General features: G+C 53.8%; 26 protein-coding genes across 26 annotated transcripts; 18 read left to right on the plus strand and 8 right to left on the minus strand.

The window, feature by feature from the left end:
• Positions 1-13,299: 13,299 nt before the first annotated feature.
• On the minus strand, positions 13,300-15,006 carry KRP23_15242 (uncharacterized protein; the record flags this gene model as incomplete). Its single annotated transcript, XM_067886159.1, has 1 exon — positions 13,300-15,006. One exon carries the CDS (start codon positions 15,004-15,006, stop codon positions 13,300-13,302), a length of 1,707 nt encoding a protein of 568 aa, XP_067736650.1.
• Positions 15,007-15,733: 727 nt separating this feature from the next.
• Positions 15,734-17,446, plus strand: KRP23_15243 (uncharacterized protein; the record flags this gene model as incomplete). Its single annotated transcript, XM_067886160.1, has 2 exons — positions 15,734-16,235; positions 16,323-17,446. The coding sequence occupies 2 exons, from the start codon at positions 15,734-15,736 to the stop codon at positions 17,444-17,446; spliced, it is 1,626 nt and encodes a 541-aa protein (XP_067736651.1).
• A 1,196-nt stretch (positions 17,447-18,642) lies between these two features.
• Positions 18,643-20,372, plus strand: KRP23_15244 (uncharacterized protein; the record flags this gene model as incomplete). The annotated part of the gene is made up of 2 exons (XM_067886163.1): positions 18,643-19,213; positions 19,282-20,372. The coding sequence occupies 2 exons, from the start codon at positions 18,643-18,645 to the stop codon at positions 20,370-20,372; spliced, it is 1,662 nt and encodes a 553-aa protein (XP_067736652.1).
• A 230-nt stretch (positions 20,373-20,602) lies between these two features.
• Positions 20,603-26,608, plus strand: KRP23_15245 (Dynein assembly factor with WDR repeat domains 1; the record flags this gene model as incomplete). The annotated part of the gene is made up of 1 exon (XM_067886164.1): positions 20,603-26,608. One exon carries the CDS (start codon positions 20,603-20,605, stop codon positions 26,606-26,608), a length of 6,006 nt encoding a protein of 2,001 aa, XP_067736653.1.
• Positions 26,609-27,760: 1,152 nt separating this feature from the next.
• KRP23_15246 (uncharacterized protein) lies at positions 27,761-30,019 on the plus strand (the record flags this gene model as incomplete). The annotated part of the gene is made up of 2 exons (XM_067886165.1): positions 27,761-28,213; positions 28,601-30,019. The coding sequence occupies 2 exons, from the start codon at positions 27,761-27,763 to the stop codon at positions 30,017-30,019; spliced, it is 1,872 nt and encodes a 623-aa protein (XP_067736654.1).
• A 1,388-nt stretch (positions 30,020-31,407) lies between these two features.
• Positions 31,408-32,031, minus strand: KRP23_15247 (uncharacterized protein; the record flags this gene model as incomplete). Its single annotated transcript, XM_067886166.1, has 1 exon — positions 31,408-32,031. The coding sequence occupies one exon, from the start codon at positions 32,029-32,031 to the stop codon at positions 31,408-31,410; it is 624 nt and encodes a 207-aa protein (XP_067736655.1).
• Positions 32,032-32,648: 617 nt separating this feature from the next.
• KRP23_15248 (2,3-dimethylmalate lyase) lies at positions 32,649-33,448 on the plus strand (the record flags this gene model as incomplete). The annotated part of the gene is made up of 3 exons (XM_067886167.1): positions 32,649-32,837; positions 32,902-33,333; positions 33,395-33,448. 3 exons carry the CDS (start codon positions 32,649-32,651, stop codon positions 33,446-33,448), a joined length of 675 nt encoding a protein of 224 aa, XP_067736656.1.
• A 1,490-nt stretch (positions 33,449-34,938) lies between these two features.
• KRP23_15249 (tRNA-dihydrouridine(20) synthase [NAD(P)+]-like) lies at positions 34,939-36,844 on the minus strand (the record flags this gene model as incomplete). The annotated part of the gene is made up of 5 exons (XM_067886168.1): positions 34,939-36,045; positions 36,126-36,234; positions 36,310-36,448; positions 36,578-36,683; positions 36,794-36,844. 5 exons carry the CDS (start codon positions 36,842-36,844, stop codon positions 34,939-34,941), a joined length of 1,512 nt encoding a protein of 503 aa, XP_067736657.1.
• Positions 36,845-37,168: 324 nt separating this feature from the next.
• KRP23_15250 (MAPK/MAK/MRK overlapping kinase) lies at positions 37,169-38,771 on the plus strand (the record flags this gene model as incomplete). The annotated part of the gene is made up of 3 exons (XM_067886169.1): positions 37,169-38,199; positions 38,264-38,661; positions 38,749-38,771. The coding sequence occupies 3 exons, from the start codon at positions 37,169-37,171 to the stop codon at positions 38,769-38,771; spliced, it is 1,452 nt and encodes a 483-aa protein (XP_067736658.1).
• A 184-nt stretch (positions 38,772-38,955) lies between these two features.
• KRP23_15251 (Bax inhibitor 1) lies at positions 38,956-39,991 on the plus strand (the record flags this gene model as incomplete). The annotated part of the gene is made up of 5 exons (XM_067886170.1): positions 38,956-39,326; positions 39,400-39,449; positions 39,518-39,636; positions 39,719-39,833; positions 39,906-39,991. 5 exons carry the CDS (start codon positions 38,956-38,958, stop codon positions 39,989-39,991), a joined length of 741 nt encoding a protein of 246 aa, XP_067736659.1.
• A 589-nt stretch (positions 39,992-40,580) lies between these two features.
• Positions 40,581-43,060, plus strand: KRP23_15252 (Cell division cycle protein 48-like protein; the record flags this gene model as incomplete). Its single annotated transcript, XM_067886171.1, has 2 exons — positions 40,581-40,591; positions 40,657-43,060. 2 exons carry the CDS (start codon positions 40,581-40,583, stop codon positions 43,058-43,060), a joined length of 2,415 nt encoding a protein of 804 aa, XP_067736660.1.
• Positions 43,061-43,491: 431 nt separating this feature from the next.
• On the plus strand, positions 43,492-49,614 carry KRP23_15253 (Phosphoinositide 3-kinase regulatory subunit 4; the record flags this gene model as incomplete). The annotated part of the gene is made up of 1 exon (XM_067886172.1): positions 43,492-49,614. One exon carries the CDS (start codon positions 43,492-43,494, stop codon positions 49,612-49,614), a length of 6,123 nt encoding a protein of 2,040 aa, XP_067736661.1.
• Positions 49,615-49,778: 164 nt separating this feature from the next.
• On the minus strand, positions 49,779-50,741 carry KRP23_15254 (Nucleolar protein 12; the record flags this gene model as incomplete). The annotated part of the gene is made up of 2 exons (XM_067886174.1): positions 49,779-50,526; positions 50,587-50,741. The coding sequence occupies 2 exons, from the start codon at positions 50,739-50,741 to the stop codon at positions 49,779-49,781; spliced, it is 903 nt and encodes a 300-aa protein (XP_067736662.1).
• A 160-nt stretch (positions 50,742-50,901) lies between these two features.
• KRP23_15255 (Guanylate-binding protein 4) lies at positions 50,902-53,571 on the plus strand (the record flags this gene model as incomplete). The annotated part of the gene is made up of 1 exon (XM_067886175.1): positions 50,902-53,571. The coding sequence occupies one exon, from the start codon at positions 50,902-50,904 to the stop codon at positions 53,569-53,571; it is 2,670 nt and encodes an 889-aa protein (XP_067736663.1).
• A 645-nt stretch (positions 53,572-54,216) lies between these two features.
• Positions 54,217-56,647, minus strand: KRP23_15256 (uncharacterized protein; the record flags this gene model as incomplete). The annotated part of the gene is made up of 2 exons (XM_067886176.1): positions 54,217-54,320; positions 54,412-56,647. 2 exons carry the CDS (start codon positions 56,645-56,647, stop codon positions 54,217-54,219), a joined length of 2,340 nt encoding a protein of 779 aa, XP_067736664.1.
• A 318-nt stretch (positions 56,648-56,965) lies between these two features.
• KRP23_15257 (uncharacterized protein) lies at positions 56,966-57,631 on the plus strand (the record flags this gene model as incomplete). The annotated part of the gene is made up of 4 exons (XM_067886177.1): positions 56,966-57,024; positions 57,087-57,322; positions 57,411-57,494; positions 57,561-57,631. 4 exons carry the CDS (start codon positions 56,966-56,968, stop codon positions 57,629-57,631), a joined length of 450 nt encoding a protein of 149 aa, XP_067736665.1.
• Positions 57,632-57,719: 88 nt separating this feature from the next.
• KRP23_15258 (uncharacterized protein) lies at positions 57,720-58,463 on the plus strand (the record flags this gene model as incomplete). Its single annotated transcript, XM_067886178.1, has 2 exons — positions 57,720-57,881; positions 57,948-58,463. The coding sequence occupies 2 exons, from the start codon at positions 57,720-57,722 to the stop codon at positions 58,461-58,463; spliced, it is 678 nt and encodes a 225-aa protein (XP_067736666.1).
• Positions 58,464-58,665: 202 nt separating this feature from the next.
• Positions 58,666-58,997, minus strand: KRP23_15259 (uncharacterized protein; the record flags this gene model as incomplete). Its single annotated transcript, XM_067886179.1, has 2 exons — positions 58,666-58,683; positions 58,770-58,997. 2 exons carry the CDS (start codon positions 58,995-58,997, stop codon positions 58,666-58,668), a joined length of 246 nt encoding a protein of 81 aa, XP_067736667.1.
• A 590-nt stretch (positions 58,998-59,587) lies between these two features.
• Positions 59,588-60,783, plus strand: KRP23_15260 (Solute carrier family 15 member 1; the record flags this gene model as incomplete). Its single annotated transcript, XM_067886180.1, has 4 exons — positions 59,588-59,596; positions 59,662-59,762; positions 59,827-60,704; positions 60,770-60,783. The coding sequence occupies 4 exons, from the start codon at positions 59,588-59,590 to the stop codon at positions 60,781-60,783; spliced, it is 1,002 nt and encodes a 333-aa protein (XP_067736668.1).
• A 1,780-nt stretch (positions 60,784-62,563) lies between these two features.
• KRP23_15261 (Centromere protein J) lies at positions 62,564-66,080 on the plus strand (the record flags this gene model as incomplete). Its single annotated transcript, XM_067886181.1, has 4 exons — positions 62,564-62,741; positions 62,807-64,773; positions 64,855-65,634; positions 65,709-66,080. 4 exons carry the CDS (start codon positions 62,564-62,566, stop codon positions 66,078-66,080), a joined length of 3,297 nt encoding a protein of 1,098 aa, XP_067736669.1.
• A 663-nt stretch (positions 66,081-66,743) lies between these two features.
• KRP23_15262 (Sphingosine kinase 1) lies at positions 66,744-68,739 on the plus strand (the record flags this gene model as incomplete). The annotated part of the gene is made up of 5 exons (XM_067886182.1): positions 66,744-66,786; positions 66,890-67,497; positions 67,547-67,757; positions 67,820-67,878; positions 67,948-68,739. The coding sequence occupies 5 exons, from the start codon at positions 66,744-66,746 to the stop codon at positions 68,737-68,739; spliced, it is 1,713 nt and encodes a 570-aa protein (XP_067736670.1).
• A 156-nt stretch (positions 68,740-68,895) lies between these two features.
• KRP23_15263 (E3 ubiquitin-protein ligase SHPRH) lies at positions 68,896-74,130 on the minus strand (the record flags this gene model as incomplete). Its single annotated transcript, XM_067886183.1, has 2 exons — positions 68,896-69,401; positions 70,155-74,130. The coding sequence occupies 2 exons, from the start codon at positions 74,128-74,130 to the stop codon at positions 68,896-68,898; spliced, it is 4,482 nt and encodes a 1,493-aa protein (XP_067736671.1).
• Positions 74,131-74,939: 809 nt separating this feature from the next.
• KRP23_15264 (Solute carrier family 15 member 1) lies at positions 74,940-76,057 on the minus strand (the record flags this gene model as incomplete). The annotated part of the gene is made up of 2 exons (XM_067886185.1): positions 74,940-74,953; positions 75,019-76,057. The coding sequence occupies 2 exons, from the start codon at positions 76,055-76,057 to the stop codon at positions 74,940-74,942; spliced, it is 1,053 nt and encodes a 350-aa protein (XP_067736672.1).
• Positions 76,058-114,879: 38,822 nt separating this feature from the next.
• Positions 114,880-116,556, plus strand: KRP23_15265 (uncharacterized protein; the record flags this gene model as incomplete). The annotated part of the gene is made up of 2 exons (XM_067886186.1): positions 114,880-115,491; positions 115,678-116,556. The coding sequence occupies 2 exons, from the start codon at positions 114,880-114,882 to the stop codon at positions 116,554-116,556; spliced, it is 1,491 nt and encodes a 496-aa protein (XP_067736673.1).
• Positions 116,557-116,601: 45 nt separating this feature from the next.
• On the plus strand, positions 116,602-116,976 carry KRP23_15266 (uncharacterized protein; the record flags this gene model as incomplete). The annotated part of the gene is made up of 1 exon (XM_067886187.1): positions 116,602-116,976. The coding sequence occupies one exon, from the start codon at positions 116,602-116,604 to the stop codon at positions 116,974-116,976; it is 375 nt and encodes a 124-aa protein (XP_067736674.1).
• A 19,160-nt stretch (positions 116,977-136,136) lies between these two features.
• KRP23_15267 (uncharacterized protein) lies at positions 136,137-136,424 on the plus strand (the record flags this gene model as incomplete). The annotated part of the gene is made up of 1 exon (XM_067886188.1): positions 136,137-136,424. One exon carries the CDS (start codon positions 136,137-136,139, stop codon positions 136,422-136,424), a length of 288 nt encoding a protein of 95 aa, XP_067736675.1.
• Between the last annotated feature and the right edge of the window lie 2,518 nt (positions 136,425-138,942).

Here is a 138,942-nt window from a genome sequence, read left to right on the forward strand (position 1 = left end):
GTCCTCGTCATCCTCCACTGAGTCCGTGGACACATATTCTCGAGCTGGTCCCGTCATGCGATCCGCTACGGCTTCGTTGATACGATGGACTATCGCGTTCGTGGTGGTGAGGATGGTGCGACTCGCAAAGTACTCGTCCGTTGCGACTTCCGAATTGTTGATGTCGGCGTACATCTCGTCGATCATGCGCCGCATACCTCGCGGAATAGCTCCCGGTCGGATCTTCTCGTCATCATCTGGATCACCGACGGGTTGTCGATGAGCATGTCACGTGGAATCTTGATGTAGTCATTTCCCAGATCATTGTGTACCTCGTGTCTCCCCTCTCCAACCTTCAACAGGTACTCGGAAAACGCAGCCATTTCTGCAGCACTATCGGACGTGGCAGCCGTGCGAACACGCATGTTCTCTGTCAGACGCACCTTCTGGAAAAGTGGCCACCGTTCGGATGACTTCAGGCATGCGTCGATTGTCTCTGTAGCCGATCCGCCCTTCACCACCTGCAGAATTTGCCTGGAATCTCCCTGAAACTCGACCACGTATGGGAATGAAAAGAAACGTTGTTAAAGGCGGTTTATTTTGTCCAATCAGCATCAGTGATTTTATTCGGCTACTTCCGATGTGGTGTAGTCCACACTACGCATTATAACAGCCAATCGCGCAGAGTCTCCACTATATAGCCAATGAGAGGGCTCGAATTATAGTATTGGCGAATGGGAGGGCCGCCTTCGCTGCGCTCGGCAGCTATTTATAGCCAACGGAAAGTCCGGATTTGCGTTACCCTCGAGGTGCGTACGGAATGACGGACGGACGGACAGGTTACTCTGTTACTTGTAGGGGACTAGCCGAGCGCCGCCCGCGTTGCGGGCGGTGGGTGCATGGTTGGTTGGTGCCCGTTCGCTCGCTCATCCAGCTCGCTTCACTACTATTTTTACTATGACAGGGTTATGTTTTATATCAGTATATTTTACAGTAGACTTGTATCAAAACCCTAAGCCCGCTACAGCTCGCAAGCTTCGCCTTCGCTTGTCTACCATGCACTGTTTGGTCCTGGGTTTTCACCCGCGTGCTTCGCACACGGACTTCAAACCGCAGGCGTACTCGCTGCGCTCGTCTCACGTGGTTCCCGTGTGTACGAACCCTAAGCCCGCTACGGCTCGCAAGCTTCGCCTCCGCTTGTCTAGCATGCACTGCTTGGTCCTGGGTTTTCACCCGCGTGCTTCGCACACGGACTTCAAACCGCAGGCGTACTCGCTGCGCTCGTCTCACGTGGTTCCCGTGTGTACGAACCCTAAGTCCGCTACGGCTCGCAAGCTTCGCCTCCGCTTGTCTAGCATGCACTGCTTGGTCCTGGGTTTTCACCCGCGTGCTTCGCACACGGACTTCAAACCGCAGGCGTACTCGCTGCGCTCGTCTCACGTGGTTCCCGTGTGTACGAACCCTAAGTCCGCTACGGCTCGCAAGCTTCGCCTCCGCTTGTCTAGCATGCACTGCTTGGTCCTGGGTTTTCACCCGCGTGCTTCGCACACGGACTTCAAACCACAGGCGTACTCGCTGCGCTCGCCTCCTCAGTATGTGTCGCTGCCTACGCCCTCTCGAACAGCTGTCGGTACACTATGTTCGCCGTGTACACTCCGTCTTGTTCCTCCCGCTCTGGATACTCGACCAATGCCTTGAATCTCGACCTCGACGTAACCCTTGACATGGCCACATACAGCTGACCGTGGGAAAAGCAAGGAGTCGCCAAGTACAGTCCCAGGTACTGCACCGTTTGTCCCTGCGCCTTGTTGATCGTCATGGCAAAGGCAGTCTGGATAGGAAACTGCCTGCGTCTCAGTCAAAATGGGAAATCGCGGATGTCGCCATCGCTGATGAACACGATGCGCGGGATCAACACATGCTGGCCTTGCCTGTCGCCGGCCATGATAGTGGCGTGGATGACATGATCTTTGAGTTCGACGATTCGCAGGCGTGTTCCGTTGCACAACCCCAGGTCGGGATTTAAGTTCCGCATCATGATGATCGGCATCCCCTTCTTGAGTTTCAGCTTGTGGGGTGGGATGCCACTGATGTTCAGGGAGTTGAGCACCTCCTGCTCGAATAAGTTCCCGTCCTCGTCATCCTCCACTGAGTCCGTGGACACATATTCTCGAGCTGGTCCAGTCATGCGATCCGCTACGGCTTCGTTGATACGATGGACTATCGCGTTCGTGGTGGTGAGGATGGTGCGACTCGCAAAGTACTCGTCCGTTGCGACTTCCGAATTGTTGATGTCGGCGTACATCTCGTCGATCATGCGCCGCATACCTCGCGGAGTAGCTCCCGGTCGGATCTCCTCGTCCTCATCTGGATCACCGGCGGGGTTGTCGATGAGCATGTCACGTGGAATCTTCATGTAGTCATTTCCCAGATCATTGTGTACCTCGTGTCTCCCCTCTCCAACCTTCAGCAGGTACTCGGAAAACGCAGCCATTTCTGCAGCACTATCGGACGTGGCAGCCGTGCGAACACGCATGTTCTCTGTCAGACGCACCTTCTGGAAAAGTGGCCACAGTTCGGATGACTTCAGGCATGCGTCGATTGTCTCTGTCGCCGAGCCGCCCTTCACCACCGGGAGAATTTGCCTGGAATCTCTCTGAAACTCGACCACGTATGGGAATGAAAAGAAACGTTGTTGAAAGGCGGTTTATTTTGTCCAATCAGCAGCGATTTCATTCGGCTAGTTCCGATGTGGTGTAGTCCACTCTACGCATTATAATAGCCAATCGCGCAGAGGCTCCACTAAATAGCCAATGAGAGGGCTCGAATTATAGTATTGGCGAATGGGAGGGCCGCCTTCGCTGCGCTCGGCAGCTATTTATAGCCAACGGAAAGTCCGGATTTGCGTTACGCTCGAGGTGCGTACGGAATGACGGACAGACGGACGGACGGACGGACGGACGGACAGGTTACTCTGTTACTTGTAGGGGACTAGCCGAGCGCCGCCCGCGTTGCGGGCGGTGGGTGCATGGTTGGTTGGTGCCCGTTCGCTCGCTCATCCAGCTCGCTTCACTACTATTTTTACTATGAAAGGCTTATATTTTATATCGATATGTTTTATTATTGACTTGTACCACAACCCTAAGCCCGCTACGGCTCGCAAGCTTCGCCTCCGCTTGTCTACCATGCACTGCTTGGTCCTGGGTTTTCACCCGCGTGCTTCGCACACGGACTTCAAACCGCAGGCGTACTCGCTGCGCTCGTCTCACGTGGTTCTAGTGTGTACGAACCCTAAGCCTGCTACGGCTCGCAAGCTTCGCCTCCGCTTGTCTAGCATGCACTGCTTGGTCCTGGGTTTTCACCCGCGTGCTTCGCACACGGACTTCAAACCACAGGCGTACTCGCTGCGCTCGTTTCACGTGGTTCCCGTGTGTACGAACCCTAAGCCCGCTACGGCTCGCAAGCTTCGCCTCCGCTTGTCTAGCATGCACTGCTTGGTCCTGGGTTTTCACCCGCGTGCTTCGCACACGGACTTCAAACCACAGGCGTACTCGCTGCGCTCGAGGGGGAATGGTGACTCTCAACAATTACCGCTATGCAAAGTGACAAATGTATTCCTTTCGTAAAATATGCATTCACACGAAGTCACTGCCTACGCCCTCTCGAACAGCTGTCGGTACACTATATTCGCCGTGTACACTCCGTCTTCTTCCTCCCGCTCTGGATACTCGACCAACGCCTTGAATCTCGACCTCGACGTAACCCTTGACATGGCCACATACAGCTGACCGTGGGAAAAGCAAGGAGTCGCCAAGTACAGTCCCAGGTACTGCACCGTTTGTCCCTGCGCCTTGTTGATCGTCATGGCAAAGGCAGTCTGGATAGGAAACTGCCTGCGTCTCAGTCGAAATGGGAAATCGCGGATGTCGCCATCGCTGATGAACACGATGCGCGGGATCAACACATGCTGGCCTTGCCTGTCGCCGGCCATGATGGTGGCATGGATGACATGATCTTTGAGTTCGACGATTCGCAGGCGTGTTCCGTTGCACAACCCCAGGTCGGGATTTAAGTTCCGCATCATGATGATCGGCATCCCCTTCTTGAGTTTCAGCTTGTGGGGTGGGATGCCACTGATGTTCAGGGAGTCGAGCACCTCCTGCTCGAATAAGTTCCCGTCCTCGTCATCCTCCACTGAGTCCGTGGACACATATTCTCGAGCTGGTCCCGTCATGCGATCCGCTACGGCTTCGTTGATACGATGGACTATCGCGTTCGTGGTGGTGAGGATGGTGCGACTCGCAAAGTACTCGTCCGTTGCGACTTCCGAATTGTTGATGTCGGCGTACATCTCGTCGATCATGCGCCGCATACCTCGCGGAATAGCTCCCGGTCGGATCTTCTCGTCATCATCTGGATCACCGACGGGTTGTCGATGAGCATGTCACGTGGAATCTTGATGTAGTCATTTCCCAGATCATTGTGTACCTCGTGTCTCCCCTCTCCAACCTTCAACAGGTACTCGGAAAACGCAGCCATTTCTGCAGCACTATCGGACGTGGCAGCCGTGCGAACACGCATGTTCTCTGTCAGACGCACCTTCTGGAAAAGTGGCCACCGTTCGGATGACTTCAGGCATGCGTCGATTGTCTCTGTAGCCGATCCGCCCTTCACCACCTGCAGAATTTGCCTGGAATCTCCCTGAAACTCGACCACGTATGGGAATGAAAAGAAACGTTGTTAAAGGCGGTTTATTTTGTCCAATCAGCATCAGTGATTTTATTCGGCTACTTCCGATGTGGTGTAGTCCACACTACGCATTATAACAGCCAATCGCGCAGAGTCTCCACTATATAGCCAATGAGAGGGCTCGAATTATAGTATTGGCGAATGGGAGGGCCGCCTTCGCTGCGCTCGGCAGCTATTTATAGCCAACGGAAAGTCCGGATTTGCGTTACCCTCGAGGTGCGTACGGAATGACGGACAGACGGACAGGTTACTCTGTTACTTGTAGGAGACTAGCCGAGCGCCGCCCGCGTTGCGGGCGGTGGGTGCATGGTTGGTTGGTGCCCGTTCGCTCGCTCATCCAGCTCGCTTCACTACTATTTTTACTATGAAAGGCTTATATTTTATATCGATATGTTTTATTATTGACTTGTACCACAACCCTAAGCCCGCTACGGCTCGCAAGCTTCGCCTCCGCTTGTCTACCATGCACTGCTTGGTCCTGGGTTTTCACCCGCGTGCTTCGCACACGGACTTCAAACCGCAGGCGTACTCGCTGCGCTCGTCTCACGTGGTTCTAGTGTGTACGAACCCTAAGCCTGCTACGGCTCGCAAGCTTCGCCTCCGCTTGTCTAGCATGCACTGCTTGGTCCTGGGTTTTCACCCGCGTGCTTCGCACACGGACTTCAAACCACAGGCGTACTCGCTGCGCTCGTTTCACGTGGTTCCCGTGTGTACGAACCCTAAGCCCGCTACGGCTCGCAAGCTTCGCCTCCGCTTGTCTAGCATGCACTGCTTGGTCCTGGGTTTTCACCCGCGTGCTTCGCACACGGACTTCAAACCACAGGCGTACTCGCTGCGCTCGAGGGGGAATGGTGACTCTCAACAATTACCGCTATGCAAAGTGACAAATGTATTCCTTTCGTAAAATATGCATTCACACGAAGTCACTGCCTACGCCCTCTCGAACAGCTGTCGGTACACTATATTCGCCGTGTACACTCCGTCTTCTTCCTCCCGCTCTGGATACTCGACCAACGCCTTGAATCTCGACCTCGACGTAACCCTTGACATGGCCACATACAGCTGACCGTGGGAAAAGCAAGGAGTCGCCAAGTACAGTCCCAGGTACTGCACCGTTTGTCCCTGCGCCTTGTTGATCGTCATGGCAAAGGCAGTCTGGATAGGAAACTGCCTGCGTCTCAGTCGAAATGGGAAATCGCGGATGTCGCCATCGCTGATGAACACGATGCGCGGGATCAACACATGCTGGCCTTGCCTGTCGCCGGCCATGATGGTGGCATGGATGACATGATCTTTGAGTTCGACGATTCGCAGGCGTGTTCCGTTGCACAACCCCAGGTCGGGATTTAAGTTCCGCATCATGATGATCGGCATCCCCTTCTTGAGTTTCAGCTTGTGGGGTGGGATGCCACTGATGTTCAGGGAGTCGAGCACCTCCTGCTCGAATAAGTTCCCGTCCTCGTCATCCTCCACTGAGTCCGTGGACACATATTCTCGAGCTGGTCCCGTCATGCGATCCGCTACGGCTTCGTTGATACGATGGACTATCGCGTTCGTGGTGGTGAGGATGGTGCGACTCGCAAAGTACTCGTCCGTTGCGACTTCCGAATTGTTGATGTCGGCGTACATCTCGTCGATCATGCGCCGCATACCTCGCGGAATAGCTCCCGGTCGGATCTCCTCGTCCTCATCTGGATCACCGGCGGGGTTGTCGATGAGCATGTCACGTGGAATCTTCATGTAGTCATTTCCCAGATCATTGTGTACCTCGTGTCTCCCCTCTCCAACCTTCAGCAGGTACTCGGAAAACGCAGCCATTTCTGCAGCACTATCGGACGTGGCAGCCGTGCGAACACGCATGTTCTCTGTCAGACGCACCTTCTGGAAAAGTGGCCACAGTTCGGATGACTTCAGGCATGCGTCGATTGTCTCTGTCGCCGAGCCGCCCTTCACCACCGGGAGAATTTGCCTGGAATCTCTCTGAAACTCGACCACGTATGGGAATGAAAAGAAACGTTGTTGAAAGGCGGTTTATTTTGTCCAATCAGCAGCGATTTCATTCGGCTAGTTCCGATGTGGTGTAGTCCACTCTACGCATTATAATAGCCAATCGCGCAGAGGCTCCACTAAATAGCCAATGAGAGGGCTCGAATTATAGTATTGGCGAATGGGAGGGCCGCCTTCGCTGCGCTCGGCAGCTATTTATAGCCAACGGAAAGTCCGGATTTGCGTTACGCTCGAGGTGCGTACGGAATGACGGACAGACGGACGGACGGACGGACGGACGGACAGGTTACTCTGTTACTTGTAGGGGACTAGCCGAGCGCCGCCCGCGTTGCGGGCGGTGGGTGCATGGTTGGTTGGTGCCCGTTCGCTCGCTCATCCAGCTCGCTTCACTACTATTTTTACTATGAAAGGCTTATATTTTATATCGATATGTTTTATTATTGACTTGTACCACAACCCTAAGCCCGCTACGGCTCGCAAGCTTCGCCTCCGCTTGTCTACCATGCACTGCTTGGTCCTGGGTTTTCACCCGCGTGCTTCGCACACGGACTTCAAACCGCAGGCGTACTCGCTGCGCTCGTCTCACGTGGTTCTAGTGTGTACGAACCCTAAGCCTGCTACGGCTCGCAAGCTTCGCCTCCGCTTGTCTAGCATGCACTGCTTGGTCCTGGGTTTTCACCCGCGTGCTTCGCACACGGACTTCAAACCACAGGCGTACTCGCTGCGCTCGTTTCACGTGGTTCCCGTGTGTACGAACCCTAAGCCCGCTACGGCTCGCAAGCTTCGCCTCCGCTTGTCTAGCATGCACTGCTTGGTCCTGGGTTTTCACCCGCGTGCTTCGCACACGGACTTCAAACCACAGGCGTACTCGCTGCGCTCGAGGGGGAATGGTGACTCTCAACAATTACCGCTATGCAAAGTGACAAATGTATTCCTTTCGTAAAATATGCATTCACACGAAGTCACTGCCTACGCCCTCTCGAACAGCTGTCGGTACACTATATTCGCCGTGTACACTCCGTCTTCTTCCTCCCGCTCTGGATACTCGACCAACGCCTTGAATCTCGACCTCGACGTAACCCTTGACATGGCCACATACAGCTGACCGTGGGAAAAGCAAGGAGTCGCCAAGTACAGTCCCAGGTACTGCACCGTTTGTCCCTGCGCCTTGTTGATCGTCATGGCAAAGGCAGTCTGGATAGGAAACTGCCTGCGTCTCAGTCGAAATGGGAAATCGCGGATGTCGCCATCGCTGATGAACACGATGCGCGGGATCAACACATGCTGGCCTTGCCTGTCGCCGGCCATGATGGTGGCATGGATGACATGATCTTTGAGTTCGACGATTCGCAGGCGTGTTCCGTTGCACAACCCCAGGTCGGGATTTAAGTTCCGCATCATGATGATCGGCATCCCCTTCTTGAGTTTCAGCTTGTGGGGTGGGATGCCACTGATGTTCAGGGAGTCGAGCACCTCCTGCTCGAATAAGTTCCCGTCCTCGTCATCCTCCACTGAGTCCGTGGACACATATTCTCGAGCTGGTCCCGTCATGCGATCCGCTACGGCTTCGTTGATACGATGGACTATCGCGTTCGTGGTGGTGAGGATGGTGCGACTCGCAAAGTACTCGTCCGTTGCGACTTCCGAATTGTTGATGTCGGCGTACATCTCGTCGATCATGCGCCGCATACCTCGCGGAATAGCTCCCGGTCGGATCTCCTCGTCCTCATCTGGATCACCGGCGGGGTTGTCGATGAGCATGTCACGTGGAATCTTCATGTAGTCATTTCCCAGATCATTGTGTACCTCGTGTCTCCCCTCTCCAACCTTCAGCAGGTACTCGGAAAACGCAGCCATTTCTGCAGCACTATCGGACGTGGCAGCCGTGCGAACACGCATGTTCTCTGTCAGACGCACCTTCTGGAAAAGTGGCCACAGTTCGGATGACTTCAGGCATGCGTCGATTGTCTCTGTCGCCGAGCCGCCCTTCACCACCGGGAGAATTTGCCTGGAATCTCTCTGAAACTCGACCACGTATGGGAATGAAAAGAAACGTTGTTGAAAGGCGGTTTATTTTGTCCAATCAGCAGCGATTTCATTCGGCTAGTTCCGATGTGGTGTAGTCCACTCTACGCATTATAATAGCCAATCGCGCAGAGGCTCCACTAAATAGCCAATGAGAGGGCTCGAATTATAGTATTGGCGAATGGGAGGGCCGCCTTCGCTGCGCTCGGCAGCTATTTATAGCCAACGGAAAGTCCGGATTTGCGTTACGCTCGAGGTGCGTACGGAATGACGGACAGACGGACGGACGGACGGACGGACGGACAGGTTACTCTGTTACTTGTAGGGGACTAGCCGAGCGCCGCCCGCGTTGCGGGCGGTGGGTGCATGGTTGGTTGGTGCCCGTTCGCTCGCTCATCCAGCTCGCTTCACTACTATTTTTACTATGAAAGGCTTATATTTTATATCGATATGTTTTATTATTGACTTGTACCACAACCCTAAGCCCGCTACGGCTCGCAAGCTTCGCCTCCGCTTGTCTACCATGCACTGCTTGGTCCTGGGTTTTCACCCGCGTGCTTCGCACACGGACTTCAAACCGCAGGCGTACTCGCTGCGCTCGTCTCACGTGGTTCTAGTGTGTACGAACCCTAAGCCTGCTACGGCTCGCAAGCTTCGCCTCCGCTTGTCTAGCATGCACTGCTTGGTCCTGGGTTTTCACCCGCGTGCTTCGCACACGGACTTCAAACCACAGGCGTACTCGCTGCGCTCGTTTCACGTGGTTCCCGTGTGTACGAACCCTAAGCCCGCTACGGCTCGCAAGCTTCGCCTCCGCTTGTCTAGCATGCACTGCTTGGTCCTGGGTTTTCACCCGCGTGCTTCGCACACGGACTTCAAACCACAGGCGTACTCGCTGCGCTCGAGGGGGAATGGTGACTCTCAACAATTACCGCTATGCAAAGTGACAAATGTATTCCTTTCGTAAAATATGCATTCACACGAAGTCACTGCCTACGCCCTCTCGAACAGCTGTCGGTACACTATATTCGCCGTGTACACTCCGTCTTCTTCCTCCCGCTCTGGATACTCGACCAACGCCTTGAATCTCGACCTCGACGTAACCCTTGACATGGCCACATACAGCTGACCGTGGGAAAAGCAAGGAGTCGCCAAGTACAGTCCCAGGTACTGCACCGTTTGTCCCTGCGCCTTGTTGATCGTCATGGCAAAGGCAGTCTGGATAGGAAACTGCCTGCGTCTCAGTCGAAATGGGAAATCGCGGATGTCGCCATCGCTGATGAACACGATGCGCGGGATCAACACATGCTGGCCTTGCCTGTCGCCGGCCATGATGGTGGCATGGATGACATGATCTTTGAGTTCGACGATTCGCAGGCGTGTTCCGTTGCACAACCCCAGGTCGGGATTTAAGTTCCGCATCATGATGATCGGCATCCCCTTCTTGAGTTTCAGCTTGTGGGGTGGGATGCCACTGATGTTCAGGGAGTCGAGCACCTCCTGCTCGAATAAGTTCCCGTCCTCGTCATCCTCCACTGAGTCCGTGGACACATATTCTCGAGCTGGTCCCGTCATGCGATCCGCTACGGCTTCGTTGATACGATGGACTATCGCGTTCGTGGTGGTGAGGATGGTGCGACTCGCAAAGTACTCGTCCGTTGCGACTTCCGAATTGTTGATGTCGGCGTACATCTCGTCGATCATGCGCCGCATACCTCGCGGAATAGCTCCCGGTCGGATCTTCTCGTCATCATCTGGATCACCGACGGGTTGTCGATGAGCATGTCACGTGGAATCTTGATGTAGTCATTTCCCAGATCATTGTGTACCTCGTGTCTCCCCTCTCCAACCTTCAACAGGTACTCGGAAAACGCAGCCATTTCTGCAGCACTATCGGACGTGGCAGCCGTGCGAACACGCATGTTCTCTGTCAGACGCACCTTCTGGAAAAGTGGCCACCGTTCGGATGACTTCAGGCATGCGTCGATTGTCTCTGTAGCCGATCCGCCCTTCACCACCTGCAGAATTTGCCTGGAATCTCCCTGAAACTCGACCACGTATGGGAATGAAAAGAAACGTTGTTAAAGGCGGTTTATTTTGTCCAATCAGCATCAGTGATTTTATTCGGCTACTTCCGATGTGGTGTAGTCCACACTACGCATTATAACAGCCAATCGCGCAGAGTCTCCACTATATAGCCAATGAGAGGGCTCGAATTATAGTATTGGCGAATGGGAGGGCCGCCTTCGCTGCGCTCGGCAGCTATTTATAGCCAACGGAAAGTCCGGATTTGCGTTACCCTCGAGGTGCGTACGGAATGACGGACAGACGGACAGGTTACTCTGTTACTTGTAGGAGACTAGCCGAGCGCCGCCCGCGTTGCGGGCGGTGGGTGCATGGTTGGTTGGTGCCCGTTCGCTCGCTCATCCAGCTCGCTTCACTACTATTTTTACTATGAAAGGCTTATATTTTATATCGATATGTTTTATTATTGACTTGTACCACAACCCTAAGCCCGCTACGGCTCGCAAGCTTCGCCTCCGCTTGTCTACCATGCACTGCTTGGTCCTGGGTTTTCACCCGCGTGCTTCGCACACGGACTTCAAACCGCAGGCGTACTCGCTGCGCTCGTCTCACGTGGTTCTAGTGTGTACGAACCCTAAGCCTGCTACGGCTCGCAAGCTTCGCCTCCGCTTGTCTAGCATGCACTGCTTGGTCCTGGGTTTTCACCCGCGTGCTTCGCACACGGACTTCAAACCACAGGCGTACTCGCTGCGCTCGTTTCACGTGGTTCCCGTGTGTACGAACCCTAAGCCCGCTACGGCTCGCAAGCTTCGCCTCCGCTTGTCTAGCATGCACTGCTTGGTCCTGGGTTTTCACCCGCGTGCTTCGCACACGGACTTCAAACCACAGGCGTACTCGCTGCGCTCGAGGGGGAATGGTGACTCTCAACAATTACCGCTATGCAAAGTGACAAATGTATTCCTTTCGTAAAATATGCATTCACACGAAGTCACTGCCTACGCCCTCTCGAACAGCTGTCGGTACACTATATTCGCCGTGTACACTCCGTCTTCTTCCTCCCGCTCTGGATACTCGACCAACGCCTTGAATCTCGACCTCGACGTAACCCTTGACATGGCCACATACAGCTGACCGTGGGAAAAGCAAGGAGTCGCCAAGTACAGTCCCAGGTACTGCACCGTTTGTCCCTGCGCCTTGTTGATCGTCATGGCAAAGGCAGTCTGGATAGGAAACTGCCTGCGTCTCAGTCGAAATGGGAAATCGCGGATGTCGCCATCGCTGATGAACACGATGCGCGGGATCAACACATGCTGGCCTTGCCTGTCGCCGGCCATGATGGTGGCATGGATGACATGATCTTTGAGTTCGACGATTCGCAGGCGTGTTCCGTTGCACAACCCCAGGTCGGGATTTAAGTTCCGCATCATGATGATCGGCATCCCCTTCTTGAGTTTCAGCTTGTGGGGTGGGATGCCACTGATGTTCAGGGAGTCGAGCACCTCCTGCTCGAATAAGTTCCCGTCCTCGTCATCCTCCACTGAGTCCGTGGACACATATTCTCGAGCTGGTCCCGTCATGCGATCCGCTACGGCTTCGTTGATACGATGGACTATCGCGTTCGTGGTGGTGAGGATGGTGCGACTCGCAAAGTACTCGTCCGTTGCGACTTCCGAATTGTTGATGTCGGCGTACATCTCGTCGATCATGCGCCGCATACCTCGCGGAATAGCTCCCGGTCGGATCTTCTCGTCATCATCTGGATCACCGACGGGTTGTCGATGAGCATGTCACGTGGAATCTTGATGTAGTCATTTCCCAGATCATTGTGTACCTCGTGTCTCCCCTCTCCAACCTTCAACAGGTACTCGGAAAACGCAGCCATTTCTGCAGCACTATCGGACGTGGCAGCCGTGCGAACACGCATGTTCTCTGTCAGACGCACCTTCTGGAAAAGTGGCCACCGTTCGGATGACTTCAGGCATGCGTCGATTGTCTCTGTAGCCGATCCGCCCTTCACCACCTGCAGAATTTGCCTGGAATCTCCCTGAAACTCGACCACGTATGGGAATGAAAAGAAACGTTGTTAAAGGCGGTTTATTTTGTCCAATCAGCATCAGTGATTTTATTCGGCTACTTCCGATGTGGTGTAGTCCACACTACGCATTATAACAGCCAATCGCGCAGAGTCTCCACTATATAGCCAATGAGAGGGCTCGAATTATAGTATTGGCGAATGGGAGGGCCGCCTTCGCTGCGCTCGGCAGCTATTTATAGCCAACGGAAAGTCCGGATTTGCGTTACCCTCGAGGTGCGTACGGAATGACGGACAGACGGACAGGTTACTCTGTTACTTGTAGGAGATTCACCTGTGGGGACATAACGCAGGTACCGACCGACACAGCAACACTAATTGACGCTCGGCCGAACATATACATGTACTTTGGCCAATTACAGTCGACAAAATGGCCTACCTCAACACGGGGCTCGATCTATTACTTAACTATCTCTATTCTTCGTCTACCCCGTGGTAGGTTCACCTCGAATGTACTTGCGTTCGCTGGAAATGACTTCAATGTCGTCACTTGCATTCCCATTGTCGGTAATGAACTCGACGTCGTCACTTGCATTTTCGAATACACCGGCCTGTCGCCGTGCGAGGACGCGCAAGTCCAGCATCGCGTGCTCGAAGTACTTGGTGTCCTTGTGGTATTGCCGCCGAGCGCTTTCGCCCATGGCTTTTCGCTGCTCAATGTCAATATCGTTGAGTAGGTGCTCCACCGTGCTACACAAGTCCTTGGAGCTGAAGTAGGCCACCATACCAGGCACGTTCTTGAGTCCGTGACGCTTTTTTGATTTTCCACCCAAGAAAATATTGCGGTCGTGGCCTACTCTGGTTTGCACTTTCAGGCCCATGTCGTCGCTCTCGATCAGCTCCTTCATCGGGTCCATGTCCGTCGTGATAATAACGCCACCTGATGCACGCGCCTGGTTCATGTAATGACCGTAACCTTCCATCTGACTGGGACACAGGAAGTAGGCGTTTTCAGCCACCGCCTTGGTGAATGTGCTTGCGTCCACCTCATCGGTTGTGAGCCTGATCTGACTTTTAGGAATGCGCTTCTCGTACGACCCCTTGAACATGCCGTCGTAGGCCCATTTGTGGATGTACAGATCCAACGGCGGGAAGTCGGGGCGAGACAACCAGCACTCGATCACCTGGCGCGTACCCTTCCAGTAGCTGCCACCCACCGTGTGGATGAACCGCACGTCGTTAAAGTCCTTGGGCTTGACTTCGTCTCCCAGAACACGACGCGCATAGCTCGCCTGGTCTGACGACGTGTGTTTGGTATAGATCACCTGCGTGTTGCGCTTATTGCCCTCCTGCTCGTACCATTTGTTCACCCGGTCTTCGCAGATACGCGTCTTGCAGAGTACGGCATCCACACGCCAGAAGTGGTTCTCGTCCAGCTCCCACATCTCAATGTTTGGCATAAGGTACATCTTCTTGTCCTCTGGCCACCGCGGTGAGGACGGAATGTCCTCCCAATAATGCTGGAAAAAGAGCATCGGCGTCTTCGGACACAGGTCAAAGTAATCCACCTTGCGTCCGAGCTCGGGGTCATACATCTCCTTGGTCAGCGCCCACAGCGGCAGCAGTCTCGAGTTCAGGTACTTTGTGTACGCCATGGTGTCCTCGCAGTAGCCGTTGTTCCTCACGCCCGAGGGCAGGAACAAGTCCACGTCGGGACACTGTCTCAGCTTCTGCAGCAGGTCCGGGTCGTCCTCGTGGATCAACGTGGCCAGGTTGTGCTCCTCGTCATCCTGATTGGGTCCAGGCGCTCCGAACTGCCACGACACGATCGCGTCCTTGTGCGCAATGCACGCGCCGTGCAGCAGGCTCAAGTGGAATAAGTTGTCGGGCGTCACCGGTTCGCTGGCATTTGAGGCGTTCCGGCGCTGTAGCAGCTCGTCCAACGTGACGGTTGCGGGATGCTGCTCCTGCTGGCCGCTAGAGGAGCCTGTGGGCACCGTCCGATGCTGCAGCAATTGCTGCGCGTACTCGGAGCCATTGAGCGCGGAGGTGGGCGCTGCTCGCCGCAGCTTGGGGTTGAAATCGAGCGTCGAGGCCTCGAGCGCCAGCGCCATGAGACCTGTGGCCAGCAGCAGCGCCAGGATGCCGCGGATCCACAGGTTCGTGGAGGCTGCGGGGCTGCTGGTGTTCATGCTGCCACGTAGACAGAGTGCCCGGGATGCGAGCCCGGGAAGAGGGACAGTCGATTATGGCTCTGAGACTATCGTATTTTTGGTCTCGCTGCACGGCTCCCGTGATAGAAATGATGCGCATTTTGACACAAGTTGATCCAGATAAGAATTGACCAACAAGTTGACGTGGGATCGGTATGAAGAGTACCCGGAAATGACATTGAGGAGGTGGATTCAGTACCATTTAGCGACTTTAAACTCGGGATATTTTTGGAGTGCATTGTGTGTCACACACGACGGAGACTGGCATGTTGCCTCCGCGCAGGTTCTTCTCAATGCACACCGTTCACGAGCCGCTGCTGCATGCAATGCAGAGGAAAAAGATGACCCAGTATCAGCCGATTCCGCACCCAAACGCACTTCAGAGTCCGAAATTGCCAGAGGTCGTGTCGCCATTGAGCCAGGACCCGCAGCGTTTCAGCACTAAATGCAGCATTTCAACTTGCATCTTTCGCAATGGGAGATCGCTGCAGCACGCAAGATAATGAGCGCTGCCTCCGATGCCATGAATGAGTTGAAGAAGGCAGCTCGTGCCTACGACGACAACAAAATATGCCACGAAGTGCTGAACGCCGAACAGCACCAATCTATAGTGTATCCATCTGACGCCGACCATCTGATTCCGCCTCCCATTGGTGCAAACTTGGCTCTCTCCCTGATTCCGTGACAATTCAACAAGGCAACTGCAATGGACGCCCCGCCGCGCGCACGCTCGAACAGCGTCAGCTCCACGCGCCACCGCTCGCTGCTGCTGCTGCTGGGGCTGCTCGTGGCGCTCGTGCTGGGCGCGCTGGCCTTCGAGCTGTCGTTCGTGTCCCCAGACGCCGACGTAGAGGAGTACAGAGACGTGCTACACGTGCTGGACGCCGCTGCCGCGGCAGAAGACGCGGACAAGGCGCCGACCGACGCGTTCTACCCGGACGCGGTGTTCCAGAACGACTGGAGCCAACAGATCCGGGAGCGTGATATCCTGCACGAGGCGGCGCTGCATCGCGGCTGTGTCAAGCACAAGAACAGCGTCGTCCAGTGGACGTTCGGCCAGGACGAGGTCACAGATCTCGACCAATTGGTGAACGAGAGCGACCCAGCGTTGCTGCAGAAACTGAGACAATGCCCCGATGTGGACGTGTTCCTGCCCGAAGGCTTGAGGTCCTTTGGATACTGTGAAGACGCTGCAGCGTACACCAAGTGTACGTGGAAGTTTGCTCCTACGTGATCGTTTTTTGGTTTCTGATTCGATGATCACTCTTGTTGATGACGATGGCGTTTTATTTCAGTTTTGGAGTCGAGGATGCTCCCACGGTGGGTCTTGGAGCACAAATTTGAGGACGAAACGAGGAACCGCACGGTCACGTACCACGATTTGTGTCCAAACACACCCATGATCTTCTTTAATCACTACTGGGAGGGATTACCGGATGCACCTGATTGGCCAGCAGCGAAGCCGCTGTACTTGATGCCCAACATGGAAATGTACGAGCTTGAGAGCGAGCACTACTGGAGGGCGGACGTGATTCTGTGCAAGACGGCGCTGTGTTCGAGGTACTTGAGAAAGTGGTTCAAACAGGAGGGCAACCCGAGAGGAACGAGGGTGCTGTACACGCGACACACGACGTCCAACTTGGCACTGACATTCAAGAGTCAATTGACGGCCAGCGAGGCGGAAGCGAGACCCGACAAGAACTTCTCGGACGTGTCGTTCTTGCACACAGCAGGCACGAGTATCCAGAAGGGAACACGCCAAGTGCTGGACTGCTGGTTGGCGAGGTCCGACTTGCCGCCGCTGCAACTGCACATGGCCCAGGATTTATTTGACGGCGCATTCTCAGCCAAATATGCTGCGAAGATTGAAAAGAGCAAGAACGTCTTCCTCCATACAGGGCGGCTGGATCCTGCAGCTTTCGGTCGGCTTATCACGGACGCGGCGTTCTTCATGTGTCCGAGTCTGCAGGAGGGCTATGGTCACTATATCAATCAGGCACGCTCGTCTCGAGCGCTGATTTTCACTACCGACATCGCTCCCATGAATGAACTGATCACTCCGTCGTCTGGTGCGCTGATCCGAGCTAGAGGCATCGCCCACGACGGCCAGTTCTTAGGTGGCAAGTCAAAGAAGACTCACGCATTGCGTGGTGTCCCCGGGTTTGTTGCTGACTTCAGCGGCCGCGCGGTGTGCGACGCAGTGACGGACATGCTGAAGAACACGACGCCCGAAGAGCGCGCTAAGCGTGCCGACAAGGCCCTGCAGCAGTATTACTTCGACACAGTTTTCTTCGCGCAGAAGATGCAGGAGCTTCGCGATTTCGCGCGGGCGCACAGCCACCTCGGCCGTTCCCACGGTACGCTGAGGCGGCACGAGGACGAGTCGAAATTGTCGTCCCAGTCTTCGGACCCTCAGTGAATGAAGTGAATCGTAGGGATAGCTGAGTCGCGTGATGTGGCTGACGACGTTGGTGCCTCGTCTTGAGCACTATTTGGGCACCTTGATAAATACAAGAAATACGTTTGACGCTGTCATCAAGCCCCGCACCAAGGTCTCCGATGATGGTGCAGCTCGAACAGCAAGGCATCCGGAATGTGGTTCCTCCAGTCCTGGGAAGTCATCCATACGGCGGCGCCTACGAAATTCGCGGCCATCTGCTGCTGCGTGTTCCATTGGCGTTGACCCTAATGTTGAGATGTACGAGCTGGACTACAACTACATGTGCGCAGATATGATCCTGTGCAAGACGCTGGATATCTGAGCATGTGATTCCAACAAACAGGTAATCCTTGAGTAACCTGCGTGGTGAACTCTCACCACACGCCTTCGAATTTGGCAGTGTCAGCTTAGTTCAAGTGAGGCGGAAATGCAGGAGGAGGACTTCTCTATTGGGGAGTGCTGGACTGTTGGCACTCTCACACTGAGCTTTTACCCCTTGATATCTACGTTGATCAAGGCTTGTACGGTGGTGCATTCGATTATTACACACCGAACAACGTTTGTTTTCGGACAAGCTCCGCTGCTCCTTTCACAAAATTGAGTTTGCAGAAGGTTACGGCTACTCCATCAACCAAGCACGGTTTTCAAGACTGCCTATCGGACAGACGTAGTGGTGCCCATGGATGAACTCAGCACGATTTCTCGGATAGGTTATCCACCAAGCTGCGCAATGTATCCACAGTTTGTGATAGCGGTGCGTTATATGACGCAGTGAAATATGATAATACTGGAAGGTGTACTCGTCGTGTTGATAAAGCTTTTGCAGCATTATTATTTTGACATGCACTTCTTCAGGCAAAAGGTGCGCAATTTAAACCCGTGCACGAAGCCACCTTGATCGTTCTGGTATCACTTTACGGCTGCACGTCGAAAGCCAACCATAACGACGAGATCATAGAGCGGTGAAAATAACTCGGGCGTTGAGCCCACGACGAAGTACTCCCGCCACGAGCAAGAAAACCAGTTAAGACACGAATCAAGGATGTTTCAGGACAGGTTCAGGCGAGTCCGTTTCCTGGCCGTTGACATGTCGCCCGTCCCTGAGTCGGAGAGACGCGAGAGATGTCGAAGTTGTACATTGCCGTGGGCAGTTTCCGATAAGCTTTGGTGCTGGCATGAGGACGTCCTTGGTGGTGCCCCGTGAGGCCTTTGACAGTGTCTTCAAGCCCTTGAAAAAGAGGGCGCGCGGCGACAAGTTGCGGCCATCACGACCATTGCTGTTGCCGTTGCTGCTGTGTGTCCCCCTGGTATTAACGCTCTGGTCGATTTCAGCCGAGCTCTCCCTGCTGACACCAGGTTTCACCACTATCAGTGCTGTTCAACGCATCTTGAATGATGCCGAAGAAAGTTCTCCGGTGCTGGATAGCACCGATGAATCTCTGCTGTTCAACGCTACTTTCTACCCAGAAGACTTATTCAAGATTGACTGGAGTAAGCACATCAAGGCTAGTGACATTCTACACGAAAGTGCACTGCATCGTGGATGCGTCAACCACAAGAACAGCATCATCCCGTGGACGTTTGGACGCGTCGGTCAAAGTCAAAGTGAAGAGCTCGACGAGCTGGTGCACCGCAATGACTCGGATCTACTCGAAAGGCTTCGAAGATGCCCGGATGTGGATATTTTACTGCCTGATCACTTGCGCTCCTTCGGCTACTGCGAAGATGCAGCCGCCTACACCAAATGTACGTTGACGTAGAGCTTGGTGAATGGCGACAAGGTTCTAATGCCTTGTATTGTCACCTTTATGCAGTTCTGGAATCGAGGATGCTACCGCAGTGGGTCTTGGAGCTCCAGTTTGAAGATGCTGCTCGGAATCGCTCGATCACATACCACGACTTGTGTCCGCACACGCCGATGATCTTCTTCAACCACTACTGGGAGGGAGCACTAGACGCACCTAACTGGCCAGCAGCTAAGCCATTCTACCTCATGCCCAACATCGAAATGTACGAGCTGGAGAGCATGCACTACTGGCGGGCCGACGTTATTTTGTGCAAGACAGCGCTGTGTGCTCGATACTTGAGGAAGTGGCTTAGTCAAGAGGGGAATCCTCGAGGCACGCGCGTTGTTTACACGCGTCACACGACAACGAACCTGGCACTGGCTACCAAGAGTGAATTGAGCGCGAGGAAAGCGAACGAACTGTCGAGCAAGAACTTTTCAGACATTTCGTTCTTGCACACAGCAGGCAAAAGCATTCAAAAAGGGACGCGGCAAATCTTGGATTGCTGGCTGGGCCAACCCGAGTTCCCGCGGCTGGACTTCTACATGGACCAAGAGCTCTACGACGGCGAGTTCGGCGACTACGAAGAGCGGATCAGTGAAAGTAGCAACATTTACCTGCACACAGGCCAGTTGTCGTCTGGAGAATTCGGACGCGTGATCACTCAAGGCCGCTACTTCTTGTGCACCAGCATGATGGAGGGCTACGGACACTATATTAACCAAGCGCGTTCTGCAAATGCGTTTATCATCACGACGGATGCTGCACCTATGAATGAATTGATCACGCCGTCGTCGGGTGCACTGGTCAAAGCTCGAACGATCGCGTACGGGGAGCAGTTCATGGGTGGGGTATCTGACAAGGAACACGCACTACGCAATATCTCAGGACTCGTAGCAAAGTTTGAAAGAGAGGATGTGTGTGACACTGTCGTCAATCTCTTGAAGAACTCGACGTCCGAAGAGCGGGAACTGCGCGCCAACCGTGCGCTTCAGCAATATTACTTCGACACGGTCTTCTTCGCGCACAAGATGAACGAGTTGCGGACTTTCGCTCGCGCCATGAGCCACCCAAGCCTTCGTGGCAAGATTCTGAACGGCGGATCATCGATCGCGTAGCTGGTAGTGTGTGACAAGCTCAGAGCGACGAAGAAACTCGGTACTGACCAAATCGAGCTCCCTCCATGGCTTCGAAGAGAGACAGATAGATAACGTGTATTTCCAATTGAATCATGCTCGTATCCTATTTTTCGAGGCCGACGGTTGACCCTGTGAAATCGATCGTTGCTTGATCTCAGTTTGCGTCGAGCGTATTGCAGCTGTGGCAGGCTCGATCCGACTCGTTCACCATGGACATCATGATGCGTCTCAAGGGCGCAGGCTTCTCGGCCATCGCGAACGCATTTCGTGAACGTGAGAAGAGATTGGGTGGGGGTTTGCCGCTTCTGGACTTTGTGGAGATTGTGCTCCCTGGACTGCCACGACCCAAGACAGCGGAGGAGAAAGCCGCCAGTGTGAGTGCACTTGTGGACCTCTTCGAGGACATTGACATCAACGGCGACGGCGTCATGGAGTTCGACGAATTCACCAGTTTCTGTGTCGATGCTGGCATGGTAGCTATGAGGTCTCAAGTGGGTACACTCAAACATCGCTATGAGCGAGATGCCAAACATGCTCTGAAGACGACAGCAGCTATGACTCCTGGGCCCGACTCGAACTCGCATGGCCCCACGAGTGTCAGCTCGATTCTAAACCCTCTCAGCACGGAGATCGAGAAGCTCAGGTGGTCAGCAGGCTTTCGGATGTTCCTTGTGCTGGAGAATGCGGCTCGGTCGGTGAAGCTTTTCACGAGTGAGGGCAAATTCGTGACTGAGGTGAGTGTAGGAGGTGAAAAGCAGACCCAAACAAGCCCAGGATCCAATCTTGCTATGCCCATCAACGATGTTCTTCTCGTGGGCGATGGCGTGGCCTTTGTGACTCCTACCTCTGCAGCGGCCCCGTCAGCTTCTAGCGTGTCGGTTCTCGATGCTGTTTTCATTTACCGCTACCAGTGGCTTGGCGTCAGTACTACAGATTTTGCCATTTCGTTCTACGACATGAGTGACTCGAGGAAAATACCATCGACAACGAGTTCGTCATCGGGCAGAAACTTTGCGTTGCTGAAAAATCTGGGTCTTACGACGACTACCGCACAGCTGACGCTGCGCTTTTGTGAGTCTTCAGCACTACTCGTGGGCTCTGGAAACGATTTCGTGGTGAACATTTGGAAAGTTGTGGATGCCGAGACCAAAATTCTGTGGCGACGTCTTTCAAGTCACACGGACCTAGTACTAGACGTTCTTGAAATCCCAGTGCATGACTTGCTGGTAAGTTGTGACCTACGGCACAACATTCAGCTCTGGGATATTACTGATGGCCGCCCTCGTGGCTCTCTTAACGCCCATGAGCGCGGCGTCCGGCAGCTTTGCTACTCCACAGACCATGATCTGCTTCTAAGTGCCGGTTTTGAATTTGAGGCTCTAGCTTGGGATTTGAGTTCTCGTCAAGTGGTGCTCAAGTTGTCAGGCCACCGTGCCCCACTTATTGGTATACAGCTTGCACTGTTTCAAACGGAGCGTGCTATCACTGGTGACTGCCAGGGTGTGTTTAAGGTCTGGGATATCACTAGAGAGAACGCAAGCTCCTCAGTTTCTAGCACGTCACATGCAGTACAGCTCGAGTCCGTCGACTTGGGAATGCCGTCCGTGCACGTGGAGCCAATTTCCTTTGTGAGCATGCATCCTTACAGTCGGAATCTCTGGGTTGCCACATCAGGAAGCTGCACGCTGCAACACCTTCGCAGTGTACGGGTTCAACAGTTCGATGAAGTTCCCCTCCGTGCCTTTTACCACTACTCCGCCAATAAATTTGCCGTGGTGGCTGGCTCTGTTTGCAGTCTTTGGGATGGCGAGACAGGCTCTTGCATCCAGGAGTTTACGCACGTCGGCAATGTGGGTATCATTGCTGGAAGCAACAGAGCTGCGAGTACGTCACAGGGAACGGTAGCCAAGAAAGAATCTTCGTCCATGTCATCATCGCGTTCTACTGCGATGCTGACCGCCCCATCGGACCCAGCGACGTCAAAATCAGCTGCACAATCGAATCGCTCCGAACCTGGAACGGAGCTTCTGATCTGTGCGCACGATACAAAATGCAGGAAACTGGTAGTGGTGTCGGAGTTAGGGGCAGTAGGAGTTTTCAACTGTCAGAATTTCGTACAGATGCGGCACTGCCAGGAATCGTTCTTGTCGAAGCCTCGTACCCAACGCAAAACTTCTACAACCGGCAAAGCCGCACCAGCGATGAGCTCCGCACCATCGTGCGCTGTCGTGGGCGTGGACTACTGCTCAGAGAATAAACTCATTATTGTAACAGACGCAGGAACCAGCGCCATCATCGTCATTGACGATAATTCTAACCAGGAATTGTCGAAAGGAATTGGCGTACTGCGTCGGCTCATCAACATTCCTGGTGGCATCTCCACCAGTACCTACAGCTTTCACGCGTCCATGATAGCTACCGTTGCTGCTGAACCGGAGGGAATGACCATTTCACTTTGGGACTTTGAGACGCTCGCTCACCAAGCAAACTGCCGATACAGTCAGGATGATCCTATCTCGATGCCAACCAGTAAAGATGGATCCACTTTGAGCATCCAAGTGCTGCAGTTCTGGGCTGAATTCCCCATCCTGCTTGCTGGTGATTCGATGGGTGGTGTCTACTTTTTCGCTGTCATGCCACTGCTGCACGCCTACACTGGTAAATTGTTGCATGCTTTTGCAAACGATCTCGGGACCAATGCTGTCACACACCGCCGACGAACCCGCGGGAAATCCTCCAGAGCTATTCAAGAAAGTCTCAACGAAGATGGAGATGAAGGTGAGGATGAGAGTGACGATGAAAAAGCTAATAGCACAGAAGCTGTCACGGAGGCGGCCGAAAGTGCGGCTCGAAAATTGTTGCTGAACACGAAATTGTTTCGGAAGAACGCGTTGACAACTATTCCAGTGATGAAACCCGAGTCTGAGGCTACAACGAAAGCAAAATCACCGATGGAGACCTCATCCGCGGTAACGTGTATGAAAGTGGTGTTAGATGAGGAAAATGACCGCTATTTGCTGTTTGTGGGGGATGAACATGGCAGTGTTGGGGTTTGGGACACAGCCGTGATGATGCGGAGACTGGCGCTTTCCAAAATCCCCGAGATCAAGTGCAAGTATTTACGTCGCGGATACCAACCAAAGGCGATGTTTTATCGTGACTGCATGAAGGAGACAGCTGACCCTGATGGCAGCAGCCCTCCAAGTCAAAGAGACAAGCATCGCCAGGCAGTCAGCCAGGGATCGTCGAGTGACTGGAGGGGAGCCATGCTTCTAGGAGAGGATATGGAGCACATGAATGTCCGTGCATCACACATGGACCTCAAAAGACTATCGCGGAGGCGTCAAGAAAATCGAGGGTCTCGTCCTACGACTCCACTAAGCAATGGTAGCAATACGCCAAAACTCCCAGCTCAGCAAAACCAAAAGAACCGGTCATCTGCTCATGTGAAAGAAGCAGCAGTGGTAAATGCCGTAGCTGCTGCCGAATTCTTATTAGGCAAGGGATCGGCTTTCTCCAAGCCAAAACATCGGTCGGCACGAGGTCTGAGTGTGACTCAAGCAGGTGCTACGCCTGAGTCAAGTACGTCGAAGTCTTGGCCTGGTAGCGCCTGCTACGAAGCATTTCCGCGGGATGTGACGCTTGTGCGACGCTGGCAGGCTCATGTAGATGGACTTACCAGCCTGGAGATCAGTCGGCATCCAAACATCGTCGTGACGTGTGGACTGGACATGCGTGTGTTTGTGTGGGACTGGGATGGCACTTGCCTCGGCAAGTTGTTCGACCCCGACAACCAGGGATCATGGCCGTGGCACTTCCGAAAGGATAATGCCACTCGAACGAAGGAGCGTGACATACTAGTTCGTGACTTGTTACAGGAGCTTGAGAGAACTCCTGCTGAAAAAATGGAGCTACGCCGTCAGGCGTTGTATGCCGAGCACGTAGGTCGCCGAAACGTGAACGATCTCCGTAATGTTAACGCCATGCTGCTAGAACATATAATCGCCAAGAATCCTGAGATCAAGATGCTCGAACAGGAGATCACAGCAAGAAAGGAGCCCCCAGAAGCCGTCTCGACAGTTGCCAAGTCTTCCAAGTTTCGAGAATCACGTGCCAAAGCAGGAACCCTTCGGACACTGGCACTACTACCGACAAAGACGAAACCAGGGCCACCGGCAGTAAGTACTCCAAGGCAATCTTTGCGACTGCAGAGCCTAAGTCAGGTGGGCCCGCTTCTCCACGAGGAAACTCTCGGACGCAACATATCGACAGCACCTGGTGATCCACCGCCCTTCTTAGAACCGGGGGACCTCAAGATGGACAAGACTTATCTCGAGAATGAACTCTCCATCACGTGTCCAACATCGTCCTCCTTACTAAACGTGAAATTCAATCGAGACACCGACGTTCAACAACAAATCCAAGCCGAGTACCAACTAGCACAACAAGCTATCGCCACTCGCTCGACACTCACACGAAAAGCGCGGGAAATGTATAGCAACATGGAGGGAGTTCGGACGCGCCACAGCACTCATCGACCGCCTTCCCAAGACGGAATTGATGGCGTCGGAGACCCACTCGAGGCATCAGAATTCTTAAAGCGCCACTTTCCACCATCAGCACTTGCTGTGCGGCCCCAGACAGCCCCCGTTCGTGCACTAACCAGCAGTAGCAGTGCCGGACAGATTGGTCTACGCCGCCAAAAGGAAACCCCATTGCAGCGACTGAAGATCTCTGTCTCGGAGGCGACACTTCCACCACAAGAGAGCTCGCCGACAAACGTTAATCCAGAAAGAAGACCAAGCAGCTCAGGACCAAACGCGTCAGGAAGTAATCGTCGCAGAAGCTCGCTCGACGAAGTCTACATGGAGGGATTTCATCGTCATCGCCAGCAGCTACAGCAGCACAAGGAAAGAGGCTTAGCTGACAGCGTCCCGGAGGATACGGCAATCGACAGCGATAAACAACCACCGAGGCCACTTCACAAGCTGCGCGAAATCAATCAGATCATCGATAGAGTTCAGGGATACTGCAACGACACGGGTGGAGACCAACGTCGTCAGTCTTTGAGACCTGGCACGGCTCCAATAGTTCCCCGGCGCAGTATTTCGTTGTCGATGGATGATCCTGTCGCGGCTTGTTCTGAACAATCTGTCCACGATATTGTGACACCGGAAGCAGACGCTGAGGTGCTGCGTCAGCACCTGGAGGACACCAAGCACCGCATGCAGGAAGCTTTGCGTGGGGATAAGCGCGTACCACACCGACAGAATTTGCGGCGTTTGCGCCAACAAGCTCAACAGCAGCAGCAAAAGCGGCGCATGAACGGCTACTTGCAGCAAAAGCGGCGCGAGCTCACGACCAACATTGGCAACGTGTTCAAAGGACTTCAGACGGCACAGACACTTGGTGGCGCCGGCGAGGAGACCGACGAAGGTGAAGAGCAAAGTTCAGACACAGGGCTGCCTAAAGTCAGGGGCAAAGTGTCAGACCCGATGTCACCGAAGCTGCTGACTGCCAAGAAGACGTTCGGCATGTACAGTGTGCAGGAGGTCATGTCGGTGGTCCGCCTGTTCTGGTCCATGGACGCCGATGGATCGGGTAACATCACGCTGATGGAGCTGCAGCGATTTAAGACCATGTTTGACAAGCTGGGGTACCACAACCTGCTCTCCATCTTCCAGACCATCGACTCGAACGGCGACGGCCAGGTCTCTCTGCGCGAGCTGCTCACAACCTGCTTCCATTACGCCACGAAGAAGCAAATTGACGGCATGCTTCAGCTCGCGAAAGTCGGCAGTGTGCGCGCGTTCCTCTTAGGAGCGAACAGTGCTGGCAACGGGCCCGACACGAACGCGGCGTCGTCTCACCACCCGTTCATGGGCGCTGGCGGCACGTTGTTGCCCGAGCACCGACACGAGTTGATGGCGATTTTCCGCGTCTTCGACCTTAACGGAGACGGCGGCGTCAGCATGCAGGAGATCATGGAGGCGCTGCGGGTGGACGACGACGACGTCATGGCGGCGGTGATGACCCGCGAGCACGACAAGGCCGGCGGCAGATCGACGGACCCGGTAGTCTCGAGCGGCCTCACCCGCGAAGACGTGGAGCAGCTCTACAAGGAGTTCGACCGCGACAAGGACGCCACGTTAGACTTCGACGAGTTCGTGGCCGTCATGGCGAACCTCTATGCACACAAGCCGAAGCTTCGGTAGGGCGTCAACCGACCTTCGCCTCTACGCGCGACAGAGACACACGAGGTGATTGAGGTGATCCCTCTATCGAAAGGTGACCATTGTGCACTGTCGACTTGAAGCGGGTGGATAGAGTAACCTGCAACACAGACAAGTTACTGCCGCGTGGGATCGAGTACATGTAATACGTGGGCCCACTGAGCAGAGCTGGTCGCCGTGTCGATCTCGCGGAGTGAATTATCGGCTGCGACAGCGCCTGACGCCAGCGTCTGCGGCTGGATAATGCAGAGCAAGTTGCAGACGATCATGCTGGAGAGCGACGGCGCGATGGCAAACCTGAATAAAAAGTTCAAGACGGTCCGACCTCAGGAATGGAAAGCCTCAAGTGGGAAGGTGTCCTCGAAAGATGGCGGCGGTCGTTGCCTCTTCGACGTCACGAACCGAACGGTAGCACACGGCGTACATGTAGTGGATAGTATACCATGTACAATATTGCTAGCCGAGCTTCTGGTTATTGGTCAGCATTAGTTGTATCCGTGGCAACGCAACTTGCGTCGCAAGTGTATGAACAAACCTTTTTCACGCGTCGTTCGTTCGTGCGCCATCTTCGTACCGGTAACACAATTCGGTGGGCGGCCAACGTTGTTGAAAAACGAATTCCGCCTGCCCTTTTGTGAACATTTTTGCTCTCCTGGGGTGGGGAGAACCTGTGGCGCCGGGCGTCACAGCAGCGCTCTCTCGTAGGATGCATCTTGAGATTTACCCGCGTCCGAATGGACGACCCGAGTGCTCGAGTCAAACGATTTCCGACTTTTATCATTTCGCACTCGAATTCCACAGGGTTACATCCAGCGCTTAGGTAAAGCCGCTTTCAAGTCCGGCTACCATTTCGCGCCGCTTTACCATCCTCGCTTGAGAACTCGAAGGCAAAGCCCAAGCACGAGCGTGCAATGAGCCCGACGCACGCCGCCCGATCCTGTTGAGCTCGCCTTTCGATTTGCCTTCCCTTTGGGCCTCCTCAACTTCGCTATGCGAGGCATGAACAGCCGATGTTAGTTCTCGAACAAAGAAGTGCAAGAAAACTCGAGACACCTCTGTGCCTGGCTGTGCGCTGTCGACCCCATTCTCCATCTTGCCGACAGGACCGCAGGGCATTCGTTGCGTGGACGCGTCATGAGCCACCGGTTCCCGATACAGGAGGCGGTGTTCCCCAAGCTGCAGCTGAACGAGTCCGCCAAGGACAAACTGATCAACACGGCGTTGATGCAGCTCACGCGGGCGCTGCGCGACTACGACAAGTACCAGAAGTGGCAGGCGTCGCGGCCTCCGAGTCTTCGGCATCAACTTCATCCGGCGATGTGGAAGCCCGTCAAGACGATGGAGCAGCTCACCGTCTACCGTCGAGTACCCGCAGACGACGCAGTAGTCACAGCCCCGTCAAAAGGAATCAGGAGGCGAGCACGTAGTAGGACGCTCGAGGCCATGAGACTCGCTCGCGCTACAGGACAGGACTCGGTCTCGTCGGCCCCGAAAGAATCGGTCACGGATGATACATGGTCGTTGATCCCCAACCGAGGCTCAGGACCAACGGCGAACACAGATTGGAATATGCCGACGCTGCTCCAGGTAGGAACCATCGAGGGGACGTTAAACGACGTCATGTACGGCACCGCTACGTTCGACGCCACTGGAACGTTGATCAAGTCTTCATACACGGCTGAAGAGGTCGTGGACGCGGACACCTTGTACGAGTTTCAGGGCCCCACTCCGGACGAGCCGTTCCGGTTCCTCGGATTGAAATGGGTCGTGAAGGCTACCTCGCCTGCAGTCAAGGCTTTTGTATGGCCTCGCGATCTCACGTTTATCGCGGCGACAGGCATTTTGAACCGCCAGGGTGGCGAACGTGTTGGGTATCACCTCATGCACTCGGTGGATCTCGGCAAAAGTTTCGGTCCTCTCGAAGGGAAGCGAATCGTGCGTGGTCGCGTATCGTCGTGCTTCCTTTACCGTCAGACGTCCTCGAACACCGTGGACGTGTACATGAAGACCAACTTCGAGCCGAATGGTTCGGTCCATGAGAGCGTGGCGCTGCTTTCGGCGGCGAACAGCCTCACATACTGCTTGAAGGCTGCGCTATGCGCTCAGAACAAGAAGCTGTCGTGGCTGCTAACTCACCCGAAAACTGATGAGACCGAGGCCGGATCTGCACGACCAAGCACTGTGCGAATCAAGAAGCGCAACGACTGCGGCGTTTGCACCAGGCCGATTGGGACTTTTTCGCGAGGGCACACCTGCCGTGTTTGCAGTGCTCGCGCGTGCTCCACCTGCTGCGTGAAGAAGAAACTGAGCTTCCCGGGCCCGGGGTATAAGGCGGTTGACCAGCGCTCGGTTGCGATCTGTACGCACTGCCTCACGCATGCTCGGAAGCTCAACTCGTTGGACATCGCAAAGCAGGAAATCAGCGAGCGGAAGCGGTTGAGTCAGCGTCGAGGCACCCTGCGAGGAACTGAGGCCTCTAGCCGCAGTACTCGCAGCCGAAGTAACAGCCGAGTTGACGGCGTTAAGCTTAGGCGTGGAACAATGAGTGGGCGTTCAAACAACGAACGAGAACAGGAGAAAGCAGACGCGGAAAAGGTATTCCTCACGACCCCTGTTCGCAGGGTAAGCCGGACACCACGTCAAACACAGTCTCAGAGAGAGATGGGGTCGAATGCGAAACCAGCTTGGGATTATAACTCGGAGACTGAAGACAACGACGATGACGACAACACAGTGGTGCGCTCCAACCGGGTGCTGATGCATCTGGACTCGCAGCCACGCACCCGTACAAAGGATACTACATGTAGAAGTCGTAGCAACAGCAAGGGCCCAATCAAGACTATAAGGACGCCGAAGTCGAGGAATGCGGATTCAGCGATTCCGGTGGCAGCGCGCAGAGATATATGGGACGTCGACTCGGAGGCGGAAGATGAGGACGACTACGACTGCTCCGTGGTGAGCTCGCAAGCTGTGTCGATGCACCAAGAAGTGCCCGTACAAGTTGACGACTCGCTTCCCGAGGCAGTGGTGCAGTACGCGTGGGGAGCGGTGGTGCCCTCTCCAACGAACAGGAAGTCGGTTGGGTCTCCCGCGGCGTGGCCGTCGCCGCCATCGTCCCCGTTGCACTCCCCCAAGCCATTACTGCAAGAGACCGAGGAGTCTTGGCCGACAGCAGAAGGTGAGCGGGCGACGGTGTGGACACCGCCCACCATGCCGCGCACCACACAAATCCCTCGCATCAACGCGGGAGCGTCGACGTCCGAGGTGTTGGCCCAGTTCGCTGAGCTCTGCAACGCTGCCGAAAACGTGTACCAGGCTGCGAGGAAGGCCACCATCACGCACTTGGACCCCCGGCCAACCACCACGCGACTCGACATGAGTGCCGTGGACTAGGAAATACTACAAACTACTGAGCTTATCAATAACAGAGCTTATCAACAACAATCGATTTTTATACCCAGCAATGCTCACTTCAAAAATGTATGGTACTGCCACGATTAACGCTGCGTACACATGTATCAAGATGACCAGTAATACATGAAAACAACTGCACTATCGGTGGGGAATGCTTGCTGTGCCAGAGCTGCATCTGTCGGGAGTGTGTCAGTACGACCAGTACCGGTATGGTCATCACACATGGTGAGCTGTTCACATGGCGGCAATTTTGGTCATGAAAGACGAAGGCCTGCGCGAAAGAAGAAGAAATGCATCTGGGGTTCCGCATCTCAACGCAAGATGCTGGTCATCAGCCACCGGCTATTCAAGTGCAGCAGGTCCTGTCGACCGGCAGCGATTTAAAGCGGTTGTAGCTCAAGCTCCAGCGCTCCTCGCCCCAGAGCTCATTATCGATTTCTCTCTCTCGAGCTCACACCAAGCAGTCCTGCTTGTGCCAAGCCAATCTTCTCTTCCTTCAAGAACAAAAAAGTCAATCAACCTAAAATCATGTTCAGCAACAACAAGATTTCCATGCTATGTCTTGCCGTCGCGGCCTTCTCGAGCGGCGTACACGCTGAGGGAGAGGCCGCCCAAACGTTCGGCCTGCTTGGTGCGGGTCTCTATGGCGGTGCCGGAGTAGGTGCTGATGTCGGTGGTGGCGTTGGCGTCGGTGCCGGTCTGAACGGCAACGGCAACGGGGCTGGGTGGTATGGCCCAGGTGTCGGCGTGGGCGTCGGAGGCGTTGGAGCTGGTGTCGGTGTGGGTGGCGTTGGCGTCGGTGTCAACGACTACGACGGCTACAACGGTGTTGGCGTGGGCAATGTTGGTGTCGCTGGAGGCGCGGCCGCCAATGCGAACGCTGGCGCTACAGCGAGTGCCAACGCGAATGCCAACGCGAATGCCAATGCCGGAGCTACGTCTCAGTACCGCAAGCTTCGCACCGAATGAGCTGAACCGGGTCTTCACGGTCTGAAGAGTCGAGATAGGACCCTCGTGGTTTTGCAAATGTTGTGTGCATTCCCGTCACGTTTGCTGCAGTAGCCTGCAGTAACTTCGTCGTGTTGATCAGTAATGTCACTGAGTTTGTAGTTTGATGTTTGTAGGAAACACTCATGTTTTGTTGTTTTCAGGACTGACTTGCCGTTCTGGAAAGCTCTGGGTGTATTGCAATGCTCGTGCATGTACTCCGCCGACGATCCAAACGTCTCCTTCTCACGCTTACCCCTTGCCAACGTAGAAAATGACTCGGTCACTTTTCAGAAACCAAAAACACACTTTTTATTTCTTTTTTTTTCGCCTTGTTCTCGCAGATAAAAAATGTCAACTCGAGTCCCCACCCTCCAACTTTACACCTGGTAGGCTTGGAGCGTAGCGGGCGCACCAAAGTGGACCTGGTCACACTTGAGCTGCACGGCCATCTGGCGGATGGCGCTGGCACTGCGCAGGAGGCCCATGTAGCGGTCGTCCTTTGGGGAGCCGGCGATGTCGAGTCGCTCGCGGGTCTGCAGCCGCACGCGCGCCACGCGCTGCGCGACGGTCAGCAGGCAGAGCACGAAGAGCGCGAGGAACACGGCGAAGGAGACGAAGCTGCCGCCCAGGAGGTAGACGAGCGCCAGCACGAGGAACAACAGGCGGCCCGTGTACGCCGCAAGACTCAACGACAAACCGGCGCTGTACGAGTTGAGCCCCAGACGCGTCTCGAGCTGTGCCAGCGACACGCACGGGCAGCAGCAGGCCCACCAGTAGAAGGCGGTACGCAGGTCAGCGTCGTGCAGGTCCACCGTCCAGACGTTCAGGCGCAGCCCGTTGGGGTCGAAGTCCGCGTCCGCCGTGTTCGGGTTGGGTGTGAGCGCCTTGTTGTCTGGCGTGAGCACCGTCACGTACTCGTTGCTGGGGCTTCCGCCCACGAAGTCAGGCTCGGCACCGGGGGTGGGAAGCGGGAGCTGCGGCGTCGGCTTCTTGTCGGTCATGGCTGTTGGCTTGTGGCTAACGGGGTGATTGTGGAAGTGAGAGGTCAAGTAGGTTCCGGGTGCATTTCCATAGATGATGCCCGTCGCAAGAAACCAGCGACACTTTTTATGATCGGCATAAACCTAAGGAAGGCGGTAATTTGTTTGGAAAGGGGGTGACTGACATGCTGTGTAAGGCAACCTACACAATGGCATGCTCCCACTCTCATAAAGATCGGCGACCCTTCTTCAATTGGGCTGTTGATTTGCATGGGCAAAATTGCAGCTGCTGACGGCGTCCGACACTGCAATCACGCCATGTGAACTACATTGTACACTTGCCCGAGATGGCCAAGAGCGTCTGTGCACAGGTAGCAAAGCGCGCGGTCGGGTCTTGGCTGGACATTGCTGTGGTGTTGAGAGCAGAATGACCAGCGATATCCGCACGTCAAATTTTTTGGGGCTGATTGACAAGCATACAACCATCTGTTTTCAGTGACATATCAAAGATCACGACCCCTTTTGTCTTCGATCCAGTATCAGCGCCCACACACATTGGCATCCAATTCCAAAGGGACATGCGGGAGGCCACTCGTGCGACTCTTCAACGGATGTCTGACAAAGATTCAAACGTGAAGATGGCGACCCGACCGACGCAGGCCCAACGGGTCGCGCGGCTCCGCGAGCTGCTGGCGTGCGATGCGCTGGCCGTGATGCCTTGCTGCTTTGACGGCCTCAGCGCCAAACTCATCGAGCGCGCAGGCTTCGAGGTGACGTTCATGACGGGCTTTGGCGTCTCGGCAGTGCACGGCGTACCGGATACGCAGGTAGGCATTCTATTATTAGAGTGTCCTCTGTGGTCCTCACAGGTATTCCTTGTGCTATTTTTAGCTGCTGTCATTCGGCGAAATGGTCCAGAGCGCCGCGACCATCTGTGAGTCCTTGAACGACGTGTCGTGCATTGGCGACGCAGACACTGGCTATGGTAACGCCATGAACGTCAAGAGGACAGTGGCGGCCTATGCGCAAGCGGGCATGGCCGGCATCATGCTGGAGGACCAAGTGTCCCCCAAGCGATGCGGACACACTGCCGGCAAGGCGGTCGTCTCCCGGGAAGAGGCTTTCGCTCGGATCAGAGCTGCGGTGGACGCGCGCAGAGAAGGAGGCTTTGACATCGTCATCGTGGCGAGGACAGATGCCAGAGGGACCCACTCGCTGGATGAAGCTGTCGCTCGCTGCAAAGAGTTCGCGAGACTCGGAGCTGATATCACGTTCCTGGAAGCGCCGCAGTCGGTGGAGGAGATGGAGACGTACTGCAGGGAGGTACCGGGTCCCAAGATGGCTAATATGGTGGAGAACGGACTCACACCTGTCTTGTTGCCAGAAGAGCTCGGCGCAATGGGCTACAGGCTTGCGGCGTACCCGATCACACTGCTGAGTGTGAGCATTAAGGCAATGGAGGAGGCACTGCGGCTGCTTAAGTGCCAAACGGCAAATGGGAAGAGCCAAACGACGGCACGAGAGAACGCCACTCCGAGTGCTGAACTCGATAATCTGCTGTGCGACTTTGCTCACGTGAAGGATGTCGTTGGTTTTACGGGGTACTACGAGGAGGAAGCGCGCTACAAGAATTAAGTGCATGAGTGGCGATCGTTAACACGTGAAGCTCCCAGACGTAAGGTTACACTCGCAGTGGTTCATATGAAACAGCGATTTACTCATACAACGCGACATTACTGATCAACACGACGAAGTTACTGCAGGCTACTGCAGCAAACGTGACGGGAATGCACACAACATTTGCAAAACCACGAGGGTCCTATCTCGACTCTTCAGACCGTGAAGACCCGGTTCAGCTCATTCGGTGCGAAGCTTGCGGTACTGAGACGTAGCTCCGGCATTGGCATTCGCGTTGGCATTCGCGTTGGCACTCGCTGTAGCGCCAGCGTTCGCATTGGCGGCCGCGCCTCCAGCGACACCAACATTGCCCACGCCAACACCGTTGTAGCCGTCGTAGTCGTTGACACCGACGCCAACGCCACCCACACCGACACCAGCTCCAACGCCTCCGACGCCCACGCCGACACCTGGGCCATACCACCCAGCCCCGTTGCCGTTGCCGTTCAGACCGGCACCGACGCCAACGCCACCACCGACATCAGCACCTACTCCGGCACCGCCATAGAGACCCGCACCAAGCAGGCCGAACGTTTGGGCGGCCTCTCCCTCAGCGTGTACGCCGCTCGAGAAGGCCGCGACGGCAAGACATAGCATGGAAATCTTGTTGTTGCTGAACATGATTTTAGGTTGATTGACTTTTTTGTTCTTGAAGGAAGAGAAGATTGGCTTGGCACAAGCAGGACTGCTTGGTGTGAGCTCGAGAGAGAGAAATCGATAATGAGCTCTGGGGCGAGGAGCGCTGGAGCTTGAGCTACAACCGCTTTAAATCGCTGCCGGTCGACAGGACCTGCTGCACTTGAATAGCCGGTGGCTGATGACCAGCATCTTGCGTTGAGATGCGGAACCCCAGATGCATTTCTTCTTCTTTCGCGCAGGCCTTCGTCTTTCATGACCAAAATTGCCGCCATGTGAACAGCTCACCATGTGTGATGACCATACCGGTACTGGTCGTACTGACACACTCCCGACAGATGCAGCTCTGGCACAGCAAGCATTCCCCACCGATAGTGCAGTTGTTTTCATGTATTACTGGTCATCTTGATACATGTGTACGCAGCGTTAATCGTTGCAACTTCAATATGGAGCATACAGAGCTGAAGCGCGGCTAAAAGCATTGCCGCGAGTGCTCTCTTCCGGGTGATTTAAACCGAAAGAAGTAAGGGTAATAATGTTTGGATCATCTTGCACATGCATACCAAGTAGTGTAAGGAATGAGGCGTCAAACTTTAAAAAAAGGTTACCGATGGACTAAGCACCATGACTCGCCTCCGTCGGCGACCCAGACTCTTCCTCTTTGTTTTTTTGGTCCTTCTCATGCTTCACCGAACTGTTGTCATTGAGTTTTGCGCGTTTCGGGGCCCGCTCGTTTTCCCCTTCATGATTTCTTTCTTCTGTCATACTCTTGTCCTTCTCAGCACTTGTGGCACCTAGGGCGGTAGCGTCACCATCAGCGGGTGCCTGATCCAGTTGTACTTTCGCGACAAACTTGGAGATAGTGGCCGAAGTCTGCCTGCGCAACACGTTCTTGTGCTTGCGGCCCTTGTAGTGAAGCTTGACATCCTGCTCACTCAGCAGCTGGACCTTGCATGTATCACAAAAAAACTCAGGCTTGCCAACACGGTTGTTGCGAGCTTTGGGAGCCTCTTCCTCCATCGAATGAATTGCCTCAGCGTAACGATCATGAGCCCCTGGCAGAGTTGCAAGTGTCTCGGAATCTTGGCTTTGTGCAGCTTCCGCTGCTGCAGCCTTGGCCTGGAACTGGTCTTGGTGCTGATTGTAGCAGTTCTGCAGGTCCCACAGCGAGTACATTTGCAAGCCATTCCTGGTTGCAGCCAGCTCCGGCACAGTAACAACACGCGCACCCTTTGCATATCCGCAGTTGTTGCCGCTTGCGTAGGCATCTTCCAGCGAGCTCGGAATCATGCGCATAACGTTGTACTTGGTGTTCTGGTACACATTGTCCACCTCTGCCGCTGCCTGAAGATAATCGCGCACCACTTGGTCGATAGGCAGACGACCTTCCTTCCGGAAGATGGATGGGTTAGTAAGCGCACCGCGAGCGATGAGAAAGGAGGACGCGCCCGAAATCTTGCGAAGTTTGTCAATGTCTTCATGCAAGAAGACGTCGCCGTTCGCAAGCACTGGGACCGACAGCGCCGACACAACAGGGGCCAGCTTTTCCCAGCTCGCCTTGTCGTGAGGACGCTCGTGGATCTGCCGCATGTGCACACCCACTGCGTAGGCTCCTGCATCTTCTAGGCGTCTTGCTGTGTCGATTGTGTCTTGGATTTCTGGCAGCAGGCGAATCTTGCAGGATACCGGAATGTTCAGGTTTCGCCGCAGCGTTTTGATGATCTGTACACGAAGCACCAAGTCCAATTAGTTACGAGTTGCAACGCTGCACCGAAAAATTCAACGAGAGACAATAAACCTACGTCGCAAGCTACTTCCGGCTTTCGCAGCAGTGCTGCACCCATTCCGCCTTGAACCGAGAAGTGCTTCGGGCAGCCCATGTTGATGTCCACGGCAGCGACGTCGCGAGCGCTGCAGTACGAGACAGAAATTCACATCTGAATCTGCTCATAAACCCATTTACTCGACAAATCGATGCAAACTTACACCGCCTCAGCCGCCTTGAGCGCCAGCACCGCATCAGCCGTTCCGATCTGGAAGACGACCTTGCCAGCCTCCTCCGGACACGTCCGAAAGACGACCGAGTCGCCATTGCGACTGACAAAGTCCACCGAGTTGACAACCTCTGCGAAATTGCAGTGAATCCATTGCAAAGCGTCACTATCAAGCTGCCACACACGAAAAGCTTGCAGCATCCACAGTTTTGACACAGAAGGAGTTGAGCTCTGCTAATCGAGCCGCCACCCAATCGCACCGTTCTTCATGCGCACAGCCGAAATGATACGTTTGTCGACGATTTCTTCGCCGTAAACAAGGTCGGCCCCGTAGCGCAGCGACAGAAGACGCAGCGGTAGCGTTCCCTGTAGAAAATCCCCGTAAGTCGGTGGCCAGCGCGAGTTGGAGAGTGTAACCAGGTGCGATACAATCGTAAGAGAGTGAGGAACATGGTGCACAAGGAAGAGGTACGTACGGAGCGAACCATGGGCGACAGACACACTTTGTTCTCGTACAGCTCCGACATGGTGCCGTTCGGGTGGGCGGAAATGGATGGCAGGTGCTTTTTACGGAGCGCAGCTCTATTTGTCACAAATTGCGTCCCGTAGAGAGTGGTAGGGATCTAAACGGGACCAAAACAGGTAGCCATTTATTTTTGGACTGCAACTTGCTCCTACCGCGACACGCAGCTCTCGCTCGGTTTGGTTCGTGCATGATGGATGCCGCCGGTAATTATAAACGGTTCCTGCATTAGTGCTGGTACATGTATTTTGACGCCTCAAGCGCTTCGAGTTAGTGTCGAGGAGCTCTTGTAACACACTTGACTCGACGCACCACCGCAGCGACCGCTATGAGGAAATACCGGTTAGTGGCCAAGAAGGGCGAGGGCACCTTCTCCGAGGTGCTCAAGGCGCAGAACGTTAAGGACAGCAAGTTCCACGCCATCAAGTGCATGAAGAACCATTTCGAGAGCATCGACCAGGTGAACAACCTGCGAGAGATTCAGGCGCTGCGGAGACTGTCGCCGCACCAGCACATCGTCAAGCTGGAAGAAGTGCTGTACGACCAGCCGTCGGGGCGACTAGCGCTCGTGTTCGAGCTGATGGACGCCAACTTGTACGAGATGATTCGAGGTCGGCGGCATTATCTCAAGCCGGACCTGATTCAGTCGCTCATGTACCAGCTTGTGAAGTCCCTAGACCACATGCACAACAAGGGCATTTTTCACCGCGATATCAAGCCTGAAAATATTTTGGTAGAAGACAGCAGCAAGTTGAAGCTCGCAGATTTTGGCTCGTGTCGAGGGATCTACTCCAAGCAGCCGTACACCGAGTATATCTCTACGCGCTGGTATCGCGCGCCTGAATGTCTGCTCACAGACGGCTATTACGGACCGGAAATGGATATGTGGGGCGTTGGCTGTGTATTTTTCGAGATCACGTCGCTCTACCCGCTTTTCCCGGGCTCCAACGAATTGGATCAAATCCATCGTATTCACAAAATTCTAGGCACACCATCTCCTGAAGTGCTCGAGATTTTCAAGCGGAAGGGAGCTGCTCACATTGATTTTAACTTCCCCAAAGAAGAAGGCACCAGTATCGCCAAGCTTATTCCCCACGCATCGCCTGCTGCCATCGACCTCATGCACAAGATGCTGGCATACGACCCCAGCAAACGGATGAACGCTCGGGAGGCGCTGCGCCATGAATACTTTCGTGAGATCCGCGAGCTCGAAGAAGCTACTCAAAGGGCTCAGCAGCAGCAACAACAGCAGCATGTAATCCAGCCTCAGCAGCAACCTTCGGTAGGACTGCCTTTGACGTACAAACAGCGCAAGGACAATTCGGACGACAAAGCCCCGCTTCCTTCCATCCAGACCGGGTGCGTTTCAATGTGTCTGCATGACCGATACGCAAGAAACTAATCAGTGTGGACGTTTGTACAGATCCCATGGTCCTCAGGCTAGTAATGACACGAAAGACTACGGCGCGTACGACGCGAGCGAGGACGAGCTGCCGCCAATCAACAACGCGGCGGGCGGCAGGGGCATAGGCAGCGTCACAAAGAGCAAGGCTACGAAATATTCATACGGCAGCAAGAACGGCAACAATAACAAGATAAGTGAAGGCAGCCAAGGCGGTGGGTCGTTGTACTCTGGAGGATCGTCGTCGCTGTCCAAGGCGTCCAAGGGCGGACTTGCAAACGGAGGCAGCACGAACCGATCAACGTATCAGGACGTCAAGAACCGCAAAATCGTGGCTGGTGTGGCGCTCAAGAAGAGTATCCCGTCTGCACGAACGAAAAAGATCGTGGGCAGCTCGGCCGCGTACGCAGACGTCTCAGGTAGGGGCTAACAATGCACTTCAAGTTGACATGGCTACATTATGCTTTTAGATGGGCACTGTTGCTCACAAGTGTTACTACTAGCAGGCTCCAAGTCTCGGCGCAAGTGATGCAGCTACATCTTCGTAATACGACAATAGAGGCTAGGAATCAAACCCGGTTCGAGTAGCTTCCGTGTGCGTTGTGGCATCATCTGTGCATCCTCGTATGACGCGATATAGGTTTTCCCTATGACATGACATAGGGTTTCCTATTTCTGGCAGATTCCCAAACCTCAAAGAGAAGCAAGAAAGGATGAACATGTTCGGGACGCGTGTGTCCCCCGCGACGTCGTCGTGGAACATGGCGACGATGCTGAAGACCAGCGGCATCACCCAGGACGTGCAACAGCACCTGATCCGCGTGTACGCGACGCTGTCGGCCTGCGTGCTGGCCGCGATGCTGAGTGCTGCCTGCGTGCTGGCTCTCGGCCCGGAGCGCTGGTCGTTTGTGGGCTCGTCGCTCGTGTCCACACTGGGCTCCGTGTGGCTCTACATGGAGCCTGTACAGAACTACCGGCGGCGGTTCAGCATCCTCATGGCCATCTCGGCGGCTATGGGCCTCAGCGTCTCCACGCTCGTGGCCGTGGCCATCCAAGTGGACCCGAGCATCCTCGTGTCGGCCCTGTAAGAATCGTAGATGGTAGTATACAGTAGATAGGAATATTGACTTGTGCTTTGTATATGTTGATACTGACAGACTGCTGACGACGTTGGTGTTCCTGTGCTTCACTGGAAGTGCCCTGTTCGGTGAGTTGAGCTTCCCGGTTGCTGCTGGTCGTTGAGATTGAGGACTGATGTTTGTGTTGGTGCTACAGCTACGCGTCGCACGTACCTGTATCTTGGCGGCATTCTGAGCTCGGCGCTGTCGGTCATGTTCCTGACGACCGTCCTGAATATCTTCGCCCGCTCATCGTACCTATTCAACCTTAATCTGGTACGAGCAGCGGCAATTGGAGAAAAGTACTGCATGTAGGGTATCTGACTAACTCGCCGTTTCTGTTGTTTGTTGCTGGCAGTATGGCGGACTCTTCATGTTCTGCGGCTACGTGGTGTTCGACACGCAGATGATCATCGAGAAGGCCAGCATGGGCGACAAGGACGTGCTCAAGCACACACTCGATCTGTTCATGGGTGCGTGCTTTGCCTCCTTCCTCATGCAGTTTGCTATAGAACGGCTAACAAATTTGTTGTTGCTGTGTGCAGACCTCATGTCCATTTTCGTGCGCATTCTCATCGCGCTGCTCAAGAACAACAAGGGCGGCAAGCCCCGCGAGAGCCGTCGCGACTAGGCTGCTGCGAGCAACCTCGTCCCCACGCAGCTTATTACTTCATCCACAGCTTTTAGCATGCATTCCTAGCGTTTTGACCCAAGAGCCCCGTTTGTTTTTACATGTGCATTTGAATTTCAATTTGCTACGTCATCATCGATTTATTAAAGCGAGCTGATTGGTTAAAAACAGGAATATTCTCGATTTAACTATGTCGCTGTTTTCGACCAATGGACAAGCTTCAAGTGTCCGATATCTTCGGGGGGAGGATTTCCTGCCCCATTTCCGCGGAAGAACAGTCACAAGCAAGAGCCTCCAGGTGCGTCATCTTGCCACGCCGCTGCTCGGCGCCAGTAGCGTTTCCGGCCCCCCAGACCAGTTCGCTGCGTTCTTCTCGTGGTTGTCGTCGCCCCAATCCTACTGCGAACGCGTGGAGCGCACTGGAAGTAGAGGGAAACGATAATGAAGGAGGAGTGCAGCAACATAATCTGGGGGCTTGCAACGGAAAAGACGCAGGGAAATAACGGCTATTTTTCATTGTGTCACAGGAGCCTCGCTTGCTTTGATTCGGTACCCGGCGGAGACGAGAAAACAACAGAAGACTTGAAACATGGGTGACAAGTACGTCACTTGATACATTTTACTACTAAAGGGGGCGGGACACTGACCAACTGTGCCTGCTGCAGGAAGGAGGAGTTCAAGGCTGGCATCATGGACCGCAAGCGGTCGCCCAACCGCCTGGTGGTGGACGAGGCCACGAACGACGACAACTCGGTGATCGCGCTGAGCATGGCCAAGATGGAGGAGCTGCAGCTGTTCCGCGGCGACACGGTGCTCATCAAGGGCAAGAAGGGCCACGACACGGTCTGCGTTGTCCTCCAGGACGAGACGGTGGACGACAATAACGTCCGTATGAACAAGGTGGTGCGCAAGAACCTGCGTGTGCGGTTGGGCGACGTCGTGGGTATCCACACGTGCGGCGACGTGCCCTACGGTAAGCGCATCCACGTGCTACCTATTGACGACACGATCGAGGGCGTGACCGGCAACCTGTTCGACGTGTACCTCAAGCCGTACTTCGTGGAGGCCTACCGCCCCGTCAAGAAGGGCGACCTGTTCCTGGTGAGGCAGGCCATGCACCCCGTGGAGTTCAAGGTCGTGGAGACCGAGCCCGCCCCGTATTGTATTGTGGCGCCCGACACGATCATCCACTGCGAGGGTGAGCCTGTGCGTCGCGAGGACGAGGAGAAGATGGACGAGGTTGGCTACGACGACATCGGTGGATGCCGTCGCCAGATGGCGCAGATCCGTGAAATGATTGAGCTGCCCCTGCGTCACCCACAGTTGTTCAAGACGCTGGGAGTCAAGCCCCCCCGTGGTGTGTTGCTGTACGGCCCGCCCGGTTCGGGTAAGACGTTGATTGCTCGTGCTGTGGCTAACGAGACGGGCGCTTTCTTCTTCCTCATCAACGGCCCCGAGATCATGTCGAAGATGGCGGGCGAGTCCGAGAGCAACTTGCGTAAGGCTTTCGAGGAGGCCGAGAAGAACGCGCCTGCTATCATCTTCATTGATGAGATTGATTCCATTGCGCCTAAGCGTGAGAAGACGAACGGTGAGGTGGAGCGTCGTATTGTCTCGCAGCTGCTTACGCTGATGGATGGCCTGAAGCAGCGTGCCAGCGTGGTGGTGATCGGTGCTACCAACCGCCCTAACAGTATGGACCCCGCTCTTCGTCGTTTTGGCCGTTTCGACCGCGAGATTGATATTGGTGTGCCTGATGAGAATGGCCGTCTGGAAATCTTCCGTATCCACACGCGCAACATGAAGCTCGACGACGATGTCGACCCGGAGCTTATTGCGCGTGACACGCAGGGTTTCGTGGGTGCCGATATGGCTGCCCTGTGCACGGAGGCCGCTCTGCAGTGCATCCGTGAGAAGATGGACGTGATTGACATTGAGGATGAGACTATTGACGCTGAAATCCTGGACGCTATGTCTGTTACGCAGGCGCACTTCAAGTACGCCCTGGGTGTGTCGAATCCGTCCTCGCTGCGTGAGACCACGGTGGAGGTGCCCACGATCACGTGGAAGGATATTGGCGGCCTGGAGGGTGTCAAGCGCGAGCTCTTGGAGCTGGTGCAGTACCCTGTGGAGCACCCGGAGAAGTTCGAGAAGTACGGTCTCAGCCCGTCCAAGGGCGTTCTCTTCTACGGCCCGCCTGGGTGCGGTAAGACGCTACTGGCTAAGGCCGTGGCCAACGAGTGCCAGGCAAACTTCATCTCCATCAAGGGCCCTGAGCTGCTGACGATGTGGTTCGGCGAGTCTGAGGCTAACGTGCGTGAGGTGTTCGACAAGGCCCGTGGCGCTGCTCCATGCGTGCTGTTCTTCGATGAACTGGACTCCATTGCCCAGCAGCGTGGCAGCAGTTCGGGTGACGCTGGTGGTGCTGGTGACCGTGTTATGAACCAGTTGCTGACGGAGATGGATGGCATGGGTGCCAAGAAGAACGTGTTCATTATTGGTGCTACGAACCGTCCCGACATTATCGACCCGGCGCTTATGCGTCCTGGTCGTCTTGACCAGCTTATTTTCATCCCCATGCCTGACTTCGACTCGCGTTTGAGCATCCTGCGCTCTGTGCTGCGCAAGAGCCCCGTGTCGAAGGAAGTGGACCTGAACTTCCTGGCTCAACAGACGGACAAGTTCTCGGGTGCCGATCTCACGGAGATCTGTCAGCGTGCCGCCAAGCTGGCGATCCGCGAGAGCATCGCTCGTGACATGGAACGAGACCGCCTCCGTGCTGAGGCCGGTGACGAGATGGAAGACATCGAGGAGGAGGACCCTGTGCCAGAGATTACGCCGCGCCACTTCGAGGAGGCCGTGCGCAACGCGCGTCGCTCTGTCAGCGACCGCGACCTGGCGCAGTACTCGACCTTCGCACAGACGCTACAGCAGGCACGTTCGCACGTGACCGCGGGCGGAACCTCCCTGGCCAATTTCTCATTCCCGGGCCGCAACGTCAACGCTGGCACTGCTGGCGGCGCTGCCGAAGCCGCTGCCGACGAAGACGAGGAGGACCTCTACAGCTAAGCGATATGGTCTTGGAGTGGCGCGAGTGGCAAGAACCGAATCAAGCAGTTAGGAGAGTCGTCGAATACAGCCGAGTGAGGAGGTTCGAGAGAGCGCGAGCGCACGAGGAGACGAATCCTTTCTAATACACTATTGCCCATGCTTGTTTGATTTTTGTGTGGCAAGGTTGCGGCAAGTTGAAGACCGTCACTCTTGCGGTACTTTCTCAATCGCACTTATAGCGACATGTACCGTACTCCCATGTTTCCTCGGCATCACTACAACTGGCGACATCGGGGAGAAAAAACCGATTGTAGGTCACGGAGCTCCTGAAAGAAGACTCTTTACCGGTACACCCCTCACAGCGCGTCTCGTGGGCCCGCAGACTCCGCAATTTGTAGAGGAGACTTCTCGCTCTCCAGTGGTGTGTCGCTCGCCTCCATCCAGCTAGTATGGGCAACGCCGCGCCGCGCGCGCAGCCGCAGAGCGCGCTGGACAGCGCGTCGCAGTACCGAACCTTCCTTATGGACTACACGCCGCGCTCAATGGACATGATGTTCGGCAGTCTCATCGGCGACGGCAAGTTCCTCAAGTCCATCTCGTGCAAATGCGACGAGGGCCACTTGGTGGTGAAAATCTACCGCAAATACGACGAGCGCGAGTCGCTCACGAGCGCTGAAGTGGCTCTGCGCCGACTGGCACTCGCCTTTTCCGTGGAGCAGCAACCCAACGTGATCCCGTACGCGGACTTCCAGCTCTCGAACAAATACAACGTGGCCTTTATGGTGCGCCAGTACTTTGCGTCGAACCTGTACGACCGCATCTGCTCACGGCCGTTCCTCACGACGGTGGAGAAGAAATGGATCGCCTTCCAGATCCTGCGTGCACTCGAGCAGAGCCACGCCAAGGGCATCTGCCACGGAGACATCAAGCAGGAGAACGTCATGGTCACGAGTTGGAACTGGGTTTTCCTCACGGACTTTGCGCCGTTCAAGCCCACGTACATCCCGGAGGACGATCCTGCAGACTACAATTACTACTTTTGTGCCATTGACGCCACACGGCGCGGATGCAGTGTGGCGCCCGAGAGGTTCTACGGGAAGAGCTCGGTTTCGATCAGCAGTGCGGCTGGAGGCACGCCTGGGAGTGTTGGCTTGCATTCGATGAAGACGCCGGACGCGGCCATCATGCTTTCGAAAATGGCAGACAGTGAAGTGACGGTGGAGGAAGTGGACAAGCAGATCCTGGCCATGGGCATGGGCAGCGGGACCATGTCGGGGGGAATTCCTATGCACACGCCCCCCTCTGCAACCTCGAATGGCAGCGCGCCGTCTTCGTACTCACGCTCGCGTCGGGAAGGCAGTTTGTTGGAGTCTATGGATATTTTCTCGGCTGGTTGTGTTATCGCGGAGCTGTTCTTGGGTGGGAAGCCGCTTTTCGACTTGCCCTCACTGCTCAAGTACCGCACAGGAGATTCAGAAACACTGCGGCAACAACTGAGAAAGGTTGGCGACCCTCGCCTTGAGGAGCTTCTACTTCACATGCTGCAGTTGGATCCGAACGCGCGGTTGTCGGCAAGTGGTTATCTTGCCAAGTATACGAGCCAAAGCGGCTTGTTCCCCACGTATTTTGACAGTTTCCTCTTCCGATTTCTGGTGCTGGTGCTCAGTCGTGGCGGAAAGGTGCCCGATGCACGCATTCGTCTTGTATGCAAGTATTACGGGCGATTGGTGCGTGAGGTGGCTGGAGTCGAGGACTCGGAAGGCGAAGAATTTTTCAAGTTGCGACTAAAAGAAGGCTACGGTTCGGATCGACTTGCGACAGCCACCGGAGGCGACCAACAAACACATGTAGCGCAGCGTGTGCTTGAGGAGCTCGATCAGAAGATTCCTACCAAGCATGATAAACAGAAGGCCGAACGGGATAATGCTGCTCTTACCAAGTTGCAAAAACTTAAGGAGAAGGAGAACGACATGCGCGGTCTTAAAAACAACACGCTGAAAAAGAAGATCGAAAAGCTTCATGATCAATACAACGCGCTGACGCAGAAGAAGAAAAACTCGCTGCTGTTAGACTACGCGCGTGAGCCGTCGACCGGCCGGTTGGACGAAGAAACAGGCTCGGACGATGCTACAGACGAAGACGGGTTGGGCAAGGGCAACTCTGATCCAGCTAAAGAAAACATGTCGACGCCTCCACCCCACTCAAGCAAGACGCGGCGGATGAAGCCACCTACATACCCAGGCAGCGAACCGTGGCCACAGGATCGAAACGGCATTGTTATTATTCTATCACTGATTTGTTCAAGTCTGCGGAATGTACAAGTACCGGAGTCAAAGGTTACGGCGCTGTACCTGATCCGTTCTCTGGGCCAGTTTACGAGTGACGAGGCACGACTGCAGCGTCTGATTCCTTACCTGCTCGAAGTGATTGATGACCCAAGTGCTGCCGTCCGCGCCCTGGCGCTTCGTACGATCACTTACTTGCTATCACTGGTGGAATCCTTTCCGCTTGCCGACGCGTCGGTGTTCCCGCAATATGTATTGCCAGCTATGGTGCCGTTCCAGTCCGATCCGGATGAGTTGGTGCGTATTACGTTTGCTGAATGCTTGCCGCAGTTGGCTGAAACTAGTCGCCGCTTTCTGGAAATCGCGCACGCTATGAAGCAAAAGACATTGTCATCTTCGTCGTCAGCGTCGTCCTTGTCCACTATGTCTACCCGTGGCAATGACTCATCCGGCCCCAGCACGATGTACATGGCGGCGAGTAGCTTCGATAAGGAGCTGAGTGTGCTCCACAAGATGATATCACGCTTTGTGATCCAGCTCACAACACCCGACCAAAAGGCTTCATCGTCTCTTGTCAAGCGCGCGTTACTCGTCGATATCACAAGGCTATGCGTATTCTTTGGTCGCGAGCGCACTCTTGATGTGGTGCTCCCACAGCTCATTACGTTCTTGAATGATCCAGACTGGGAGCTGCGTGGAGCATTTTTCGACTACATCGTTGGCGTGTGTTCGTTTGTGGGTTGCGTGGCTGTCGAGCACAATATCTTACCATGCATCGAGCAGGCTTTGTTCGATGTGCAGGAGATTGTTATCACCAAGGCCGTGGAGTGTCTTACGGGGCTGTGTCAGCTTGGACTTTTCAAAAAGAAAATCAGCACACTCGTCGAAAAGGCTCGGATGACGTGCTCGTTGCTGTTGCACCCAAGCTGGTGGATTCGTGACGCTGTGCTGAAACTCATGGGTGAGATTGCGCTGCAATTGCGAAGTGTTGATGCCAACGTCTTCTTGAGCCCACTTCTTCGGCCGTTTCTGCGCAAGACAATGGTCTTTTTGCCGGACGAAGAGGTTTGTGATGTTACACATCGACTGCACGACTGCTGTCGGCTGCATGTATCACGCGAGACGTTCGACCGCGCGCTTTTGGCATCTTCTTCGTCGTTTGGGCTTAATGAAGTCATTGCCGAAATGGAAAGATCTGTTTCACAGGCACCTGATGATAGTGACGACGATATGGTTCCAGATGCGCCTCTGTCAGCGATGACGACTACTTCACGAGAGTCACTAGAAGAACCAATCAGCAATATGTCACAGTCTCGAAGGAACAGGGATCCTTTGCTGAGTACCGACTCCCTGGATGGATACAGTATGTTCCGGCAGCAATCGTCTGGTACAGCTGTTGCATCGTCCGCAGCGGCAACAGCAGAAAAAATCTCCAACAGTGTGGAGAATGGCGTGTCTTCAATCTACGAACAGCGCAAGAATGAGATCCAGTCACTAAAGCTCATGCAGCAATACGTGTCGATCGCCTCCATGCAGATGCGTAGCAAGTTGGAAATGGCCAAAACTGAACAAGCTGCGCGAATGCAGGGACCTTCGAAGAGCGACCGCGCTGGCTCGCCGCACAGCTCTGTGGCGAATGCATCTGTGGCTGTTGGAAATGGTGCTGCTGGTGCTAATAGCAATCCGTTTGCCCGCAAGCTTTCACGTTCACACCTCCGTGTGCTTTTCGTGCCGGATATGCGCTTCGCCCTCTCGACCGCGCAACCTCTAAAGGCTAGTAATTTCGGAATTCCTTCATCTTCGGCGGCGGCCAGCAGCGCTACCTCGACCTCTGCTACCTCGACGTCTACTGCTCTGGTGACAAAGTCTCGTTCTCATGGACCAAGCAACTCACCGTCTCATCGTGGAGCGCCTGCAACTCCGGCTTCTTCGAACATTGGGTCGGCGATGGGAGCACCTTCGTTGGAGAGCCTTTCACTCTCGCATGTGGGGAAGATGTACAGTCTCGTCGAGCCCAGCACACCCATTTCTGCACCGCCAATCACAGTCACGGGTCCGTCATCCATCGTTCCTCCTGGCTCAGTATCATCTGGACTGGACGACTCCGGACTGGGCCCAATGGATTCTAATCACTTCGCGCCGACTAGCGGAGGTGTTATGGTGAGCATGCTCAATATGAACATGCGCGATATGTATGGAGGTGACGGCATGGGCAGCTTGCTGGATCCACACCACCATCCAGTTCATGCATCGCCTGTATCACCTCCTCGACAAAGGATGGCCAAGAAGACGCACACCACCTACCATCACTACTTTGCCTTTAAGGAGTCTGCAATGGACCCGGCCCTCGGAAACCCTCGTAAATTGTTGGCACGGTTGAACGCGCTGGGAATTCCTCCGTTACCGCCTGATCTTGGTGCGCTGCGGCTTACTGATGGTTCATCATACTCAATCTATAGCCATGCGCCGAGCCCCTACTGTCTAGTTGGTGGCGGTATCGGCATTACCGGAAGCTCTGGCGGAGGAGGCAGTGGGGCACCAGGCAGCGAAAGAGGAGGTACAAGCGTTTCAAGTGTCACGTCGTCTCCGATACAGGTTGGAAGTAGTACGTATCCTCCTAGTGGCGGTGCAGCATTTAATGTAGCGGCGGCAGCTGCTACAGCAATCAACGGACACGGAGGCGTATCACCAGGAAGCTTTGGAAGTTCGTCCGGCAGCACAGCGCCCGGAAGCTCAAGTAGCGTTAACGGGATTGGCGGTGGTGGTGGATATCCCAGCTCGTCCTATCGCAACTGGCAGCCGCGTAAGAACGTTCTGGTGGCTGAATTGGCGGAACACTCAGGTGCCGTGACTCGCGTCAATGCTGCCCAAGACTACAGCTTTTTGGCATCCGCTTCTAACGATGGCACGGTGAAGATCTGGTCTGTGCGGTCGTTGCAGCACAGTGTGAATCAAGGATCGCGCTGCACTTATGATGGCCAGGGTGGAGTGATCACCGATATGAAGGTACTTACCAATAGCCACTCAGTCGCCTCGGCCTCTAGCGATGGCACGGTGCACGTTTTCCGTGTGGACAAGGTGAATTCCGTGGGCGGAAACGTCCAGGCATCTGGTCTCAAGGAGCTGCGTGCAAGTAACAGCGCTGTCATGGCAATCGACTACCTGAACAACGTCACGGAAGCTTTGCTTATTTACGCCACCCGTGATGGTAAAATTCACGCATGGGATCTGCGTATGCGGCGGGAGGCCTGGACTCTCAGCATTTCTCCTGAACTTGGCTACGTAACGTGCATGACGCACTCTCTCGATGTTAGCTGGTTCGCTGTCGGTACAAGTCGAGGCTTTTTGTGTCTCTGGGATCTGCGCTTTTTGGTGCTTATCCGAATCTGGCGTCACTCGTCTCACCGCGCAATCCACCGGCTACAGCCCTGCTTGGGGCTGCCTAATACGCTGCCATTGGACGAGACGTCTGTGCCATTGGTGTTTGTGGCGGCAGGCGATGGCGAAGTTGCTGTGTTCGACCTCAGTATTGGCGCGTGCCGTGCTGTTTTCCGGACACTCGAGGCGCAGGCATCAGAAGCCGAGGCGTGCAAGTGCCCGACGCTTCTGCACGTACCAATCCCGCATCGCAGTCGAAGTGTGCTTGGAAGCTTCTTGGGTATATATGGCATCGCGACGGCCTTCGACGAGATCTCCACCTCGCCCCTCAGCGAGGAACCCAGCGTACGCGCTATGCTGTGTCCGTCACTTCACCTGCGCGGCATCGGAGACGCGTTAATCACAGGCGGTGAGGACCGGCAATTGCGCTACTGGGATATTCGCAACGGAAAGCAATCGTACACTATCTGCGGTAACGGAGAGGCCAAGTCATTCTACGACAATCAAGCACCCCCTAACGACTGGTGGCGCATGAACCCATCTTCCTCGTCGTCTGCGGCCTCTCCTCCGCGACAGCGCTTCGGCGAGATGCCAGCAGCGCCGATGTCGACAACTGCCGTCACCACCAAGCCTGAGTTGGCTTGGAGCAAGCTTAGCCCACCGCTCATCACGGTATGCCAGGACTCGTCTTTCTACTCGAGTCCAGGAGGTGTCGGAGGTGCTGGAGCTTCTGGAGCGGGTGGTGTCGAGTCCGCCATCAGTATGGAGCGGAGAGGCCTTGTTCCGCCGTCCCCGGCACACACAGATTGCATCCTGGACCTGACTCTTGTCGAGCTCGGAAGCAGCCAGAATCCGAGCCCAATGCTCGTTTCCAGTGGCCGCGATGCCCTTATCAAGGTTTGGAAGTAACTCGGCGTCCAGCAGTAGGCACAGACGAGAGTATTGAAGTGGTCAGCTAAGCTTAAGACAATAAAATGAAGAAACCCATTGATGGAAAACCAATGCACATGATGACTTCGCTGGTAGCGAGCTCACACTGAGCCTTTCAATCTAAGCTAAATGCACCTGGGCAATCACCGCTTCTTGTTGCGCTTGTTAGTGGCGCCACCACCCTGGCGCTTCGTTTTGAGCTTCTTGCTGAGTTTGCTGATTGCCGAGCCTCCTGCTTCACCGTCCTCACCGCCGCGCTTCTTACCCGTCACCGCGCCGCCGTGGGCACCCTTTTTGCCGAGCATGGCGTTCCTAGCCGTGCGTGCTTCCTTGAGCTTCGAGCGCTTGGATGGCAGCGCCTTGCCCTTGCGCTGGAGCTGTATCCGCTGAAAGAGCGTCAAGTGCTGCTCCTTGCCGACCTTCTTCCTGTTTATCTGGCGGAAGGCGGGGTGTTTGGACTTGGCTGCAACTTCCGCGTCCGCCTCTTCGTCGTCCGAGGGTTCCACATCACTGCCACTATCTTCGCTGTCGCTCTGGAGGTCACCCACAGACGTCGTGACCGTCACCACGTCGCCGAACTTGCCCTGTGTGAAGTCGTCGTTGAAGGTCATGACCTTGGTCACAGCGTTCGCTCCGCCCAGCACGGGCTTGCTCTCGTCTTCCGAGGCGTCAGAGTCACTCTTCTCTTCTTCTTCTTCTTCTTCTTCTTCTTCTTCACTCTCCTCGTTCTCCTCCGGGTGCTCGTCCAGCAGTGCCGCAATTTTCTCCTTCTGCTCCTCTCGCCGCTGCTTCTTGGCCTCCAACTGGCGTTTCTTCACCTTGTACGCCTCCATGTCCAAGCCAAAGCGACGGCGCTCCTGCTTGCGCTTGTGGAAACCCGTGAGATACTCCCTACACATCAGTTAAGTCAGTCTCGAGCCCAATGTATCAATCGCCCATTGTTACTCGTACTTGCGCTTGTCCGGGTCGAACGTCACCACGAGCTTCGACTTCTTGCGTTTGTTCGGGTTGGCGCCCATTCCTGTAGCGCCGCGGCCCAGCTTGGCCTTGCCCACAGCACCGCGCTTGCCCTGGCGGGACGTCGCTCCATACGTCGAAGGTGCCATGTCAACTTGCTCAATGGGCTCCAGTCAAGTATGGCGGCGTAACCCGTCGTACCCCATGGGTACGTCAGAATGTATGTCACTCGAAACGTACCTATCAATCGGTACCTGTCGTGGGTTCGCTTTTTGTAGCACTTTCACGCATATACAAAAAGCAAGTGGCATGGCGTCGGTGCAGCCGCTGCCCTTCGTGCTGGTGGACGATGACGGGGGCTTCCGCGTAAACCCCGAGGCGTGCGCGGTTCTGGAGCAGGTCAAGACGCGGCTCGTGGTGGTGGCCGTGGCGGGTCTCTACCGCACGGGCAAGAGCTTCCTGCTCAACCTGCTGGTGCAAGGCTTGACCAACCCGTCGGCACAGCAGGAGACACAAGAGCCCGCGGGTTTCGCCGTGGGTGGCACCGTGAACGCGTGCACCAAGGGCATCTGGATGTGGGGGCGGCCCATCCCCCTGGACGACGACACCAGCGTCCTGTTCCTGGACACCGAAGGCCTCGGCAGCGTCGACCGCGAGCAGACCCACGACACGCGCATCTTCGCGCTGGCGCTGCTGCTGGCCTCGAGCTTCGTATATAACAGCCGCGGTGTTATCGACGGCAACGCCATCGAGGACCTGTCGCTCGTGGTGAACCTGTCCAAGCACATCCAGACGTCCTCCTCTGCCAGTAGTGACGACAGGCTGCACGAGTTCTTCCCGAGCTTCCTGTGGGTCGTGCGAGATTTTACGCTGCAGCTGCTAGACAACGGCAAGAAGATCTCGGCTAAACAGTACCTGGAGAACGCGCTGCAGCCCACGGGCGGGTACAGCGACGACGCCGTGGAGAAGGACCAGATCCGCGCGCTGCTCAGTGATTTCTTCCGACAGAGAGACTGCGTTACGCTCGTGCGGCCTGTGGACGACGAGCAGCAGCTCCGCAACTTGCCCCAAGTCCCGTACGACGACCTGCGCGATGAGTTCCGATCCAGCTTCGAGAGTCTCCGCAAGAGGCTTTTTGGCAAGGCCAAACCTAAGACCATGTTCGGCAAACCGCTGAATGGAGCCATGTTCGTCAATCTGGCGGCTTCGTACGTGGAAGCGCTGAACAGCGGCAAGGCGCCCGTGATCTCGAGCGCCTGGAGCCGTGTTGTGCAGGCGCAGTGCCACGACGCGCTTGAAGACGCGGTCGACAGGTACAAGGCGGAGCTGCACGCGCGTGTGCGGACTTTTGTCTCACCCGAGCAGTTTGAGGAAGATGCTAGATTTGAAGTTGATCAGGAGGAGAACGGCGAACTTGAAGTGGTCGATAACGGGCAAGGAACTAACGCCATGTTCGACGAACACGGAAACCTGCGGTCTGTGACACTGCGTCCCGAGTTGGAGATGCAAGACTCGAATGGAGGTGACGAAGATGAGGATCCCACGGCATCCGAGAATGAGATGATTGAGATCATGGAAGAGGATGCTGACGCCGAAGCTGCAGCACGCAACGTGGAGCGCACACGCTTGCCTTGTGCCGACGATAGGCTGAAAAATGTGCATCGCTTGTGCAAGCGGTTAGCCAAGAAGAAGTTGCGCGAGGTTGTCGATGGTGACATGGGTGCGGATGCCGAAGCAGGAGGAGGTGAAGACTACATGGCGCAGTTCCGTGCGGCAGTGACTGCAGAGTTTGGTTCTTATCGTCAGCAGAATGCAGCGGCGTCAATGGCGTACTGCCGGCACGTGCTGGATGTCCTGAGTCGGCCTGGAAATGAGTACTTGGCACACCCAGAGAAGCACCGCCAGAAGTCTGCCATGGAGCTCTTCCGTGAAACGCAGCACTTCTTACAGGCTGACTTGACTGCATTACACAAGGAGTACTTTTCCCACGCCGTCGGTCCATCAGCAGATGCCGCATACTGTGAATTTGTGAGCCAGCGCGTTATTTCGCAAGTAATCCAGCGTACTGAGACCACAAATGCCGCCCATATGACTGAAGTGCGCTCTCTTGAGAAGGAAATGAATGACCTTAGCGTCAAGGTAGCGGTGGCACAAGGACAAGCTGGTGCAATGCAGGAGCTTTCTGCTCAACAGCAGCAAAAATGTGAGCTGGGAGTAAAAGAGGCAGAACAGCGGTGTGCGGCCGAGCTGGCAGGACTCCGCTCTACGCTGGAATTCAAGACCAATGAGCTAGAGCACATTCTGAATCACAACGCTACTATGAAACGCCTGGCCGACACAGCACAGCAGGGTCAATACCGTGCAACGGAATTTGCATCTTCGGCTTTTGCACAGATCTTGTGCGGCTACCTCATCAAGCAGCACATGGCTCCTGGTGCTGGTGGATCAGCCCGCGCCAAATGGCAGCAGCGATACTTTGTCCTCCAAGGTCCGCAGCTAAGTTTTTACGACACCAAGGAGGACTACGAGCGCTGCCGTTCAGACAACCCTCCCATGGATGTCACTGGTTCGATCATCGAAGACAACTATGCCGTACCGGAAGCCTTCAGCGTCTCCTTCCGCGATGATAAGTACTATCCGTTGCAGCTACACGCCAAGTCCCGCGAGGTGAAGCAGGAATGGGTGCGTAGCCTGCGTGCTGCTGCGGCCGGCCGTGCCGCTGCCCAAGGGGGCACGCGCAGCCACGCTTCCTCAAGCTCGTCGATGGGCTCATCATCAGCCTACGGAGGCGGCGATACTAGCGACTCATCTTCGTCGGCGGCCTACCGAGGCGGAAGAGGGTTGCCTCCCAGCTACGCTGAGTCGGCATCTACGGCCTACCGAGGTGGAGGAGATGCGGGATATGCTTACGGAAACTCATCCTCAAACGTGTATGGCCCTACGGGGGGAGCTAGCGGCAGCCGATACATGCAAATGTAGTCAAGTCTACGCAGAGTGAGAAGCAGACACGGACCGAGTTGCAACATTAGCACTGATTTTGTTTTCAAAACTATCAAGCGATTAAAGCCGTGCTGTTCGTAGCAAACGTTGAAAATTCAACACGCAACTCCTGTTATTTGGTGTATACTCTGGAAGTATGACCGAGCCGGGCTGCTGACTTCCGTAGTTTCGCAGTCCATCGCTTCCCATGTCGAGTCTTGCTGTCGATCTTGATTGTTTCAATCTGCCCATCAGTCTCGACCAGGTTCCTCACTCCAATATCTTCTAGGATTTTAATGACAGAGCCAATGCCAATGCGTCTCTGAGGGTCCCAGCGACACATTCGTTCCACCAGATCCCATTCGTTGTCCATGAAGACTGCGGGTTGGGCAGGCATTTTCTTTTCATTCTTTACAGCATGAATCACAGCATTGTCTGGCATAGATCGCCCCCAAGGGAAATCGCCAGTCACTGCTTCGATAATGCACATTCCAAAGGCGTAAATATCGGATGCGAAAGTGGGGTGCTCGCCCTCCAGACATTCGGGTGCTTTCCAACGCACCGCCTCCGTCATTTTGGCCTCGGGGTTCGTGCCCAGAACACTCAGTCCAAAGTCTGCGATTTTCGCTGCTCCTCCTTCGCAGACTAGAATATTATCATTCTTGAGGTCTCCATGCACGATGTTGTGGTCATGGAGATGCTCAATTCCAAGAGCTGCTTGCAAAAGGCGAAACCACAACTCTCGGCGTCTACCGTTTTCAGGTTTCAAGTAGTCCGTTAGTGTTTGGCGTGTTGCAAGCTCACAGACGAAGAATGGCTGACGACCCTCATAACACGCACCATATAGTTTGATCAAGTTGGAATGATTCAACGTGAACCACAAATCCGCCTCTCGACGAAACTGTTCACGAGAATCCTCGTTTACGTCTGCAGGCTTGAGTCTTTTCACGACCACATTCGTCCCGAACCATTTGCCCAAATTCACAAAAGCAAACCCGCCGTCACCAAGGCGCTTGTCCAGTTGCACTTGGTAGCTGGGGATAAACCACTTGGGAATCACACCAGCGTTCTTCATACCGCGCTCTTCAGCTTCTCTCAGCACCTTTATCATCGCCTCCACAATGTCCGGTGAATAGGCGCCAGCACGATTCTGTGCCTCAAACCGAAGCATTGCGATATCCTCTGGGCGATTGATTTGCTCAAGAAGTGTGGACGGGTTCTTCAGGCACTCCAAGAACTGATCTCGTTGTTTGCGCTGGGCTTGATCCCAGGTAGGCTGCCAACGGTGAACAGTATCTGCCCCTTGCAATGGCGAGAAGCCGTGTTGCAGTTGATCAATCTGGTGATGAAAGTGATAGTTTTGCCCTGCTACTGACTGCGAGGCGATCTGAATAGACATGCTGCTGCAATCTGACATGGAGCTTTCAACCTTTCGGAATAAGTCCCAGAGTAGCAGGCTGAAATCTTCAGCCACCACGATAGGTATCGGTTGCCCCGCGTTTTCCAGTTGATCGAACATATTTTTTAGTCGATCGTACACCGAACGATCCACTGTGCTGAGGTCATCTTCAAATTCCTCAGAGAAATCATCGAACAACTCGGCCACGGTACCACCGTAACTTGGGATACTGTAGCTCGAGATGTTATCTACGGACTGCTGGGGTCGATTTACACGTTGCTGAGACCCGCTCTCCGACAGTAGTTCCATTTTGAAAACGATATCTTCTAGTGTGGCTCGGTCAGCAGGATTCGGTGCACAGAGGCCTTGTAACAACTCCCATTCTTCGTCTTCAATGAACCCCGGTTGAACATCCGGAAGGTGCATTGTAGTTTTGTGTTTCCACGAGTCAAATGTCTTGTCGCGTGTAGGTCCCGGGAGGTTCGAGTTACGAGCTCCTAAAAGAAGGAAGAACACGGCCATCCCGAACCTTAACACATCGTAACTCACCGCTGATTCCTGGTCATCGTATTGATTCCCCCCCGTATGGCTTCTAATCACGTTGGATCGGTCCACTAGACTTCGTGACACCAACCCCAGACCGTCCAAAACACCTCTGCGCTCGGAGTAACTGCAGAGAAGCGTCGTTGGCGACATGTCGTGATACACGAGGCCACGGTCGTGGATATACTGGAGCCCAAGAGTGCAGTTTGCCAAATAGTGCCACAAGTTTTTCTCAAATGTTGGTGGAAAACACGTCTCGTGGATAACGAAAGGTTTTCCAACGTACGATGCACCGAAGAACTTTCGAACATGAGGATGGTTAAGCTCCGTCCAAATGGACGCGAGTCGCACGCATACTTCCTCGCACACTTCGGCACGCACTTCGTCGCTCACATTTTTATCGGTGACTTTGATTCGGGCCTTGTCGTCCCATTGGAGCTTGCTGTCTTCCAGTTTACCCTTGTTCACCCAGGCCCATTCATGCTCTGAGGTGACAAACCAGTCCGGCAGCTCTCCGGACACGATGCCAGCCTCCTGGACGACAACGTCGTACACATATGAGAGCGTATCCAACTCTCCCCCCGTCAGCTTATCACGGTACTTCTCGTCCTTTCCCGCAAATGGCGTCAAACCATCGTGATATTTCTCTATACAGTAGCGCAGCAGCGTCACAATCTCGAGCTGTTGGTTCCTGCCTCCAAGAGCAGCAGTCAGTTGCTCCGAATCTTGGACAAAGTCCTTGAACAGCTGAAGTCGTTCCTCTCGCTCGACCAGAAGTTGGCTGTGCCACTGCTCTCGAGTGACTGGCTCGTGGATGTCGAGCGTGTCCAGCGCGTTGTTGATGTAGCGGTGCAGCAGCGTCACCACGCGCCCCGTGTCCGCCAACTTCAAGAGCAGATTCGCTTGGCTCTCATACGAATCCAGCAGCTCCTTGAGGATGCGCGTGAAGCGGACCATAATGGCCACTTCGTTCGTCTCGAAGCGGCACTCGTCGCGCAGCTTGCCCACAAAGTGGTCGGCCAGGCGGTCGTCCGTGCGGAAGTCGCCCTCGTGCTTGGAGTGCCAGCGACTGTCCTCCGCGATCTTGGAGTCCATCCAGAACTTCTTCATCGTCTTGCTCATGGCCGTCGTCATGTCTGTCTTGCTTGGCCGCAGGAGACGATGATCTACAGCCCAGCACGAAAGGCCCGCTTCGGACACGGTAAAAGTGAATGTGAGGCTTGAAGGCGAGTTGGATCTTGTACCCAATTTGACAATGTGTACCCATTGTCAACTGCACTGAATCAGAACTGATTCAAGATTCGGACTTAGAGGGAGATGTTCCTGTAGGGAGATGTGGTAGGTAGTTAGCCTGATATGTTCCTGTAGGGAGAGGTGGTAGGTGTAGTTAGCCTGTTGAAGTTGTACATTCACTCTCGATTCCGCATCGGAGCGCGCACGTGAAGAGGAAGCATGTCGGTTCGCCACGAGGTGGTTACGCTCTCGCAGCTACTGCGTCGTAATGAGAACTCGTAAGCGCTGGCTCGGTGTGGACCTGTCTTGTCTGTACTGAGTAGGAGGATCATTGACGCAGGAACTCTCGTCGAGCAGCTGGACGCGCGCCGTCGTTGCCACTGCAAGGTTCCGCGGGCCATCGCACGGCAGGAAGACAGAGCACCTCAGTGCCGCTCACGGAGAGACCAGCGACCTCCCGATACCAACCGCTGACGTTCACTGAACGCGTGCGCGACGCGAGTCGCCTGTCGACGTCGCAGCCAGAAGGTGGGGCGAGCAGCCAGACGAGCGGCGGCTTCCCACTCTCCCACGAAGGTAGGGCGTCTGCGCTGGGAAGTGAATATCTGCATGGAGAGCTCATGGAATGGTGGCTATGTCAATGTATGCACCGGAGAGCGAGCAGTTGAGCGCCATAACGTCCATGTCGCAGTCTTCTTTCTCGCAGACGCAATCGCAAAACTTGTTAGGGTCAAGTCAAGACGACCAGGTGACAAGAAGCTGCGTGCTTGTCCTCACTGCAATCCTTTTCTATTCTGCTGACTGGTAATGGTAGCTGCATCGCCTTCAGCATTGGCAGACTCAGCAAATACAACTCCCGCCTCCACCGTTGCCACCCCGCTGTAGCAACAATGAGAAGTTTCAAGAGTTAGAACAGAATCTGACAAAGGCGATTGCTGAACATACCCACGAGCAGGAGCAACAACACAAAGATATGCTGGCGCGGCTTGCCAGTCCAATAAAGAAATCGGTTGACGAAATCCAAGCGAGCTTGACGACCGGAGCCGAAGAACAAGAGGAGCAACGGGCGCGTATCAAGGAACTCGCGGACAGCGTCAAGGGCGTGGTTGCATCAGTCGCTGATCTCCACCAGCAGGTTTTTGAATTGATAGCCGTGCTGGGTTAGACGTCGTGCTGAAACTTACCACGCGCATGTCTGTAGCGTCTCGAGACCAAAGTTGCTTTTAAAGAAAGCCGCAAGACAGTGGCCGATGAGGCAGAGGCTGTGAAAGCAGCGCTCTCTGCGCTTCAAGCGAGAGTCGGCACAGTTGAAGGCAGTGTCAAGTCGTGCTCAGATCTGGTCATTCGGGTGCTTAATGGGGAGAGAATGAAGCATCAGGCATTGCTGTCAGCGGTTGAAGCTTCATCTTGTCACTGCCCTCAAGATGCTGCACCTGCTGAAGTCACTTCAGAAGGTGGACGAGCTACCAGAAAGCGAAGACGAATTCCGCGTCGTCGCAACTCAGCTGAAAGAAACCCAGCCTGCTACACCTCCCCTCCTTCGGCTGACGGCTCACCCCTACGCACCAGGTCTCGATCCCTGTTTCGCTATGAAGACGGCACTCGATCTGGGCGAGAGATGGATCAGATTGAAGCGGATAGCGGTGGTCTTTACCACGCACTCCAGCGCATTGAGGCTCTCCGGGCGAAGCGTTGCAACTACCTGCACGACCTCTAAGTTGCGCACGGCACACCTACAAGCAGCTTCCAGACAGTCACCAAAATGACCACCTCAACCCCAAACAACAACAAGCCTGCGATTCGCGTTCGCTTGTATTTTCATGGTTTTTCTGTCATGTTTTTCCTTTTCAGGTCGCGCCCCGCTGCTCGCTCGACCACATATTGTTTTAATTCTCGCTCGCCGAGTGTCCAGTCAGCACCTAGAATTCCGGTCGCGTCTGTACAAGTTCCAAGAAATAGCAGATTTGGTAAGTACTTCAGCTTCTCGTCAATCGCTCACCAGTTCCTGAGCTTATTAGCGTACCGGGTAGCCAGCACCGTGCGTGGGGTCCTGGATGAGCTTGCCGTACTCCTCGCGGATGCTTTTGCATGCCATCTTGTGGTTCACGCCGTTCTCGCGGTAGCACGTAGCCAGCTCCTCGCGCACGACCTTGAGTGTCTCCTGCGCGAGCTGCACGCGCTTGGCGTACTCGCGCTCGGCGGCGCGGATGGCCAGGATCTCGTCCTTGGAACGGAGCTGTGCGGCGTACATGGCTGCCCCCAGACTCTCGGTAAAATACTAGACCGCCGGGATGACGGTGGCCTCTGAAATGAAGGAGGGGGAGGACGGAGGGCACAGGTATAATTTATACATATACTATGATAACGAAGAGGGGATGTCACTATAAAGGTACCGGTTCATTGGATCACTCGTACTTAGTGTGTCATCATTAACAGCGCTACTCGCCTGGGAATCTAATGCATGCTGCGACTCTCATGTGGAGGCAAAAGCTACAGTGTACGCTTGTTAATTTACTACTACTTTGGATAACACACACTGCTTCTTTCTTCCCACGTGGTGGCCACGATCTACAATACCGACATTCTGGAGGTGAAGCAGTCGCTGTTGTCATTGGATTCCCGACCCCAAGGTACTTGTCGTTGGATTAGTATGTCTTCCTTGAGCTGAGCTCCCGCCTTGGTGACTCACCAAGACCAATTGTGAGTGCCACGATGCTCACGAACACGTTATGGCTTTCCAGCGCGCCAAAGGAACCATAAAGCGTCGACATGCACTTCGAGCTCGTCACAGCACACAGTTTAATACTGATAAAATGTGGTCATCAATAGGTTACCCTACCGATGATATTGGTTCGTTGGTTCAATGTAGTGGCGACTACTGAAGCTCATTCTTGAAATCACCTCCTACCGCGCAGATGTCCAAACAACCATCTCCGTCTCCGGTCCTCACACCCCAGTTGACCCCTTCGGTCACCGATTACGGGATCACTAAGCTCTGGGATGAGCGCCCCGCCAAGTATGCCAAGCATGTGCTCAGGAGCGTCTGCATGCATCATTCTGTTTATCTTGTCGGCGTTCAGCCAAGTCACGAATTTTGCCATCGCGCAGTCGCTCAAGAACTTTTTCCAGAAGCTAGGGTGGTCCAACAAAGGCTCCACCTCGATGAAGCTGACGTTCGACTCTCTGTGTCAGTTCATGTGCATCATTGCTGGCTACATCTCTGACGAGCGCCTCGGGAAGTTCAAGACGTTGCTGTCTGCTGCTACTCTCGACTGCTTCGGCCTCCTCCTCCTCGTCGTTGCTGCGTTGCCCACAGTGTTAAGCCACGTCGGTGCAAGCAAGACTATCTTCAACATCGGTCTGTTTCTCGGCGTTGCAACCTCCCAAGTCTGTCTTCGAGCACTTATCATCTCGTATGGAGGTGATCAGTTTTCACCCGCGGCTCCTGCGACCGAGAAGTCTCTGTTTTTCAGCATCCAATATGCTGTCGCGAATGTTGGTGCGTTTATCGGCTACGCTGCGTTCCCGTACGTGTCCATCCACGGAATGGGTGCTATTCCCGCGGACTACGGCTACGTCAGTGTGTATATTGCCGGCTTCGCCATGGTTCTTTTGTTCCTGGGGCTACTCTGGATCTCTCGCCAACGCTACGTGAACGTGCCTCCGACGAGGGAGTCGATCGCCCTAGTGATCAAGATCATGACGACCCACGCGAAGAAGAACTTCAATGCCAAGATGATCACGCTCGGCACAATCCTGTACGTTGCCGCGTTTGCGTTGAACATCCTGGCTTCCTTCCTGTCGGACCATGGCGAAGTTGGTCACAACATTTCGTACGCATGTGGTGTGATGATCGTGGTTGCAACGTTCCTCTGGATCTACTTCGGTTGCACTTCGACATTCATGGAGGTCGCTAAGGATACAGTCAGCGGTCAATTTGACGGTGACCTCGTGGATGGTGTGAAGCAAGTGATTCGGATTCTGCCACTCAATGCTTTCCAAGTGGTGTTTTGGATGTGCCAGAATCAGCGAGGTAACAACCAATCGATCGTGCAACAGACAGATATGCGTCTCGGCAGCGGCCCGGACGCTAGTCAAATGCCGGGCCCCTCGGTTCAAGCGTTTAACCCCATAGGCTGTATGGTCTTCGTCGCACTCACCGAGAAGGTGGTCTACCCGATGTACACGAAGTTCGTTGGAAAGCCACCGAGTCGCTACGGCAAGGTGCTTGCCGGCTACTGCGTCGTCACTGTGGCCATGCTTTGGACGGGCTGCTACGAGATCATCCGTCGCAGCGCCGATCCGCTCACCTATGTGGACTCTAACGGTGAAGCTCAATTCATCCTGAACGACGATGGAGGGCAAGTGATGAACGACATTCCGTGGTGGACGGCCATCCTGCAATACCTATTGGTAGCGCTTTCGGAGGTTCTGGCTGCTGTTGCGTCCTACGACATCAACTACTCGGAGGTTCCGCAGAGTATGCGCAGTACGTCCATCGCGCTCGCTTTCTTCGCCAACTCCATGGGTAACACTCTGATGTCTATCATGGTGCTTCTCTTTGGCAAGTTTATCCCGTCCGACCTGAACGATAAGCATATCGAGTATATGCACTTTACTGTCGGTGGTATCATGATCGTGACTATCGTCCTGTTCGTGGTAGTGATGAATAAAAGGTAGATTGGAATGATTTCTCCTCTGGGCAAGGAGGAATGCAAAGAAGAGGAGAAGAAAGCGGGGCTTAGAGGTGCATAACTGGCAATCTTCTCTTTGTCTAAATGGATGCACTGGTGACGAAGCATTGCTTTTACCCCCCTCCCCTAAACAAAAATTAAATGTACACGTCCGATTTCACTTGCGAAGGAAACACCTCTGTGTTGTGCGAGCTAGCTCATTGAATCTGGAGGTCCTGTTTGCTACTTCCCAAGGATTCTCAACCTGACTTGCCGTTTTAGTGAAGTTGTTGAAATTGGATGCTGGGGAGCTATAACAAGGCTCGCAAATCCTCCACTACTCGGATGTACTTCCGCACACCCATCAGCCATTTCTGATCATTATCATGATCTTTCCAGGTTCCCGTCGCCCCTCTTACTTATCCCCTATATGCGCCGGAGCTACATCTCAGTACCGCAAGCCCCGCACTGAGTGAGTTGAACCCGGTCGACCACGATTAAGACGGTCAAAAGACCCTCGTGTTGTTAGCGGTGGGAAATGTTGTGTGCAGATATCCTCCGTGTTGCGTTTAAGTTTCATGTACTTAGTGTTAAGAAGTACGATGTGCACGAAATGTTGATAGCAAGCCACACACAAGCATATTCACTAGTATACCACCACCTTCATAAACTTTGAAGCAAAACGAAGAGAATGAAACTTGGTTTGATTGTTGGTGCTCACGTTTGCAGTTAAAAAGCTATAGTTTACTTTATCTTCACAGTCGCACTCAGTGGATTGACAGATATAAAGGTTTCTCGTCATCGCACCCTACTTGTAAAGGACCCCCACATGCAAACACAGAGGATACTGGAAGTATCAGAGCTTTTTTTGTTTCTCGATTCTCACCACCGCGGGCCTTTGGCCTACTCAGATGACCGTCGTGAAACTATCGAGATAAAGGAATCATCATTTTCCCCAGTCTGAAGGCAACACCCACACGCACAACAACATACTCCGCTGGTTTACTCCCCTGTCGTCTCCCGCTGCACTTCTGAAAATGAGCTCACATTGACAGCGGCGGCTTTCCCTTCAAAGCCATCCACCCGTTTCGAGCTCGTAAAAACGGCTTCTTACAAACGTAATTACGCCGTATCGACCAGCTAAATGAACATTTCATCCAATCGCGGCGAGTTTGACCTTTTGTGGAAAGTCGGACCTGGACCTGGCAACGACGGCTTGACCATGGCGCCCGGCGGTCGCGCGTGGCGCAAGGAGAATGACGCGGGCAACCGGCGCTTGAGCGTCACCTCCAGCGAGGACGTCCCAGTATCAGGTGCAAAAGGTACGCGCTGTTTATGCCTGCGGTGCTTGAATGAGACTCCTCACCGTCTTTTGTGTTGCTGATAGTTCCATTCGAGGAGCTGCTGGCGCGGGAATTGCGTAAATCCGAGGGAAACGGGGCTAAATCAACGGTAACAGCCACTGGAAAAGTGAGCAAGAAGCCTTTCCTTAAAAGAGGAGCGCGAGGCTGGTGGATGCAGCGGCCTGGGGCCAAGCAGAAGGTGGTGAAACACAAGCTCGTGTCGAAGGTAGAGGAGGAGGAGGTGTCAGTGACGAGGAGGCAGAAGCAAAGGAAGAGGAGCTCATTGGCCTCTTCTTCGGGGACTTTGTCGCCTGTTACGACACCTCCAGAGCTAGTGCGGACCGCTCCAGGTCCATCGCAGACGCTGTCGCCGCCGGTGTCGCCAATACGGCAGACACAACGCAACAACCAGGCTGATAATGATGGATATCAGGCGCAGTATAGGAAGCAACAGGCGGATCATTTCGCAGAGTGGCAAAACGCGTCGTTCCGCTCTACAACAAGCACGGATATAATGGGCATGAAGCACGTGCGTCAGTCATACGAAGCCAAGCAGGAGCGGGAAGCGAATGAGATGGCCGAGTTTGAGGCAATTGAGCGCGATCTGGCAGCGGAGAAAGAGGCGTATTTGATGGAGAAGCAACAGCAACAGTCAGCTTCAGCAGCTGAGCGACGGGATCAGGTTCCGGATACCCAGACAGATGAAAATCACTGGGGTCTACCGTATTCTTCCTTCGTGTCGGATCTGCACGAACAAGAGCGGTCTAGGTGGCAAACTGCTAAGTCAGGCTCGATATTCGACGACAATCTGGACGAGGAAGCAGACTCGGCGCTCGTATTTGACGACCACTCAACCCTGTCGAAGGATGACTGGATGGCCGATCGGGGTGGATTTACCAACCAACTTCGTGATCACTTTGGATACGGCAACAATTACGGTGACCCTCCTTCTGAACTGAGCGCTGTCAGCTTCGATGATTCTGTGCCGTGGGATGACGGTTTATCGTTTCAGCCACGGCAAAGCTTGGCTCCAGAACAACGTTCCAATGTTGATTCTGCCACTGGTGGCCGGTATGGTTTAGTTAATAGAGCACCCGATATGGATGGCAGACAACAACCAACAGCCCGCGCAGCCTACTTTGCGGAGCATGCCGATGACAACACTGATACCCTTGGACACAATGAAATGGACGTTCCCGATCGCTCAGCACACAGTAATGCTCCTGTCTCATCGCTGGTACAGCACGTATTCGGAGAACATGAGCAGGATGAAGGCCTCAATAGTACTAGCCCATCGCATGACGATGATGTTGACTCAACTGCTGGTGGCGGTGGCAATGGACGTGGCAAAAACGGACTTCCCGTGCCACCGCCGCCTCCTGCTCAGGACAAATCGCTGTCGACGCTGAAACAAAAGTTGCGCGGGAAGCAAAAGCCACCTGCCGTGAGGACAGCGACCAGCAAAACCAAAACTGATAGCAAACGCGCGGGGACTGCGAAGGGTAAAACTACTGCGTCTTCACGCGCACCACAAAAGCAGAAAGCAGGCGCAAATACGGGCAAACCGCCGCAACCTCATGGTCGAATCTCGCAGCCAACAGACTCTGGCATGATCCTGCCCGCGGTTATCGAAGAAAAACTGTACGAGCTAGAGGAAGAAGTCAAATTCTACAAATCAGAGACGCTGCAGCTTCAAAAGCGCAAGGACTACTTTGAACAAGAGGTGAAGAAGCTAGCCCTCGAACGGGACGAGTTTGCGCAATATCAGCAGAAACAGCGCGTACTCATTGAGAAAGAATGGGAGCAAGAGCGCGCCAAGATGAAAACAGAGCAGAAACTCCAGGACCGGCAGTGGAAACTGCGTATGAACGCGACAATATCACACCAGAGTCGAAAAGACCGCGGTGAGGTGGAATTACTCAAGGCGCAAATTGTGAAGATGCAGCTTGATGAAAAGGATCTCACGACCAAGTGGAAGGCTGGGAACGACAACTTGCGGCAACGCCTGATGGTATGTGTTTCTAATGTGATTACTTGCTGACTCGTATCTGTGTCGTTAGTAACTGATTGTATTGTTGCCTGACGTGCTCAGGAATTGGAGGAGAAAAACCGAGAGCTGAGTGATGAAATTAAGTTCCTGGAAAAAGATCGCTTGGAGCAGTGGGGGAAATATGAGTGCCTAGTGAAGGAGAAACAGGAGGCTACTCGATCGCAAACAACACCCAGGATAACTTCTGAAGCAGCTCCTTTTGTTCTGGGTGAAAGGAACGAGCTTCGCACCATAGACGACGTTTTAGCGATTAAGGGAACTGCAGATGAACTCTTGCAAAGATGGAGTTTCCCGAACGAAGGCAGTCGCTCTGAAGAAAGCGGTAATCAAGACCATGCATTTACAGAGCACCCTGGGTACCATCATCATCTGCAATCTAACACAGTGGATGACTACAACCCGAAGCGATACAGTTTCGATCAAGAAGACCCCAAGCACTCAAGCGAAGGAGTTTTCACTGATTACTCTAACCTAACACGCAAAAGGGAGGACAAGTATGCTAGCGACGCAGACGACGCTCGTGCAAGCGCTGGCGCCGCCACGTTCGAATGGGCAATTCCGAATTCGGAAGATGATGAAGCTCTGCACGGTCTGGATTGTCGGAAATCTGGCGATGGTGATGTGGATGGCGCTATTTCGGCGTTCACTGCGTCAGTGTCAGAGCCCAAAACGGTGAGTCAAGAGATTGCACACTCCGGCGGGAAGAAGGAGTTGCTGTTCTCGGACGGCAGCAGGAAGATCACATTCCCGGACGGCAACGAGAAGGATATTGACGCTAACGGCCACATTGTCATCAAGTTCACGAACGGTGACCACAAAGAGGTATGTTAATTGTAGTACGAAGTGCATGGGTCGTATCACTAACGGTTTTCTTCTGGTTGATGCAACTGCTGCAGCTCTTCCCTGACACAGGGATCAGTGTATATTACTACTACGAGGCCCAGACGAAGCTAACGACGTACCCAGACAATCGAACGGTGTACGAATTTCCGAATCAGCAGGTCGAGACGAGCTTCCCCGATGGCACGACGGAAATCCAGTTCGCCGACGGTATCAAGAAGACCATCCGCCCGAACGGCGACGAGTTCTCTGTGTTCCCGGACGGCACCACCATGCTCGAGCAGCCCGACGGCCTGCGCGAAGTGACGCTGCTCAACCAGAAGAAGATACGCTACTTCCCGGACGGGCACATGGCCTGCGTGACGTCCAGCGGCCAGGAAACCCGCGTTCGCTCGGATTCCGAGCTCAAACAGCTCATGGAGACATGAAGTAAAATAATACACGGCAGCACTATTTAACCCCCCTCCCCTCCAATTCACCGATGTCAGAGGGTACGACAAGTCAGAAATCTAGAGGTGTCGGCTATTGTCGTTTTTGTAAGATAGTGTAAAACACTAGCGAGGGGAGCTGTCGTTGCTCCGGAGGATTTCGTGCCGTAATGTACTGATCAAAATCAAAAGTGAGAGCTGCTACCCAGTCCATACATTGGGAAGGTCCGTCCGTGCAGCTCTCTCAAGTGTAACCATTGCTGGCCGCACGCATTGTCCTGCTGCATGTACGCACTTCAACATTGCTCTCATGAACCCAGTGTCTGCATCCAATTCGACGGTGTTCTCGAAGGTGTTGTTGTTGACTACACCCCGAGACTTCACTGCTCCAGCAAGCTCTCACTTTTCACTTCGCTCCGTCAAGCGCACTCGTTCAGTCTCCAAGTTCCAGCGTCGCGCAAGCGCCATCCGCGGAGGCGAGGATGAGGAGGAGGAGGAAGAAGAAGATCGCTGAAGGAGTCTCGACAGCCCGTTGTTCGTTGCTGAAGAGCTACCCGCCACATCTAAAAATGCTATTCTAGGCGGACCTCCCAGTGCGGACGTAAGACTCGAGGCTACGTCGACTCGAGAGCTGCTCAACGGATGTCACGTCACGCGACCTACATGACGAGACTGAGCACCGTCCAAGTTTGCTTCAAGACAAGACGTAAGCAGAAAAGTTTCCTAGTGTCGTCATGTGCCTATCTGGAGGGGTTAATTGATCGCTGCATGTAAATGTGCCATAATCATCCGGACACAACCCTAAACAGGAGTGTCTCGGTCTCCAACGTCATTCCGAAATCTATCGATGGAGGCATATCTGGGCAAGTTCTGGCCGCAGGGCTCCGTGTCCGTGAGCTGCCGCGTGTACGCGAGCCAGCGCCGCGCCGACGAGCACAAGCGGCTGCAGCTGACGTCTAAGGGCATCGAGCTGCGTGCCGTGGGGCCATCGTCGTCCAGCGAGCCGGATGTGATCCCCTGGAGCGTCGTCTTGGGTGCGTCCGAGTCCACGAGCGGCATCCGGCGGCGCTTCGTGGCCGCGTACGAGGGCAGCGAGTACGGCGAAGAAAAGGAGTTTGTGGTGTTCGGATGTGCGCCCAAGGGGCTTGGCGGAGGGCGTGGAGGCCTCCTGGGCGGCCTCGCGTCCCTGGCTACGGCGGTGCTGCCCACGGCGCTCACGGGAGCCAAAGCCAAGGACGCGGGCGTGGACCGGGAGCTGCTGCAGTGGGTGTTCAGGTGTGACGATGAGGACGGAGACGCAGTGGCCATGAGGACGGTGAAAGCCATCAGGTTCCTGGCAGACCCGAGGGTGGAGCAGACGGGCGTCAAGGCGGCCGAGAAGCTGCTGGATCCGTACGGATTCATGCCGCCACGGAAGGTGAGGGAGACGGGGGAGGGAGGGTTGATGGGGGCTGACGACGGTGTAGTTTATGGTGGTGATCAACCCTGCAGGAGGGAAGGGCGATGCGCAGCAGACGTTTGAGCAGCAGGTGGCGCCCGTGCTGGAGCAGGCAAACGTGGAGGTGGAGACCGTCATCACGCGTAAAGCTGCCCATGCAACCGATATTCTGGCCGAGGTGCCCCTGAACAAGTATGACTGCGTTGTGGCAGTCGGAGGAGACGGGTTGCTGTCAGAGAGTGAGTGTGTACATTGTGGAGGTGAAGGGTGTTGGAAGGCTCATATTGTCGTTTTGCTACAGTGTTGCAAGGGTTAATGACGCGCAAGGACTGGCAGCAAGCCATTCTGCAGCCGCTGGGGGTGAGACCAGCCTGATTAATGAGGATCTATGCCGTTTTGACTAACATGATGCTACTATGATGTTTGCAGATTGTCCCGGGTGGATCAGGCAATGGTCTCTCTGCGTCGCTGTTATCAAGAGCTGGAGAACGTTTCGAGGCGATCAACGCGGCGTACTCCCTCGCAAAGGGCCACACGCAGGAGCTAGATCTGTTCACTGCCACCAACGGCGACGGAAAAGTCATGCACGGCTTCTTGTCTCTGGAGTGGGCCTTCATTGCCGACATGGACATCAAATCCGAGCGGTACCGATATTTCGGTGATATGCGCTTCCTTATTGCGTCCACGCTGCAGATTTTTGGGTTCGGACAGACGGACTTCCCTGGTCGACTACGTTACCTGGTCTCCAAGGAAGACGAGCCGCTACCGACAAAGTATCACGACACTTTCGGTGGCAAGGAGACGACAGCCAAGCCAACATGCATTTGTCTTGATAAGGAAAAAGAAGGAGAAAAGTCTGAAGAGTGGAAGGAGCTGGATGGCCCGTTCTACATGTTCTGGAGCATGAACGTCTCCCACGCCGCCGCGGACGCTCACATCGCACCACCCGCCGGGATTTCCGATGGCTACTTCTATTTGATGCTAGTTTCGGGCGAAAGTTTTTCACGCATGGGACTCGCTAGCCTGATGATGGGGATTGAGGAAGGAACCCACCTGGATGCAGAGCGTGTACAACTCATCCGAACGCGTGCCTTTACCGTGCGTGCCAGCAATGCCGACGACCTCATGTGTGTCGATGGCGAGCTCTTTCCTGGACCTGAAGTGAAGATCGAGGTGCACCGCGCGTTGGGTCGCGTGCTTTGTCTCCCGGGAAAGAAGTAGCATGCTGCGGATGGATAGAGACGCTAACGAGGCGTATTTTGAAGGATGCACGGCGAAGGTAAACTGTAACCGAAGCTTTGATTATGTCAGAGCATTTGATTGACGGCGCAGACAAGTTGGTAGATGATTGGCACACCACTAAACCTTCCAATGTTGTCACTCATATGTTGCTTTCCACACACGGATCTCTTCCATAATGCGCGCACGATAGCGCTTGAGTATTTGTGGGTCAACACGCTCGATCACTTCTCCAGAATTCTCGTCGGAGGGGTATGGAAGGTCAAGCAGCTCCTTAGCGACGAAAAGTGCCACTGACTTGTTGAACAATCTCGTTTGAGGCTCCTGGGTCGCACTGCGGAGACTTTGGGTTTCTTCTCGCGCCTCTGCTGCACGCCGACGCTCCACGAAGTTATGCGCTGTGTGACGACTGATACTCTTTTCATTCAGTAGCACCAGTTCCTCCCAGAATAATGTCTCCGCAGCAGCAGCCGTATAATCCGAGTCTCCGTGCAGTAGCATCGTCAGTTCTTGCATCGTCAATTTTTCTTGCTCTTTACGTCCAGGCGCCACACCCAGGCGCTGGAGCCCTTCGTCATCATCATCACTATGGATTTCGGCGCCTTCATTTTCTGTTTGCTCAGTATTTGCTTTTTGCTTGTGACCTAGGCGATAAATTCGTTCTTCGATTGAACCTTGAACAATAAAACGATGCACGCGAGTGCGCCGTGTCTGACCCAAACGATGAACACGGTTGACCGCTTGTGCCTCGATACTATTGCTGAGTAGGGGTTCGACCAGGATAACCTCGGTCGCTTCTACGATATTGAGTCCATTGGCACCAACTTTGAAGGGCAGCGCTAGCACACAGGCGGCTGGACACACTTGAAACTGACTCAAAAGCTTCGGTAGCTGGCGCTTCGTTCCGTACATGAAGCAACGTACGCCAAGACGTGGTAAAGCTTGTACCACTAACTCCAGCATTTGAGACCACTGGGAAAATAGCAAGCATTTCACGCCCGGGTTTTCCTGTCGAAGCATATCGACACGCCTCAGTAAGGCATCAAGCTTAGACCCTAAGCTCCCTGAAGGCGAAGGCTGTCGTGGAACCTCCGGCATGGCTTCGGCTTCGTTTGGGTTCTCAGGGTTGCTTGAGTCCGATGGCGAACCGTCCACAACAATAGTTATTCTTTCAACGGAGCATACACGACGGCAGGTTGGGCAGCGAACATTTTTCCGGGTATGACGGCGACTACCAGTCAGGTTGGATACACAAGCCGTACAGAAGACGTGCGCACAGGGCAATACAGCGCGCCTTTGCGTAAATTCCTGCAGACAGACGGCACATGTAGACCGCGCAGATTGTGGCAGTCTGTAAGCTTCCGAGTTTTGCTGTGACAGACGAGCATGCGACTCACTCTGTAGCTGCAAAAGATACCGTAGTTGAGCCATTTTGTCCCGCAGATCAAGGTCGGCGGCAGCGCGCTCTTCCTCCAACTCGGCAGCTCGTACCGGCACCTCTACGCGCTCCAATTTGTACAGCCGCTCAGCTTTTGTGTGTGCCGCTGGTTCCCCAGGCTGCCGTAGTCTTAACTGGCTGCACGCCATAACCAATTCGTCCAACGCGCCTAGACGCTGATGCTGAGTCTGGAAAAGCTTCTTTGCTGCTTGCCACTCACGCTGCAGTTTCACCCAGAAGTCCGTCTCAGTTTGCATAGAAATTTGAATATTGGTTGCAAGCATTCTTCCATCCTGCTGTGAGCGTAAAGCACTACGTGCACAGCTAGCAATCTCCTTGAATATCTCAATGAATAGAGATACCGATAAACCTCCAGCAGTGGCCTTGGTCTCAGTACCGGTGACATCATCATCCAATTCTTCATCATCTATCAAGTCCTTGATTCTTCCTTTTCCGACAAAAGTTTTGTCGATTCCAAGAAAATGTTTTCGATAGGCTTCAAGCTCCTTGTACAACTGACAATGGACACACGTCGGGCCCGTTCCACCGTCACGGCACTTTGCACAATTTCCAGATAGTTCAATATCGGCATCTGTAGGTGATCCGTCGCTTAGAGCCTCAAGACGCCCAAAAAGGTCTCGTCGTCGTTTTGCTAATGCTTCCAACTCGCGCACGAGCAATAACCGCAAAGAGCGCGTGCTCACGAGCTGAGAGCAAAATGTCGTTCCCCAACGAGTGTCAAACCCAGAAAGTCGAGCTTGTACTCGGGCCACCAGCTGCTGTTCGTTGTTTCGCTCGCTTTGCTCAACAATGCCAAGGGCTTCATTCCACCAACCCCCCGACGTACACAGCATTTTTGACGGTACCTCAGATGAATGTCTCTGGCTTGTAGCGATCTCCTGGTTGATTCTTTTGAAATTACTGAGAGCTTGGGCATGCAGGACATCCACTTGCATCAGATAGTATTGTCTGATGTACTGAGCACTTTGTCCAAGCAATGCGCATTCGTGAGAAATGGTCATTCGGTCCTCATTGCCCAGACCACCTGAGTCAGGAAGCAGGCCTGTCGGCGAGATGCGTTTCTCTAAAGCGGGCAGATCGGGTAGCAGACTCAACTTCGTTGGATCCACGGTTGCTGCATTGCCTTCCGAAGAAATAGCTCCCTTCTTGGCGTTATTACCAGGAAGCGCATACAACTTCTGGATGCACTTCTCGAGGTTCTGTAGTATGTGTAGTCGTGGAAGCAGATCAGCGCGAAAATGCGGCCAATTTGTGCGAATAAGGCTAATTTCTGCCATATACTTGAGGGCGGCACCCGGCATGTCGCTATCAAGCACAAGAATAGCAGCCAAACCATTTTGCGCTCCGATAAACTGCCGCTGTGCCTCCTCGCATTCACGTTTTGCCTTATTCACGAGCTCTTGAAGAAAGGCATCCATAGTCATAACAGTGCCGGTTGTCAAGTTGCCTCCGGAGCCCCACGCTTGCCTAGCACCACCGACCTGGGGATGACAGCACAACTGTCGCAAAACGAGCAGATCCCGCCACAAGCTATCGTCTCGCTCAATGACATCACTCGTCCGCGAGCTCTGTCTCTGGCGCTGCTGGATGAGAGAAACAATGTGTTTTTCCTGCCGATCGTAGAAGTGTCGCTCCACAGCAGCGAAGTGACACCAAACAACTTCGCTCTTTTGCGGCGGAAGGCCCAACTGATCCAGCACGTGCCTCTTGCCGGTGCGCCACAAAATTCCACCTCCACTAACAGCACCATCTGCACCTTGGCCATCCCATAGAAGCAGATCTAGTACACGGTCAACCGCTCCTTGGACGAAATTGTGTTCAACAGATTCTCGAAAGAATCCCAAATCTAAACTCTCTCGCTCGTCATGCTCTGCCTGAACTCGTTGAAGATTTACCTCGGAAGTATCCTCCGTCTGTGGCGAGGTGTACGGCGGGATACGCAAAAACCGTAAGTAGCCGAACAACTCGCTCACACGTGATGAGAATGGTGTACCCGTGACCACCCATCGGTTACTAGCGCTAAGTCTTGATAGCGTTAGCGCTGCTTGTAAACGCGTGTTCTCCACTCCAACCTGAGCCTCGTCCATGCAGACGCGCCAGAAATTCAATGCTACGAGTGGAGAGCTCACGAAAGCGTAGCGTTTGCTCTGTGAACGAGTGCTGGAACGACGATCTCCGCCCTCAGTCGTAGGGACGTGGCGTAGATCAGCAGCAAGAGCCTCATACGTCGTTAGTACGACATCATAACGAGCTAAGACAAGGCCCGGTGACGCCAATACTTGCCACGCCGCACTTGGACCCCCTTCCTCCAATCGCGTTTTTAAGGTACGGACGCCTGGATACCGCATTACCGAAAGCGCACCCCCGCGCACGTGACGTGAGAGCTCATTCTCCCACTGCGCATGAATAGGATCAGGCGACACGATAAGAGTTGTGCGGCTCGCAAAGCTTGGCCGCTCGTTGCTTTGGCAATGGTAACACATGAACCCACCACTCGACCATGATTTGTTTGATCGCACTGTGTCGAAATCCCAGAGTCCGCGCGAACTACCGGAAGGGGCTGTGATGGATTCACTGTCGCTACCACTCTCATCAATTTCGTAACCAGTGCAGATCTGGTGGTGCCATGTACCGCAAAATTCGCACTGCACCAGTCCCAGTGGGTGGTTGTCCGACGAACCACAGATACATGCCATTTCATCATTCTCGTCATCTTGATGTACTCCATCATCATCGCGACGACAGGGTGAATGGTAGGACAGCAGTTGCGCTCTCATGGACGGTCGGCGGTGGCTCAGCACGAGTGCGATCACTTCTACTGTTTTACCGAGCCCCATCTCATCGGCAAGAATGCCACCGCGAACCGCTGACAAATCTAACACCTCAGGTCGGAGCTGCTCTAGTTGCAGAGGAAAGGCTGATGGCTCTGGATGGAACGCAGCGCAGTACGGATCATAGGCCTTCAACTGTCCCGCCACTGCTTTACTGAAGGTAACACACACGGGAAGTGTGCCAGCTTGCTGTGTCGACGGATTCTCCCGTGCAAGCATCCAAGAAACAGCAACTTTTTGATACACCCGCAGTGTGGGCAGAAAATCCGTTGAACACGCCTCAACTTGTTCAAATGCACTAATGTTGCGACGCAGCTGCCCTGCTGCGTCAATTCGCGCGTAAATCTCCGGCATCGCAAATGTCTGCCCCTCAAACTGCGCACACGCCGCTTTGTTCGGACCCACGAATCGATCGTACAACACTTCAATCTCGTTCCAGTATCGATATCTGCACGTAATTTCTTCTTCAGACAGCCCCCTCTGCGTGTCGTGAATCTTTTTGAGCAGCCAAATCATCACGTGGTGCATGGCGCGCATTGGCGTCGCTCTCGGAGACGCCTGCACGGGCGCCAAGCTCCGAGAGCTACAACTTTCCACGTACTTGGGCCACGCTACTCCGACCGAGAAGCTAAAGCTCCAGTCACCTTCTTCTCTCTGTCTCTTGGCATTTATATGGAGACTCAGCAGCTTCTGTTCTGCTAACGTGGTGACGTGAGGCTGCCAGGTCTCGTACGTGTGTGGAAAGAGCTCTGATAGGGACAGTTGAGCGTCTGCGTCTGCGTCTTCGTGGTCGTGGTCATGGACTTGCAGCTTCACGTGGTCGTTCTCTATAAGTGTCAGATGCAGTTGCAAAGCAGTTGGAGAACTCTTGCTAGTGCAAAACGCAGTTAGAGAGGACGCGAGGGAAGAATCCACGGGGAACTGGAGCCGCAGCGCGTCGTCTTCGCCCCATTCAGCGGTTGCTGATAGGCTCAGAGGCTCCGTACGCTGACGTTGGACGGTGTTGTGCCTCAGACGCTTGGAGACGCGGCGCTGCGACGGGTCGAGCGGCCGCTTGGACGGCGTCGACTTGCGGCGAGGCATCTTTCTGATTATGACTTGGGAAATTGTGTGAGAATGGTGTTGATAGAGAGTTTCTAACAATGCTTTTGGCTACTGGTTGCCACTGAACCATCTACACAGCACTATTACGCTCATCTTCTTCCTGCTCTTTGTCCTTTGACTTGCCCACACGAGGATTCATCCCCAACTGCATCTTGTTCATCACCACCACATACAGGGAGATGGTCACGACCATGATGCCGGCGAGCGTAAAGTAGAGGTACTCCATGTGGCCGTCGTTCAGGTTGGACGGAATGTACTTGCCGAAGAGAAGCACGAGGACGGAGAGCAGTGTGCTGCCCATGGAGTTGGCGAAGAAAGCGAGCGCGATGGACGTACTGCGCATACTCTGCGGAACCTCCGAGTAGTTGATGTCGTAGGACGCAACAGCAGCCAGAACCTCCGAATGCGCTACCAATAGGTATTGCAGGATGGCCGTCCACCACGGAATGTTGTTCATCACTTGCCCTCCATCGTCGTTCAGGATGAATTGAGCTTCACCGTTAGAGTCCACATAGGTGAGCGGATCGGCGCTGCGACGGATGATCTCGTAGCAGCCCGTCCAAAGCATGGCCACAGTGACGACGCAGTAGCCGGCAAGCACCTTGCCGTAGCGACTCGGTGGCTTTCCAACGAACTTCGTGTACATCGGGTAGACCACCTTCTCGGTGAGTGCGACGAAGACCATACAGCCTATGGGGTTAAACGCTTGAACCGAGGGGCCCGGCATTTGACTAGCGTCCGGGCCGCTGCCGAGACGCATATCTGTCTGTTGCACGATCGATTGGTTGTTACCTCGCTGATTCTGGCACATCCAAAACACCACTTGGAAAGCATTGAGTGGCAGAATCCGAATCACTTGCTTCACACCATCCACGAGGTCACCGTCAAATTGACCGCTGACTGTATCCTTAGCGCCCTCCATGAATGTCGAAGTGCAACCGAAGTAGATCCAGAGGAACGTTGCAACCACGATCATCACACCACATGCGTACGAAATGTTGTGACCAACTTCGCCATGGTCCGACAGGAAGGAAGCCAGGATGTTTAACGCAAACGCGGCAACGTACAGGATTGTGCCGAGCGTGATCATCTTGGCATTGAAGTTCTTCTTCGCGTGGGTCGTCATGATCTTGATCACTAGGGCGATCGACTCCCTCGTCGGAGGCACGTTCACGTAGCGTTGGCGAGAGATCCAGAGTAGCCCCAGGAACAAAAGAACCATGGCGAAGCCGGCAATATACACACTGACGTAGCCGTAGTCCGCGGGAATAGCACCCATTCCGTGGATGGACACGTACGGGAACGCAGCGTAGCCGATAAACGCACCAACATTCGCGACAGCATATTGGATGCTGAAAAACAGAGACTTCTCGGTCGCAGGAGCCGCGGGTGAAAACTGATCACCTCCATACGAGATGATAAGTGCTCGAAGACAGACTTGGGAGGTTGCAACGCCGAGAAACAGACCGATGTTGAAGATAGTCTTGCTTGCACCGACGTGGCTTAACACTGTGGGCAACGCAGCAACGACGAGGAGGAGGAGGCCGAAGCAGTCGAGAGTGGCAGCAGACAGCAACGTCTTGAACTTCCCGAGGCGCTCGTCAGAGATGTAGCCAGCAATGATGCACATGAACTGACACAGAGAGTCGAACGTCAGCTTCATCGAGGTGGAGCCTTTGTTGGACCACCCTAGCTTCTGGAAAAAGTTCTTGAGCGACTGCGCGATGGCAAAATTCGTGACTTGGCTGAACGCCGACAAGATAAACAGAATGATGCAGACGTTCTTGAGCACATGCTTGGCATACTTGGCGGGGCGCTCATCCCAGAGCTTGGTGATCCCGTAATCGGTGACCGAAGGGGTCAACTGGGGTGTGAGCACCGGAGACGGAGATGGTTGTTTGGACATCTGCGCGGCCGAGGGTGATTTCAAGAATGAGCTTTACGACGAGATCTGAGGTCGACAGTGACTTGGACGTTGGCAAAGATCATGACGAAGTCAACGACGGCACTTACCATGGCCATCTTGATGTACGCCCTTTCTTCGTCCATGATGTACGTGTTTGAGATGGTGAAAGTGAAGCAATTAACACCGAGCCTTGCTGCGAGGAAGAGGTCCTTGGCAAAAAATCTTCTCTAACATGTTTGCATGCTGCGCACGCACATGGATCATGCAATACCCGTACATCTATCGACAACAGCCTGGAAGTCTTTTACAAACAAGGAGATTTGAAATGAGCTGAATGTGCTAGGCACCGATATCGCCAAACTGGATCAGCAAGCCTGGTTATTGAAGCCGAAGTGCACGTCTTGGACAGTATGATCTGCGATTGGTTTGTTGATCTGCCTCGTCACGTGGTGCCTGCACAGAATGATTTGCAGGGTGCGATCAGACCTTGCTCGTGTTGATGCCACGATACACTTTCAACAATGGCTGTAGCGACCTCTCCACGCTTTCCATCTGCTGTTCCAGCGAGTCGAGGTCTGCTATAGCTTCGGCGTGGGTTGATGACATCAACCTCATCATCGCGCCGGAGTAGTAAGATATTGACAACCCCCTCGCCTGCAGTGCGAGATAAGTGTCAGTGCTCTCCATGGGTTTACGTTTGCGACACAGCTTGAATTCGTGCGCTGTCTTTTGCAGTCGTCGATCGACTGACTGTTTACTCTGCGGCCTCGAGTTCCCAGCGCGAAGATGGTCGCTACTTAGAAAATGGTGACGCTTCCAGGCTGCATGAATAAGTCTTGCGCCACACGTGCGTACAGCGCGCTCCCACCTCAACCTGTCCATCGAAGACAACATCGCGTGCTCTCGCTTGGTACCCTTCAGTGAGTCAAGAAACACGGACGTCAAGAGAGAGATGAAGACCAAGCCACCAACAACCGCGCCTAGCACAATGACAACGCGCCCACCCACTGTGATCGGATACGTATCGCCATATCCTACACCCGTCATGGTGACGAGAGTAAGCCAAAGTGCGTGGTCTTCGCCGTCCAATTTGGATGGAAATGGCCTCTCAAAAATGGAGACTGCGGCGGCTGTGCTCACCCACAGGATCATAAAGAGAGAGAAAAGCACTTTGGACGGCCGCAACGCGAAATACACCCGAAAACTCCACCACAGCGAATTGACCGGCACGTCTTTCCTAGTGACGATGGGAAAGCCCACCGCAATCGCCTTGTCATTGACCAGTTGCTTCAATAGCTGGTTGCGAATCACGCGTGCAAACCAATAGAGGCGCACCAGCACGATCATATTCACGATCTCCAGCGGATACGAGTATTGGAGCTCGCAGGCACGGCTGCTAGACGTCATCGTCAGAGGTGTAGGACACGCAGGAACTACGTCCAGTGTAGCCCGAGGCAGTGCATACCGGTCTTCATCCAGATACACTCGACCGTGTAGTAAAGGAGGCAGGAAAGCCCCACAGAGTAGCAATTCGGCGACAAATGGCAGAAGCAACAAGCGAGGCGAGCGCCAAAGTGAGTAGCGGCAATCCAGGGGAATTTGATTCCGTAATGCCATGATTTCCATCTTCACGCAGTATCGATAGTGTACTTGGTGAATCAGAATGAGCGTGATGAGCATCAATAACATCGCGTACGTTTCTCCTGGCGACTGCAAAGGCAGATCACGGTGATATTCAGCAGATGAGCGCCATATTGCGCGGAACTGCATCCACACAGCTAGCACCGAGAGTCCTGCCAACCCAATACAGAAGCTGTCACTGCGAGCACGCAACTTGTACAGAGTACGCAAACGTTGGTGGGTATTCAAAACTCGTTTGGTAGTTGCAGGTACTGCTTTGTTCAGTCTCATAAAGTCCTTCCTCGGCTCCGTGTCAACAGTTGATAACCCGAGATAGACGGCAAAGCACATTTTGCAACGCTCCTTTTCCCAAAGCCAAAGCAGCGCGGCCAGACCAAGAAAGAGCACTACAAGTGCTGGTACGCGTTCCCATGCAGACCATGGGAAGTATCGGCTAAGAGATCCCACTTGCAGCATTGTGCGGGTGGCTGCGTCTAGAGCGTCAGACATACGAGAGTCATCGACGCTGCTGTAGCTAGAGTTCATGGGGAGGGTTCGAAATGACAGCACATTTACGCGCTGTGCATATTCAAGCGGCGAATAACAAGCGATTTGGAGAAACTGCGATATTTCGAGAGGCAGTAGGAGCGCTAGAACAAGAAATCCACCGATCCATTTGCTAGCGAAACACAGTCGTAGTCGGAAAGGAAGGCGAAGCGTAACTTGGTCCAAGGTCAATCCAAAGATATGGGAGCCACGTGACGAAGAAAAACTCGGGAACTCCCAGTCCTGTACGATCCAGAGCAAGTCCAAAGCTACGACAAGTGAGCAGAGCAGAGCGTTCCAGGACGAATTACTCAACCAAGACTTCATCATATCCTCCTCGTCTATATCGTTAAGGCTCCACTTCATCCACTCAGTTTGAACCATCCATATTGCACCAAAATAAACCCCACCGAGACCAATTCCAACCAGCGAAAGCCAACACCATAGCAGACGCACAACCGGCAACTCCCTGTACACTTGACGCACCCAAGACAACCAGCTGCCAAACAGAACGCGATTGTACTCGCGGTCTTGAAGTACCCAATCAAGCGTCACCAACAGCTTCAAGCAGCTCAGCGTCAGCAGCGTAGTTGATAAAGTTTTTTGTAGCTCCAGCTGGCGCAGATCTGTCCAGGCTTCATCTTGGTCTTCTGGAAAGAACATTTTCTGGATTGAAGAATCGCGAACAATTTTTCTGGTAGCATACATCACTGCCGCCCAGAGGAAGGGGAATATTGCAGCCATAAATGTCCAAGAGCCATGCGAAGACCCGATGTTCCAGACGTGCAACCGGACCGCCGGGACGTCTTTAGAACTACCAGAGAGGAAAGTATGCACTGCCAGTACTCCCTGTCGAGCTCCTGCTAAGTTTGTTTGGGTATTCATGTCAGCCTCAGAGGCCCTCGAAAGTATCGAAAAAGTTTGTGTAGCGTGGTGGAACGACACCTCCCAGTTCCATTGGCGCTGCACTAGGCGCGGGTATGCCACAAGTCTCAGGAACAGCAGCAACGTGACACTCAACACACTCTGGAAGATAAGTTTCTGCCATGTAAAGCCTGCGGTTGCTGCCTTCACTAGATCCCCGTATACTGGGAAGTTGGCGGGGCTCTTGAGCGACGTCAGCAGAGGGGAGGTGACCCCCAAGATGAAGCACAGGACCAAGTGAGCCAGACAGCACAACACCCGAAGCGCCGGATGCCGCAGCGACGTGACCACCCACGTGGACTTGAGGTAAACCTGATCGCTTGGGTCGGAGGGATCTGAGCGAGCCTTGGGCAGCTTCTGCGTCGGTGACAGCATCGCCTGATTTGTAGATCCGCTACTGTAATTGGGTCACTTGGATTTTGTATGCGAAAATGTTTATGCGATGAATCACATTTTTTAGTCGTACCAAAAATGAAAGAAAACGTAGCAAGAAATTAGGACGCTTAACCCTTTCGCGAACAAAGGGTGCATTTTGACCCCCTTGATGCTCGAGTCAAAACCTGCGGGGAAAGTGGCCACGAAGGGGGTCAAAATGACCCCCTTGACAGAAGTTCAACCAAGATCCAACCCACTTTTGTTACTACCAATCACATCGCCTGCCTGGCATGACGGTCTCCCCGAACCCTTGAATAGTTTGCATTATGTGGCAAACATCACTGCAAAATATGCAGTTAAGTCCGAGTTTGGGCGAGATTGCGTCAACCAAAACGCAGCATAAGTGCGATTTGTCCGTGACACAGCCTACGTGGCGTTGTAGGTCCAAAAATTTGTCCTCCCCATCCTCCCCATATCTCTCCCTTCACCACGTATCAGTCAGCATCTTTCAATTTTGATAGTGAACTGAGGTCATTTGCTTTGCTTGGCGCATCTTTCATTTCGGCGCATCATGCGTACAAGCTTCAGTTTTGAAGACGACAAGGAATTGGCACAACGCGCGCGTGCTTTTGTGGAAGGAGGGGCCTGCATTTCATGGCAAGATGTAGCGCATCACATGCGCCGGACAAAGCACATTGTCACAGCGCTCCAGCACCGCTTGAGAACTCTAATGCGAACTTGGGGTAATGACCTACGTCGATTTCCGCCGAGCTTTCTCAACTCCTGTTCGCCGGCCCCGTGGACAACCGCCTGCGGTAATGCGTCAACTTCGTGAGCAAGCTGTTGGACAAGATACGAATCCTACGACTACAAGGAGTCCACCAAGATCGCTTGCACCATTGGCCTCTACTACGATCACTACACCATCTCTAGACAGTCACGTACCACCGGAGCCTCCCGAACAATCTGCTATTCCGCAAGTTCCAAGAAGCCCTCCGACTGCACCTGTAATAAGTAGTCCTCCGCAGGAGTTCCCGGTTCCCGCATCTCCCCCTGAAGATTCTGACGAGGAACCAAGTACTCGCGAATCCACGAGCGATTCGTTGGCACTATCGATGGCGCCAGGGTCACCAGCGATGTCTCCTTCATCTGTTGAGCAAGCGGTGTCGGGTTTGTTCGCGGCTGTGTCTCGCGAAGTGGCCACACGAGACTTCAATGATCCACAACGTAATGCTGGTGAAATGTTCCCGGAAGGGGTCACCACGTTGTTGGAAGCGCTTGGACCGCTTGATGGACATGCTCTATTCGTGGATATCGGGTCAGGAGTTGGCAATATCGTGACACAAGTTGCGCTGGGTACCAACGCGTATAAAGCAATTGGTGTTTGTGGTGTTGTGATCCACAAAAACTTCGTTAGTGCGGCTTCCACGCAATAACACAACAATTCGCCGAGTCAGGTCGGCGTTGTTGGGCTTGCGAAGGGTTCTGTTGGTTCCCTTTGCGGTTCAGCCCAGCCGGGTCCAGCTGAGGCCCTGCTCTCGCTGAGTACCAATCCAAACTCCAGAAGCTCGCCTGAGCGGGGCAGCTTCCGTTCCTCAAACCCTGTGACCTCCACCAAAGGATGGACGTTGGCGCGCGAGCGCTTTTACAGACCACCAAGCGCAGAGTACGCTCAGCTAGAAGATTGCGGTGTCTAGGGTTGTGCAGACCCACCGACTCGTCGATTCGACGAGGTTTGTCTTCGTTGGGCCCACCCCGGGCCGACCTTGATCTCTTGGCGCTACCAGTCGATTCCCCTACAAGCTATGCCTCTCGGGGAACGACGGCAGACATAATCCAGCCCACGCAGGGAGTTACCTGAAAAAGCGTACGCTGTTCTTGGACTTAGAAGATTCTGCTCTGTTTTGTTATCTCTGTGTCTTCGGGGAGTCCATTCGGGCCCCCCTCTTTGGTCTCCTATCGATCCTATACAAATAACTAGTGAAATGGAATCGTTATAGATCACCCTGCGACTCTTCGCTCAGCTTCCTAATTGGCCCTCGCCGAGTCGGGTCGTTATGGATCTCCGCCGACCCTTCGCTCTGATCCCTGATTTATCCTTTCCCACTTGGAATAACTCACAAATGAAATACGCTCGCGGAGTTTTGCCGCTCGCTGAGTCTTGGTGCTCGCTGAGTCTTGATGCTCTCCGAGTCCGACCGCTTCGCTAAGTTCGCCGCTTAGGTGCGAACTTCGATTAGGTACGACGTACCTAACTGAGCCAGACTGGGTGGTCTACCCAAAATATGAGTTTCCCTACACCACACCTGTCTCCACCTGTTACTCGTCAGAAGTCTCGTTTTCATCGACACTCGGTACTGCAGCTCTCTCGCACCGCTCCAGCGACTCATTGTGCTCTCTTGCTCTCTGAGCTTACTCGACACGCTGGTACTCCATCGCCATTCTCCACGAGATTTCCTGTTGCCGATTCACTTCTCGGCGCCATGCCAACGCGTCAGCCTGGCCTCCGAATCCTCGTTTGAGTGACGAAGACATCGCTCGCAGCGTGGATTGAGCGTCCCACCCACGAACTAGGTACAACGGAGTGTCCTTTCGTGTGCCATCTTGAGAGTTGTTGATAGCAAAAATCAGCCGCTCTGCGATCTCGTCCCAGTCCTGCTGTAGCGGGTCTTCCGCGTACACTCGCACCGACTGCATGGCTGTCTTCACTGACCGCTCTTGCTGTCCGTTCGCCTGCGGCCGATAACTCAGGGTCGCTCTTGACCGAGACTGCATCATCTCTGCAAAGGCCTGGAACACCTCACTCATGGAGCGAGGGTCTCGGTCATGTCGGATTAGCGTGGGTGCCCCGAATCTTCGGTACACGCATTCTTCGAAAGCCTGCGCGATCTTCAGAGCGGTAGTATCCGACATAGCTTTACCCAATGACGAATCCTGTGAACGCGCACTGGAACAGTAACAACGCTGAATTACCTCGACGAGACCTCGGCAACGGTATAACAAAGTCCATCGACACCATCTGGAACGGTCGCTCTGCTAAGACGTTTCCTGGCGAATAGCCTCGGAACTGTGGTCGACTTTTGCTCGAACTACAGTCAGGGCAGGACTTGACATGTCGTTCGGCGTCTGCATATAATCTGATCTAAAAATAGTCTGATTTGACTCGGTGGTAAGTTCGACCGATACCTTGGTGGCCGCCTTCCAACGAGTCGTGGCAACTCCGTAGTACTTCCTGAATCATCGTTGTGGGTACCACTAGACGCATCGTTGTCTCTTCTCGGCGTTCATTGCCCCACCGACGGTTCGTTCCAAGAAAATACAGTACACCATCTTCGCTAAGCACGAACTTGTCGGCCATCTTCCAAGCGTCTCTGGCTGCTCTTGTAGCTTATGTGGTGAAGTGCCTTCCGGAAAGTGCGATCGGAAATGAAATGCAGAAGTCACAGTCCCGAGACAATGACAGTTGGACAGATCCGGACTAAGATGGCGATGCCGCCAAGAAAAGGACCAGAAAGGACGAGGCGAGTGATGGGCCCCGCCATAGGTGCTAGATCCGGCGAAGTACCCAGGTGCACAGCTGTACCAAGGTCGGGATCAAGATTTAAGTGTACTCGAGGTACACCGCGGGTCGTGGAAGAATCGTTAAGGAAAGCGATGCCAAGTCAAAGAGGGTGATGTGCAGATTGAGGAAGTGACGGCGCACCCAGATCAAGCATCGCCGATAGGAGGAAGCCTTGGGGACCGAAGCTGGCCAGATCAGGATCTGGCCCCACAGTAAAGTTCGCCCGGATCACGATCTGTTTCGACACCAAGGCAGAAGCGGATCCCGGATCTTGATCTCAGGTTCCATCCAGATCACGATCTGGCCCGGTACTAAGGCTGAGGCGGATCCCGGATCTTGATCTCGGATCCCGCCTAATAGTGGAGCATGGGATGGTGAGGTGTCGCAATCAGGTGATTACATCAAGGTACCCCGTACAGAGGACGACGGAGAGGATGGGGAGATGGTAGAAAAGACACATAGTCGGTCGTGCACCGTGGATGAGTGGATGCAGGATAGGATCAAGGATGTGATAGGACTTAACCATAAATCAGAATCGAATTTGCCCTGAACTACAAGAGTGCTTCGCCTCCGCCAAGAAACGGGAACTACATTGGCCCTACAAGGTGTTGGCAAGTCAAGGAGTAGCTGATCTAGTGGTTGCGTAAGTCTGGATAATATATTGGCCAGATCTTACCTACTCTAGTGATCTATTATCAAGTGCAGATCCCAGATCCGACGGAGTTATTACTTGGCCCGAAGATCTCTCGATTTCTCAAACCCCCAGAGCCCCCGCTACAGGAAGCGGCAAGTAACGCAAAGGAAGGAGACATCCACATCCCAAAGGCAACCCCCGGCCCCGGATCAAGTCCAGGCCGCCAGATCAGAGCTTGACTGAATCGCTCTGGATCTGGATCCATAACCGGCAGCAGAGCGAAGACTTCCGCGCTGCTCCACACCATCCCCGCGTCCCGCCAGGACGGTCAAGAAACACATAACCACATCTCTTCGGAGCGCCGAGAGAGCAGATCCAGCCCACCAACGGGTACACAAGGTGAGAAGTTCAGCAGATCACGGATCATCGGGGGACCCCCTCCGTTAGTTGGTGTCTGGGCGCAGTTGGGAAGCCGGATCCAGTCTTAACCAGATTTTGACGGATCCCGCTACACCACAATGGTGCGCGTGCCCGGATCTCTTGGCGACTCAGGATTTCACCGTGAGTTCGCAGAAGAAGATGTTCAAGTGAAGAAAGAACCAGGGGACCAAGCGTCATCGGAGATCGGATCGACGACGACGCTGCTGAATGAAGCAAGATCCGCAGATCGACAGAGCCCTGGGAGGAGCTCTGCCGACAGACAAGAAGAGGGAGATCCGGACCCGGATCTAGAAGAAAAACCTCGATTTCCTCCCCAGGTCCCTTCGGGGACCCCCGCAGATCTCGATTCGCATCGAGATCTGCCGAACGATGAGGTGAAGGCAAAGCCTGAACCATATTCGTTCACAAACCCGCCAGCGCCAAGATCCACCACAAAGAAGAAGAAGAGCAAGGCTGCGCGGAAGAAACTGAAAGCTCCAGAGTCGGATGCCGAAGATCGTGGTGCATCTGCGCTACTATGGAACGAAGACTCACTGGAATATGCGTACCATCGCAAGAACCTAGGTGAGTTCTTGCGCCGGGATCCGATGATGAAGATCCTGATCCCGAAGCAGATCGGAGTTCTGAAAGGACCGGTATCAGTACCACGAGTCCGCTCCAACAAGCTGGACGCTGTGAAGGAGCAGTTTCGGTTATTGGACGACTCAGGCTTGGTAGCAGGAGCGTTCGAAGCAAACGAGCTGTTCGATCTGGATCTAGACACGATTCACTATGCGAACCGAGGCCTCTTTGATTGCCTGAAGCTTCTGGTAGGCGAAAGACCTCAGATCCAAGATCCCGAGCCATCGCCTCAGGTCAGCACTGCAGAGTGCCAGACTGGATCTTCGCACTACGCGTCAGCTACTTCGGAGCCAGACTCGGACAGCTCTGCAGATCCACGACGTATGCCTCTTGGCCCATCCGGAATGGCCCTGATCGGATCCCGCACGAAGATGGCGGATATAAAACCACTAGATCCGCGGGACCAGCCGGCCACGTCGGCTATCCCGATCTCAAAGCCACGTTCGCGAAACGAGCCAAGGATGCCCGTGGCTACGATCGCAGCGCAAAGCCCATGGACAAAACCAACGATGCCCACAGCTACGATCCCGATCACCTCTACGACAGATCCAACGACAAGCAGTTTGGAATCCTACTTCCAAGCTGCGATGAGTCGCTTCCTCAAGGAACAACAGGTGATCAATCCACCTCGAGTGCCCGCGGAACCTAAGTACGAAGATGTGGACATGGAGTCAGTCGGATCCCACCATCCCTCACCATGGGATTATGATCCCGACGATCTCGAAGCTCCACGCTCAGGACGGGTCACTGTGGCCACCGCAGCCGCCGGATCCAATGGAACTTCCATGATTCAGAGGGTTCGGATCTCGGCGATCTCGGATCTGAAGGAATTCTTGGGTAAAGATCAGGATGAAGATCGCGCTCGATCTTGGATCAGCAAGGTCAAGTCAGCATTTCTCCGAGACCAAGCTTCGGATGAAGAGAAGTGTCTGACCTTTGCAGATCTACTCGCTGGCCCAGCCAAGAATTGGTACCGCCAGCTAAGCCGAACTACTCGGACCAAATGGAGTGATCTGCTGCGCTGCTTCCAGGTGCAATACTGTGGATTAGGTGTTTCGGTTGCCTGGCAGTATTATCACGCACGTAAGCGGTCGGATGAATCACCATTAGAGTATCTCCACCGCCTGAACGTTGCTGCTCTACGTACCCGCCTCAAGATCAAGGACGGGGAACCGAAAGATCGCCGGGAACATGTGGATCACTTTATCGAGACCCTCGGAGATCAAGATCTGGCTGATCAATTGACGCTACTACGGCTCCCAGATGCCGATGCACTAGAAGAAGTCCTCCGAGCGAGGGAACGTGCGAAAAGCCGGCAGAAGCGGTCAGCATTTGGGTCGAAATACCGACAGAAGGCGGCAGCGACAGCTCCGACAGCCCCAGCTAAGCGAGCGGTACATGCGATCCAGATCCAGGGCTCAGATCCGGAATCCGACCTCGGATCGGATGGATCGGATGCAGAAGGCGATCTGCGCCGGATCTACTTGGCCTCGGGCGAGGAGAAGTCACGCGAGGTGACGAATGCCCCGCCCCCGACAGACCCACTACGGACGAACTCGAATTCGCCGGAGAAATCACCACGTGATCCAAGATCTCAAGGTAGATTCGACGGATCGGATCACAACCGGTGTTCGCATTGTGGATCCCGTAAGCATACGGATCTCGGTTGTTGGAGACGCCTTACGTGCCAGAAGTGTGGCAAGCGAGGGCACCCTGCGGATCATTGCCTGTTTGTCTGCCGTGGATGTGGCGAGCTTCATGATATGGGCAAATGTCCGATGGAGGAGTTCTACAACCAGATCCGCCAGTGGTACAACCCGACCAAGCATGCCGGGATGTTACCAGCGATGGCAGAGAAGATGTTAAACTAGGACGCTCGTCGGTTTGGAAACCGATACGAGCCGAGCGTTCTAGGTATTGCATTTATGCATTTGTGAACAAGCTATCGCTAGATCAAGGTAGTCAACGACCAGATCTATGCGGTAATACATGTGATCTGCACGAGGAACAAGTTGCCAAGATCTCCAGCCTGCGATCAGATGAATTTGACCGATCGGAGGTTGAAGTGTCGCTAGATCTACAGTCTGGGGAATTTCGCGGATATTGGGGCCAGCGTGACCAAGAGGAATGGTTTCGACCAACCGATGGAGAAGCTGTCACTGCGACCTCAGATCTGGATCTACCCCACGTCAGTGAATTCCGCAGATCTGGCGCCAGACCCTCTATGGACCTCCTACCCGGGGAGTCGAGGGGGTATTGGAAACACCATGCGCCGGGGAAATGGTTTCGCCAAGCGAAGCTGACTGGCAAGATCAACAATGAAAAGGCGATCTTACTCCTAGATACAGGTGCCGAGGTGTCCATTGTGGACACCACCTTTGCTCGTAAGGTTGGGTGCTATATCGACACGAGTCAGAGCCAAGAATGCGTTGGAATTGGCGAGAACGTATACACTACGGAGGGGAGAACTCGGATCAAGATCACGCTAGCCGGAGTGTTCGTGTACTTTTTCGACATCTGGGTTGGAGATTTGTCCGGACAGGAAGCCATTCTAGGCATGGATTTCATGGTCCCAGCCGGGATCAGACTGGATCTGGCCGACGGATCCATTTGTCTGCCAGATGAGGTCCAGATCCAGCTTAGCGGACGACGCCAGCTCTATAATGACAAGGTGAAGATGCTACGGCTGGATCAGCACATGCAGATCGGAGTGGGAGAAACAGTGGAGCTGCCTATACGACTGCGACTGTCCGATCGAGAGAAGCTATGGATCACTCGCGGAGATCGCTGGGTTCCAACCGTGGTCAAAGGACCAGGAAGGACACGGTACTTGCAGATCACCAACATCAGTGAAAAGGTCCTAATTCTACAAGGCGATGAGAAGGTCGGCATGTGGCTGGCTGGAGACCGCGTTCCCCGCCTGCCAGGTTTCGTTTCGGTCGGATCTCGTCGCTACATGGAGTGGCAGAATCTAGTACTCGAATCTACCGTGGAGTCGAAACCGACGCAAGAAAATTCACCGGAACTCGATCAGGGGCCCGCCGTGGAGCGTCCAACATATGTGACCCCACGAGCGATACTTCGCAGGAACCCGATCGCCCAGATCACTCTTGATCTGAGCAAGCCCGCCACTGGAGACTCGGATCCGGATGTTGTAAGATCGCAGGAAGGAGTGGAGATTGCCCAGGATATAGCGGCAGGACATGATCAAGAAGGCCCAAGTGCAGAGCATGCAACGGAGCCGACATCGGAGAGGCCAGATCAAGATCAAAGTACCCCTGATCCGGATTTAACCGCTGACCCAGCTCAAGAGGAGGAGGACAGGATAATTGATGTGGACGCAGAACTAGGCGTGGATGGCCAAGATCAAGGTAGACGCAGTCCCGCCGATCAACCGGATTCTGAGTGCCGAACCGATCGACATGGTTTACCTGCCCCACCAAAACTGCCGGAGCAACAAGACGTCGAGATCCCAGCCGAAACCGATCAGATGCGGAATGTCCCGTCTGGTTGCGTTTCCAGCGATTATGCCGATCCGACGGCGCCCATCCCGACAGATCAGCTGGACACATCAAGTGTCGGCCAGAGACCGCACGAAGATCCAGATCCAGATCGACTGGACACATCAAGTACCGGCCAAAAACGATACGAAGATCCAGATCCAGATCGGTCGATTCCGGTGGTGGAGTCGGAACTGAACCAAAAACAGGTCGTGGGGCCGCCGGAAGATGGACATAGTTATCACCACGAAGCTGGTGATCTGCTAGCTGAAGATGTGGAAGGCGAAATGGCAGTATTGCCAGAGATCACAGCTATGACGAGTGAAGTGACTATTGACGATATCCAGGTGGGTGATCCAGATCGCAGCACTCCAGATGAGATCGATCGTCTGCGGCAGATCATCTGGCGGAAGCGACACTTGTTGATAGGCAAAGGTAATGCCTTACCGCCAGCTGCTCGAGGAGTCGTATGTGATATCGATGTAGGAGGTGCTAAGCCGATCGTGCAACGGGTGCGGAAGATAGCACCGCAGTTCCGGGAGAAGGTGTCAGATCTGATCAAGGGGTTGCTGTCAGCAAAGATGATTCGACATTCGACATCGCCGTGGGCATCACCGATCGTGGTGATCATAAAAAAGAATGGGATCGACATCAGGCTGTGTATAGACTACCGACTGGTGAATGGTCTCACTCGACTAATGATCTACCCTATGCCTCTGATCAATGATCTATTAGAGGATCTGAACAAGGTGTTATGGTACTGTTCGCTGGACATGGCAAGCGGATTTTGGGTCGTGTCGATGACAGACCGAGCCCGCGCGATCTCGGCTTTCATAACTCCATTCGGCTTGTTCGAGTGGAACCGGATGCCTTTCGGACTCAAGAACGCGCCTCAGATCTATCAGCGGCTTTTGGATAATGCGTTATATGGGTTTACACGGATCCCAACCCCTGAGGAGCCAGGACTTGCTTCAGATCTTTTTGAGGCTGGAGAACCGGAAGATCCAGGTCGTCCGTCAGTGTTAGGACGCAGATCCTACATCGATGACATCCTGGTAACAGCTGGATCTTGGGATCAACTGTGCTACCGGGTGGAGAATCTGCTCGAAGCGTGTGATAAATGGAACCTGTCTATAAGTGTGGTGAAGAGTTTCTGGGGTCTTCCCCGGGTGGAATACCTGGGACACCGAGTGTCCGACGATGGCATCGAAGCTAATCCGAAGGACTTGAAGACCTTGACGGATCTACCTTTTCCGGGATCACTCAGATCCATGCAGTCGTTTTTGGGCAGCCTGAATTATTACAGCCGATTTATCGAGGACTATGCGATCTATGCTGCCGTTCTATATGAATTACGCGAAGTGGAGTTCGCTGAGTTGAAGAAGCGCCCAGATCTTCGTCGGATCCTGGATCACAATTTGTCTGAACCCGATCCCAAGATCTCCCACTCAACTACTGCAACCCCGGTAATGTCAGGTGTGGATGCAGCTGACGAGAGATGGATCAGAGCATATAGGTCGTTTGCAGCGTTGAAGGACAAGATCGCCACCGCTCCAATTCTGCGCCACTTCGATCCCGATTTACTCCCAGTAGTAGTTGTCTTCGCTAGCGAATGGGCTATTTCCGCCGCCTTGATGCAGAGTCACGATCAGATCTACTATCCGGTCACTTTCGCCAGTCGGACGCTGAAGTCGAACGAGCTGAATTATAATGTGGTCGAGAAGGAAGTGTTGGCGTTGCTACGGATCTTGGATCTGAATTACAACCTTCTGGTAGGACGTGAAATCCGGATCCTAACCCGACATTCGACGTTAGCATGGTTGTTCCGATCGCCGGGGCTACAGGGACGTCTGGGTCAATGGGCAGCTCTTCTGTCGCCATGGACACTTGAAATCATGAAGTGCACCAAGAGTGAAGACGAAATCCTAGGGGCGATGGCTGCCAGTATTACACCTAGGTCCGATGTGGAAGAGGCGTTGATCGCGATCGCGCCTAAGAAAGAGCCCCGACGGCAGATCCAAGCTCCTGTACCCACGGTGAAGGCTGATGAAGAATTGTACGTGGTAAGCTTTGACGGATCGGCCCGAGTAAAACGAGGAGGAGGCGCGTACAGCGCGATCCTGTGGAAACTACCAGAATGGACCGTGCTGAAAGCCCGATCGGGTTATGCAGAAGGGATGACGGTGAATGAAGCGGAGTATAATGGTCTCTTGTTGTGTTTCGACCTCCTGGCTGAAGTGGAGCGTGGACGTCTAGTGATCTGCGGGGATTCCAACTTGGTGATCCGGCAAGTGAGAGGAGAAATTGATTGTAAGGCCCCAGGTTTGGTTCTGTTGAAACAGAAAGCTCTAGATCGAGTGCGAGAGTGGCCAGATCACGAACTGCTACATGTTAAGCGAGACTGGAATGGTTCCGCTGACAGCCTCGCCGGAGCTGCCCTTCAGCGACAGTCCGGGATCCTAGTGGACGAGGAAGACTATTCGGATTTGGTGACCCTAAACCGGTTGGACGAGATTCTAACCGTACAGCCCGAAGAATCCGTGGTCCGAGTTTCGCCGGTGACCACCCGATCTGGAATCAGATCCGGATCTAGTCCGAAGGTAATGCAGGAAGAATTGGTGAGGGAGCTCAGGATAGAGCGAATTCGTCGGGCCCAAGATGAAGAGTCATGGATCGCCGGAATGAAGAAGTATCTGGGTGGCGATGTAGCTACGTTGGCCCAGGAAGAAGCTCGATCCTACAGCAATCTGGCAATGGATTACGAGATGGATCTGGACGGATTACTCTTCTACTGTCCACCAAACCGGAAGTCTGATGAAGATCGAGATCTCGCGATGCGGTTGGTTGCACCCGAAACCCTCCATCAGGATATCCTGCACCACTACCATGCTAGTGTAGAAGGAGGCCACCAAGGGATCGGCCGCACTTACCAGCGGATCCGAGATCACTTCCACTGGAGAGGCCTGTACCGGAGCGTCCAACGGTATGTTGGGGAATGTGTAGACTGCGAGACCGGAAAAGGTCGGCCAACTATCCGAGGCGAGTCGCCAGGGAATATCCAAGCCACCTATCCGTTCCAGATCATAGCCATGGATCACATACCTTCGCTGCCGAAATCGCATAGAGGCAACACGGAGTTGCTGATCTGGGTTGATCTGTTCACTGGCTATGTGATGGCCAAGGCCAGCTCATCCAGGACGGCTCAAACGATAGCGGAATCCTACGAAGAATGTGTGTTCCGCCGATTTGGCGCAAGCGAGGTAATTCGGCACGATCGGGAACCAGGATTTATGTCCGACTTCTTCCGAGCGTTCAACAAGATCCTAGGACAGCGTCAGAGGGCCACTATGGCTTACCGACCGCAAGCGAATGGGACGGCGGAGCGCATGGTTCAAACGATCACTCGCGCACTCAAGATGCATGTCCAGGATCTGGATCAACAGGATTGGGACGAATACGCCGAGCGGCTTACGTTTGCCCTTAACACAGCCCAAGATCGGATCCGAGGTGATACGCCTTTCTATTTGGTACATGGGTGGGATCCTAGATCTACATTAGAGGCCACGATCCCGGTGGGTAGTACCCGACGTCAAGATCGTGATCCACGCCGATGGCGCTACCGGATCCAGCGTTATTACACGCGGGTCCGAGAACAAGTCAACGAAAAGCTCCGTGAGGCGATCGCAGATCGAGCAGATTCGCATAATGACGACGTCCGACCCCACCCGATAGAAGCTGGATCTCGCGTCTGGTTATACCTGGATCGCGTGAAAGAAGGTTACGCCCGTAAGTTGGCGCACTTGTGGCACGGACCATTTCGAGTGGCAGAGAAAATCCATGAGTACGCGGTCAAGCTCGAAACTGCCGGAACGGATTACCGTTTGTTCCCGGTGGTACATGTATCGAAATTGAAGTTGGTGAAGGAATTCCCAGATCGCCCGCTCGTTCAGCTGGTTGTGGACAATATAGATCGGCTAGATTTCGATGAAGCGCTATTACCGGAAGATAGTTGGATCTCGGATCTTGGATCCGATGAATACGAAGTCGAGAAGATCACGGATCTGAGGTCCGGCAAACGTACGAGATATGGACGGATCTATCGTGAATTCTTAGTACACTGGCGTGGATATGAGGAGCCCAGCTGGATCGATGAAGCGGATCTCAACTGTGGTGCGTTGTTACATGAGTTCCTACGGGATCGCGCGAATCACAACCGATTTGGTGTGATGCAGTCTCACGAAGAGTAGTGAGGCGGGACTCGTTGGTGTGGGTTGGCCACGCCGGTGGGAAATTGAAGAAGGAACTGCAGGAAGGCTGCAGTTTTGGAGGAGTGGGATGTATGTAAACATATGAGTATGCAATCGACGAAGAATAAGTGGTGACAGCCCCGGATCGGGATCTCAAATCGGTGAATTGGGAAAGCAATATGAAGGAGTGGCTAATCAAGAGACGGAAGATCTACCTGAGCTGGCGCGTCACGCTTCCGCAGGAATCACGGAGTAGCTGGTGTAGCAGGATGCACACCGAGGAATTTGCCCGCGATGCGGGTAAGGCGGTACGCCGGGTGATCTTGAGGGGAATCACGAAAATGATTGCGCCAAGGATCTGCCTCGTTACATTCATCGAGGGCCTCCAGGAGTGTTGTCGGCTCGTCCTGTGATACCAGAGGATTAGCCAGCTTCGCGAGGCGTGAAACGACCCCAGGATACCACGTGACCTTCTCAGATCTGGTGGGGAAGTGAAGGAAGTAAATGTCCAGTAGCACATCTAGATCACACCAACCATCGCGCATAGCCAAGATCAGGAGCCAGAGAACATGCTTCCAGCGAGTTCCCGCGTGACCGCGCCGATTACTGCGACTCTTGCGATAGCGAGCCAACCATGGGTTGGCCGAGCACTTAGCCTTCGAGATCGGGAAAGAGTGTGTGCTCTCCCAGTAAGTCTGCAGATCGCGAGTCTCGTGGACTAAATACTCTCGGGCGAACTGTCCCAAGCGGCCGGCAGCAGCTGGATCAAAGGTGATAGCCTGGCCAGCGTTTTCTAAGACCTCCCAGGGACGAGTCGCCAACAGATCCCGCACGTTCTGCTCGGTGATCAGCTCTTCGCAGTATTGATCTTCTCGCAGCGGCGGCATCGCAGTCTCGTCCGTGGGGAACATCCACCCAGGTCGGATCGGAAGAGTGGGGAACAGCACAGCAATCGTGATGTCCATGATCGTGCTCTGGTTAAGAATGCGGACGATCCAAGGCTCCACATCCTGCATGTACATCACTCGACGCCGCGAACGTCCTGGGATGCAGATCGCATCCGGTCCGAACGGAGCCGCAGGTAGCGTGGTGTTGGTTGGAAGTTGGAGATCAGAAGCTGGGGAAGTAGCGTCGTGACGTGGGGATCCACCTCCATGGTCGGATCCAGGAGCAGGAGATCCACCTCCGTGATCCGATCCGGCAGGGGACCCAGGAGGATCTCCCGATCCGCCGGCACCTTGTTGGAGCGACGATCGACGAGGGGGCGTCGCGTGTTTGTGACGGCGATCTTCAGATCGGGACTGGGCCAGAGCGCGCAAGGTGTCCTGATCGAAAGCCTCGTCAGCATCCTCGGCCTCGGCTGAGTCTTCCTCATCACCTTCCACTTCAACATCACCCGACTTGTCGGACGAAGAGGATCGAGAACGGTGCTGGTTGGACCCGCTGCTACGCTCCGATTCATCCTCGAGAGGATGTTCGGGATCTTCAGAACCCTGGTCCGAGAAGGCTTGATCTTGGCCCCCATCGTCATCAATGTCGAGGGAGTCCTCTCGGCCGTCTTCATCTTCAATCGCGACCGGACGAGCCTTCTTATGAGGACGGCGAGGTGAAGATCCAGACGACGGAGATCGGCTACGCGGATGCTTAGGCGAGGCCGGATCGGCGGACCCTGGGTAGTCGTTTGACTGATTACCGGAGCCGCCGTCCGGATCCAGTACGCCTGACATCTCAGACGGGTCATGAGGCGGGGATCCGCTCCCACTGTGTTCCGGATCGGGTTGTCCACCCTGAGGAACTGAATCTGGCTCGTCCAGATCAGAACCCCGATCCGCCGGAGGGGCACCTTGATCAGGGACGTCGGCCTCAGCTGAAGAGCGGTGTTCAGGGGAGTGGGGAGCCAGATCTCCCTGCACGTTTGCAAGACGTGGGGGCGACGCCCCGACTGCGGTGGCTACGATCGCCAAGCGTTGAAGGGCGACGTCCCTCTCGATCGTCACGGCGTTATGATCACGAGCCAAGGCCGACCTTCGGTCGCTGAGGTCAGCCAGATCATGCTGCAGACGAGATATGGTGCGGCGAGCTGCATCGAGATCCCCTCCTGTGGAAGCAAGCTGGGTGAGTTCCAGATCGACCAAACGGAGGCTTAAGCAGCTGAACGTACCCAGATCGGTTACGTGACCGTTCAAGCCGACAACCTCGCCCTGTAGGCGGGCAAGATCCTGCGTTTTCTGACCCAGATCAGCGTCCAGTTTGGCGCGGTCGGCTAGAGCGACGGCGAGTTCGGATCGAGCGAGATCTCGGTCCGAATCGGTGCGCGCTAACGCGTCCCGGAGGCGCTGGAGCTCCCCGTGGGTGGAATCACCTGCCGCAGCCGCAGCCCGTGCTTGATCTAATTGAGCGCTCCGGATCGCTGCCTCGTTCTCGATGGCATGAAGATCATCGCGTAGGCGTTCCAGAAGATCACCGGATACCCGCAACTCGTGGTTGGCGTGTTCCAAAGCGAGTTCGGCCTCATGACGCTCCTCCTGAGCAGTCTCAGCCTCGTCGCCAGCCAGCCGCATCTCGCGAGTCAGACGATCGCAATCTCCGCGATACCCATCTCGCTGACGGGAAACGTGGCGAAGTTCACGCTCGAGATCAGACACTATGGCGGCCTGCCGATCCGCTCTCTGACGAAATTGCAGAATCGGATCTGGCTGGTCACCACCCGGATCGGATCGTGACTGCAGATGAACGACTTCGTCTTGGAGGCGAGCAATCTCCTCCTGCTGACGATCGCACACTCGCTCACAGGCCCGCAGATCCTGAGTGGAACGTACGAGGGTTCGCTGTGCATGCTCCTCCCCACGGAGGGCGGTGTCTCGAGCTTCCCTTGCGATGCGAAGCTGAGATGATAGTAACGCCGCCCGCTCGGAGAGATCGTGTACCTGGCGGCGCAGCTGATCCGGGGTGGCGGCGACAGGCGATGTTGGCGGTGATTGATCTGACGGGGGCGATGGTGCCCGATGCCCGCCGGGATCCTGGCCACCCATGGAGCGTCCTGAGGCTGATCCAGAAGCAGACATGTGGCGGAAGTGTCGAGGAAGACGGGAGTACACGAAGGCGTGCCCGCAGTGATGCCGTTGTGCGGCAACAACTACGCGCAGGAGGCGGTTGTGGTGAAGTGCCTTCCGGAAAGTGCGATCGGAAATGAAATGCAGAAGTCACAGTCCCGAGACAATGACAGTTGGACAGATCCGGACTAAGATGGCGATGCCGCCAAGAAAAGGACCAGAAAGGACGAGGCGAGTGATGGGCCCCGCCATAGGTGCTAGATCCGGCGAAGTACCCAGGTGCACAGCTGTACCAAGGTCGGGATCAAGATTTAAGTGTACTCGAGGTACACCGCGGGTCGTGGAAGAATCGTTAAGGAAAGCGATGCCAAGTCAAAGAGGGTGATGTGCAGATTGAGGAAGTGACGGCGCACCCAGATCAAGCATCGCCGATAGGAGGAAGCCTTGGGGACCGAAGCTGGCCAGATCAGGATCTGGCCCCACAGTAAAGTTCGCCCGGATCACGATCTGTTTCGACACCAAGGCAGAAGCGGATCCCGGATCTTGATCTCAGGTTCCATCCAGATCACGATCTGGCCCGGTACTAAGGCTGAGGCGGATCCCGGATCTTGATCTCGGATCCCGCCTAATAGTGGAGCATGGGATGGTGAGGTGTCGCAATCAGGTGATTACATCAAGGTACCCCGTACAGAGGACGACGGAGAGGATGGGGAGATGGTAGAAAAGACACATAGTCGGTCGTGCACCGTGGATGAGTGGATGCAGGATAGGATCAAGGATGTGATAGGACTTAACCATAAATCAGAATCGAATTTGCCCTGAACTACAAGAGTGCTTCGCCTCCACCAAGAAACGGGAACTACATTGGCCCTACAAGGTGTTGGCAAGTCAAGGAGTAGCTGATCTAGTGGTTGCGTAAGTCTGGATAATATATTGGCCAGATCTTACCTACTCTAGTGATCTATTATCAAGTGCAGATCCCAGATCCGACGGAGTTATTACTTGGCCCGAAGATCTCTCGATTTCTCAAACCCCCAGAGCCCCCGCTACAGGAAGCGGCAAGTAACGCAAAGGAAGGAGACATCCACATCCCAAAGGCAACCCCCGGCCCCGGATCAAGTCCAGGCCGCCAGATCAGAGCTTGACTGAATCGCTCTGGATCTGGATCCATAACCGGCAGCAGAGCGAAGACTTCCGCGCTGCTCCACACCATCCCCGCGTCCCGCCAGGACGGTCAAGAAACACATAACCACATCTCTTCGGAGCGCCGAGAGAGCAGATCCAGCCCACCAACGGGTACACAAGGTGAGAAGTTCAGCAGATCACGGATCATCGGGGGACCCCCTCCGTTAGTTGGTGTCTGGGCGCAGTTGGGAAGCCGGATCCAGTCTTAACCAGATTTTGACGGATCCCGCTACACCACACTTAGGTCTGTTTCCTCGCCTCGGAGAACCGCTTTTAGGTTCGACCATCTCAGCTCTTCGTCCTGGGCGGCGGAGATTCGTCGCCGGCACTCTTCCTGTATAACCACAGGGTCAACGTCTTCTGCGTTCGGAGCGCCAGGGTCCGCCTCGTTACTCGATTGCTCGGCTCTCCGCTCGTTCTGAGCTTCGGTGGCCACACCATTCGCTTCGTCTCGTTCAGCCGCATCGTTCGGGCCTAGTACCGAAGTCTCATCCGCAAACTGGACTCGTTTCTTCCTCGCTTTTGCTTGGTGTCTGGTCGTTGCAGTTAGGTAGTCTGGTTCGTCCCGCACAAAGTCGAAAAAAGATCTGTCGCGAGAGGTTCCATGGGCTACTTGAGCTCGGTCGAAGTTCACCGCCTGTTTCTCTTCGGCCGTGGTCTGTACTGAAGGTTCATAAATGACCTCCCCGATCCGGTTCAGCTCGACTAATTCTGATATCCTAGCCTCAGTCGAAGCTACACTGGACTCCTTGCTGCTGAGAGCCTCGCCTGCCAACGAATCTACCGCAGCGTTGAACTCTCGGACCACGTGCAAATACTTCACTGACCGCAGCTTGGTCGTGAGTTCTCGGTGACGATTCAGTTGTACCATCAGAGATTCCTTTCGACATGCCATCACCCCTACGGACTGCTGGATTGCGAGTCTCGAGTCGCCAACGATGACTAAATCCTTGGCTCCATGTTTGGGCGCAGCCGAGACGCCGTTGTTCATTCCAGCATACTCAGCGAGGTTTACCGTGGTGGTCTCGAGGTAAGCACTCGCAGTCGTCTGTGACGAAGTCGGTGAAACTTTCTCGCCCAAGTGTATAGCGGTAGCCTAGACTTAGTCCTGAAACTTAAGCCTGGGGGGTGTAAACCCTGAACTCGGTTCCTTGAAACCGTGATTCAGAGTGGCGTGGCACCTTGTGTAATCCCTATCGGCGTCGATTGCTTCGGGGGAAGCTCGGATATATCACCAGAATGAGTTGTAAAATACAAATAGGCCTTGAAAATGCTGAGCGTAACGTCCACTTCCTGAACGCACTTCTCCAATGTCTGGAACCGGTATCGAGAACTCGGAACAAACACCACTTTCAGATACCCAATACAAATACAGAGTTATATACAACACGCAGCCGTTACTTATTCTTATAGATCCTTGAACGGTGGGTCTGAACACCAGTCAACTGAGGCTGAACCCAGGATACTGGTCAATCCTGAAGCCTTTTCCTCACACGCGCACCACCCTCAGATGAGGGAAATAATACACACCAATACAATCCTATCTCAAACGCAGTCTATCAAATATTCCTGGGGATGGCTGCTACTATCACCCAAGAAGGCCTTGTTAATATGAAATGAAAACCCCGCCCTTACCGTACGCGCAGCGGGTCCAACTAATAAAATGAATGCAAGGATCACGTAAAATACTTACGTGAATGATCCCCTCGCAACTGGGCTTGAATCTTGTAGAGAGCCCCGCACCGAACTGCCCTTAACTGAACGGCGGACCCGTGTCCTGCTTGTCGGAAGCTCACTTACTTTGAGCGACTTGCGTAGTAGGGGGTTAAACGAACTCTGATTGTTATCTTTGCTAGCCGATCGCTAGCTTCTTCGTAAAGGGTATCTGTCTGTCTTCGTTCTTTTGTGTTCTTCCGTGTTCTTCCGTGTTCTTCCGTGTTCTTCTGTGTTCTTCATAGCGACCTTCTGACTTTGACTTAGTTTGAGTATACTGGCTGTCACTTCGTGGGTTCACTTTCCATCTTCAAGGAGTCAAATCCTCGCATTGGGTTCTGGGTTGTCTGAACGTGGGTTCTTCAAGCCTACTTTCAAGTTACTTGACCTTGAACGTCATTTTCAGGTTCCAATTTCTTGAACGTAGATACTTCGAACTCACGCTCAGGGTTCTTCAACTTGGACATTTAGCTGAAACCAGTGTGTACGACCTCACAGTACAGGATAGTCTTGAGCACGTATAATACATGCGTTCAGACATCCGCGTTCAGACATCTGCGTTCAGACATCTGCGTTCAGACATCTAATGTGATCAAGGTCTCATGACCAAAATCATACTTCATTGTGAGGGTCCACACGGCATTTCTTCAACGGGCTTTTTGTTTGTCTGGCGTCTGGTGACTTACGGTGCACTCCGGGCACACGGATATTCACACGCTCAGGCTTTAGGCAAGGCGGGACACCATATGTGATACATTCACATAGGCATTTTCAACTCCATTGCGTTAACCCGCTTGAGGACGGGGTTGATTTAGACATAGATCCAGTTTCAGGCTGTTTGGAGCCTAATCTGACCTTCCAAATCTGGGGGGCCCATCTTAAAGCCTGAGCGCATCCGCTCCGCGGAACACAGCCGAATTCCACATTCAACATGCACAATGCGCATAACCAGTACTCAAAAAAATTCAGCAGCCAATCAAATATCAGCATATATCCACGTCACTAGTCACCCATTGATTCCAACCGAGAAATTGCACTCAGTCTCGTTTCAACCGTCCCTTCCGGCCATGGTCTGTCAAAGAGGAACTTTCCGAGGAGAGGCACCATGTCTGGAACTGATAGGAGCAGGCTTAAGCCTGAACGTGGTTTTACCGTTGCCCGGCAACTTGCGCGGGCTCAGCCCCTTTCTCACCCTTTCGCTCCGGGTCCAAAACTTCAAACTCACTTTTGCGGCCAACCTTTAGCCACAGCCATTCTCACATCCCAACTTTCCACTTGATCAACAACACATCCTCTCGTGCATCAAGCAACCTTCGTCTTGGGCCGCGTCACGCCACAGCGCTCATGTCTTCAGTCACGCCTAGCGCATCGCAAGAAGCGGATGGTGCTCCCAACAACCTTTCGCGTGATGGAGACGTCGTTATGGAGGAACCAGCAGACACTCAGCTGAAGCGAACGGCGGAGATCGACGACACGGCTTCAGACAACCTTGGCGACGCATCAGACAAGGCCGCGTCCAAGCGCAAAGCGGACGCAAACGCTGGTGCGGATGATGACAGGGGGCGGGGCTCTGATTCAACTCCGCTCTCTCTGAGCACCGGTGATCGGCGGTCTGGCGCATTGATTTCTTTCGCCAACAAGGTTCCACGCCAGCTAACTCGCGGTGAGTACGCCCGCTTTTCGCTCTCCAAGCTCGTGCCGTCGTCCAACTTTGACTACACAGACTTCGAGGTGAAGCGTCCAACAAACTGGGTGGTTCCGCCTGATTGTGATGCGGATGTCCCCATGCGTCTCGTCGGGGTTCCTGCCACTGAGGATTCCATTCGTCATGGTGTCCATCTTCGTGATGGATATGGAGGTTTGGAGGCTGTTCAAGTGCTTGAGACCCTCAGCGGCGCTGGCATGCATGACTTGGAACCGCTTTTGGGTCCTAGGTCGGCTCAGAACACTCTGAAAGTTGTCTCTAGGCCTCCTTTGATCTCCAACCTCGTTAGCATGTTGAGTGCCCTCACAGTGCAGAGAGAAATGGCTTCGCTCTTGGGGGTGTTCGGACCGATCGCTTGGCTGAACGAACTTTCAACATGGTTTCGTTCTTGAAACGACTTCTCTCGCAATATCGTCATCTTCGTACCCAATTTCTCCAGCAAAACAACAAACCAACTCAAGATATGCTCCAGTTGCGTTCCAGGGTTGACGCTGTTGAACGCGAGTGGACCGCCATGCAGGCATACTGGAAATCCGAGTTGGGACACATGTCCGCTCAGAAGGATGATGCTGATGTGGTGTAGCGGGATCCGTCAAAATCTGGTTAAGACTGGATCCGGCTTCCCAACTGCGCCCAGACACCAACTAACGGAGGGGGTCCCCCGATGATCCGTGATCTGCTGAACTTCTCACCTTGTGTACCCGTTGGTGGGCTGGATCTGCTCTCTCGGCGCTCCGAAGAGATGTGGTTATGTGTTTCTTGACCGTCCTGGCGGGACGCGGGGATGGTGTGGAGCAGCGCGGAAGTCTTCGCTCTGCTGCCGGTTATGGATCCAGATCCAGAGCGATTCAGTCAAGCTCTGATCTGGCGGCCTGGACTTGATCCGGGGCCGGGGGTTGCCTTTGGGATGTGGATGTCTCCTTCCTTTGCGTTACTTGCCGCTTCCTGTAGCGGGGGCTCTGGGGGTTTGAGAAATCGAGAGATCTTCGGGCCAAGTAATAACTCCGTCGGATCTGGGATCTGCACTTGATAATAGATCACTAGAGTAGGTAAGATCTGGCCAATATATTATCCAGACTTACGCAACCACTAGATCAGCTACTCCTTGACTTGCCAACACCTTGTAGGGCCAATGTAGTTCCCGTTTCTTGGCGGAGGCGAAGCACTCTTGTAGTTCAGGGCAAATTCGATTCTGATTTATGGTTAAGTCCTATCACATCCTTGATCCTATCCTGCATCCACTCATCCACGGTGCACGACCGACTATGTGTCTTTTCTACCATCTCCCCATCCTCTCCGTCGTCCTCTGTACGGGGTACCTTGATGTAATCACCTGATTGCGACACCTCACCATCCCATGCTCCACTATTAGGCGGGATCCGAGATCAAGATCCGGGATCCGCCTCAGCCTTAGTACCGGGCCAGATCGTGATCTGGATGGAACCTGAGATCAAGATCCGGGATCCGCTTCTGCCTTGGTGTCGAAACAGATCGTGATCCGGGCGAACTTTACTGTGGGGCCAGATCCTGATCTGGCCAGCTTCGGTCCCCAAGGCTTCCTCCTATCGGCGATGCTTGATCTGGGTGCGCCGTCACTTCCTCAATCTGCACATCACCCTCTTTGACTTGGCATCGCTTTCCTTAACGATTCTTCCACGACCCGCGGTGTACCTCGAGTACACTTAAATCTTGATCCCGACCTTGGTACAGCTGTGCACCTGGGTACTTCGCCGGATCTAGCACCTATGGCGGGGCCCATCACTCGCCTCGTCCTTTCTGGTCCTTTTCTTGGCGGCATCGCCATCTTAGTCCGGATCTGTCCAACTGTCATTGTCTCGGGACTGTGACTTCTGCATTTCATTTCCGATCGCACTTTCCGGAAGGCACTTCACCACAACCGCCTCCTGCGCGTAGTTGTTGCCGCACAACGGCATCACTGCGGGCACGCCTTCGTGTACTCCCGTCTTCCTCGACACTTCCGCCACATGTCTGCTTCTGGATCAGCCTCAGGACGCTCCATGGGTGGCCAGGATCCCGGCGGGCATCGGGCACCATCGCCCCCGTCAGATCAATCACCGCCAACATCGCCTGTCGCCGCCACCCCGGATCAGCTGCGCCGCCAGGTACACGATCTCTCCGAGCGGGCGGCGTTACTATCATCTCAGCTTCGCATCGCAAGGGAAGCTCGAGACACCGCCCTCCGTGGGGAGGAGCATGCACAGCGAACCCTCGTACGTTCCACTCAGGATCTGCGGGCCTGTGAGCGAGTGTGCGATCGTCAGCAGGAGGAGATTGCTCGCCTCCAAGACGAAGTCGTTCATCTGCAGTCACGATCCGATCCGGGTGGTGACCAGCCAGATCCGATTCTGCAATTTCGTCAGAGAGCGGATCGGCAGGCCGCCATAGTGTCTGATCTCGAGCGTGAACTTCGCCACGTTTCCCGTCAGCGAGATGGGTATCGCGGAGATTGCGATCGTCTGACTCGCGAGATGCGGCTGGCTGGCGACGAGGCTGAGACTGCTCAGGAGGAGCGTCATGAGGCCGAACTCGCTTTGGAACACGCCAACCACGAGTTGCGGGTATCCGGTGATCTTCTGGAACGCCTACGCGATGATCTTCATGCCATCGAGAACGAGGCAGCGATCCGGAGCGCTCAATTAGATCAAGCACGGGCTGCGGCTGCGGCAGGTGATTCCACCCACGGGGAGCTCCAGCGCCTCCGGGACGCGTTAGCGCGCACCGATTCGGACCGAGATCTCGCTCGATCCGAACTCGCCGTCGCTCTAGCCGACCGCGCCAAACTGGACGCTGATCTGGGTCAGAAAACGCAGGATCTTGCCCGCCTACAGGGCGAGGTTGTCGGCTTGAACGGTCACGTAACCGATCTGGGTACGTTCAGCTGCTTAAGCCTCCGTTTGGTCGATCTGGAACTCACCCAGCTTGCTTCCACAGGAGGGGATCTCGATGCAGCTCGCCGCACCATATCTCGTCTGCAGCATGATCTGGCTGACCTCAGCGACCGAAGGTCGGCCTTGGCTCGTGATCATAACGCCGTGACGATCGAGAGGGACGTCGCCCTTCAACGCTTGGCGATCGTAGCCACCGCAGTCGGGGCGTCGCCCCCACGTCTTGCAAACGTGCAGGGAGATCTGGCTCCCCACTCCCCTGAACACCGCTCTTCAGCTGAGGCCGACGTCCCTGATCAAGGTGCCCCTCCGGCGGATCGGGGTTCTGATCTGGACGAGCCAGATTCAGTTCCTCAGGGTGGACAACCCGATCCGGAACACAGTGGGAGCGGATCCCCGCCTCATGACCCGTCTGAGATGTCAGGCGTACTGGATCCGGACGGCGGCTCCGGTAATCAGTCAAACGACTACCCAGGGTCCGCCGATCCGGCCTCGCCTAAGCATCCGCGTAGCCGATCTCCGTCGTCTGGATCTTCACCTCGCCGTCCTCATAAGAAGGCTCGTCCGGTCGCGATTGAAGATGAAGACGGCCGAGAGGACTCCCTCGACATTGATGACGATGGGGGCCAAGATCAAGCCTTCTCGGACCAGGGTTCTGAAGATCCCGAACATCCTCTCGAGGATGAATCGGAGCGTAGCAGCGGGTCCAACCAGCACCGTTCTCGATCCTCTTCGTCCGACAAGTCGGGTGATGTTGAAGTGGAAGGTGATGAAGAAGACTCAGCCGAGGCCGAGGATGCTGACGAGGCTTTCGATCAGGACACCTTGCGCGCTCTGGCCCAGTCCCGATCTGAAGATCGCCGTCACAAACACGCGACGCCCCCTCGTCGATCGTCGCTCCAACAAGGTGCCGGCGGATCGGGAGATCCTCCTGGGTCCCCTGCCGGATCGGATCACGGAGGTGGATCTCCTGCTCCTGGATCCGACCATGGAGGTGGATCCCCACGTCACGACGCTACTTCCCCAGCTTCTGATCTCCAACTTCCAACCAACACCACGCTACCTGCGGCTCCGTTCGGACCGGATGCGATCTGCATCCCAGGACGTTCGCGGCGTCGAGTGATGTACATGCAGGATGTGGAGCCTTGGATCGTCCGCATTCTTAACCAGAGCACGATCATGGACATCACGATTGCTGTGCTGTTCCCCACTCTTCCGATCCGACCTGGGTGGATGTTCCCCACGGACGAGACTGCGATGCCGCCGCTGCGAGAAGATCAATACTGCGAAGAGCTGATCACCGAGCAGAACGTGCGGGATCTGTTGGCGACTCGTCCCTGGGAGGTCTTAGAAAACGCTGGCCAGGCTATCACCTTTGATCCAGCTGCTGCCGGCCGCTTGGGACAGTTCGCCCGAGAGTATTTAGTCCACGAGACTCGCGATCTGCAGACTTACTGGGAGAGCACACACTCTTTCCCGATCTCGAAGGCTAAGTGCTCGGCCAACCCATGGTTGGCTCGCTATCGCAAGAGTCGCAGTAATCGGCGCGGTCACGCGGGAACTCGCTGGAAGCATGTTCTCTGGCTCCTGATCTTGGCTATGCGCGATGGTTGGTGTGATCTAGATGTGCTACTGGACATTTACTTCCTTCACTTCCCCACCAGATCTGAGAAGGTCACGTGGTATCCTGGGGTCGTTTCACGCCTCGCGAAGCTGGCTAATCCTCTGGTATCACAGGACGAGCCGACAACACTCCTGGAGGCCCTCGATGAATGTAACGAGGCAGATCCTTGGCGCAATCATTTTCGTGATTCCCCTCAAGATCACCCGGCGTACCGCCTTACCCGCATCGCGGGCAAATTCCTCGGTGTGCATCCTGCTACACCAGCTACTCCGTGATTCCTGCGGAAGCGTGACGCGCCAGCTCAGGTAGATCTTCCGTCTCTTGATTAGCCACTCCTTCATATTGCTTTCCCAATTCACCGATTTGAGATCCCGATCCGGGGCTGTCACCACTTATTCTTCGTCGATTGCATACTCATATGTTTACATACATCCCACTCCTCCAAAACTGCAGCCTTCCTGCAGTTCCTTCTTCAATTTCCCACCGGCGTGGCCAACCCACACCAACGAGTCCCGCCTCACTACTCTTCGTGAGACTGCATCACACCAAATCGGTTGTGATTCGCGCGATCCCGTAGGAACTCATGTAACAACGCACCACAGTTGAGATCCGCTTCATCGATCCAGCTGGGCTCCTCATATCCACGCCAGTGTACTAAGAATTCACGATAGATCCGTCCATATCTCGTACGTTTGCCGGACCTCAGATCCGTGATCTTCTCGACTTCGTATTCATCGGATCCAAGATCCGAGATCCAACTATCTTCCGGTAATAGCGCTTCATCGAAATCTAGCCGATCTATATTGTCCACAACCAGCTGAACGAGCGGGCGATCTGGGAATTCCTTCACCAACTTCAATTTCGATACATGTACCACCGGGAACAAACGGTAATCCGTTCCGGCAGTTTCGAGCTTGACCGCGTACTCATGGATTTTCTCTGCCACTCGAAATGGTCCGTGCCACAAGTGCGCCAACTTACGGGCGTAACCTTCTTTCACGCGATCCAGGTATAACCAGACGCGAGATCCAGCTTCTATCGGGTGGGGTCGGACGTCGTCATTATGCGAATCTGCTCGATCTGCGATCGCCTCACGGAGCTTTTCGTTGACTTGTTCTCGGACCCGCGTGTAATAACGCTGGATCCGGTAGCGCCATCGGCGTGGATCACGATCTTGACGTCGGGTACTACCCACCGGGATCGTGGCCTCTAATGTAGATCTAGGATCCCACCCATGTACCAAATAGAAAGGCGTATCACCTCGGATCCGATCTTGGGCTGTGTTAAGGGCAAACGTAAGCCGCTCGGCGTATTCGTCCCAATCCTGTTGATCCAGATCCTGGACATGCATCTTGAGTGCGCGAGTGATCGTTTGAACCATGCGCTCCGCCGTCCCATTCGCTTGCGGTCGGTAAGCCATAGTGGCCCTCTGACGCTGTCCTAGGATCTTGTTGAACGCTCGGAAGAAGTCGGACATAAATCCTGGTTCCCGATCGTGCCGAATTACTTCGCTTGCGCCAAATCGGCGGAACACACATTCTTCGTAGGATTCCGCTATCGTTTGAGCCGTCCTGGATGAGCTGGCCTTGGCCATCACATAGCCAGTGAACAGATCAACCCAGATCAGCAACTCCGTGTTGCCTCTATGCGATTTCGGCAGCGAAGGTATGTGATCCATGGCTATGATCTGGAACGGATAGGTGGCTTGGATATTCCCTGGCGACTCGCCTCGGATAGTTGGCCGACCTTTTCCGGTCTCGCAGTCTACACATTCCCCAACATACCGTTGGACGCTCCGGTACAGGCCTCTCCAGTGGAAGTGATCTCGGATCCGCTGGTAAGTGCGGCCGATCCCTTGGTGGCCTCCTTCTACACTAGCATGGTAGTGGTGCAGGATATCCTGATGGAGGGTTTCGGGTGCAACCAACCGCATCGCGAGATCTCGATCTTCATCAGACTTCCGGTTTGGTGGACAGTAGAAGAGTAATCCGTCCAGATCCATCTCGTAATCCATTGCCAGATTGCTGTAGGATCGAGCTTCTTCCTGGGCCAACGTAGCTACATCGCCACCCAGATACTTCTTCATTCCGGCGATCCATGACTCTTCATCTTGGGCCCGACGAATTCGCTCTATCCTGAGCTCCCTCACCAATTCTTCCTGCATTACCTTCGGACTAGATCCGGATCTGATTCCAGATCGGGTGGTCACCGGCGAAACTCGGACCACGGATTCTTCGGGCTGTACGGTTAGAATCTCGTCCAACCGGTTTAGGGTCACCAAATCCGAATAGTCTTCCTCGTCCACTAGGATCCCGGACTGTCGCTGAAGGGCAGCTCCGGCGAGGCTGTCAGCGGAACCATTCCAGTCTCGCTTAACATGTAGCAGTTCGTGATCTGGCCACTCTCGCACTCGATCTAGAGCTTTCTGTTTCAACAGAACCAAACCTGGGGCCTTACAATCAATTTCTCCTCTCACTTGCCGGATCACCAAGTTGGAATCCCCGCAGATCACTAGACGTCCACGCTCCACTTCAGCCAGGAGGTCGAAACACAACAAGAGACCATTATACTCCGCTTCATTCACCGTCATCCCTTCTGCATAACCCGATCGGGCTTTCAGCACGGTCCATTCTGGTAGTTTCCACAGGATCGCGCTGTACGCGCCTCCTCCTCGTTTTACTCGGGCCGATCCGTCAAAGCTTACCACGTACAATTCTTCATCAGCCTTCACCGTGGGTACAGGAGCTTGGATCTGCCGTCGGGGCTCTTTCTTAGGCGCGATCGCGATCAACGCCTCTTCCACATCGGACCTAGGTGTAATACTGGCAGCCATCGCCCCTAGGATTTCGTCTTCACTCTTGGTGCACTTCATGATTTCAAGTGTCCATGGCGACAGAAGAGCTGCCCATTGACCCAGACGTCCCTGTAGCCCCGGCGATCGGAACAACCATGCTAACGTCGAATGTCGGGTTAGGATCCGGATTTCACGTCCTACCAGAAGGTTGTAATTCAGATCCAAGATCCGTAGCAACGCCAACACTTCCTTCTCGACCACATTATAATTCAGCTCGTTCGACTTCAGCGTCCGACTGGCGAAAGTGACCGGATAGTAGATCTGATCGTGACTCTGCATCAAGGCGGCGGAAATAGCCCATTCGCTAGCGAAGACAACTACTACTGGGAGTAAATCGGGATCGAAGTGGCGCAGAATTGGAGCGGTGGCGATCTTGTCCTTCAACGCTGCAAACGACCTATATGCTCTGATCCATCTCTCGTCAGCTGCATCCACACCTGACATTACCGGGGTTGCAGTAATTGAGTGGGAGATCTTGGGATCGGGTTCAGACAAATTGTGATCCAGGATCCGACGAAGATCTGGGCGCTTCTTCAACTCAGCGAACTCCACTTCGCGTAATTCATATAGAACGGCAGCATAGATCGCATAGTCCTCGATAAATCGGCTGTAATAATTCAGGCTGCCCAAAAACGACTGCATGGATCTGAGTGATCCCGGAAAAGGTAGATCCGTCAAGGTCTTCAAGTCCTTCGGATTAGCTTCGATGCCATCGTCGGACACTCGGTGTCCCAGGTATTCCACCCGGGGAAGACCCCAGAAACTCTTCACCACACTTATAGACAGGTTCCATTTATCACACGCTTCGAGCAGATTCTCCACCCGGTAGCACAGTTGATCCCAAGATCCAGCTGTTACCAGGATGTCATCGATGTAGGATCTGCGTCCTAACACTGACGGACGACCTGGATCTTCCGGTTCTCCAGCCTCAAAAAGATCTGAAGCAAGTCCTGGCTCCTCAGGGGTTGGGATCCGTGTAAACCCATATAACGCATTATCCAAAAGCCGCTGATAGATCTGAGGCGCGTTCTTGAGTCCGAAAGGCATCCGGTTCCACTCGAACAAGCCGAATGGAGTTATGAAAGCCGAGATCGCGCGGGCTCGGTCTGTCATCGACACGACCCAAAATCCGCTTGCCATGTCCAGCGAACAGTACCATAACACCTTGTTCAGATCCTCTAATAGATCATTGATCAGAGGCATAGGGTAGATCATTAGTCGAGTGAGACCATTCACCAGTCGGTAGTCTATACACAGCCTGATGTCGATCCCATTCTTTTTTATGATCACCACGATCGGTGATGCCCACGGCGATGTCGAATGTCGAATCATCTTTGCTGACAGCAACCCCTTGATCAGATCTGACACCTTCTCCCGGAACTGCGGTGCTATCTTCCGCACCCGTTGCACGATCGGCTTAGCACCTCCTACATCGATATCACATACGACTCCTCGAGCAGCTGGCGGTAAGGCATTACCTTTGCCTATCAACAAGTGTCGCTTCCGCCAGATGATCTGCCGCAGACGATCGATCTCATCTGGAGTGCTGCGATCTGGATCACCCACCTGGATATCGTCAATAGTCACTTCACTCGTCATAGCTGTGATCTCTGGCAATACTGCCATTTCGCCTTCCACATCTTCAGCTAGCAGATCACCAGCTTCGTGGTGATAACTATGTCCATCTTCCGGCGGCCCCACGACCTGTTTTTGGTTCAGTTCCGACTCCACCACCGGAATCGACCGATCTGGATCTGGATCTTCGTATCGTTTTTGGCCGGTACTTGATGTGTCCAGTCGATCTGGATCTGGATCTTCGTGCGGTCTCTGGCCGACACTTGATGTGTCCAGCTGATCTGTCGGGATGGGCGCCGTCGGATCGGCATAATCGCTGGAAACGCAACCAGACGGGACATTCCGCATCTGATCGGTTTCGGCTGGGATCTCGACGTCTTGTTGCTCCGGCAGTTTTGGTGGGGCAGGTAAACCATGTCGATCGGTTCGGCACTCAGAATCCGGTTGATCGGCGGGACTGCGTCTACCTTGATCTTGGCCATCCACGCCTAGTTCTGCGTCCACATCAATTATCCTGTCCTCCTCCTCTTGAGCTGGGTCAGCGGTTAAATCCGGATCAGGGGTACTTTGATCTTGATCTGGCCTCTCCGATGTCGGCTCCGTTGCATGCTCTGCACTTGGGCCTTCTTGATCATGTCCTGCCGCTATATCCTGGGCAATCTCCACTCCTTCCTGCGATCTTACAACATCCGGATCCGAGTCTCCAGTGGCGGGCTTGCTCAGATCAAGAGTGATCTGGGCGATCGGGTTCCTGCGAAGTATCGCTCGTGGGGTCACATATGTTGGACGCTCCACGGCGGGCCCCTGATCGAGTTCCGGTGAATTTTCTTGCGTCGGTTTCGACTCCACGGTAGATTCGAGTACTAGATTCTGCCACTCCATGTAGCGACGAGATCCGACCGAAACGAAACCTGGCAGGCGGGGAACGCGGTCTCCAGCCAGCCACATGCCGACCTTCTCATCGCCTTGTAGAATTAGGACCTTTTCACTGATGTTGGTGATCTGCAAGTACCGTGTCCTTCCTGGTCCTTTGACCACGGTTGGAACCCAGCGATCTCCGCGAGTGATCCATAGCTTCTCTCGATCGGACAGTCGCAGTCGTATAGGCAGCTCCACTGTTTCTCCCACTCCGATCTGCATGTGCTGATCCAGCCGTAGCATCTTCACCTTGTCATTATAGAGCTGGCGTCGTCCGCTAAGCTGGATCTGGACCTCATCTGGCAGACAAATGGATCCGTCGGCCAGATCCAGTCTGATCCCGGCTGGGACCATGAAATCCATGCCTAGAATGGCTTCCTGTCCGGACAAATCTCCAACCCAGATGTCGAAAAAGTACACGAACACTCCGGCTAGCGTGATCTTGATCCGAGTTCTCCCCTCCGTAGTGTATACGTTCTCGCCAATTCCAACGCATTCTTGGCTCTGACTCGTGTCGATATAGCACCCAACCTTACGAGCAAAGGTGGTGTCCACAATGGACACCTCGGCACCTGTATCTAGGAATAAGATCGCCTTTTCATTGTTGATCTTGCCAGTCAGCTTCGCTTGGCGAAACCATTTCCCCGGCGCATGGTGTTTCCAATACCCCCTCGACTCCCCGGGTAGGAGGTCCATAGAGGGTCTGGCGCCAGATCTGCGGAATTCACTGACGTGGGGTAGATCCAGATCTGAGGTCGCAGTGACAGCTTCTCCATCGGTTGGTCGAAACCATTCCTCTTGGTCACGCTGGCCCCAATATCCGCGAAATTCCCCAGACTGTAGATCTAGCGACACTTCAACCTCCGATCGGTCAAATTCATCTGATCGCAGGCTGGAGATCTTGGCAACTTGTTCCTCGTGCAGATCACATGTATTACCGCATAGATCTGGTCGTTGACTACCTTGATCTAGCGATAGCTTGTTCACAAATGCATAAATGCAATACCTAGAACGCTCGGCTCGTATCGGTTTCCAAACCGACGAGCGTCCTAGTTTAACATCTTCTCTGCCATCGCTGGTAACATCCCGGCATGCTTGGTCGGGTTGTACCACTGGCGGATCTGGTTGTAGAACTCCTCCATCGGACATTTGCCCATATCATGAAGCTCGCCACATCCACGGCAGACAAACAGGCAATGATCCGCAGGGTGCCCTCGCTTGCCACACTTCTGGCACGTAAGGCGTCTCCAACAACCGAGATCCGTATGCTTACGGGATCCACAATGCGAACACCGGTTGTGATCCGATCCGTCGAATCTACCTTGAGATCTTGGATCACGTGGTGATTTCTCCGGCGAATTCGAGTTCGTCCGTAGTGGGTCTGTCGGGGGCGGGGCATTCGTCACCTCGCGTGACTTCTCCTCGCCCGAGGCCAAGTAGATCCGGCGCAGATCGCCTTCTGCATCCGATCCATCCGATCCGAGGTCGGATTCCGGATCTGAGCCCTGGATCTGGATCGCATGTACCGCTCGCTTAGCTGGGGCTGTCGGAGCTGTCGCTGCCGCCTTCTGTCGGTATTTCGACCCAAATGCTGACCGCTTCTGCCGGCTTTTCGCACGTTCCCTCGCTCGGAGGACTTCTTCTAGTGCATCGGCATCTGGGAGCCGTAGTAGCGTCAATTGATCAGCCAGATCTTGATCTCCGAGGGTCTCGATAAAGTGATCCACATGTTCCCGGCGATCTTTCGGTTCCCCGTCCTTGATCTTGAGGCGGGTACGTAGAGCAGCAACGTTCAGGCGGTGGAGATACTCTAATGGTGATTCATCCGACCGCTTACGTGCGTGATAATACTGCCAGGCAACCGAAACACCTAATCCACAGTATTGCACCTGGAAGCAGCGCAGCAGATCACTCCATTTGGTCCGAGTAGTTCGGCTTAGCTGGCGGTACCAATTCTTGGCTGGGCCAGCGAGTAGATCTGCAAAGGTCAGACACTTCTCTTCATCCGAAGCTTGGTCTCGGAGAAATGCTGACTTGACCTTGCTGATCCAAGATCGAGCGCGATCTTCATCCTGATCTTTACCCAAGAATTCCTTCAGATCCGAGATCGCCGAGATCCGAACCCTCTGAATCATGGAAGTTCCATTGGATCCGGCGGCTGCGGTGGCCACAGTGACCCGTCCTGAGCGTGGAGCTTCGAGATCGTCGGGATCATAATCCCATGGTGAGGGATGGTGGGATCCGACTGACTCCATGTCCACATCTTCGTACTTAGGTTCCGCGGGCACTCGAGGTGGATTGATCACCTGTTGTTCCTTGAGGAAGCGACTCATCGCAGCTTGGAAGTAGGATTCCAAACTGCTTGTCGTTGGATCTGTCGTAGAGGTGATCGGGATCGTAGCTGTGGGCATCGTTGGTTTTGTCCATGGGCTTTGCGCTGCGATCGTAGCCACGGGCATCCTTGGCTCGTTTCGCGAACGTGGCTTTGAGATCGGGATAGCCGACGTGGCCGGCTGGTCCCGCGGATCTAGTGGTTTTATATCCGCCATCTTCGTGCGGGATCCGATCAGGGCCATTCCGGATGGGCCAAGAGGCATACGTCGTGGATCTGCAGAGCTGTCCGAGTCTGGCTCCGAAGTAGCTGACGCGTAGTGCGAAGATCCAGTCTGGCACTCTGCAGTGCTGACCTGAGGCGATGGCTCGGGATCTTGGATCTGAGGTCTTTCGCCTACCAGAAGCTTCAGGCAATCAAAGAGGCCTCGGTTCGCATAGTGAATCGTGTCTAGATCCAGATCGAACAGCTCGTTTGCTTCGAACGCTCCTGCTACCAAGCCTGAGTCGTCCAATAACCGAAACTGCTCCTTCACAGCGTCCAGCTTGTTGGAGCGGACTCGTGGTACTGATACCGGTCCTTTCAGAACTCCGATCTGCTTCGGGATCAGGATCTTCATCATCGGATCCCGGCGCAAGAACTCACCTAGGTTCTTGCGATGGTACGCATATTCCAGTGAGTCTTCGTTCCATAGTAGCGCAGATGCACCACGATCTTCGGCATCCGACTCTGGAGCTTTCAGTTTCTTCCGCGCAGCCTTGCTCTTCTTCTTCTTTGTGGTGGATCTTGGCGCTGGAGGGTTTGTGAACGAATATGGTTCAGGCTTTGCCTTCACCTCATCGTTCGGCAGATCTCGATGCGAATCGAGATCTGCGGGGGTCCCCGAAGGGACCTGGGGAGGAAATCGAGGTTTTTCTTCTAGATCCGGGTCCGGATCTCCCTCTTCTTGTCTGTCGGCAGAGCTCCTCCCAGGGCTCTGTCGATCTGCGGATCTTGCTTCATTCAGCAGCGTCGTCGTCGATCCGATCTCCGATGACGCTTGGTCCCCTGGTTCTTTCTTCACTTGAACATCTTCTTCTGCGAACTCACGGTGAAATCCTGAGTCGCCAAGAGATCCGGGCACGCGCACCATTGTGGTGTAGCGGGATCCGACAAAAACTGGTTAAGACTGGATCCGGCTTCCCAACTGCGCCCAGACACCAACTAACGGAGGGGGTCCCCCGATGATCCGTGATCTGCTGAACTTCTCACCTTGTGTACCCGTTGGTGGGCTGGATCTGCTCTCTCGGCGCTCCGAAGAGATGTGGTTATGTGTTTCTTGACCGTCCTGGCGGGACGCGGGGATGGTGTGGAGCAGCGCGGAAGTCTTCGCTCTGCTGCCGGTTATGGATCCAGATCCAGAGCGATTCAGTCAAGCTCTGATCTGGCGGCCTGGACTTGATCCGGGGCCGGGGGTTGCCTTTGGGATGTGGATGTCTCCTTCCTTTGCGTTACTTGCCGCTTCCTGTAGCGGGGGCTCTGGGGGTTTGAGAAATCGAGAGATCTTCGGGCCAAGTAATAACTCCGTCGGATCTGGGATCTGCACTTGATAATAGATCACTAGAGTAGGTAAGATCTGGCCAATATATTATCCAGACTTACGCAACCACTAGATCAGCTACTCCTTGACTTGCCAACACCTTGTAGGGCCAATGTAGTTCCCGTTTCTTGGCGGAGGCGAAGCACTCTTGTAGTTCAGGGCAAATTCGATTCTGATTTATGGTTAAGTCCTATCACATCCTTGATCCTATCCTGCATCCACTCATCCACGGTGCACGACCGACTATGTGTCTTTTCTACCATCTCCCCATCCTCTCCGTCGTCCTCTGTACGGGGTACCTTGATGTAATCACCTGATTGCGACACCTCACCATCCCATGCTCCACTATTAGGCGGGATCCGAGATCAAGATCCGGGATCCGCCTCAGCCTTAGTACCGGGCCAGATCGTGATCTGGATGGAACCTGAGATCAAGATCCGGGATCCGCTTCTGCCTTGGTGTCGAAACAGATCGTGATCCGGGCGAACTTTACTGTGGGGCCAGATCCTGATCTGGCCAGCTTCGGTCCCCAAGGCTTCCTCCTATCGGCGATGCTTGATCTGGGTGCGCCGTCACTTCCTCAATCTGCACATCACCCTCTTTGACTTGGCATCGCTTTCCTTAACGATTCTTCCACGACCCGCGGTGTACCTCGAGTACACTTAAATCTTGATCCCGACCTTGGTACAGCTGTGCACCTGGGTACTTCGCCGGATCTAGCACCTATGGCGGGGCCCATCACTCGCCTCGTCCTTTCTGGTCCTTTTCTTGGCGGCATCGCCATCTTAGTCCGGATCTGTCCAACTGTCATTGTCTCGGGACTGTGACTTCTGCATTTCATTTCCGATCGCACTTTCCGGAAGGCACTTCACCACACTGAGATGCGGTTCGAAGCCTCAATCCGATCCATGTCCGAAGAGCACCAGCTGGAACTGAACAAGCGTGATGACAAGATCACTGAGCTCCAAGATCAACTGAACACATCTGAGGCTCGGTGTGAAATTCTGCGTCGAGACATGATGGAGAAGAAGTTGAGCTCGTGGTCTTTCACCGATTTCTTGAACCAAGATCCAAACGTCTCAATCACATCCAATTGGCAACGACGTCAGGGTCTCTTTGAGCACTTCGTCAAACGGACCAAGCCTCCTTCATCGTGGATCTCAAACATCAACGTCCTCGCTGTCGACGATCCCAGGTGCGTCCCTGGGGACTACGTGGTGGAGCGCAAGAAAGCTGGAGATGATGACGATGAAGACTATCAGCTGAAAACTCCGCCCAAGACCTTAGATTTGTCTCACTCTGGTCTCAAGTCCAAGGGTTCCAAAAATTCAATTCAGACTCCTGAATCTCGACGACCGAAGAAGACTCGCAAGTCTGCAGCGAAAGAATCTTGGATCAGTTTCAAGGACTCATTCCCGTTACGTCCCAGTTCTCGCTTGCCGTGTTTGGAGTATACTCGTTCTGGAAGTGAGGAATTGGAGTGGACGGAGGAAGTTGCACGCGGGAATCTCCCGGGAGGTGTAGTTTGGAACGGGCTTAGATTGGATGTTCGCTACACTATGCTCACCGGGTGTTCTTACGAGACCTCAGTTGAGTTTGTGAGCAGGAACAAAGTAGTTCACCCCGTCTTCCATCAGGAGCCTCTCGTAACCATGCTTGTGAGCATGATTTATTTCGAAAAACTGGACTCAACTCCTTGGACGCAGTATGTCCCTGAGATGTACTTCTTTCGCGCCGAAACTCGATTGGAGCACATGTTTGCACGAAACCTTCAGCCTGAGCCTTGGCATCCTCTCGTCGAAGTGGTGTGTGACCAATTAATTCCTGAAAATTCGGACCAGAGTAGCAGCGACGGCGACTCTCCGTTCGACCCTGAGACTGTTGACAAGGAGGAAGAGGTTGACGACGCTGAAGGCGAAGCTGAAGTGGAGTACCTCAAGACCGACGTTCTCGAGGAGAAACCCAAATCTCTAACCGTCTTGTCCAGTTCTGATTCAGAAGATTCAGCGCCTCGCTCGACCCCTCAGCGTTCTTCGCAGAATAAGCGCTCCAAGGACTCCAATTCTCACTCGGGATCTGCGCGCAAGAAAGCGCTTTTGAACTCCAAGACCAATTATCTTTTCAGTAGTCGAGATTCAACTCCTCTGGCTGATATCCCATTTCAAGATCTGAGCCTGGAGCAGCTTCGCAAGATCGAGATTGTTGATCCAAACATCACGTCGTTGTTCAGGTACTTCGGGATCAAGATATACTTCTTCGGTAAGAAGAGCGAGGCCCAGCTTCAAGGTTTCCCCAACTACGCTCCACAGAAGACTGAGATTCGGTACGCTCAAGAACGCTGGAACTACGACTTGTACGACAGCCTCTTGCCGAAAAGGAAGAACGGATCCTGGATCAAGAAACAGCTCCCGTGGAGACACATGTTTGCTGAACGCACCAAGGTCTTCTACTATCACCAAGCCTCCAAGCTGGGCCCTGCAATCATGGCCGGCCTGAAGAAATTCGTGTCCTTCATGGAAGACCACAGTCAGATTGGGTGGGAGTTGCTTCACTGGATCACCATTGACCCGGACCAAGATGAATAGTCTCAAGTCTTGTATGACGGACGTCGCTCAAGAACAGATTCGCTGATGCGGAAACATCGCACTGAGGTCCAGCGTCTGATGAAGATTCAAGGCTTCCCCGAGACTCTGCTTCAGGAACCTGGAATCTGGCCCGTGCCGTTTCGTGTCTGTCACTGGATCTGGGAAGACCCTCGCTCCGTCGATAAAACCGGCAAACGTAAGCCTCCCCGCCAGCAGTTGATGGAGGTGGACGAACGGGAGCCTGAGCGCACACTTTGGGCTTCAGCGGCGAATGAGATTCAGCGAACCAAGCATATCCCCGCGAAAATACGTGCTCGAACTATCCCGCTTCCGCGTCGTGCGTTCAACTGGATCGTACCAGGACATCCTGACAACGAGATCGTGGATGATGACGAAGAGACGGAAACTACGGAAATCTGAAGTCTGAGCCCCGATTCAAGTCGGCAAATCCTGGACGCTGCTTCCGCTCTACTTACTTTGAATGTAGTAGTGTCGTACTCTTAACGTCCAGGGATACATTTTTCTCGTTTCAGAACTTGTCACTCCAACCTGCTTTTCAGCATTGTCAATTCTGGAATCCATTTCTTTTAAGTCACACTCTCTTCAAAAGTCGCGTCTGAGTCACACCTGCCCCAGAGTCATCCGTTCTTCAATTCCGGTTTCAGGTTTCTCTCACTTTCACGTTCAGCATGTTCATCACTTCAGGGTACATATATGAAAATCCGTTTCAGGTTCAATCGTTTCACAAAGTCAGCGGTCTACATCCAGGCACAAGTGCTCGGGGCACTTTATGCTCTGGGATGATCATCTCCTGCCTGCATGGTCCTGAAGCGAGCTCTCGCTCTAGCTCCTTGATTGAATTCATACAGGAGAGCACCACAACTCAGTTGTGAAACTGGTAGCCATTCTGGCCCTTCATAGCCCTTCTATTTCACGAGATATTCTCGTGCGCGTCGTGCAGTTCGAGTGCGTTTATTCCAACGCAGATCCAGAATTTTCTCAACTTCAAACTCGTCGTTCATATTGTCTGGCTCCCAGCTGTCCTCGGATAACAGAGCGGTGTCAAAATCATCATCCTCGTCCAACTCGATTGCTTCAACTGGACGTTTCGGGAGCAAAGCTCTCGGTTTCAGGCGACTCACATGCACCCAAGGGTTGACCCGATATCCAGTGTTGGTGACTCTCAGCTTGACTCTGAAATCATCATGCATCTCATCTATCCTGAACGGACCATGCCACATATGACCCAACTTCCAGCTCGAACCAGTCTGCACCTTGGGGATGTATAGCCATACAGCATCGCCAACCTTGAAACCGGCTTTGAGACGCTCTGACAACTCCTTCCATTTCTCCGTTTGAGCTTCTGAGCGCTGTCGTTTCGCCTTTATCTGAAGGTCTTTGGCACAGGCTTGGGCGTAACTATAGTCACGTTGTAACTTCCGACGCCACTCGTAAGCGGTACGTTCAACGACGCCTGAAGGTTTGGGTCCAAGCATCGCTGACACCGTCCCTTGAGCATCCCAACCATGCACCAAGTACAATGGTGTATCTAACCGGGTGGCGTCAAAAGACGTGTTCAGGGCAAACATCAAACGTTCAGCGTGATCGTCTCAGTCGCTTTGATCTGATTCAGCCATGTAAGCACGGACACTTCGCATTACCGTTTGGGCCGACCGCTCTTGCTGGCCGTTAGCTTGAGGTCGATATGCTAGGGTTGCTCGTTGCCTGCTACCCAGCATTTCCCGGAATCGGGTAAAAACTTCACTCATGAACCTTGGATCCTGGTCATGCCTCAGCATTAAACTTGCTCCGAAACGCCTGAACACACATTCCTCGTAAGCCTCAGCAACCTCTTGGGCAGTGGTCGAACTCATGGGTTTGCACATCACATAGCCTGAAAATGAATCCTGAAACAGGAGCAGAAAAGTATTCCCGCGTTCAGATTTGGGCATTCGGTGACAAAGTCCTTTGACATTAGTTCAAACGGGCGCTGAGGTTCGATATTTCCAGGTGAAGGTCCAGAATTAGGAGGTCGTCCTTTGGCCGACGCACAATCAGTGCACTCTTTGACAAAAATCTCCACATCAGCGAACATACCTGGCCAATAACACTCTGCACACAATCGTTGATATGTGCGAGTTATGCCTTGATGCCCACCTTGAAAATCCTCATGCACATAGTGCAACATGTCTGGACGCAAGTTTTCAGGAACAACTAGTCTCAGCTCAGACTCTCTGTTACGAGGGCGTCCCTTAGTTTCTGCAGCCAAGCGGTACAGCACTTCTCGTGAGTCCAGAATATAGCAATCCGCATACTTGGCAAGTTGCTTGACCTCAGATCGGGAAACTTCATCCAACTTGCCTTTCAGATAGCTTTGTATCCGCTTGAAGAAAGCGTCACCATCTTGATGAGCCTTGATTCGGCGCCAACGTTCTGCCTGGTACTGCAGTGGTTCCAAAGGTTCAGTTGATCAGGATCGCTCGACCTGAGATCGCGTAAACGCTGCTAGAACCTTGGCCGCAGGAGGAAGAGGACTCGATTCAGCTTCAAACTTCAAATCTTGATCTCCAGTCAGAGTCTCAGTCGGTTTCATGACTTGTTCAGGGATCTTTGATACCAATTCCAGATGAAGTCGTTCATCTTCGTCCTCAACTCGCCAAGACTCACCCAACATCAATGTTTTGTACGTCAGATAATCTGCTGCTTGATTGTAGAAGCGCTTGACGTGTACCAGTTGAACTGACTTGAACTTGGCTTTGAGAGATTCGTACTCGGCAAGTCGGCGCTGAAGGTTCGGAGTATTACAGTTTATCAGGCCCTGAGCTTGGTGAATCACAATTCTTGAATCACCAACTGCAACCAGGTTCTTAACGTTGCGAGATAATGCCAGTTTCAGGCCATTTATTAGCCCATGATACTCAGCATCATTCACAGTGACATCCTCCAAGATAAATCCTTGCGCATCCACTACTTCCCAGCCGGGCAGCTGCCACAAAACGCATCCACAGCTGCCTTGACGTGTTGACGTCTTAGCCGCACCATCGAAGCTCAGCACAATACCTTCATACTCAGCATCGAGCATTTCCACACTAACCACAGGTTGTTGTCTAACATGTCCTTTGGCCGGTATTAATTCTTCTACCACAGCGTCCAATTGTTCTCTCGGCGTGATACTCGCACTCAGAATAGCAGATAAACCATCGTCATCTCGCTGAACCTTGTGTATTTCAAGCGACCATCGCGATAACTCCAACCCCCACTTCAGGTGTTTTCCTTCAGTTGAGCTTGAAGCAAGCAACCATTGCAGGACCGAGTACCGGGGATAAATCTTCAGTGGAAAACCCGTCCCAAACATGAGTGGTCGGAACAACTGTAGCACTCTGAGAATCGCTAACACCTCTTTTTCAGGAAGCTGATACCGTATTTCAGACTCGTTCAGTATTCTCCCAGTGAAGCGTACAGGTTGGATCTTGCCGTCGTACATCTGGTCCAGTACAGCACATGCCGCCCAGGGATTCGCGTGAGGAATGATGATAAACGGCTTGGTCCGATCTGGATGTCGTAGCATAGGTGTCGACACAATTTTACGTTTCAGGATCTCAAACGCCGCTTTTGCACGTTCAAGGTCTCGACCCGCTCTCACTTGTTCTTCGTTCAACTCATACAGCACAGCAGCCACCACAGGCAAGTCTTCAATGAACTTGTGGTAATAGTTCAAGCTTCCTAGGAAAGACTGAACACCCTTCAACGTAGACGGAAACGGCAACTCCTGAACAGACTTCATAATCTTGGGTGTAGCTCGGATTCCTTCAGCGCTGATTTCATGTGACAGGTACGGGATGCTCAACGTGCCAAACACACTTTTCGGAAGGCTCACTGAGATGTTCCAATACCGCAATCTGAACAAAGCCCTCTCAAGTCATCGCACAGTACATTCCAGGTTGGAGCACCATGTGCGATGTCATCAATATATGAGCTACGCCCAAGCACTGGACCCATCTGAGGAGGAGCCGGTATGTTACGTTTGAATACAGTCATCTGCTCCGTAAGAATTGGTAGTTCAACCTTGTCAAGTTCAGGACCTTCAGCATATGTGCGTTCAGGATCCTGAGTCTTGTCCCGTTCAGCACTTGGAACATCCAGGTTCAAAAACTGCAATACTTCTTGGTCAACCAAAGCTTCCTCTTCTGGAGGCAGGCGCACAAACCCCCACAAGCAATTGTTAATCACAGCTTGGTACACTAGAGGTGCATTCTTGAGTCCGAAGGGCATTCGTATCCATTGAAAGTGTCCAAAGGGCAAATGAACGCTGAAATCAATTTCGCGCGCTCAGTCATGAGTACAGCCCAGAAGCCAATAGCCATGTCGAGACTCATAAACCACATCGCAGATTCAAAACCAATCAACAAATCATCGATCAGTGGCAGAGGGTGTCGCGACAGTTTGATAAAGTCGTTCACCAGGCGATAATCAACACACATCCTAATGTCCACTCCATTTTTCTTGAGGACAATCACGATTGGCGAAGCCCACTCTGATTTGGAATGCTCAATCAGACCCGTTTCAACGAATTTCTTGAGCAACTCGTACACCTTGATCGACAGATGTGGCGCAACTTGACGTGCACGTTGAGACACTGGACGTGCATCTCCTACATCCAGATTACACACAACACCTCGCGCTGGAGCTGGAGCCGCATTTCCGTCTCCCAGAAAGATCTTCCGATGTCGTTTCAGGATTTCCCTCATCTTCATTTCCATCTCTGGAGTCGTGACTCCTGAAACGCCGACATCCGCATCTTCGATCCTGCACTCAGGGCTCAAATCTTGGACCTCAGGTAACATAATCAAATGTTCACGTAGCTAAGCCATAGCCTCACTACCTTCCCGGATATAGACAGGTGATTCCAGATCCAATTCTTCAGCTGACACACGCATACCCCTCGCATACCCCTCTTCTAGTTTCTGCACAGGCGTACTCGCCAATCCTTGAGCTGAGAAACCTTGAAACTCATCTTCAGACTGGCCCTCTCTCAGGCTCTCATTTTGAGTGATACCTTCAGAGAGTGTATTTTCAGAAAGTGAAGGTTGTCCAGTGCCTTCCTCCATTATCAACACTTGTTCGGAATCATCACACTCTTGAACGTCTGGTTCAGGGCCTTGGACATCAACTTCTTTCACCGCTGATTCAGTCTGCGTTTCAGCGTCCCTGGTCCTGGATTCACGCTTGGCTGGACAATGTGCTCGTGAATTTTCTTCAGCAAACGTCACTCGAAGCTTTTTCGGCCTGGGATTCGTGCGAACCATGTTCACCATAGCAGTCTCAGGGGTCGACCTCATCATGATCTTGGATGGCCACGGATACTCAGGGACCTGAGTGCTGGGGTTCTGCTTTCCAGTCACCAACTGCTCAAGACGCCGAGCACGCATCTGAGCTTGGGCAGATAAAGTGGTTTCATAAATCAATTGTTGCCACTCCTGGTACTGCCTCTTTCCAGGTCGCACAAACCTTCCTGAGCGTGGAAAAAAACCATGTTCAACCACTCTTGCAATCGGTGTACAATTATCGATCCAGAGCATCTTGTCCGAGATATTCACCACCTTAACCGCAGTGACCCAAGAGCTAGTCGCGAAAATGACCTGAGTCACCCACCGATCACCACGCCCAGCCCACACAAGTCCACACTGAGGGTTCAATCGACCATAGTCAACACGAACCACTGCACTTTCACCTGGGCGTAGATACAGATTCTCCTTTGGACACACCGGCAAATCCGCGCCTATATAATCCTTGGGAGAATTACCATACATCAGCACCGTCTCTTCATCTGGAAGTTGCAACAGTCCTTCTCGAATCGACAGCCTCACACCAGCGCTGAACATGAAATTCATGCCCAGCAACACATCCACTCCTTCACCAATATTCGCCAACCAAATTCGAAAAACATAAACCAACCTGGGGCCAAGAGTAATCTTGACTTCAGCATGAGCTGAAATATACGTCGGAACACCTCCCAGGCCTAAGACCTTCATCCGTTTGTGCGTCCAGAGCTTGAGCTTGAGGTTACGTGCAAAGTCAAAACTCAGCATGCTCACTGATGCACCGGTATCCAGGAGGATACTAGTCCGACAGTCATTCACGGCTCCATGAACCGTTGCAATCTCATGCGTGTCTTCAGGTTCATGATTCTCCCACCAACCATAGCGTTCTCCAGGCTTCAGCTGATATTCCACAGGAACTTCGACATCAGCTAGGTCTGAACGCACAGGGTTGAAGGTTGAATCTTGAACTGCAGTCGTACAGTGTTGGTTATCTTGATTCTTTTTCGATCTTGGGCCAACATACGCTAATACACACACATCTGGGGTTTTCTTGAGCCCGACGCGTACTGGATCCCCATCCAGCGGGCTTACAGGTTTAACGGCTTCTTCCCAGACGTATATGTGTCCTCGCGTAGCTGGTCTTGAACTTGGTCTGGCAACTCCTTGAGCGTGCCTTGACGAGCATGTGCTTTCACAGCTTGAAACGCCTTCCATTCTTCACACAGGATTCCACGGTGAAACTGGCCACAGTCAGGACACGGCGTTACTCGGCAGTTCTTCGCAGGATGACCAACTTCATGGCACTTATCACAAATGACTTCTGCCCAGCAGTACTCCTTCGAATGTCCATGGCGACCGCAACTCTCACAGGGTGGAAAATGTGGCGAATATCCTGAGCGTGCATTGTCTGAACGCACATTTTGCTGATTGTACCCAGGTTTCCATCCACCATTCTCCATAGCTCGATAAACGACGTTTGAGACATCTTCCAGGCTACGCATGGGTTGTGTTTCAGAATTGGCAGGTTCATTGTGCCGAACACCACGTCCCTTGGCGAGCGCTACCTGTGCAGCAGGAACCGACATTTTCTCCTCCGCTTCAGATTCTTCAAACTGGACATGGTGAGATACCTCCGATTCTGATTCAGGCTCAGCCTTGGCAACATACGTTCTGCCCATCTTCCGAGACTTGTATCGCGGTGATTGAGCATTGTTTTGATACAGCTGCTTGGCCGGTGGCGTGTCATATCCTTCTTCTCGCCAAATGTCCTCGCTACGTCTCAACGCATATTCCATCTCACTCATGCTCTTGAATGTTTGACCTTGCAATGCGGTCTTCAGCTGATTGTCCTTCAACTTCTTAATGAAGCGACGAATGTGCCTCTCGCTAGACTTGGTGGTCTTCTGAAACTCCACCTCAGCCTTGACCGCAGCAGCGTTAAGCCGATAGAAAAACTTGAGCGCGGATTCTCCTGAACGCATCTTCATAGTGTAGTAGCGCTCCGAGTAAGAACCAGTTGTGCGGCAACACAAGGTCTTGAAACGGTGTGTCAACTTCTTCCAGTCATGACAAACATGTTTAGGCAGCTGGACATACCAATCTCTGAGAGCCGATGACATTCTCCCTCTCAGCTGTCTGATCTTCATCTTGTCTGGCCACAAACCTTGATCCGCCATATCAGTGAAACGCTCCCACCATCCAACTCGGTCTTCGAGAGATGCATCTTCATCAAACTTCTCAACCGCATTGTAGTTAATATACGGTCGATAGGTCCAAATCGTTTGACCATCTTTACCCGTCGTGGACATAGTGGTAAGGTTTGGACCCGCCTCATCACTGGAGCTACTGTCTGAATCACTTGAGCTTGAATCATCATCATCTGAGCTCGACAAGTCTGAATCAGATTCATCTGAATCTGAAGATGGAGGATCTGCACCTTTCTTTTCCTTCAGCGGAGATTTCTTGAAACTCGCTTTCTTGATTGCACTTTTCTTGACCGCTGATTTCTTGGATGAAGTCTTCTTAGGCACAGATGACTTGGATTCCTTGCTGGAACCTTCCGCTTTGACGACTGAAGTGGTTGTGGTTGGTTGAGCCTTCGTCCCTTTGTTCTTTGATGGTACCGACTCTGTATCAGGACGCACGCCATCCTTGATTACGCCACTGACCACTGAACTCTTGATTGCCGAATGGGGTTCAACTGAGGGTTTCTCCATTATCGAGGTTGTCACTTCAGGGAATGTGGTCAGCTTACCAGCTTGAATCTGGGAGAGGACAGTTCGGAGATCGCGATTCTGGTCAGCCAAAACTTTCTGGCGATTCAGTGTGGACTCACGTTCTTGCTCCCGCTCCAGGTTCAAATGCTCCATGGCTTGTCGTACGCGTTCCAAGCGCGGATTCAGGCTTTCATTCAGTTCCTTGTCACGCTCAGCTCGCTCATTCACCATGTGACCATGTTCAGCATTCACTTCGGTAAGACGTTGTTGCCAAGCCTGCTCCAAGTTGTGTTGAACCAGCTCCCGTTCACGCCTCAGCTGTTCAGCATTTTCAGCCTGCAAACGTTGGCGCTCAAGACGAATGGTTTCCTCCAGCCTGGCAGCCCCTTCTTCATGAGATTCAGGTGCAGCTTCTTCCGTCTTGGGAGTAGGTCGTGCTAACGATTCTTCAGCTGCTTGAGCGCGACGTTCAGCCTCCACCCGAGCTTCTTTGATCTTCAGCAAAGCTTGTTCAGCGGCATGTCTTGCTTCCTCGGCGCGAGTTGTGCGTTCGTTCAGCGAACGAATCTCCAACGCGGCACCCTGAAGCTGTCGATCCATGTTGCGCTGCATTTCCAGCTGAGCTTTATACTGCCGATCGTGAAACGCTTCTTGCTGCTCCTTGAGTTGGGCAACTGCTTCCTGGTGTTGACGCATGACGTTCAGGGCGACTTGCTCTGCTCCGGATGATGTTGAAGAGTGCGAACTTGACCGGCGTGATGTGCTTGTGCAACTGGACTTCGTCCGCGTCAAACGTACAGGTGCCCTAGCACTCAAACTTGATTCGCTTGGTGCCAAACCCGAGCCTCCGTACTTGACCGTCGATCGCGCTTGAGAGTGTCTCGGTTGAGAAGCGGTTTCAGCATCCTGAGCGCCAGCACTATCTGAATCAGCCATGTCGACATCATCTTGATCCACCGAGGCAGGTCGAGCTGGGATCAGCGTACGCGTCACCAACGCTCCACCATCATATCCTGCACCCGGGTACCCCTGAGACTGGATTGCCATCATCACTGGGACTGATCCTGAGTGAGACATATGCGCTGAGGCTGGGTGCCCCAACGACAACATGGATGAGCTGGACGAGCTGTCTCTGGATGTCTGCGTTCCTGGTGACGTGTCGTATGCGGTTCCACTTGAGGTGCCTGAAGGACCAATCACACTTGGGACAGAATCGGAAATCCTGCTCGACACGTTCAGAGTTCCTGAACTGTGGCTGGTCATCACTTGATCCTCAGTGTCAAATCCAACATCTCCGGCTGGACGCAATGAATGATCTGAGGGTGTCGAGATGCTGAGCGGACGGGGAGGTCTATGCTGAGGGCGCTTCGCTTCACGTTCACTTTCAGGGGGACCCCGAGGACTTTTGAGCACTGTGATACCCGCGAGTCGACATAATGAAGCAAACGAATTCCCGAGCAGCTCTACTTCGTAATCCGACATCAATCGATCTTCACTTTCACCTTCCTCGTTCAGCTTCAAAGTGGGTTCGTATTTGATCGTGTTCAAAACTTCAGACGGGTTGAGAACATCCGCGTTCGGGACAATCTTGAACGGCAAGTCAACCGTGAGTTGTTTCCACTCCAAGAGCTCGATCGCGATCATCTGCTGAACTTCCTCAACCACCGAGCGAACATATCCAACCACAATCTGAGAGGCTCTAGTGCGATACCAATCTGGGACCACGTTGATGAACTCAAATCCAGCTTCGAAGAAGAGAGTTTGCACGAAAGCAGCACATTCACGTGGCGTCATCCTAGTTGGAGAAACCGTGACCGCAGTCAGGTCTTCAGCAATCCCAAACGTCCTCCGCTCAGGTTTCAGCTCGACGATCCAGGCAGCATCCAGGTTTGGCAGAGCCATACGGTGCCGCAGGTAGTCAGACGTCCTCATCGCTGTTTCCAACCATACCGAGAAGTCCAGTGCAGGTGTTGGCCACTCGTACACCACATTCGGAGGAGTGACCAACCCTGAGCGCACTTGTTTCCAGCGATGTACTTGTCGCGCGATGAACTCCTTCGACGTGTCTTCGCCCCGTGCTGAATCAGGCTCTCTGGTCACTAACTCTGAGTTACTTTCCACAGTCAAGCTTGAACGCGGATCCGCGTTCAGGTTCTGGAGCGCAGATTCTTCACTCAGTGTGCGTGTCGGTGCCGTTTCAGGCATGGGTGCTAAGTCGTGCGACGAGGGATCTTGACACGCTGGTACTGGATGCAATGCGTCCCTGACATCTTCAGCTATCAATCTCTCCACAGGGATGACATAAATTTCCTCAGCAAGCTCTTCTTCTTCTTCAACCGGCAGCAGAGTGTCCGAAACTCGATCCACTGCTGGGGTCTCAACCCTCGTTGGCGCCTCCCACAGACGCCTGCGCAGTCTCCATTGACTGAGACTGCTCCTCCGAGATGTGTTGAGGCTTCACCTCTGACCGCTGGTTACCAGTACCAGCTTCCGCAGTCGACATTACGTCTTCCGCAGCTTCCGGTTCGATAACTGCTTGGTCTTCAGTTTCAGCCTTCTTCGCCTCCCGCTCTGCCTTCATTCGCGCACGTCGTTCTCGGGCGATTGTGTCCAAGTCCTTATGCTCTTCTGCAGGCAGTCCTTGCGCTCGGCGCGACACACGTGTTGCTTGTCCGCCATCTCCACGTCCTCCTATTAGTTTGCCTCGTCCTCCCGCCATTAGAGAGTAGTTAGAAGTTAACGAGACCCAACTAATCAATTCTTACTAATATAAACAACTCCGGTGAAATCCTAAGACCCCAAATCCGGGCACGCGCACCAGTTGTGACGAAGTCGATGAAACTTTCTCGCCCAAGTGTATAGCGGTAGCCTAGACTTAGTCCTGAAACTTAAGCCTGGGGGGTGTAAACCCTGAACGCGGTTCCTTGAAACCGTGATTTAGAGTGGCGTGGCACCTTGTGTAATCCCTATCGGCGTCGATTGCTTCGAGGGAAGCTCGGATATATCACCAGAATGAGTTGTAAAATACAAATAGGCCTTGAAAATGCTGAGCGTAACGTCCACTTCCTGAACGCACTTCTCCAATGTCTGGAACCGGTATCGAGAACTCGGAACAAACACCACTTTCAGATACCCAATACAAATACAGAGTTATATACAACACGCAGCCGTTACTTATTCTTATAGACCCTTGAACGGTGGGTCTGAACACCAGTCAACTAAGGCTGAATCCAGGATACTGGTCAATCCTGAAGCCTTTTCTTCACACGCGCACCACCCTCAGATGAGGGAAATAATACACACCAATACAATCCTATCTCAAACGCAGTCTATCAAATATTCCTGGGGATGACTGCTACTATCACCCAAGAAGGCCTTGTTAATATGAAATGAAAACCCCGCCCTTACCGTACGCGCAGCGGGTCCAACTAATATAGGGAATGCAAGGATCACGTCAAATACTTACGTGAATGATCCCCTCGTAACTGGGCTTGAATCTTGTAGAGAGCCCCGCACCGAACTGCCCTTAACTGAACGGCGGACCCGTGTCCTGCTTGTCGGAAGCTCACTTATTTTGAGCGACTTGCGTAGTAGGGGGTTAAACGAACTCTGATTGTTATCTTTGCTAGCCGATCGCTAGCTTCTTCGTAAAGGGTATCTGTCTGTCTTCGTTCTTTTGTGTTCTTCCGTGTTCTTCCGTGTTCTTCTGTGTTCTTCATAGCGACCTTCTGACTTTGACTTAGTTTGAGTATACTGGCTGTCACTTCGTGGATCTTCAAGGAGTCAAATCCTCGCATTGGGTTCTGGGTTGTCTGAACGTGGGTTCTTCAAGCCTACTTTCAAGTTACTTGACCTTGAACGTCATTTTCAGGTTCCAATTTCTTGAACGTAGATACTTCGAACTCACGCTCAGGGTTCTTCAACTTGGACATTTAGCTGAAACCAGTGTGTACGACCTCACAGTACAGGATAGTCTTGAGCACGTATAATACATGCGTTCAGACATCCGCGTTCAGACATCTGCGTTCAGACATCTGCGTTCAGACATCTAATGTGATCAAGGTCTCATGACCAAAATCATACTTCATTGTGAGGGTCCACACGGCATTTCTTCAACGGGCTTTTTGTTTGTCTGGCGTCTGGTGACTTACGGTGCACTCCGGGTACACGGACATTCACACGCTCAGGCTTTAGGCAAGGCGGGACTCCATTGTGATACATTCACATAGGCATTTTCAACTCCATTGCGTTAACCCGCTTGAGGACGGGGTTGATTCAGACATAGATCCAGTTTCAGGCTGTTTGGAGCCTAATCTGATCTTCCAAATCTGGGGGGCCCATCTTAAAGCCTGAGCGCATCCGCTCCGCGGAACACAGCCGAATTCCACATTCAACATGCACAATGCGCATAACCAGTACTCAAAAAAATTCAGCAGCCAATCAAATATCAGCATATATCCACGTCACTAGTCACCCATTGATTCCAACCGAGAAATTGCACTCAGTCTCGTGTCACGTCACTACAGTCCATTCTGGTAATTTCCACAAAATCCAGGAGCAACTGCCATACCCGCCGTTTTTTTCGGTCTTGGCCGAACCATCAATCGATATCACAAATCCAGTTTTAGAGCTCGGTAGGCAGGCGTAGAGCAAGTGGGGGTCCATATGAGCAGTAGGTGACCCTTTCGTAGGCGGCGTAACTAGGGCCAGCGAGTCTTCCAATTCAACGAAGCTTGTAAGCCCGGCTTGCAAAAGCTGGGCAAACGTGCAATCGCATTCCTTGACTCGGTTGACCACCAGGTGCCACGGGGACAACATTACCGTAAAGTGGGTTGCTCGACCGAACAGTGTCTTAGACTTGTGCACCCATTCGAGCGTCGAAAATCGCGTATAGACGTGGATGGTCCGACCCACTAACTGAGAGTAGCACACCTTCAACACCAGCAGTAGTGCCAAGACCTCATTCTCGGCCGGGTGGTAGTTCATCTCGGCGTCCTTGAGGACTCGGCCACAAAATCGGACCGGGTGCAACTTGTCATCGTGGTATTACATCAAAGTGGAGCTCAATGCCCACTCATTCGCGAATAATGTGATATGCACCTCCTTGTCTCGATTAAAAAGTGCCGTAGGATCGGTGCCTCTGCAACCTTCTGTTGGAGCGCCGCGAAGCTTCGTTTGGCCGTCGAGAGGCTGCCACTAGGTGTGAAGTCTTCGTCCTTCAGCTGGTACAAGGCTGCTCCATACACTGCGAAGTCCTGGATGAACCGACTGTAGTAATTCAGCGCACCGAGGAAAGACTGCATCCCCTTTTTCGAAGCAGGGAACGGCAGCTCAGTCACTGCCTTCATCTTCTTGGTGTCGGCTCGAATACCTTCTGCAGAGACTTCGTGCGATAGGAAGTCTACCCTCGGCTGAACGAAGATACTCTTCGTAAAACTCACACTAATGCGACATTCGGTGAACCGTTGGAGCAGTCGGTCTAGCGTCTCCAGGCACGCGTCGAAAGTCTCGGACCCAAAACAGATGTCATCGACAAACGACCGTCGGTCGAACACCGGCACTAACGAGGATTCATCCAGGTCTCCAGTGGAGAACATGTCAGCGATCGGGCTGTTCACTAACTGATTCACCGCATCTAGCGTGACCGAGGACTCTCGGTCGGCCTCGAATTTGGTCGGCAGAGTTGTTGAATCCTGGTGAAAGATCGATCATCCCTGTCCGTGCAGCCTCGGCGTGGGCCTCGGCTGTTTGCATAAACTCCGAAAAATAGAGTCAACCGCCCTTTGGTTGGACAAAACCCCACAGAGCATTGTCGATCATTCGTTGGTAAATCATTGGTGCGTTCTTCAATCCAAACGGAATGCGGAGCCACTCGAAATGCCCAAGCGCACAGACGAAGGCTGAGACCTTGCGGGCCCGCATCGTCATCATAATGACCCAGAAGCCACTAGCTGCATCTAGCGAGCATAACCATAGGTAGCCCTCCAGGTCGGTCAACAAGTCGTCGACCAACGGCATGGCGTATTCTATAATCGCGGTAAATGAGATTACCAGCTTGTAGTCGATGCACAACCGAATATCAACCCCTTGAGCACAATCACGATAGGCGACGCCCACGGGCTGTCCGAAAACACCACTAGGCGAGCCTCCAGCAAGCCTTTGAGAAGCTGGTGCAGCTTCCGAAGGTGTCGGAGCGGTGTTCTCCGAGCTCTTTGTTTGATGGGTGGATGCCCCTGTACGTCAATATCGCACACCACACCGTAGGCCGGTGGCGGCAGGGCATTCCCACTCGCAATCATGATCTTCTCGTGTCGTTTCAGCACCGCGACGAGACCTTCTTGTTGACGGGCAGTCGCACTCGGGTTCTGAACATTTGGTCCTGAATAATCCAGTACCGTTTCCGAGGCTTCGGTCAGGTCCGGTAAGAACGCCAACTCGTGTGCATAGTCCGTCAACTCGATCTCATTCGCCAAATGTTCGGACGTATCGGTATCGGTGTTCTCATTACCTGAACCGTCCCCCGTGGTAATCTCATGCATCATTGCTACGAAGGCAGAGTCCAATCGGGTTTCCAGATCATCACCGAGGACTGGTGTGGATTCCTCTTCACTCGTATACGTGGTATCCGCACCATCAGAGGTGTCGGTCGCCACTGAGTCGGCATCCTCACCGACCCAACTACCTCCTGCGGGTTCCTCAGAGGATCGCATCGTAGTCGTCGGCGGTGTTCTGTTGGTTCCTCGGTGCTCCTATCCGCGAATGTTATCTGGCCCTCATCTCGGCCTCCCAAGTCGTCAGATGGTCGAGGCAGGATGCCGCGAGGTGTCGGATAGTCTCGTCGTTCCACCGCAGGCAGATGATCTGCCAACCATCGTTCGTAGAGTTTGCGTTAACTCTCGAACAAGGTCTCGTCTCGACACTTTTCGTTTGCCAGGACTTGCCACTTCTCGTACTTGGCGGAGTTCAACCGAGTGTATCCATTTCCTTGCGGAAGGTCGCCCTTTTCCACCCATAGCAGTACTGACTCGTGTCTCGCGCAGTGAGCAATCTTCGGTGACACGTTCGTTAGTCGCACCATCGTCGGCTGCCCCCGTCGAGACCTCGTTACAGTGGGCACCAAGTTTCCAATCCGGCGGGCCCACACGTCATGAGTAGTCAGAGGCGGCCGCCGTCGTGGTAGCCTAAATTCTCTCCACTCACGCCCAGGGACCGACAAGTCCTCGGTCGGGCGCCCAGTCACTTGCATGCTGTACGGCTCGGCCTCTGCCGGGTTCTGCGACTTCACCAAGAGCACCATTACCTCGTCTGGTAGTCTCGCAGTGCCGTGGAACAGATCCAGCCGGACTCCAGCAGGAATCAAGAAATCTGTTCCCGAGAACACGTCTACTCCTGCACTGTGATCCATAATCCATACCTCAAATTCGTACACGCGTTCCCAGCTCAGGGTGCCTTTGACGAGTGCTCGCCTGCGAGTTTCCATCACCCCAGGGTTAATTCCCCGCACTTCCAGACTCCTACCGTGGTCCGGAACTTTGCACAAGCGTAACCGCTTCGCATATGACGCGGAAATTACGCTGACATTCGCACCCGCATTCAGCACAATCCTCGTTCGCGAGTCGTTTACAGCCCCATTGACAAGGGCTCGTAATCGCTTCCTCTTGTCATAACGCTGGGATGACCACCACCCCATTCTCTCGCCAGATAACAGTTTAATAGTCTGGCCGAGGTCTCGGGATGGATGGTCGATTTTGGCCATGCTGAGGATCGAAGCTTCGGTTAACTCCACTTCGTCTCCCTCCGTACGTCTCCAATTCACTTCACTCCCACCGAGGCTTACGCCTTTCTCCTCTACAATTTCCATCGTTTTCACATATTCCATATTCAAGTCATCAGGCCGTTTGCACACACCTGCGAATGCGAACATATAGTCCGCATCCAGCGCAGGTTTGGCTAACTGTGGCAGCCCGATTGGGACCAACCCAGTTTCAGTTGGCGGGCTGCCTAGTTTAAATGACTCCCATAGACGAGTTCCTGCAATTCCGGCGAGAGGTCCTTCTTCTCGACCTTAGCTCGGGGGAGAGTCGTGAGTTCTTGGAAGGCTTCACACCTCCCGGCATCGTGAACTTGCTTGCACATCTTGCATCGCTTAAAACAGTCGTGTGCCGAATGGGTGAGTCCTCCGCAGGCGGCGCATGGACCATATTGGCGTCGACCATCGCGTCCGGTTGAGTTTCGGCCTTGGTCACCTCGGTCATACGGGCGTTGACCGTTAATTGCCTCTCAGCCGACGGTTGTCGGCGCGAGCGAACGTTCCCTCAGCCGCATTACGACGTTCAGTGTCGTTTGCCGCGGCGACATGGCCTCGGTCCTCGGCCGACGCATATCCGCCGTCCGAGTACCCTTCGGAATATCGGTCGTCATCGCCAGAGTGAGACTCCAGTCCGTACTCCTCGGCGTCATCATATTCCCCGTTGTATACTTCTGGGTATCCTCCTCGCGTGTCTGCCGGACGTCTCGCATTCAGCGCAGTCACTTTGTCGGTCAGTGCTTCAGTGAGAGTGACCCTCGGTCGGTACTGTTGGTCATCCCGACGACGGTTCTCGTCTCGGTAGCGGTCTTCTCGACGGCAGCCATCTTCTCGATGACGTCTGTCGCGGCGATAGCCGTCCCGCGACTCCTCGGAGCGTCCACCGTCGCGTCGACGTACCACTTCTTGTCCCCGAGGACGGCGGACCGAGGACTCGCGTCCCGATATCCGCTCCCGGTGACGGAAGATATCGTTGATCATATCTTCGAGGTCGTGGATGTTCTTGACTCGGACATGGCACAGACGCTCTTCCAGACCTCGGTCTTCGAACGAATCCAAGAAGTGCTCGACGTGGTCCTTTGCATCACGACCACCATGCTCGAACTGCACTCCGGCGTTGCGAGCATAACCGTTGAGTCGGTTGAGGTAGTCGCATGCATGCTTTTTCTCCTCTCGCTTTGCCGAGTAGTACCGAGCCTTCGCAGACTGGTTGAACCGTGAACAGTAGTACTTGATGAATGCATCGCTCAACAATTTCCATGGGCGCCTCGTTTTGCGGGGCAGCTGTCGGTACCAGTGCAGAGCTCCATCTTGAAGACTTAGTTCAAACGCCATGCACCATTCGTTGGGCGGCGTGTGCGTCCCTTTCATCTCGTATATGAAAGCTCGGAGCCACTGCATGGACTTCTCGCTCTTGTCGTGGAGTCCCAAGTACGGCTTGATGTTGCTGAGTGGGAGATGCGTGGCGATCTCTAGCCTTGGTGTCGCACTCTCTTTCCGCACAGAGCTCAACTCACGGATTTGGCGTGCCCATTCTTCCGTCAGGTCACCCCCGGTGTCTCCGATGTCGAACAAATCTTCGTCAGATGAGTCATCGCGGAGGTCGTAACGTCGGCTAGGCGTTCGGCTTGCACTTCATCTAGCAGTTGGAGCGGTTCGGTTTCCCTCGGCTTCTCTCGCTAGTCGTTCCGTACGACTGACCGACCTAGGCGTCACCATGTGGGAGTCTTGGAAGTATGTCGAGGTCGCACCCTTGGCCGAAAATACTCCAGCCTCGGTCGACTCTTTGGGCCGTCTCCCAGGGGTCAATGGCAACGGAATCCGGTTCCGGTGCGTGGCGGATATTCGGTTGACGGCTGGCTCCCGCCTCCACTTGTGGAGCGCCGTAGCGGCGTCCTTGGGTGCCCATGTTCAGAGGTCTGCCTCCAGTGGGAATACCGCGGGCTCGTATTTGATAGCGCCTACGAGCTGCACCGTATCCTAGGCCACTTGCCAAGTACCCCATGACTGGACGGGCACAGTGAATTCGCCACCGATCTCGATCCAGATGGCTTGGTGAACCACCGCTGGGGCGAAGGAGCGCATCCAATGGCTCTTCACCTTCATGAGCTCCAGGTATCGGCCCAGAACTCGGTTGGCGGCCGGGGTGTCTCCGTTAAAAGGAGGCCGGCTGTCATTCGGCCGAAAATTCGCATCCTCGGCCATCGCCGGCGATCGCTGATCGTCGGACCCATCTTCGTCGTAACCGTGGGCTGGTTCGGGACCAGCCGCTTCGTTCAACGCATCAGTGAGGTTTCTCGCAAGCGATATCACTCCTCCGCTGCATCCTACAGACACTGCAGCGGCTTCCGAAAGCTCGGGCATCGCTGCCTTCTCTTCCAGATCGTCTTCTTCATTATCTTCCTTGACGTCAGAATAGTCCATCGGCTCGTCAAAACTGTCCGAACGCTCGTTGATCGACGCCAACGTACTCGACGTCACGAACGACGGACCGGAACGCCCCGAACCCTTGGTACGCGTTCCACTTGACATCACCAGCGTTGCTGGTACCGGTGACTTCGCTCCTTTCGCCATCTTCTTTCTTCTTCTCTTCTTTCTTCTCTCGAATGCTCGTTAGGGCAAGAACCTATATGCAACCAAGACACACAGAAGGTCACACCAATCCCGGGTCGCGGCACCAGTTGTCGTGTAGGAACACGCAGAAAACCTCACTACCGAACGGTATGAGTCCCACCAACAACACACGCTTCCCTCGCGAAAGATCAGCGAGCGTTCGATCAACACCTGAAGACTTGGAACGATCACTTACACCGGGTTGGTTGCAAGCACCTCTGTATACCCAGGTTGAGTTTGGTCAATCTCAAAACCTGCACTACTGGCCACGAGCGAGGGCTATAATGCAATATTGCGCTTTCGCGCGAACCCCCGCAGTCCCTCAGAAGGAAGAGTAACGGCCAGTGCCAATTCAGTGCCTGGGATCATTTTAGTGCACGATGCAAGTTCTTGTCCAATCACAGCTCGCGTTTTTATAGTGGCGCCCCCTGATTGGCTAGATATCCCAATATCACTTTAGTGTATGGTATACTATACGTTTTTGCAGGAGCGTAAAAACTATCAAAGTTATTCTTGTTGGCTGGTGGCTAGCACCACATTCTCCTGGTGGCACTACGAAACGTGAAGCCCAAACGGCAGTATGGCGGGGCTCTCCCAACGTATGGAGTAAGGAGACGCGCCCCAACTTCCACATGGCAGTGGTGGCTGCGGTAAACGCTGCGGGGTCTGCGATTCCTCTCCTTATTGTTCTACCAGGCAAGCACATTTACAAGACCGAGAAGCTAAACTTTCCATCAAGGGTGCACGGGCGACAGGTGCACCGAAGGAGTTCAGCAACGGAAGTATTTTTCGTCTGTGGTTGTCCATGTTTGCGGATTAAGTTACAAGACTTGGCGTTGAATTCCCTATCGTGTTAGTGCTGGACAACAGCTCAACGCACCTCGACATCGGTACGTGCTGTATTTACCCAAATACGCTCAAACTGAAATTAATTTTTTTATCGGTTTGGACGGGTATTTTATTTAAGAGTCAATTGGCGCAGCGAAAGACAAAGGAATTTTGCTGCTGACGCTGCCACCAAATGCTACCCATATGTGCCAGCCGCTAGACGTCGCCGTATTTAAATCTTTCAAAAATGCAGTTACGGACGCACTGCAGTCAAAGCTACACGATACAGCCGACATGGTACTGTCCAAAGGAGCCTCCATTCAGATTACGTGTGCGGTCTACCAGACTTCTATTATTGAGCGACCCAACAATGCCATTAGCGGGTTTTCCTGCACCGGGTTATTTCCTCCATCGATCGCCGACATGATGAAGCGACTGAAGCTGTATACCGACGGCGGAGCAAAGGGCGAGATTGGTACAGACCATTGGCTGAAGCAGAAGCGCAAGGAGGCCCGGTTGGAGTCACGAAGTGAGATACTGACACTTCCACCTGCTGCGGACAAGATGGGCAAGGAAGCATGAGTTACTGAAGATTTTGTCGGAGTGCTGGTAGGCAATGGAGATTTTTCTTAGCGTTCATCGTGCATGAAAATAGCAACCCAAAGCCACAAATTTGGAGCCGATCTGTCAAGGTCCGACGGACGTTGCACCTTTCAGTGAAAGGCGACAGAGTGTCTTGATTGGCAGGTCTCATTTCCCGCGTTATATTGACCTAGGAAAATAGTGACCGAGGTCTCGGCTGGGTCTAATAAAACCCCGGCTGAGGTTAAAAGCCTCGTTGTTATCCATCTGGTGTCGTACCCTCGGCTATGTAGAGCCGGCTATACGATTTCCCACAGATATCTGTTTACACTTGATATTTGTAAATAGATATAGGATTAGCTAAATGATGACCTACAGAGGCTCCCAGAGCTGTAGGAAAAGGAGAAATAAATCAGCAGCCCCCCCCCCAAGCCACCAGGGGTCACGTCCGTCTTCGGTAAGTCTAGCTAGCCTATCTTAGAGTCTGGATACGCTCGGCTGCGTGGGATGCCTGTCAGCGAGCTTGAGGTACATTGAACCGAGAGTTTGTTGCTGGTCAGTCCAAGAGATAGGAGTGACTGAGAGTTGGAAACGAGAGGGAGTATCGTTCCTTATATATTAGAGAGGCCCGAGTGCTCCCGAGTGTATTGTCCCGGTCAAAAAGGCTTAGACGGATAATCGTAATTTAAAATTGATAATTTAAATCAATCATTTCTCGGCAACCAGTGGTCAGATTTATCTGCAACTGCTCCATTGGGGAGAACAACGTCTAAACAGACGTAATGCACCACCACCTCGGCATCACGAGGCTTCCATTTCACAAATGCTTCCCGGTAAGAAATTAACGGCTGGTGAAACATGCCTGGTGGTGAAGACCTACGAGTACACCCTAGGCAAGAAAACCGCGACACCATCCCTTTGGAAGGGAAAAGTACGCCATCATGTACATGAGTGCCTAGGCTTCGCAACGGGCACCATCTCGACAGTTTGGGGCCACTGGTTGAAGTACCATGACCCAAAAATTGCCTCGGCGCGTTCTGTGTGCTATTGTTATTGTTAAATATCAAACTTAACATTTCATTGGTCGCATTATGATTTATGCTAGATGAAGGAAACAAATCATCTGATAGACCACCAAAACATTGTGAATTTTTAAATCCCTTCGTGCGTGGGCTGGTATCCGAGATGAACAAGAGTGGAAAGCCTGTTGCCGCACCCAAGTTAACAAAACGGTTAAAGGAAGAGCACGACATTTTGATTTCGGTGCGATCGCTACGCCGCGTACTTCACACGTATGGGCATGCGCTTTATAAAAGGTAAATCGCGGAATATTTTGGCAGAATCTACGGCAAATGTTACATTTCGGACGCAATATTTGGAGAAAAAACTAGGCAACCTCAACAGAAGAAATATTCCGGTGCGGCCTGATGTGCTTCTTGACGAAACATTTTGCAACTTGCACCACGTTGCTAATCTGTCTTGGGTGGACCTGGACAAGATACGGTTCACCAAAAGTGGACGAGACCCAATATACTGTTTTTCTTCTGCTTATTTGTCTTATTTTGCTTATATTTAATCTTCACGTTGCTTCAAAAGGTTTTGTATTATAGCCACTGGTGTAATTCGCAAAAGAAAAAAAGGAATTATAGGGAAGCTGATCAAGGAATCACGTGAAGTTTGGCAATCCAACTTAAAATGAAAGCACGATGACGATTACCACGGAAACTTCAACACTGAACAGTTTGAAAAGTGGTTCAATAATGTGAGTGCTGTATTGGCGTCTAAGTATGATCCTTGCAATATTCACGTGGACGGCGTCAGTTATCACAAAACCCAGACAAATGCCGCCACAAATTCCAAGACCCTGAAAGCAGACATTCAGACTTGGCTCGAAGAAAATGGTATCTACAATTTTATTATTTTGATATTATTGATGTGTTGATACTAATAACTGCAAATTTTTGAAATCTGGTACGACACAAACTACACAAATGCGGAGCTGTTAACGCTGGTGCGCGCTAACAAGCCCACAGCGATCTATAGAGCAACAGAAATCGTTACATCCTGTGGGCATTTGGTGTACTATACTCCACCATACCACCCGGGGCTCCAACCCATCGAGCTTATTTGGGCCCACATCAAGGGCCAGGTTGATGACGAACCAGCGTCTGACATGCCTGAGCTGCGACACAAAATCGACGCTGGCCTCGCTTCATTCGTCTCAGAAACCTGAACTAACGCGTATGAGCATGCACAAAAGCACGAAGTGGCTGGAGACGGGGAGCTGTGCGAGCTCATGTCGGGCGAAGATGAGAGCGAAAACGACTCTCGAGAGGAGAGCGACTGAGAGTAAGCAAGTGACTCTACGGATTTTCGTTACTCAAAATATATTCTCTTTGAAGATTTATTTTAACAGGCACCCCATCTTTTTAACGATCACGATCTGCGGTAATATACTGCGTATGTTTTGGTCTGATTGTACATCTTCAGCTGTTTTCTCGTTCTAGCCAATTCCAAC

Source organism: Phytophthora ramorum, assembly GCF_020800215.1.
Source record: "Phytophthora ramorum isolate Pr-102 chromosome Unknown Phyram_PR-102_s0027, whole genome shotgun sequence".
Taxonomy (NCBI): domain Eukaryota; phylum Oomycota; class Peronosporomycetes; order Peronosporales; family Peronosporaceae; genus Phytophthora; species Phytophthora ramorum.